Below are 143,464 nucleotides of genomic sequence, written 5' to 3' on the forward strand. Positions count from 1 at the left end.
CCCTCGTGTGTCCATCGTTGAACGATCACTTCTGACAACAGATGTTGTAAGATGCAGGAGGCTCGGACGACGTAGTTGGAGGCACACTCATTTATTAACACCAACTTATGTACAGAGACGGGGATACACAACACTTGAAGGGGTATCGGCCCCTTCACCCGTCTAACAGGGAGACCCAATGTCTAACCCGGCTAGCCTACGCCCAGGTCCTCCACTACGGAGCTAGGGGAGGCTATCTATCCCAGCCCTGGTCAAGCTGGGATCCCGGCACCCTGAGTCTCCAGACCGGCTCTTATAAGAACATCAGTCTGGGCTCTCGGGGCCACGCCACCGGCTTTCCCTGGTCGGTCCTGACAAGGACAGCGAGCCAGGGGAGTTCCGGGGCCTACTCTAGCTGGTCTTCACTCTTCGCTGGTTAAAGCTAACACTCGACCCCGAGCCCTCCGGCTCACCACCTTTTATAGCAATCGGCCCCCGGGGGGGGGCCGTGGGGGATGCAGGTGCGGACGTCGGTGTGAGCACCTTCTCTGTGTACGGCCATAACCACGCCCCTTGTGTTTGTTACCCATCCGTGCCCATACACCTTCACAATTACACCTCTACACATGCTTTGACAACAGAAGTGCATACTGAATGTGGGGGTACCTACGATGATTACAGCAGTGCATACTGACTGTGGTGGCACCTGCTATGATTACAGCAGAGCATACTGTGGTGGTAGCTACTCTCACTACAGCAGTACATACTGTGGTGTAACCTCCTATCATTACAGCAGTGCATAGAGGCAGTGGTGGTACCTGCTATGATTACAGCAGTGCATACTGACTGTGGTGGTATGTGCTATCACAACAGTAGTACATGCTGACTCTATAGCAGTATATATCGACTGTATAGCACGAACCTGACAGAGTGGCGTGGTGGGGCCTAGTCCCGTGCAGAGCCCCCGGCCTTGCCTAGATTGCCCAGCCAGCAGGCTGGGCTGCTACCCCCACCATCCCCCCGGTCGCGCAACAAAATACTATCTAGGCGCTATATTAATATGTACGGACTCTATAACTGTATGCATCGGGGTGGGGGGGGGGGGGTAAGAGGACATCACACAGTGAAGAATGTACCTCAGCATTGTGTGTTTGTAGCATTTTTTCCGCGAAACAAAATTTCCCCCTCACCCCTACCGGACGCGTGTGACTTGGCATGGTCCTTCCCCCCCCCCCCCCACCAAAAATGCGTGAGTTGGTCGTGGTCGAGAGATCGTATTAAATAATGAAATAAAAAAATCGCACTAAATCGCTCATTTAACTAATTTAAAGGTGAGGGACGTGTACAAGGAATAGTGCTTGCCTAACGAGGGGCTTACGGCGTGGTACCTGCCAATTCTTTTTTTACGTCAACCCCACCGTTTGAGAGCCAAATCCCTCGCAGGAGCAGGAACATAGACAGACGGACAAAAAGTGACATATATAAGATGACTTCGCACTGCTTACGTTTTGGGTGACGCTCGCTCTCCCATTGGCTAGGTTGCCACACTGAGGTGCTGCTCGCCTCTCGACACTTGTCGCAAATTGAACAGTGTAGTCTCCGACGACGATTCCCCCGACGCATCACCTTGTCAGAACGCGTTTTTACTTTCAAGGCCACCGTGCTATCGAAGAATGTATCAAAGTTGATGTTCTTCTTGGTTGTATCGGTATGTGACTTTACCGAAAGAACCAAGAAGATGAATCCCTGCAGTCACGAAAGCTTTAAATCGAAATTTAAAGTTGATGTTCATTCGTGATCGTGCACCACTGCCGATGCAGCAAGTATCTCCATGGCTTGAGGTAAGGGGGTGGTTCAGGGTTGGGCTATGGCGAGAGTAGTGCGTAAGACAAAACAATCATTGTCGCCCTTGTGGAGGATACAAGTAACATGATTCATACGCAATATATCTCCTTTGTGGATGCAGACAACGTATCTACACAGACGCGTGTTGAGTATCTTTTTTCTTGTCTAAATTAGAGCGCCACTGTGGCGAGATGTTAACTACCTCGCCTGGTGTGAAGGAGATCATGGGTTCGACCCTGACACCTGTATATTTGGAGTTTGCATGTTCTCTGTGGTCGCGTGGATTTTTCTCCGGGTGCTCTGGTTTTTCCATCCACATTTTGAATGAACGTGCATTTAGAGTATTTGCTGATATAAATATCCACGTAATAAGCCACTTCGTTGACCTATTTGTGGGCAGGTTGCTTCTGAAAAGGAGCTATATAGCTCAATGAGCCTTAGTTGGTAAACTAAATTTCAAAAGTAGTTTAAATAGATTACATTTTTATTTTCCAAGGTTCTCAAATGCTTTGTGGCTCTTTCAGTTTCAAATAATTGCATCTTATATTTTAAATGTTGATGTTCAAACGCAGAGTTTGGGGGTGTGAATATATTAACACCAGGTTTTTTTGCCAGAAAGGCTAAAATCCTATTCTTATTTTCATAATTTTGGATAGATACTGGGACAAAGGTCCCAAAGATATAAATGCTTGACCCGAGCTATAAGTGTTCAGACACTGGTGTTGTGGGTATTGTTAGCGTTACACGCGGTTACCACGACTTACCTGGTGTAGCGTCAGCCATGGGTCAACAGGGGTCAACGGCGAGTACGGCCTGTATCAAGTAACGCCGTGAGGCCAGGGAACCCAGAGGGCGGCTGGGAACTGGAGGTATATACCGACACAACATCGGGGAGGGGGGCTGAAGTGAAATATTAAGTGAGCAGAGCAGACTATGAGGTCATGGGATCGCAGTGCCACGCCCTCCCCCAGACCAAGTACACACTCGCAGGGTGTGTATTCGCCAACCGGATGCCCTTCCAGAGTAAACAGGCTTAGTCAGACATTAATGAGTACAGGTGCATAGACAATAGGTCGAGAAGTAACCGTCGCAACGCTCCATGTAAGGGAAGGAAAACGATTGAAAATCACAGGTAGGCGCACAATTGACCGCGCACGATAACGTAACTCCGGATTTTTGAAGTCAAGGGGCATAAAATGGGGAGCCAAAAACCATTCAGATCAGAGTTCATCTCCAACCTCTTGGCCGCCAAGACCGACTCCCTGCCATCCTGCCTCCTTGAGCCGCTCACAGCATCGACGCCAACGAGTGCCGCTACGAGACAGCGATAGATCCTGTTCTCTTCCATCTTCGTCCCTCCGACTCTCACAGCGTCCATGCGACGCCGTGAGTACAGCTGCGAGGTAAGTAATTGGGCGTGTGAGTATTTGGGGACTTGGATAGCAGTAGGCTAGGCTCTGCTCGCAGAATATTCTCTCCGGGCAGTGAATAAAAATTAGCACAGCGCATCGGTGTAGTGTCTGTGATTTGTGTGTGTGTGGAGCGACTGCGTGGGGGAACGCGTGCTGTGGTGTGTGCGCTTGTTAGGTTATAATCGCCTGCAGGGGCGCGCGCGTTTTCGCCGCCGTGTTAGCATTAGTGATGGTGTACGCGGGCGTTTGTGGAGTAACTCCGTGTGGCTGTAAGCCAGCAGCTTGAGTATGTCCCTCAGAGAGGGCGCTAGCGCGGTCGGCGGGGGCCCGGCGGGAGCCGACCAACGCGGTGGAGGAGGGAGTGGAAGGGGCAGACATCGCGCCTCACCTGCCTGGCGAAGGCGGTGGGGTGGACGTGGCCCCCACAACTACATTAACCCCCCTTGCCCCCACTTTGGTCGTCGCACCTGATTGGCTCTCAGTGACGACGTCACAGTTACTCCCCTCTAAGACAAAAACGTGAGGATTTCTCCACAACTCTGGCTGTCTCCTGATGATGCCGGTTGCAATTACCAGCGAAACGTCAGGGTACTCTGTAAATGTTGTAGTGAGTGTACTCTCCAACACATAACCGGTGTGCTGAACTCGTAACTAACTTCCACGTTTTGTTTCCGTGACAAACTTTACTAATTGGCTATCTCGCGTGGTGGTGGGTTTAACGACATTCATATTTCCGCGATCTAACCCAAAAAAAAAACTCTTTTGGCCAATAAAAGCCGACTGATCGGGGCCACGGTGGCGAAATGTTAACTGCCTCGCCTGCTATGCAGAAGGGCGCGGGTACGATCTCAACCCTGACGCCTGCTGCTGTATATTTGGAGTTTGCGTATCTCGCTTTCCCCGTGCTCGTGGTCTTTTTTTTCCTCCGGGTCCTCCGGTTTCCCCCTCCACATTTAGAATCAACATCACGCGTTTAGAGTTTGGAAGCCACAAATGTCCACGTGATAAGCCACTTCGTTGAGCTGTCATTTGTGGTGAAGTCGCTTCTGAAAAAGAGCTTGGTTTCAATTAATTAAAGACAACGCGTTTTTAATTGTTCAGATTGCCGTGGCTGGGGCGCTCGAAGCTGCCGCGTTAAGTGGTCGCTCAGAGTTTCAGCGACGTTCTAAGGCGAACTGGCAAACGACATAGAGGGGCCTTTGTTTACATATGGGCAGATCATCAGTATTGGTTCAAGCAAAGCCCGACCGCTGCTGATGAGACCAGTGCCTGCCTATACACACCTGGGCAGCTCACCTGCATGGGATCAAGTGAGCCTGACTGCTCATGATGAGACACTGCATGTCGAAACCAGTCGCTGCCTGTCAACATCTGCCAATTCACCTGCATGGGATCAGGCGAGCTTGGTTCTGCTACTGATGAGACCAGTGCCTGTCTATACACACCTGGGCAGCTCACCTGCATGGGATCAAGCGAGCCTGGCTCTGCTACTGATGAGACGCTGCATGTCGAAACCAGTCCCGACCTACAAACTACACGTCAGTCCAGTCGGTGAGTGACGTCACCACACAAGCGTAAAATGATGTCACTCGTTAGGTCCGCGCGTGAAGTTACGTCACCGCGCAACGTCGAACGGTGGAGTGACGTCATCGCATTGGCACGGCCCGTGGCGTGACGCCACCACGTAAATCCTACGTGGCATGACGTCACCGCGTACTGCGTCGTGACGTCACTCGGGCGGCCTGCCCCGAGGAGCTGCAGGCGGAGGAGACCGTGAGGCTGGTGAGGCTGATGGCGGGCGGAGCGGAGGCGCGCGTGGCGGGGAGAGTGAGCGAGTGGGGGGGCCCGGGCCGGCGAGGGAGACGCGGCGAGGGGGTCGCGGCGAGGGGGTCGCGCCCCCGGGGCCCGCGGGACTCGGCCCCGCGGGCCCCGCGCGTCCTGGGCCCCACGGCCGCTGCTTTGGATCCCGTAGAGCGGATGCGCGCGGCGGCGACTCCCATTAGACGAGGCGCTCGCGGCGGTCGCCCAGCAGCCAATGGGAGGCAAGCTGGCGGTGGCACGCGCTCGGAGCAGCTGAAGTGGACTGCGAATTGTAGCGCGAGGATAGACCCCGGGATAGGGGTCCCGGGTTTAGAGGTCCGGGATGTCGAGGTCCAGGTCTCAGGGTCCCGGATGTCGAAGTCCAGTTCTCAGGGTCCCGGGTTTAGAGTTCCAGGTCTCGGGGCCCCGGATTTAGAGTTCCAGGTCTCAGGGTCCCAGGTTTAGAGTTCCAGGTCTCGGGGCCCCGGGTTTAGAGGTCCAGGTCTCAGGGTCCCAGGTTTAGAGTTCCAGGTCTCGGGGCCCCGGGTTTTGAGGTCCAGGTCTCGGGGTCCCGGGTTTAGAGTTCCAGGTCTCAGGGTCCCAGGTTTAGAGTTCCAGGTCTCGGGGCCCCGGGTTTAGAGTTCCAGGTCTCGGGGCCCCGGATTTAGAGTTCCAGGTCTCAGGGTCCCAGGTTTAGAGTTCCAGGTCTCGGGGCCCCGGGTTTAGAGGTCCAGGTCTCAGGGTCCCAGGTTTAGAGTTCCAGGTCTCGGGGCCCCGGGTTTAGAGGTCCAGGTCTCGGGGTCCCGGGTTTAGAGTTCCAGGTCTCAGGGTCCCAGGTTTAGAGTTCCAGGTCTCGGGGCCCCGGGTTTAGAGTTCCAGGTCTCGGGGCCCCGGGTTTAGGGGCCCAGGTCTCGGGGCCCCGGGTTTAGGGGCCCAGGTCTCAGGGTACCGGTTTTAGTGGTCCCGGGTTTAGGGGGCGCAGCTGTCGGTGTCCCGGGTGTCGATGCCCCAGGTTTAAGGGCCCAGGTTTCGAGGCCCGGGTTTAAGGGCCCATGTTTCAGGGTCTCAGGTATCGGGGTTTAGGGTCCCGGGTCTCCGGGTTTAAGGCCCCAAGGATCTCGGTCCTGGGTTTCGGGGCCCATGTCCCTGGTGTAGTGGCCGAGGTCTCGGGTTTTGGAACCTTGGATCGGGGTTTAGGGATCCGAGTCGGCGCAGTTATGAACTTGGGTGTGGAGACCTGGGAAGTGGGTTCATATTCCTGAACCTGGATCGTGGTGTTAAGAGACCTAGGGTTAGGAACCCGTGTTTTACAACCTGGGGTAAGAGACCCAAGTAAACGGGGTTAGAGGCCTGGGTTTCTGGTCGTGAGTTTAGGGTTCTGGATTAGAGCCTGGGTTTCAGTGTGAATGCAGTTTTACAACATAATTGCTATTATTAAGTGTGTTTTTAAATCTGTAATTATGAGATGATTTGGAGTCTGCCTTCAAAAGGAGCTTCTTAGCTCAGTGGGCTTAACTCGAAAATTCACTCCTGATTTTGTTAAAGTTCTGGGGTTTTGCAACCCGGAGTTAAGTATGCAGGGTTTACGTTCGTGTTGAGAAACATGAGTTCATGGTCCTGGGTTTATGGGACTGGGTTTAGCAACTTGAGTATAGGGGCCTGGATTTAGGGATCCGTGTTACGCTTTCTGGGTTTAGGTTTCTGTGTTTAGGGTCCTCAGTTCAGGGGCTTCGGTTTAGGTTCCTGGGTTTAGGATTCTGGGCTTAGGGGCCCGTTTAGGGTGTTGAGTCAATTTCAGCAATCATGACAAATTATACTGAGCAACTATAAGTCAGCCCGCCATCACTCTGACACGGCTGCTGCGTGGAAGGAAAACTAGGGTATCCGTGTTTGTCGTTGTGTTTGTCGTTGTGGTTGGTGATGTGGGTGTGTAGTTGTGTTTGAGCGGTTGTATTTGTGTGTAGAAGGTGTTATTCTTTGGTTCTTTTCGGTTAAGTCACGTCTAAAAATAAAATAATAAATTAAAATAACATATTACGACGTTTCGATTGCAACACAAGCAATCATCATCAGGTATAAAAGAAATAGCAACAAAAATCTAACTAGAAAACTATAGACAGACATACAAGCAAACAGACATCACAACGGCACACAGCAAGAGGACACACATCGGCACAAAGAGAGGGGTCGTTTCTGTGACGGTCCCTTAAATATAGAGAGGGGGGGGGGCAGGGATGGAGAGAGGGAGGGGGCAGAGAGAATTAGCATATCAATGAGTGTACGGCCACGTACTCCTGTTGCAAGTAAGATGACAATGTGGAAGGGGCACGCAAAATTGAAAATTAGGAGACAGGCACACGAAAATTAAATAACCTAGCAAAATATCGAAATGTGATGTAATACAACACAGAGAGTCGGTTAACACACAATTAACGCATAGCCTGGTTGATTACGTGTTTCAAAATTTGCTAAGTTAGAATTTTAAGTGTGAAAATTCCGAAGAGAGGACACAGGCAGAGAGAACAAATAGCCAGAAAGAAAAAGGATAAGCTTAAAACTTCCCCGTAGAAGTGGTTCAATCTTAATTTAGGAGCTTTCGTGACTGCAGGAATTATTCTTTGGTTCTTTTCGGTTAAGTCACGTCTAAAAATCAAATTTAAAGAAACGTTTAAAGAAACGTCGTAATATGTTATTTTAATTTATTATTTTATTTTTAGACGTGACTTAACCGAAAAGAACCAAAGAATAATTCCTGCAGTCACGAAAGCTCCTAAATTAAGATTGTAGAAGGTGTTGTTACACTGGTCTGGTTGTGGTTTACGATTCTGCTTTGTGCACATGTCGTGCTTGTCATTGAACATTTGTTCACGGTTGTGGTTGAAGAGGTTGTGTATGGTCGTGTTTATGTGCTTTGTGTGATGTATGATTGTTCCAGTAGTTGGTGTTTATGGTCCTTGTTTTAGGGTCTTGAGTTTAGTGATGAGGGTCTAGGGTCCCGGACTTGTGGTCAAATAATTTAGAATTCTGAATTTAGGGTCTTGGGTTGAGGGCTTTAGAGTGCTGGGTTTAAGGTCCTGAGTTTATGGTTCATGGACCTGATTTTACGGTGCTGGACTTCTAGTCGTAGGTTATAGGAGCTGGGTTTATGGTCTTGGGTTAGGATCCTGGGTTTAGGGTCCTGGGTTTTAGGTCTTGGGTTGAAGGCTCCGGGTATAGGGTTCTAGGTTTAGGGCTCTATGTTTAGGGCTATGGGTTTAGGGTCCTGGGTTCAGCTTCCTGGGTTAAGGGTCTTGGATTCAGGGTTTTGTTTGAGTTGAGTTTATTTTATTTGTTACATGGATGATCCTGTTTATCCATTGTCCTGGCTATTTTACAAAGGAGATCCGTGGTGCATGAGCACACACAACAAAGTAATACACCAATAGTGCAGAGAACGAGTACACTGTCCTTAAAGATGATTGCACAACTTACAAATGAATATTTAACGGTTGTATATTAACACCTGAATTAAAAAAAAAACGTGTAAATGTAATATGAGGCGCCAGAGAAAGTTAGGTACACTTGCGAGAGTAACTCCTATATTTTAGTCTTAACAGAAATATAAGCACACGCCAATTGTAAGAGATGATGCAAACGTAGGAGCAAGAGGCGCCAGAAATAAGTTCGGTATATTTGCAATTATGCTGTGTGTTGGTTGAATATAAAAATAAAGAGGGCAAGTGAAGAGAGGGAGCTTTAGATTAGCGGCAAGAGTTTGTAGCGTGTCGCATCAACACGTAACTTTTTCTTTTTACCAAACAAAGTTTTAGTGAATGGATTGTTTAGTAGTAATAAGGAGGTACCTCTGAGGCTATGGGAGGGAGAGGAACGAAGTGGTCCTTGAGGATGAAGACAGCTCTGCGGATGTCCAGTGTGGGGGACAGACTTGAGTTCATGTACAGGTTGCAATGACGAGTTTTGTGGGGGGGGGGGGGCGTCACAGAGAGCGGAGTGGTTTCATTGAATGAGACCTTTTAATGTACATTAGTAAGATAGGCGGGAAATGGTGTCACAGTCGTCAAATATGGGCTTTAAATTTCGATTTAAAGCTTTCGTGACTGCATGGATTCATATTCTTGGTGTTTTCGGTAACGTCACATAGAAGGGAAATAATACAATAATAAAAATAAAACATAGTAAGATTAAAATATATATATTTTTATAATTTTATTATTTCCCTTCTGCGTGACTTTACCGAAAGAACCAAGAATATGGGCTTTAACTTTATTGAAACGGAGTCGAGGTGGAATACAGCGTTTGTTTCTGTATAGGAATCCATTTTTTTTGTTGGCCATGTGGTCGATATGGGTCTCGAAGACAGTTTAAATTCCAGGATAATGCCTCGAGATTTAAAGTTGTCGGCCTGCTCAACAAGGTTCGAGTCCAGAGCCACGATGTACGTAGGTGGTGAGGCAGGTTTGGGACACCTGGAGAATAACAACGTTGGAGTTTTTACCGTTGAGGACCAGCTTTAGGAAATTAAGGTGAAGATTATCGAAGTCCTGTTGTAGTGGCGTGCATTTTATGTTTGTATGTTGAACTTCTATTGCACCGTACGTAGCCAACCGTGCTACTCGGAGTTGCAGGGAAACATTGGTGAGTGAGGATGGGTGCCCGGGATAAGTGGCGAGCAGTGATGAGTGAGATGGCGAGTGTAACTTTCTGACCCACCTTTTGGACATCTGTGAAAAAGAGACGAATAACTTTATAGATTTCTCCAGGATGAATACAGATTATGATTGTGTTAATCATAGATAATAGTGTTAAACGTTGGTCAGGATTTTTGTGAGTGTGTTTCTGGGAGTGTTAATGAATCATGATGATTGATGGTAAAGTGGTGAGTAATGGTGAGCTTTAGTGAGTAATGATAAGCATTGGTGAGTTTTTACAAGTGTTAGGTGGGAGAAATGGTAGCATTCATGTGGCCCACCACTTCTTAAGTGTCTCATTGCACGACTAATATCATCGCTTCGGCCTTTTTGAAAAACGTTCATATATACGATTTCAAATAAGAGTGTAAATCCTATCTGAGTAGGACCTCCATTCCGAGTGTATCAACTCAACGTGGAAGGCCTCTCGCATGCATAGTGCGACGTGCCTGCCAAGTGTTGACATCAAGAAAAGATTGACGTTGCGCTGCAGGAAACCCAAACGGCAGAAGGCAACTGATTTTGAAAGTAATGGTGAGCGTTAGTAACTTTTGGCGAGTGTTGCTGAGTAATGGTGGACTCTGTTCTCTGCAGGCCAATGGAGCCAGAGCTCATCACTTCGATGACTTCACAGCGGGGGATGCCCCTCTCCTCACAGCAGGGGGGGCCCCTTCAAGACCTGGAGGCCGAATCCCCGGCACCACCCCCTTACCTTGCCCCGCCCCCTTACCCAGATCCGGCCGACATGATTGGTCTAGCCGGGTGTGACATCCCTCCACAAGGTCCGCCTCTGTACCTGGCTTCGTGTAATATCACACACATGGCCCCGCCCCCGTGTGATGTCACGTTCCTGGCACCTCCCCCGGCACCACCCCTGCACATGGAGGAGCAGGAGGCTCCATTGGATCTTTCAATGAGCTCCCAGGACAGGGTGACAGGTGAGTGTGTGGGTGTAAGTGTCTCTGAGTATGTGTGTGTGTGGGGAGCGGTGGCTCAATGGTTAGCGCGCTGTGCTGGGAGCCCGGCGACCCGAGTTCGATTCCCACTCGTGGCCAACACCAGTGACGAATATCTTAACCGGTCATGAGCCTCCCCTAAGTCGACTCGGCCACCAGTACCTGGTGTGATGTGTAAAAATTTCCACTGGGGAGACAAAGGCGGCCGGGAGTTGTGTTAGCCACCCACCCCTTCGTGTGCTGTGCCAGCCTTCGTAGGTGCTATTTAACAGCACTTGCCCCAACAGACTCTTCAGGCTACAGGGAGATATTTGTGCACAAGGGGCTGATAATCCCTTCACCTTAGGTTAAATCATGGAGAAAAAATAAGCTTGTGCCAGAGAACACAGAGAGACAGGTGTCTATGATGTCTTCTGGACAAACCCCATTTTGCAGTCAGAAGACTGTACCCCCTCACCTCAGGGTCCCCCAGAAACAGCAGGAAACCACTGCGGTTGGTCACGTGGAATGTTCGATCGGCATTGGAAAAATTCTAGCCTGACTACGATCCATCCTGGGTTTAACCAAGCTGGATTGTGTGAGACGCTCACAAATCCTTGAAAAATCTGGGCAAAGTTCCGTCGGTGAGCTCCTCTGGCAAGCAAGGCTGCATTGGCTGGGTCATGTAGCCCGCATGCCCAGCCGCCGCATGCCCAAGCAGCTTCTGTTTGGCCGGATAGAGGGCGCTAAATGAGTGCGGTACGGGTTTGGGAAGAGATTGACTGTTGTAATATAGGAGGATGTGGAGCTGATTGGACTTGTGGATGACTGATACCAGCTGTGTCAAGATCAGTCTTTGTGGGGGAGGAGGCTTGTGAAGGACGCTACTGGGAAGTTGGAGACAGTCGCCCTCCAACAACGAACGCAGCGGAGGTGGCACAGTGGGGAGCACAGTTTGTGTATCTGCCAGTCATCCCAGTGAGTCAATTCATGGCACCTAGGTCTGTCCTGTGAGCTTCTGCCAGCAAGCCTTTCATACTCCTACTACGTAGCCTCAACATGCACCGAGACTGGCACAAGCATTGTCACTGCCACTTAGTGGTGAATGGCGGCTGTGGTTGTATGTATGTTGAACTGTATGTATGTTGAATTGCTTGCGCGCACCGTATGTAGCCAACCATGCTAATCGGATGAGGACCATGCTAAATCGAAGGTGCTTGGTTAAACCCAGGTGTGTTGTGTCGGTGGAGTGGTGTTGCAGTGGTTACCGGACTGCGCTACAATCCCGGCAACCCAAGTTCGATTACCGATCAAGCCAACATCAGTAAGGAATATCTGAACCGGCCCGGAGCCCTCCCCTAGTTCCACTCAGCCTAAAATGAGTATCTGGTGCAGTGTGTAGTAAACATCATATGCGAGACAAAGGTGGCTGGGCTTGGTGCTGGCCACCCACCCTCTCTTGTGCCATGGCGGGCTGGGTACTCGCAAACAGCACTTGTCCCCAACAGCCTCAAGAGGCTACTGGGGAGATCTCTGTCTTTTTGTGTGTGTGTGCATACGTTTTGTGATTCTGACTTCAACCCAACAGATGAGGCCCTGGATCTTTCCAGACGGACGTGCAGATCATCAACACATAGGTGAAGGAAACACACCACACGTAAACACACACCACAGTAAACACACGCCACACACAAACACACACCACACGTAAACACACACTACACGTAAATACACCACACGTAAACACACACCACACGTAAACACACGCCACACACAAACACACACCACACGTAAACACACACTACACGTAAATACACCACACGTAAACACACACCACACGTAAACACACGCCACACACAAACACACACCACACGTAAACACACACTACACGTAAATACACCACACACAAACACACACCACACATAAACACACACCACACGTAAATACACCACACGTAAACACACACCACACGTAAACACACACCACACGTAAACACACACCACACGTAAACACACACACCACACGTAAACACACACACCACACGTAAACACACCACACGTAAACACACCACACGTAAACACACCACACGTAAACACACCACACGTAAACACACACCACACGCAAACACACCACACGTAAACACACACCACACACAAACACACCACACAAACATACACCACACGTAAACACACACCACACATACACCACACATACCATGCACACACCGTCCGCACACCACACACTCTCACCGTCCCTCATCCCTCCCCTCCCCGCTTGCGCTCCCAGGACCCCTAGTGTGTGGACCATGCCGGCAGCTCCGGATCTCGGCTCCAAACCCATGTCGCTCTCGGTTCCGGACCCCGGCTCTTTGCCGGTGCCAATTGTGGGGGGCGGCCCCCTCGAGGGTTTCCTGTCGCGCTTGTGCTGCCAGCACCAGCGGCTGCTGCTGGGCCTCCTCCGCTACGCCACCAACTCCCGCGCCGCCATCGCCGCTGCCGGCGGCGGTCCCGCCGTCGTTCGACAAACGATCGGCACCGCTGAGGAGCCGGGACCGGTGCCCGGCAGTTCGAGGGAGCCGACCGCCGACCTGGTGATGACGCCGGCGCTCGGCTGGGGCCCCTCCGGCCTCGCCGGCCTGGCCGGCGGCCCCACGTGCGACGGCGGCGTCGCCGCGCGGCTCTGCGAGGAGGACTCCGGCGGCCGGGCCACGGCGCCGTTCGGCGTGAACGGAGGCGGCGCCGCGCCCATCCACTTCCAAACACCGGGGCAGCCGCCGTGGCTGCCGGTGCAGGCGGTGCAGCCGCTGCGAGCGCGGCAAGCGGATGCGGGGGGTGCCAGCGAGGCCGGGGCTCGGCCCGTCGACCCGCCGCCGGCGCCTTCCTCTTTCCCGGGCGGCGTCGGCGAGGCGGAAGAGGGGGAGGGGGCGGCCGGTGTCGTCGAGGGGCCGGCGGCGACCACGGAGGAGGATGGCGCGGAGGGATCGACGGCGCCCGGCAAGCGCTCGGCGAAGAAGCGTAAGAAGAAGAGCCGGCGGAGGACGGCGGCGGTGACGGTGGCCGGGGAGGGGACGGAGGCGCGGGCGGGCGGGCTGGGCCGCGGCGCCGGCACCGGCACCGCCCGCAAATCGTTGGCCCCGGGTTGCGCCCGCACCACCTCCTCGATGCCGCACCTCCTCCTCCAGCAGCAGCAGCAGCGGCAGCAGCGGCACCGGCGCCGCCACCGCCACCATCACCGGCGCTGCGGCTACGAGCGGCCGAGCTCGAGCGAGGCGGCGCAGTGCGACGTGGTGTACGTGAGCCGCCCCGTCGACCCCCACGGCGACGGTGCCGGCGAATCCGCGGAGAACGCGGCGGGCTCCGGGAATGACGGCGCCGACGGCGACGACGGCGCCGCCGCGGTGGCTCCCGCGGACGCCGGCGTCTCCATGGCTGCGCCGGCGCCCGCGCCGGTACCGGCGCCGCCGCTGTCGCCGGTGCGGTGCTACGGCAAGCGCTCGGCTCGCAAGAGCACGCGGGGCCACGTGAGCGGCGCCGGCGGCACGTGGGAGGTGCACACGGTGCGCGTGGCGCGGGCGGCGCTCATCGGCGTCCCTGACGTCGGGCGCCGGCGCGCGCTCTCCGACAATAACAGTCGCTCGCTCCCCAACAACGCCGGTGCCGGAACGGGGACCGGCGGTCACCACCGCCGGCGCACGCCGCCGGCGTCGTGCCACGACGCCGACGGCGCTCTCTTCCCCGCTGCTGGCGAGCGCCATCAGGCGCCGTCGGAGAACGAGCCGGGGGGCGGCGGGGGTGGGGAGATCTCGAAGACAGCGGTGCCACCGGTGCCGGCGGGACCCTCGGAGGACGACGTGGTGAGAGTGGAGGACAGCGCCCGCGTCGCTCGGCCCCCACCGCGGGCGGAGCGAGGGGCGCGAGCGAGGATGAGGAGCTGGCGTGGCCTCCGTGCCGGTGCTGGCGCCGCCACCAATGCCAGGAAGACGGCACGAGGCTCCGGTCTCGTCGGCGCCAGCGCCGAGATCGCGGCGTCCCCCTCGGCTCGAGCTCCGCCCGCCTCCTCGTGCCAGATGGTGCCGCCCGAACGGTTAGCCGCCGCCGCTGTTGTTGCCGGTCCATCGATGCCGGCCGCCGAGCTCACGGCGACCGACGGTGATGGCGTCTCCCCGTCGTTCCTCGACCGCGCGGCTCCACCGACACCACCACCACCGGCGGCGGCGACCCTGGCGCCAACGGCCGAGTCCGGCGAGCCTTCCCATTTGCCCAGCACAGACTCGCTCGCCGACGCCAACCGCTCTCCCGTCCCACCGGCATCTCCGGCGGTGAAGGAGGAGGAGTCGGCGCCGCTGGTTAGAGCTGGGACAGAAGTGAAGAGGGAGGAGGAGGAGAGGAGGAGGAGGGGAGGAGACGCGGCGCCACCGCCCACGCCGGAGGTGGCGCCATCTTCTTCCCTGGGAGCTGGCGCGGGAGGGGGCCGCGGGGAGGCTGGCGGTGGAGGGGGGTGTGGGGGATCCCCTGCGGGGGCGGGGGTGGAGGAGGAGGGGGAGGGGGCGCACTCCACCCGCGAGACGCAAGCGGCGACGGCGGCGACGGCGCCAGCTCCTGCCACACCGTGCCCGGTGAGCGGGCAACACTCGGAGACTTCCGGGGACGCGGGGGAGGCGGCGGGGGGGGGAGGGGGAGGAGGGAGGGGGCGAGGGCGGGGCGACCCCCCCTGGAACGGCGCGGGGGGGGGAGGAGGGGGTCGAAGGGCGGGGGCCGGAGGCGGCGCGGGAGGCGCCGTTGTGGGCGGCTGTGCATCGCCGCCGCCCGCGCGAGGGCGCGCCGGTGGCGCCCGCCCCCCCCGTCCCCTCCCCCGCCTCCTCCTCCTCCGCTCCCCCCCGCGACGGCTCCGCACGCCGCTCGGACCGCGCCGGAGACGCGGTGGCGCGGAGAGGCCCCCGTGCCAGGCCGGCTCGGGGCGCCGGCGGACGCCGCCTGGCGGCCCCCTGCGACGGTGCCGAAGCCGCCGCGGCCGCCGTCGCCGCCGTCGTCGTGGTTGGAGGAGGATGAAGCGAACGCGGCGGCCGGCGCCGTAGCCTTCACCAGGGCGTCCGTTGAGGGCAACGGCGCCGAAGCGGCGGCGCTCCGCGCGCGGGGTCGCAGGCGGCGCCGGGAACCGGCGTCGCCGCACGACAAGAGAAAGAAATGCCGGCGCAACGAACTTCAGCTGCTGTCCATGGCCGACACGCGCAACGGGCGCGTGTGGCGCGATTTCCTCGACTCGGTGGAGACGGTGGCAGCCGTGCCGGCGCCACATCCCGACGCGGACATCGTCAGGGCGGCGCGGGGGCGACGGCACGACTCCGGGGAAGCCGGTGGGGGGGTTGGGGAAACCGTGGCGGCGAAGAGGAGTGTGGGGGGACCCCCTTCTCCCCCGGCATCGCCGGTGCCAAACGACGACTCGGACAAAGACGCGGGCACCCGCGGTGACTTTAGCTCCGATGAGGAGGAGGAGGAGTTTGAGGATGATTACGACGAGTTGGGCGACTACGATGAGGACGATGAGGAAGAGGATGTGGAGGCACTGCTCGCCCGCTGGATTCCCGCCGATTGCGCACGGCGCCTGCGAGCGCTCACGGAGCGCTACCACAACATGGCGGCCGGGTGGGTCACGGCGCCGGCCCATCCGCCGTCCGCCAGTCGAACCCACGGCGCCGAAGCAGAGGCCGAGCGTGAGCCGAGCACCGCCACCCCGCCGAGCCACGCCACCGGCGCATGCGCTCGCGGGGATGGCGACACGGGGGCAGCGGCGAGCGGTGCGGTGGACGGAGCGGCGAGCGGCCTGCCGTGCGTGAACGGCGCGTGTGAAGCGAGCGGTGCTGGGGCGAGCGTGGGGAGCGAGTGCGGCGCGATCGTCGACGGCGCGTGCGGCGCGATTGTCGACGGCGCGTGCGGCGCGATCGTCGACGGCGCGTGCGACGACAACGATGATGACGACGACGACGACGATGCCGACGACGCCGACGACGCCGACGACGCCGACGACGACCCCGCGTGCGGCGCGAGCGACTCGGGGGGCACGAGCGCGGTGAGCAGCGCCGGTAGCTCGTGCGGCGTAGACGGCGTGGTTTGGTCAACTCGTGGCCCCGGCGCCGTGCGTCTCCTCTTCAGCCGGCCGCTTCGCGTGTCGGATGTCCGCCGTTGGTTCCTGGAGCCGACCACGACGACGACCGCCGGCGGCGGCAGTTCTGGCAGCACCGGCAGCTCCGCGAGGCCGAGCGGGACCGGCGCCGAGACCGCGACCGCCCGGCCGGACCGGGGAGCGAAAGGGGGCTCGGCGCACCGCCACCGGGGCCCACGGGGATCGGCGCGGGCCCCGCGCAGGCCTCGACGGGACGAGGGGCCGGGGAGTCCCCGGCGTCGCCCGGCCGGCGCCCGCGTCGGCGCCGACGACCGCGTCGGGAAACACCTCAAGAAGTTCGCCGACAACGAGCCCACGCGCCGGGCGGGGGCGGCGGTGGGGACAGGGGTGGGGGCTGTGCGGGCTAGAGGGAGGGGTCAGGTGGCACCGCCCCCCACGGCGGAGGTAGCGACGAGGAGGGCGGCGGCGAGGAGGAGGAGGAGGGGCGAGGAGGAGAGTTCGCGAATCCTCCGCAAGTACCAGCACATGAGGGGCAAGGGTCTCCCCAGGAGGGGAGGCCCTTGTCACGGGAACGAGGAGCAGGAGGAGGGGGCGGACTCAACAAGGAGGCGACTGCGGACGACAACGACGATGGGGAAAGTCGATCACGAGGAGGAGGAGGTGCGGCCCCAGGGAGGGGTTAGCATTGCGCGGCGCGGTTTCCATCAGTCGTGAGCGCGCTGTTGTTATTTTAAAAGCGATGTTTCAAGCGGGGTTTGAAGTGTTGCAATGTTACTAGGCCTTTACTTGACACGTAGTAGGTCTTACACGGCCAAATTCATTCGTAATAAAATTTTGGGTTAAGCCACTTAATGATCTGGCTAAACTTTTGCCATGTTTCATCTTCCACCACCCGACACGAACAAAGCCAAACAATTGTCGCATCCTATGCAATCAGCTTTGCAATAATGTGCCCCTTTAAAATCGTCGTTCAGTGCCACGACGTTTTTAAAGGGTCATTATCGCACGAATAGTGCACGATTATATTGTCGTTGAGCCTAATGCAAGTTTCCTGACCTTATGCTCCGTGTGCCGCAGGCTGTGCCGGCGGTGCGAAGAGGAACCGGCAGCGACGGCGGCGGCGATGTCGCCGCTAACCGTGGAGGCGACGTCCCCACCGTGGGGCCCACCGAGACGAGAAGAACGCGTCGGGCGCCGGCAAATGCTGGGGTCGTCGTCGTCACCGGCACCCGGGAAGGACTGCGCGGTGCCGAGACGGCGGCGCTTAAGCGCCGGGAGATGCCAGCAAAGGCCGTGGAGACGGCCGTGCCTGCGGCAGCGAGGGGCGGCATTGGCGGCGGCATTGGCGGCGGCATTGGCGGCGGCATTGGCGGCAGCATTCGCGTTGACGACGATCGGCAAACCGTGCAATGGGCGGGGCCTGCGATGGCCACGAGACACGCCGGGAGGAATGCTTCGCCAGGCGGCGAGAGAATGGCTCGCGCGAGGGCCCACGGCACCGTCGAGGAGGCGGAGACGGTCCGGCGAGGGGCGCCGGGGGCGGGGCTGGTGCGGCGCTGTGGGAAGCCGGGCGGAGACCGCGGGGTGGGCGGGGGGGGCGGCGTTGGCGACGGCGGCACCAAAACGCAGCGGGGGGACGCCGCCAAAACTGCGCGGGATGCCGAGAAGGCCACGAGGCACGCTGGTGGAAGGCAGCGTGGCTGGGAGGTTGTGGAACCCTCAGGGGAGCGCGAGGCGTCGCCGCGCAGGCTCACGCGCAAGAGGAAGGCCGAGGAGGAGATGCTGGCAGCCCACGCTGGCCGTGCCGTCCTCCGCAGGGGGCGGTGAGCTGGCACCGCTCGGTGACGAGAGACTCGCCGGTGGACACGGGGCACACAGTGGGCGGACGAGGTGGATGTGTGGCATCTATCGCAGCGCGGAGAAGACCCGCCGGTTGATTTCCCCACCTGTCTTGACGTGAAACGGTCACTGTGTGCAAGTCACGTCGGTGCCGCGATTTAGTTTTTTTCTATTTATGAACTCCGGGCCGCACTGTAATAACCGCGCTGTGCCGTACGTTTCACATTGTATTAAGAAGCACAGATGAGAGAGGTCAAGCCACAATGTGGTGTGTGAGCCCTCTGTGGAGTGTGGAGAGTGGTATATGGTCAGCGGTGAGTGGTGAGTGGCGAGCGATGAATATTGAGTGGTGAGGGGTGAATGGTGAGTGGAGTGTGGCGAATGGTGTGTGGTGAGCGGTGAGTGGCGGTGAGGTGCGGGAAGCTATAAGCCCCAGGCTACTGTGGGCTTGCCTTCCCATCAACCAGAGGTGAGGAGTGGTGGTGGTTACTTATGCCCCCACCAAAGATGTACATCAGTGGAGGGATATAGGCAAGGCCGATGAGTCAGATGCCTTCTATGACCTGTCACAGGTGCGAGCGTAAGTGGCCCCTCATCCTGTTGGGTGACTTTAATGCCCGAGTGGGTCATGATACTGGCACCTGGGCTGGAGTGATTGGAAGGCTGAGCAGAGATGATCTCCCAAGCAAACTGCTGAGGGAGGGTGGCGTCGGTGCGCAGACTTCTGTGCCGGGAAAGGTCCTGGCAAGGATTATACACTGGTCAACAAAAAAAAAAATTTCTGGCCTGGACTTTTGCAGCTGTTTTAGACTAATTTCAGGGTGCTGATTCCAAATCTGATCTCAGATTTGCTCTATCACATCATTTTTTATGCTATCGGCATACCCCGTTTTCATTGATTTTACCCGAAATTAACTCTTGTCACTTATGATTGCAAGTTGTTGCGAGTCAGTGACTGCTTTAGTGTTAAAATATGGTGCTGTATTTTTAGGATAGTGTTTATATCATTTTATGTAGATATCCACATTTATTTAATATTTTTCTTCTGCAGTTTTTATTAAAAATGCAATATTTGATATCTCAAAAACCTGATGTGATAGACAAAAACTGATGCCAGATGTGGCATCAGCACCCTAAAATTACCTTAAAACCGTTGGAATACCTTATGCCAGAAAAAGTGTGTTGACCAGTATTATTTAATATCGCCTTGACAGGCACGTTGAGGAAAGGTTTGCGGAGCCTCAGTGTGGTTTCAGGCCTGGGCGGTCCTGCACAGATGCCATATTTTTGATCCGTCTGCTACAGCAGAGGTGTAGACACCTACATCTCTGCTGTATTGACCTGGTTAAGGCCTAAGATACCATGAATAGGCCTGGGCTCTGGGTTTTTTGTCATGCTTTCGGAGTCCCTGACTCTCTGCTCACAATCATTAAGGACCTTCATGATGGTGGGAAGGCCTGGGTAAAACTACGTTGCCGGGAGTTGGAGCCATTCCCTGTTCACTTGGCAATGCGATAGGGATGTCCTCTGGCTCCCACATATAACATATTTTTCGACTACGTAGTTCATTAAGCCTTCGGTGGCTGTACCGAAAAAAAATCTCTATTTGGTACAGATTCAATGGGAGGCTGATCGATGCCAGGGTGCGGTCAAGGGATGGCTCCCTATTGGTCAACCATGTTATATATGCTGATGATCTGGTGATTGCTGCTCACTCAGCGAAGGAGTTTGAGGCGCTGCTGCTGAACCTGGAGTGTGCCACTACGATGTGGGGCCTTACCATCAGCCCCACCAAAATTAAGCACCTACCTGGGTATTTTGTACCATCAGACATTCCACCCCAACAACTCCCAATTGGTGATGGGGCAGTTGTGGAGAGAGTGGAGAGTTGTCCATACCTGGGCAGTGTGTTTATGACCAGCTCCGTTTTGACAGCAGAGGTCTCCGAATCAGTTGATCGGCATTATCTTTTCATCGGCTGCGTAACGCTGTGTGGAAGTTACCTGGTCTGTTGCTCCACATGAAGCTTGGGTCTTCTCGGCCATGGTCATGCACTCCCCTCTCTATGCTTGCGAACATCTTCAGTGGTTAGAAACATTAAGGCTGGCTTGCTTACAATCCATCCTGGGCTTAACCAGGCTGGATTTTGTGAGGAGCTAACAAATCCTTGAAACATCTGGACAAAGTCCCATCGGTGGCTGGGTCATGTAGCCCCCATGCCCATCGGCCGGACGGAGGGGGCTAAACGGGCACAGCACGGGCTAGAAAAGAGATGGTGTAATATAGTACAAGAGGATGTGGAGCTCCGTACCAGCAGTGTCAAGATCGTCCTCTGTGGAGGAGGTTTGGGTAGTTGGAGGCAGTCGATGCTCACAACAACGAGTCTGGCACAAGTGCCATGGTGATGTCACCGCCACTTAGTGGCGAATGGCGGTTGTATTGAATGGTGAGGGATGTGTGCTGAGTGGTGAATGGTTCAGTGGTGTATGGTGAGCATTGAGTGGTGGATGGTGTTCAGCGAGCGGTGCGTGGTGTATTTATTTATTCCCAACCTCCCCCCGTGTCGTTAATGTCACCGTCTCCTGGAGGTAAGTTATTCATAACTTCAGCAATTGCCCAAGGAGCACGGAACATGGTACAGAGGGATTGGGCCCTGACACTTCATTTCTCTAGCCTGCTACCCACAGACCTGGGTAGCAGGCAAAAAAAAAATTAGATTTGCAATTTTTTCATAGTACAGTTAGAGGTAGGAAGCAGTGAAAACAGGATGTTTTATTCTTTATGGAATTTTTCTCAAACTGTATTATAGTGCACAATAAAGTATACACAATTTGTAATAATTTAAATCAATACCTCTGCATAGCGCCCAATTGTTAATTTTGGCGCTGCTGGTGCAGCAAGAAATGAGATTACTTTGAGCGACTAAACGGCCGCTGCGTGTGTGGCAGCCGCTTGTGACACCGCCGCAATGGCAAGACGGCAACAAAGATGTTTTTACCCGGCATTGACCACCGCCAAGGAAGGCACTGCGGGAATGACCTCGTTTACAGGGGCACCTATGGTCTCCCCGGCGGTTGCTTCTGGTGAATCAATCGCTGGTCTTTTAGCTGCTGCGGTTGCCACAGAGGACGAGCGTGTGCACTGCTGCGTCGCAGCCGGGGTGGTACCGGACAGCACGGCAGTCGCCGGTCAGTACGATCCTCATCGAGGCGCAGCAGCAGAAGCCCCTGAACGTCGTCGCGGAGAGTGGCGTGCCAGCTGTCATTTGCTGCAGCATGGGGAAGGAGCTGCGTGCACGTGGCATCATCCTGGCCTGTCGACGCGCCTCCATCGGTGGCCATGAAGTGACCAGTCAACTGGACGATGTAGGGCGGAGGGGTGGTGCCGCTTGTCCTGATCTACCCACCCATCAAATTCAGCCGTGAAAAAAATCTTCCTCTAAATCTTCATAAGCCACGAAAGATCTGTTTTTGAAGAGCCACGGATGTGCATTCCGCAGAAACAAACCTCAATTTTCTTCTTGGTTCTTTCGGTAAAGTCACGTAGAAGGGAAATAATAAAATAATGGAAATAAAACAAAATAAAATTCTCACGACGTTTCGGCCACAACACAAGCAGCCGTCCTCAGGTGAAGAACAGGTCTGTTGGAAAGACAGCGTCCGAATGAACACCACCAAGCTTGGCAGCGTATATTTAAGCTGGGTTAGAGGAGGAGAGCGCCTTGACAAATTAATTTACATATCAAATCGAAATTTAAACCTCAATTGCCTACTCCTTGGTTCTGTCGGTAAAGAACCAAAGAGTATGGATCTCTGCAGTCACGAAAACTTCAAATGGAGATGAAACCTCAATTGAGTGCACAGCTCCATTCAAAACAAGTGTTCTGAGTGGTACAATTCGGGTAACTAAAAGTGATGTGGTGAATCGGGATGTGACCGTGCGAGACGAATCTAATGACCGACTGCTGCACCACCCCTTGAAGCTGATTGTGGAGTATCTACGCGAGCTTTTTGCAAGGATCAAAAGTTATTTAATAAATAATAGTTTTATTGACCCTTTCTAGCAATAAAACAGGTGTTAAGATGATCGAACAGCAAGTAAGATACGTTTTGCAAGGTATCAAGTCTGCATTAACCACGCAGACAGCCTTCTGTATGGCCCCGTCTCGCCAGGCCAGAGAACACCCACAGGACAAAGACAATCTTGATTTGAAGCAGAACAAAGACAATGCCAGTCTCACAACACGGAGAGCTCGGGGTCCACCAGTTACATGCACGGGATACCTTTTTGTCACGATCAAAAAAGGATGGAAAACATATCGGATGATTATTGTGTTCACACCCTGGTGTGGCTTTAATAATGACAATTCACGACGTCCGCTGCGTGGTGCCTGGGCTGCTTGGAGGTGGAGGGCGGCACCTTGCACGGCACGGAGCGTGTCCCACCGTGTCTCACAGTGTCCCACCGTGTCTCACCGTGTCTCCCCCGTGTCTCACAGTGTCTCCCCGTGTCTCACCCCGTGTCTCACAATGTCTCCCCGTGTCTCACAGTATCTCCACGTGTCTCAACGTGCCTCACCGTGTCTCACAATTCACCTTTGCCGTGGCGGAAGGCGTCGTACTGCACACATTTGTTCATGACACCGTATGTGTGTGGGGGGGGGGGGCTGAAGCCCGGACCTGGGCCTCCCCTAGGTCGACTCAGCCTCAAATGAGTACCTGGTGCGGTGTGTAAACATCGCTGCCACTGGGGAGACAAAGGCGGCCGGGCGTGGTGCTGGCCACTCACCCCCTCGTGTGCCGTGCCGTCCTTCATAGGTGCTCGTGAACGGCACTTGGCCCAACAGTCTGTGAAGGCTACACGGGGAGTCTTTGTTTTTGTGGACAATGCCCCTTCATAGCGCACAGAAAGGCCAGAGAGGTAGTCGAGTGGATACGAGTCAAGAGACTTCACTTGTTTACGCCATGGGGCCCGTATTGAGTTATATTTGATTTTGCACCACTGCTAATGTAACAGCAGCGTATAATCAATAAGGACGAGTCAATATTGTGTGCACCAAGTGGAAGACTGACGTAAAGTCGCCATGGCGACCCGACACATCAACATTCACGTCTACTAAAATATCACCAGAGTAGGTCTCCATGTTTGGTGTCGGTGACCCTTGGGCCGCCATGTTGGGTGAGTGTCGGTGACCCTTGGGCTGCCATGTTGCGTGAGTGTTGGTACTCTTGGGCCGCCATGTTGCGTGAGTGTTGGTACCCTTGGGCCGCCATGTTGCGTGAGTGTTGGTACTCTTGGGCCGCCATGTTGCGTGAGTGTTGGTACCCTTGGGCCGCCATGTTGTGTGAGTATTAGGTTTTTTCGGTAAAGTCACGTAAGTAAAAAATTAAAATTCTGGGAGGTCTTGCCGCCGATGGTTTTAGAGAGGGACGTTTGGTTGGTTCAATTAGGTAAGTCGAACTCGTGATAATTTTGTTGGTTTTTTCGTTAGGCTATTAGTAGGATCGATTTTAATTTTGGAGTAACTCCCATCATTAAGTAGGTCCAGGATTTTGTTGTTGTATGAATCTTTATCCATGATGACCGTGGCATTGCCCTTGTCTGCCGAGAGGATGACTATATCATCTCTCTTTTTTAGGTCCGCGAGTTCAGAGCGTTCGTTTTTGCTAATGTTACTAGTGGGTTTCTTAGCATTTTGAAGAATAGTGGCTATTTCAGCTCTTGCTACATCCGCATGGATGTGTCCTATGCCTCTGAGGGCAACATCAATCTGAGAAATCACATCCTCTACTGGTATATATTTAGGGGTGACGGCGAAATGTAGTCCTTTGGCCAGTACCGTTTTTAGATTGTCAGAAATTGGGATGTTACTCTGATTAATAACGGTCTTGTTAACATCCAGCTTTGTGATGTGTGGCTCTGGTTTCTTCTTAGATAGGAGGTTGAATTTAGAAATCAGGTTAGCTTTGTATTTGGCTGAATGCTAAGAAACCCACTAGTAACATTAGCAAAAACGAACGCTCTGAACTCGCGGACCTAAGAAAGAGAGATGATATAGTCATCCTCTCGGCAGACAAGGGCAATGCCACGGTCATCATGGATAAAGATTCATACAACAACAAAATCCTGGACCTACTTAATGATGGGAGTTACTCCAAAATTAAAAACGATCCTACTAATAGCCTAACGACAAAACCCAACAAAATCATCACGAGTTCGACTTCCCTAATTGAACCAACCAAACGTCCCTCTCTAAAACCATCGGCGGCAAGACCTCCCAGAATTTAAATTTTTTACCTACGTGACTTTACCGTAAAAACCTGAGAATATGAATACTTGCAGTCACAAAAGCTTCAAATCTAGAATGTTGTGTGAATGTTGGTACCCTTGGGCCGCCATGTTGGGTGAGTGTTGGAACACTTGGGCCGCCATGTTGGATGGGGAATATGGTCATTCTGACTGCGCAGTGGTGGCCGACGGAAAGACGCGAGGCGCCTGCGCGCTTGCAATTGCAGCCAATGGGAGGCGAGAGCGCGGACCACGTGAGGCGGCCATCTTGAAATCGTGTTGGCGTCGTCGCAGCTCTCCCGCGTGAATGAGCGCGGATCGGAGGCAGCGTCTTTCCCCCTCAGCCTCTCGCTCCGTGTCTCTCCCCCTGAGCCTCTCGCCTTGAGCCTCTCCCCCTCGGTGTCTCTCCCCCTGAGCGTCTCTCCCCTCAGCCTCCCGCCTTGAGCCTCTCCCCCTGAGCGTGACTCCCCTCAGCCTCCCCCTCGGAGTCTCTCCCCCTGAGCCTCTCCCCGTGTCTCCGTTTATCTTCGTTGTCTCCCGTTCCAGCTGAGGCATGGCGGACGTGACTGCCCGCAGTCTCCAGTATGAGTACAAAGCGGTGAGTGATACGCAGGGACGCGGGGACATGCCACTAAATAAGCAGGCTACACACAGGAGGCCGCGTGGCTGATGGGATGTGGAGGGGGAGAGTTGTGAAGACGGAAGGCGAATTAACTTTCTTGATTCCACACCGGTAATCTGTGAATTGGTTTGTTTAATTCTCATTCTCGAGGATGCTTATGTCGCCAATTGTTGTGTTGGTGTGTGATTTGTTTACGCCGTGCTAAGCGTTGTGTTAATGATGCAGTGCTCGCACGTGTTGGGGCGTCATGCCGCGTGTGTCGTGCTGCACCACCTCCGTGTTGAGCCCAGCGACACGTGCGGCTGTGTAACCTGCAGTTATTGAGAGCAGCCTCATCACGCAAGACTCTTTCACGAGGGTCCTGGCAGAACGTTTGCAGTAGGTTGGCGATGTTGCTGCACATGCTGCTGTGTGCAATCCGAATTGTGTCATTCGCAGGTTCATTGACTCGGCATTGGGATGTTCCGTGTCGATGAACGGAGTGCGAGCGAGAGAATCAGAATATTTATCCTGGAGAAATACGATGAGCTATAAAGATTTTTTTCACAAATGTCCAGTATGTGCGTGTAAGAAAGTTACATCAACAAACAATACAACAAAAAACCGATAGGGGTGCAAAGGTATAGGAAAGGTAAGCAAATCGCTAAAAATAAACAAACTACGCCTTTTATTTTACCAGGTAAGGCCAACTGAGCGATTCGTTATTTTTTCAGAAACGACCTGGACACAAATCATAGCACAACGAAGTGGCTCATCATCCTCATCACCATCGTGTGGAGATGTCCAGCAGCCGAATAGAGAGGGTCACCCAGGGCCGTGCCCACGAGTGTGTTAACAAAACCCTTGTCACAGTCTGTCAAGATCAGTGTGGCCCTCAAAGTGGGAGACAAACAATCAAACATGTACATCATAGGCGACGTTTTGTGCTCCTTTTTCGTAGCACACACAGAAGCGAGTCGGCGTGGAGGAAAGTTGGCCTCTGTCCGAACAAGGCCCGTTGCACAGAACGTCGCCTATTGCAGGGGTTTTCAAACTTGTTTGGCTACTACTGTTACCTCCCTTGTTGGATTTGGTTTCACCCGAGCGTACCCCCCTTGGCTGACTTACCGTGGTTCCGAGAAATAAATGTGTGAATAATGAACGTCAATATTGTAACCAAAAGTCTTATTTTGTGAGGTATCCTAACTAGCTAGTAACTGCAATCGAATCAAACAAAATTCAAGGGACGCTTTGCACGCGTGACATGTGTTCGTGCACGCTGGTTACTCTTGGAAACCACATTGCTTACCATCAATGAGTTTAGAAAGGTCTTTTATATCGGTCTAGGTTACCATATGGATTACAATGTATCGTAGTTATTTTATATTGGCAGATTCATATATGATTATTCACCAATGTCCCCCATGCATGAAAATTTCACGCATTTTTATAAATCACCTCGTGTACCCCCTGGGACATTGCCACGTACCCCCAAGGGGTCCGCCCACCCCCGGTTGAGAACCACAGACCTATTGTTTCTATTTGTACCTCTTAAGGCTATGGTGTTATTCTGACCCGGAACGTGTCGAGATGTCGTTGTTAATTGTGCTTGTGCACCACCGCCAACGCAGCAGCAGCGGCAGCATCGCCACCAAATACAGATAGTCCCCGAGTTACGATGGTCTGACTTACGATATTTTTGACTTACGATGGGGTCGTCGTAACGCATCTCCATCGTAAGTAGAGAACTACCTGTAATACGTTGTCAAGCGTGGCACGTGAAGTGAGAGTGCAACCGCGTTAAGTTGATGGGCCAACACGCCGAGTGTGTTGGGCGTGCACACCCTGTGCTGACGGTACTGACGACGATCTCAGAACTCGAACCTGGTGCTGCAAGCCGACCGCTCGCTGATCGACCGCACACGGCGCGACGAGGCCACCGGGGAGGTGCTCTCCCTCGTGGGCAAGCTCACCGGCTCCCGCATGGGCGACCGTGCCATGCGCTCCAAGCCCGTGCTGCTCGAGGAACGCAGAGCCAAGTACGTTTGGAAGGTGGTGGGGGTGAGGGGGTGCATGGGGAGGTGGTGTTGAGAGGGTTTTGAGGTGTTAAATCTTAATTTTAGAGCTTTCGTGACTGCAGGAATTACTCTTTGGTTCTTTCGGTAAAGTCACGTATAAAGATAAAATAATAAATTAAATAATAGCATACGACGTTTCGATTGCAACACAAGCAATCATCATCAGGTATAAATGAAATAGCAACAAAAAATCTAACTAGAAAACTATAGACAGACATAAGCAGACAGATATCACCAAGATACATAGAGAGTAACACAGGCACAGAGAGGGAGATCGTCTCTGTGGCGAGGCCTTAAATAGACAGAGGGGGTGGTGTTGGTGGTGAGGTGGTAATGAGAGAGGGTGAGATAGTGGGAAGGAAGGGGGGTGAGGTCGTGATGAGAGAAGTGGTGGGGAAGGGTGGGTGAGGTGTGGATGGGGTGGAGGGGGGGTAAGAGCAGAGGAGGGTGAGGTATTGATGGTGAGGTGATCATGAGAGGGCTTGAGGTGGGGGTGAAGAGGTGGGAAAGGTGAGGTAGTGGTGAGAGGTGGAGGTTATGGTCATGGTGAGGGGGGTATCAATGTATTGAGCAGGGAGGTGTGCGTTCGGTCAGTGTTCTTTCTCCTTATCCCATCTCCCTGCTCGTATTATCTTTCCCTTCGCCGCTGCGCACTCCTCACGACCTCCTCCTCTTGACGCCCGTGCCCTCGGCACCTCTTCTCCGCCGTGTAGGCGACGTAAGCGTGACGAGGACCGGCATGACATGAAGAAGATGCGGGGCTACACGCTGCTGTCGGATGGCATCGACGAGATGGTGGGCATCGTGTATAAACCGCGCACCAAGGAGACGCGCGACACCTACGAGGTGCTGCTCAGCTTCATCCAGGCGGCGCTCGGGGACCAGGTACATCCATACGCGTATGCGCGTCCATGTGTGTGCACGAGACGGTGCCGTGCGTGTGTGCCTGTGCTGTGACTGTGCTGTGTGTGTGTGCCATGACAGTGCTGTGACGGTTCTGTGGGTGTGTGTGTTTGTGGCGTGACGGTGTTGTCGGCGTGTGTGCGCGTGATGGTGCTGTATGTGTGTGCCTGTGTCGTGACGGTGCTGTGTGTGTGACGGTGCTGTGCACATGCGGCAGCCGCGCGACATCCTGTGCGGCGCTGCCGACGAGGTGCTCGCCGTGCTGAAGAGCGAGAAGCTGCGCGACAAGGAGCGGCGGCGCGACATTGAGGGCCTGCTGGGGACCCTGGAGGACTCGCGCTACCACGTCCTCGTCAACCTGGGCAAAAAGATCTCCGACTACGGCGGGGAGACGCACACACAGAACATGGGTAACCTGCTCACCCGCACCGTCACGGCACCCGCCACGGCCACGACCCTCGTCATGGCCATGACCGTGGCTGTCATTTTTCACTTGTCTCTGTGTGTCTGTTCCTGTGTCTGTGTGTCTTCATGTGTCTCAGTGTGGCCATGAGTTAATGCCCGAGCGTGTCGATGTGTGTTGCATGTGAGTTTCTATGTATGGAGTGGTGGCGTAGTGGTGAGCACACTGCACTGCGAACCCAGTGACCCCAGTTCGATTCCCACCCACGGCTAACATGACAGTGACAAATATATGAACTGGTTCTGGGCCCTTGCTAGGTCGACCCGGCCTTAAATAAGTAGAGGTTCTTCAAAAAAACACGTAAAAGGAAATGTAGTAATTCGGAAGAAATGTGTAGGGGTATGTTTCGGACAGTCATTAAAACACTACTCCTAACCTAAAAATGTACACCTATATCACTTTTCACAATGCAAAAACAATAATAAACAACATAAATATGAAAACTATTGAATAATAATTGATTTAAAACTGTATTAATTAACCTTTTCACTCGCCAAAATATCTGCTGTATGTTGGAATGAGTGGCAAGGCGCTCCTGCTGCCACTGCAGGGGCACCATAACGCGGGTGTTGATGGATGCCACAGCCTCCCGGGTGGCTTCACGTTTGATGAGCTCGCGGCGTGTGGCTGTACGTGGTGCGGTGTGTAACAACAAAGGCGGCCAGGCGAGGTGCTGGCCACCCACCTCTCTTGTGGGCAGTGCCCACTCTTTCAGAGGTGCTTCACGCTAACAGTACTTGCCCCAACAGTCTGTTAAGGCTACTCGATGGGGGGGGGGAACTTTGCCTTTGTGTCTGCGTGTGCAGACGACAACATTGACGAGACGTACGGAGTCAACGTGCAGTTTGAATCGGATGAGGAGGTAGGAGCTGAGCCGGCAGGGACCACCATCACCATCCTCACTATCATCACCATCCTCACCATCGTCACCGTCGTCATCACCATCATCGTCGACGACATCACTGTTGTCACTAATACCACTACCACCATCGACACCATCACCATCATCACCACTATCACCACCATCATCACTATCACCATCATTAGCACCATCATCACCACCACTATGCCGTTTATCAACACCATCATCAACATCACCACTTTCACCATTAACACCATTACCATCATCACCGCCACCATGATCACCATTAACACCATCACCACCACTATCACTATCAACACTATTACCATCATCACTACAATTCGCACCATTAAAACCATTACCACCATCATTCCCATGATCATCATGATCATCATGACCATCATCACCAACAGCCATTATCACCATCAATATCACCACGTGTCCCGTGCGTGTGTGTCCTGTGTGCATGTCCTGTGTGCATGCGTGCACGTCCTGTGCTTTGCCACCATCAACGCCATTATTCCATATCACTGATGTGGGTTGGGTGTTGTGACGCGGTTGTGATACAGTTGTGACATGGTTGTGACGCGGTTGTGGGTAGGGTGGCGACGAGGACGTATATGGGGAGGTGCGTGAGGAGGCCTCTGATGAGGACAGCGAGGGAGTGGAGGCGGCTGAGGAGGCGACGCTGTCGGCCAATGTATGTCACACCGCACCTCGTCACACCACGTTACACCACGCCACACCATACACCACATGCTTTATATACCAAACACCGCGTCGTACCACACCAGACACGCACACCATAGTGGTTGTTGTGCTACGATGACGGGCCATCGCCCGAACCATCGCCCGTCACGTACCTTGTTTTTATGACCACGCGCACACAGCTAAACAACGTGCACACACGCAGAGTGCTGAGTTGTGTTGTCATTTGTGCACCACCACCAACACCACCACCATCACCAGATCATTCGTTTGATGGTGCTTGTTGGATAGTTTCTGTGGTGGTGGTTGTGTGGTGGTTGTCGCTGGGTGGAGCGGAGGACACGTCTGTTTAATTGTGTGGTGGTTATGGTTGTGGTTGTAGCTCGGCGGAGCGGAAGACATGCTCTCGGCCAAGAAGAAGGAGCTGCACCCACGCCAGGTGGACGCCTTTTGGCTGCAGCGGCAGCTGTCGGCCTTCTACGACGACGCCATAACCTCGCAGCGCAAGGCCGATGAGGTCCTCCACATCCTCAAGGTGTGAACCGCTCGCTCACTCGCGCACTCGCTCGCCACTTGATCACCCACACCCTCTCTTGTTGATCCCCGCGTGTCAGTGTCAGTCTAAGAATTGGTGGCGTATCGATCTCGTGCGTATCTTGTGTTCACCTGTGCATGTTGTTTGCACATGCGCGGGAGTCCCGTGTGCGTGCCTTTGCATGTGTGCGTGTCCCGTGTGTGCGTGTGTCCCGCGTGTCCCGTGCGCATGTGTGTGCGTGTCCCGTGTGTCCCGCGTGTCCCTTGCATGTGCGTGCTTGTCCCGTGTGTCCCGTGTATCACGTGCGCATGCGTCCTTGTTCCGTGTGTGTCCCGCGTAGACGGCGAGTGACGACCGCGAGTGTGAAAATCAGCTGGTTCTACTGCTCGGGTTCAACACCTTCGACTTCATCCGCACGCTGAGGCAGCACCGCATGATGGGTGCGTAACCATGGCAACCATGGCAACCATGTAACCAAAGCAACCGACAGTGCCCCGCTCCATGGTGGTTAACCGTGTGTGGTTGTTTGGTGATATTGGTATTTTAGTTGATGATGATGTTTCACTAGAGTGCTGTACTACATGTTACTCGTGAGCTCTGAGAGCAACGTTAGCGATGACGATGATAATGGTCGTGACGATGGTGATGATAATGGTCGTGATGGTGCCGTCTCTGCAGTGCTGTACTGCACGCTGCTGGCGAGTGCTCAGAGCGAGCAGCAGAAGGAGGAGATCATCGGGAAGATGGAGTCTGACTCAGAGCTGAGTGCTATCCTGGCCGCGCTGCACGAGACGGACAAGGCCGACCTCGTGCGCGAGGAGCGGACGCGCCGGGAGAGACAGAGGCAGTCACGTCTGGACACAGGGCTGGGCACGACGGAGATGGAGCACGACTCGGAGGTGAGAGATATGCGGGGACATGGGGCTCAGCCCGACGGAGATGGAGCATGACTCTGAGGAGAGAGACGCGCGGGGGCATGGGGTCACGGTGGCGAGATGTTAACTACCTTGCCTGGTATATAGGAGGTCGGTTGGAGTTTGCATGTTCTCCCCGTGGTCACGTGTATTTTCTCCAAGTACTGTGGTTTTTCCCTCCATTTAGAAACATGCGTTTAGAGTATTTGACTGATTTAAATTTCCACACAATAAGCCACTTCGTTGAGCTATTGTTTGTGCCCAGGCCGCTTCTGAAAAAGAGCTTTACAGCTCAGCATGCCTTACCTGGTAAAATAAAAATAGTTTTTTACACGCGAAGACACGCCGAGAGAGACGGAGGCAGTCGCCCCTCAACATAGGGCTGGAGACATCGGCAAGCGGTGGTGGTGGTGGGCGCAGTGGTGGTGTTGAGCGCGGTGGTGGAGAGTGTTGTGGTGGTGAGTGTTGCGGTGGTGCTGGTGGTGAGCGTCGCAGTGGTGATCGTACTCTGTGCCGCGTGTGCAGACCCAGACGCCGCGCCAGTCGCTCGACTTGGAGTCGCTCACCTTCGCCCAGGGCAGCCACTTCATGGCCAACAAGCGCTGTCAGCTGCCCGACGGCTCCTTCCGCAAGCAGCGGCGCGGCTGCGAGGAGGTGCATGTGCCAGCACTCAAGCCCAAGCCGTTCGGACCCGACGAGGTGGGCAGCACCGCTCTCAACCTCCTCACTCGCACGCACACTCTCACAGACACGAGAGAGTGTGGGAGTGATTGCGGGGGGCAGTTTGTGTGTAGTGGAGTGTATGATTGACGAGGAAACGCAGCGTGTTAGAGTGCTGCGCTACAAACCCGGCGGACCGAGTTGGATTCCTGCCCACGGCCAACACCATTGATGCTTATCTAAACCTCCCCTCGGTCGACATGGCCTCAAATGAGTACCTGGTGCGGTGTGTAAACATCGCCAGTCGGGAGACAAGGCCGGCTGGGCGTGGTGTTGGCCACCCACCCCCTCGTGGGCTGTGTCGGCCTTCATAGGTGCTCGCTTAACAGCACTTGCCCCAAAAGTATATTAAGGCTACACGGGGGATCTTTGTCTTCTGTGATTGTCTAGGTGGGCGGCACCCCTGCCACCTCCTCACTCACACAGACACGAGTGTGCGAGAGAGTGTGTGTGTAGGGGTAGTAGTAGTGAATAGGTTAGCACGTCGCATGACAAATCCAGCAACCCGAGTTCGATTCTCGCTCGGCGTCAAAACCATTGAATATCTAAACCGTTTCTGGGCCTCCATTAGGCCGACTACATCCTTAAATTAGTGCCTGACATGGTGTGTAAACATCAGCAGGGGGGAGACGCACGTGGCCGGGCATGGTACGGGTCCAACCAGCCTCTCATAGGTGCTCTGTCCAGCCTTGATAGGTGCTTGCTGATGGCCCTTTCCCCAGCGGGTTGCGTGGGCGACACGGGGGACCTCTGTGTGATGTTATCCGTGTCGTGCTGCAGCAACTGCTGCCTGTGGAGAAGCTGCCCAAGTATGCGCAGGCGGCGTTCGAGGGCATCAAGACCCTGAACCGCATCCAGAGCAAACTTCACCGCGCCGCCCTGGAGTCGGACCAGAACCTGCTGCTGTGCGCACCCACGGTGAGGGCGGGTGCGGGGGGCGGACGCGGGGGGCGGACGCGGGGGGCGGACGCGGGGGGCGGACGCGGGGGGCGGACGCGGGGGGCGGACGCGGGGGGCGGACGCGGGGGGCGGACGCGGGGGGCGGACGCGGGGGGCGGACGCGGGGGGCGGACGCGGGGACACAGAGATAGCAACGCTTGCCCGAACAGCCTGTGGAAGCCTGTGCGGTGGGTTGACCTGTGTCTCTCGCGTTGTGCTGCTTGTGTCCGTGCAGGGCGCCGGCAAAACGAACGTGGCGCTGCTGTGCATGCTGCGCGAGATCGGCAAGCACATCAACATGGACGGTACCATTAACACGGACGACTTTAAGATCATCTACATCGCGCCTATGCGCTCGCTCGTGCAAGAAATCGTCGGCAGCTTCTCCAAGGTGAGCGCGTGCATGCATGTGTGCGTGCCCAGACAGCTGCCGTTAGGCTGGATAAGGGGGATAAATGGGCATGGCACGGGCTGGAGACGAGAAGGGCTAATGCGGCGGTACAGGAGGATGTAAAACTGAGTGGACTTGCCGATGACCAGCAACAGCGGGTGTCGAGATCGGCTTCTTGTGCAGGAGGCTTGTGAAGGACGCTACTGGGCAGTTGGAGACAGTTGCCCTCCAATAGCAGTGGAGAGAGGAAGAGCGACGCTCACAACAATGAGCGGAGCGCCGGGTGGCTAAAGCGCAGCAAGTTGGCACTGGGGATTATAGTTCGTGCATCTGCCAGTCATCTCAGTCAGTCAACCCATGACACCTGGGTCTGTTCCGCAATCTCTTGCCTTCAACACTTTGAGTGTTAGCCTCAAAGTGCGTCTAGCCTGGCATTAAGCGCTGTGGTGACGTCACTGCCACTTCGTGGCAAACGGCGGCTGTTGTGTGTGTGGGTCTGTGTGTCTTTGTATTAATGTGGGGAGCGGTATTGTAGCGGTTAGCGCACTGCACTACGAATCCGGCCACTCGAGTTCGTTTCCCGCTCACGATTAACACCAGTGACGATTATCTCAACCGGTCCTGGGTCTCCCCTTGGTCGACTCAACCTCAAATGAGTACCTGGTGCGGTGTATAAACAACGTTACTGAAGAGTCAAAGGCTGCCGGGCATGGTGCTGGTCACCCACGCTCTTCGTGTGCCATCCCGGCCTTCATAGGTGCTCGCTAACAGCACTTGCCCCAACAGTATGTTAAGGCTATACAGGGGATCTTTGTCTTTATTAATGTTTGCCCCCACTTTCCCCCCCCCCCATGCACCCTCCCCCAGCGCCTGTCAAGTTACGGACTGAAGGTGGCGGAGTTGACCGGAGATCATCAGCTGTGCAAGGAGGAGATCAACGCCACGCAGATCATCGTGTGCACTCCCGAAAAGTGGGACATCATCACCCGCAAGGGCGGCGAGCGGCCCTACACGCAGCTCGTGCGCCTCGTCATCATCGTGAGTGTGTCCATCGCTCACGGCCCCATGTCACCCACGAGGCCTGGGGGAGGTCCTGCATCCAGCTCGTGTGATCGGTCACCATCGCCGCTACTGCCGGAGCTCCCATCCTGAGACCACATCCACCACCACCACACACTGTGCTGCATAACCCCCTACATACGTCCATTTCACCGTCTTCGTAATTTTCACCACTAGCGCCATTATGCTATCTACACCATCACTGCCATCATCATTATGAGACCTCGATTATCTATACCACCGCCATCACCACTACCAACATCACCACCACAATCATCACCACCACAAGCATCATCACCACCACAAGCATCATCACCACCACCATCACTACCACCATCTCATACATCTGCACTCTGTGCACCATCATCATCTTCACCATCACCACCATCTCGTACACGGCCACTGTGCGCCGCCGCCGTCGCCGCGAGAGTAATTTTGCTCGCCCCCCACCCCGCAGGATGAGATCCACCTATTGCACGACGAGCGTGGCCCTGTGCTGGAGGCGCTGGTGGCACGCACGATTCGCAGCGTGGAGATGACGCAGGAGGACGCACGCCTCGTCGGCCTCAGTGCCACACTGCCTAACTATGAGGACGTGGCGGCCTTCCTGCGCGTCGACCCCGCCAAGGGCCTCTTCTTCTTCGACAACAGGTGCGACCCGCCTCCACGGAGTCCCCGCGGCTCCCCCGTGGCCCCTTGTGGGCCCTGGTGGGACCTAAACTATAAAATACACTTTTTTTTATTTTACCAGGTGGTAAAGCCCACTGAGCTACATAGCTCCCTTTCAGAAGTGACCTGGTTATCACGAATGATAGCTCAACGAAGTGGCTTATCGTGTGGGCGTTTATCGCAGACAAATATTCTCAACGCATGTTGATTCTAAATGTGGAGGGAAAACCGGAGGACCCGCATAAAAATCCACATGACCATGGAGAGAACGTGCAAACTTCAAATATACAGCAAGCATCAGGGTCAGGATTAAACCCACGACCTACTGCATACCAGGCGGGACCAGGTGGGACCAGACGGGACCTGGTGGGACTAGGTGGGACCTAATGGGATCCAATGGGACCTGATGGGACCTGACGGTGCTTGATGGAGGCTGATAGGTCCTGACGGCTCATGAAGGGATCTGATGGACCCTGGCAGCATCTTAACAGCTCCTGATTGGACCGATGGAATCTGACAGTTCCTGATGGCTCCTGATGGCTGATATGATGTCTGCTGATGGGACCTTAAAGGGCTATTGTTACAGGTACCTCAGGTCTTCTCTGATAGCCTGATGTATGTATGTTAACCTTTTGCACAGTACTCAGCCAAACAAACATGCTTATTGGAGGTGTGGGGTAAGGATGACAAACTAATTCTCCCTACATGGCTAATGCATTGCGCGAATACACAGCGGCACGTGCCCCAACAGAGTCTTGTAGGCTATACCGTGGATCTCTGTCTTTGTAGTTTCCGGCCCGTGCCTCTGGAGCAGCAGTACGTGGGGGTGACAGAGAAGAAGGCGATGAAACGCTTCCAGATCATGAACGAGATCGTGTACGAGAAGGTGCTGGAGCACGCGGGCAAGAACCAGGTGACGCATCGCCTACTCGCACGCTCGTTTGCTGGCTTTGCTTGCTTGCTCACTCACACTCACTCAGGTGCTGGAGCCAGTGGGCAAGGACCAGGTGACGCATCGCTCACTCTCAGACCGCTTTTGCGCTACTCGCAAACCATACTGGCACCAGAATGCTGGCACCATACCACAATACACCACGCACACACCACGCGACACGACGATATGTTTCTTGAGCGAGTGCCTTCTGTGACGCCGCACTTCCCCGTGCCTTCCCATGAGTGTGCCACTGTGTCCCGCTCGTCCCCGTGCGTGTTTCCTCGCATGTGTCCCCGTGTCACCCCACGTGCCCCCCATGTGTCATCTCCCTGTGTGCGCGTCTCCCCGCAGGTGCTGGTGTTTGTCCACTCGCGCAAGGAGACAGGGAAGACGGCGCGCGCCATCCGGGATATGTGCCTGGAGAAGGACACGTTGGGCAACTTCCTGCGCGAGGGGTCGGCCTCCACGGAGGTCCTGCGCACAGAGGCCGAGCAGTGCAAGGTGCGACCCAGCAACTGTGACCCCACGACCTGGTGACCCCCTGACCCTTAACTCTGACCATTTGACCCCAACTACTGCAGCCAGTCTTGTCATGATCGTTGCGTGTGCACGTCTGTGTGTGTGTGGGGTAAAATCTGGAGCTCTAGGTCCTGCTACCCTACGGGTTTGCGTGGGGAGCGGTAGTGTAGCGTTTAGCGCGCTGCGCTATGAACCCGGCGACCCGGTTCGATTCCCGCTCACGGCCAACACCAGTGACGATTATCTGAACTGGTCCTGGGCCTTCCCTAGGTCGACTCAGCCTCAAATGAGTACCTGGTATGGTGTGTAAACATCGCTACTGGAGAGACAAAGGCGGTCGGGCGTGGTGCTGGCCATCCACCCCCTCGTGTACCGTTCCAGCCTTCATAGGTGCTCGCTAACAGCACTTGCCCCTACAGTCTGTTGAGGCTTTCTGGGGGATCTTTGTCTTTTTTGTGGGGTAGAATCTGGAGTTGAAGGACCTGCTGCCCTACGGGTTTGCGATCCACCACGCCGGCATGTCCCGCGTCGACCGCACACTCGTGGAGGACCTCTTCGCTGACAAGCACATCCAGGTGCGCGTGCGTGTGTGTGTACATGTGGGTTCGTGTTAGCGAGTGCGTGTGTGTGTGTGTACATGTGGGTTTGAGTAAGCGAGTGTGTGTACATGTGGTTTCACGTGAGCGCCTGTGTGCGGGTTCACATGAGAGCCTGTGTGCGTGTATACGTGGGTTCATGTGAGCGTCTGTTTGTGTGTACGTGGATTCACGTGAGCGCATGTGTGCGTGTATACGTGGGTTCACGTGAGAACGTGTGCGTGTACATGTGGGTTCACGTGAGCGCGTGTGTGTGTGTGTATATGCTCCTACAGTTTGTTAAGGCTATACAGGGGACCTTTGTCTTTGTGTGTACGTGTCTCTCTCACCTGAAGACGGTCGCTTGTTGTTGTGATCAAAACGTCGTGATCTATTATTTTTTCTACCTACGTGTGTTTACCGAAAGAACCAAAGAGTATGTGTGTACGTGTCTTTGTATTTGTGTGTGTATTTGTACGTGTGTGTGCGTGCGTGCACCGTCGTTGCCGTCGCGCACCTCACCTGTCGCGGTTGTCATGCCGCTGGCGCTGGCCATTCGGTTGCCGTGCAGGTGCTGGTGTCGACGGCGACGCTGGCGTGGGGAGTAAACCTGCCGGCGCACACGGTGGTCATCAAGGGCACCCAGGTGTACAGCCCTGAGAAGGGCCGCTGGACCGAGCTGGGAGCCCTCGACGTGCTGCAGGTGACGAGTCTGGGCCCTATCGGTGTGTGTGCGTACCCGTGTGTGTGTGTGTGCGCGTGTGGGGCGCACGGCGTGCGGAGTGGTGGCGCAGCAGTTGCCGAGCTGCGCTACGGACCCAGCGAGCCGAGTTCGATTCCCACCCACTCACGGCGAACACCAATAACAAATATCTGAACTGGTCCTGTGCCTCTGCCCTAGGTCGACTCAGCCTCAAATGAGTATCTGGTGCGGTGTGTAAACATCGTCACTGGGGAGACAAAGGTGATCGGGCATGGTGCTGCTTTGTGTACGTGTGTGTGTAAGTCTGCGTCTGTGTGTGTAAGTCTGTAAATTTGTGTACAAGTCTGTGTGTGTGTGTAAATCCGCATGTGCGCAATGTAGATGCTGGGCCGTGCGGGGCGTCCCCAGTATGACACCAAGGGAGAGGGGATCCTCATCACATCGCACTCGGAGCTGCAGTACTACCTGTCGCTGCTCAACCAGCAGCTGCCCATCGAGAGCCAGCTCGTGTCCAAGCTGCCTGACATGCTCAACGCCGAGGTGGTGCTGGGCAACGTGCAGAACACCAAGGTCTGTCTGCAGCCATTGGCGATCGCACGCTCACAATTGCACCCAAGCAGAGACAACGATTCCGTCTATAGCTTCAACAGACCGTTGGGGGAAGTGTTGTTAGCGAGCACCTGTGTGCCATACTGGCCTTCGTGAGGGGGTGGTTGGCCAGCACCGCGCCCAGTCATCTATGTCTCCCTAATGGGAAATGTTTACACATTGCCCCAGGTACTCATTTGAGTCCATGTCAACCTAGGGGAAGCGCAGGACTAATTCAGATAATCGTCACTGGCGTTGTCCATGAGTGAAAATCGAACTCGGGTTGCCGGTTTCGTAGCGCAGTGCGCTAACCGCTACAATACCGCTCACACGTACACACAATCGCACGCACGATGTCGCACACACACGGGGAGATCACACACACGTGATTTTCCCACATTTCTGCGTGTCTCTCGGTGTCTCACCATGTTTCCTCCCCGCGTGTCTCCTTGCAGGATGCGGTGAACTGGCTGAGCTACACGTATCTATACGTGCGCATGCTGCGCTCGCCTGCGCTGTACGGCGTGAGCGCCGATGCGCTGCGCTCGGACCCCGCACTGGAGGCGCGGCGTCTCGACCTCGTGCACACAGCAGCGCTCGTGCTAGACAAGACCAACCTGGTGAAGTACGACAAGAAGACGGGCCACCTGCAGGTACGCGCACCGTTATACGCGAATGGGTACACAAGCATGGGTACACGCGCACACGCTGGTACACGCGGGTACACGCGTACACGCGCACGGATACACGCGTGCGCACGCACGAGTACAAGCATACACGGGTACACGCGCACGGCGACACACGCTCGCACAGAGATGGAGCGGTGAAATGGTTGCCAGGCGGGGTGGTGTTTGGCGGCGCCGTAAAGGATGGCTAACGCTTGTGGGGAGGCCTTTATCCAGCAGTTGATCGATCATGGCCGATGACGATGCTGATGGTGACGATATGCATGTGTCGCTGTGTGCGTTTATTGTCTGGAGAGCGGTTAGCGTTGCAGCGATTAGCACTGCACCGCGCTACGTACCCGGCGGCCCGAGTTCGATTCCCGCTCGCGGCCAACATCGGTGATGATGATCTCAACCGGTTTTTGCGCCTCCCCTCGTTCGACTCGGCCTTAAATGAGTACTTGTTGCTGTAGAAACAGCATGAGGGACGCAGGTGGTCGGGCATGGACCTCGCTTAGCAGCAAACTCCATTGCATTAGCTGGGCCGGTGCTGGTGGCTTCGCTGCACGTGGCGTAGCCTGTAGTCCAGCACTGGAGACAGCAGTGAGGGTTGTTCCATCACCACACAAATATTACACAACTCCCTTCCCGTGGGTTTCAAGGAGGAAGCCATACCCTGGTTTGCCAGGAGATGGCGGTACAGCAAAATCAGGACTCCACCTGTCTTTATCTGTATGGGATAGAGGTTATCTCCGGGTGCTCCGGTTTCCCCACACGTGTTAAAACACTAATTAATTGTCCGGTAACATCTTAACATGTAGAGGACTGCAGAGCTCAGTGGAAGGGGAGACTTCGAACTGGCTCTCCACCACGTGGCTGCTGCTGAATCCTTCCCCGCTCGCGCCTCCGAGTCGCCGAGTGTCTCGGCGAGAGCGAGCTCTGCAGCGTTATAAGTTGAGTGTCTGTGTGAAGGCGAGGAGTATTGGGGGGATGTGTGTGCGTACGCGTGTGTGCAGGCCACGGATCTGGGCCGCATCGCCTCACACTACTACTGCACGCACGAGAGCATGGCCACCTACAACCAGTTGCTGAAGCCCACGCTGAGCGAGATCGAGCTCTTCCGTGTCTTTTCCCTCTCCTCCGAGTTCCGGCACATCAACGTGCGCGAGGTGGGTGCATGCACGCACACGCGAGGTTACACTCGCACACACATAGGTCTCTACACACACAACAACAGCCACCATTCGCCACTACGTGTCGGTGGTGTGTCACCACGGCGCTTGTGCCAGGCCATGTGCACTTTTTGAAGCAACATGAAGTGTCTAAGGCTCGCTGGCAGACAGGTGACAATCATGTCAACCCATGGGCAGATGCTCCCCACTGTGCCAACTTGCTGTGTTTTATCCACCTTGGGCCTTGCTCGTTGTTGTGAGCATTGCTCCTCTTTCCTCCACTGTTGATGGAGGGCGACTGCCTCCAACTACCCAGTAGCATCCTTCACGAACCTCTTCCATAGAGGCCGATCTTGACACTGCTGGTACCACATCCTCCTGTACCACATCAGTCCATCTTTTGTCTAGCCCGTACCGCTCCCGTTTAGTGCCATTTATCTGACCAAACAGAAGCTGCTTGGGCATGCAGTGGCTAGGCATACCGGCTACGTGACCCAGCCAATGCAGCCTCGCTTGCCGGATGAGCTCACCGAACTCACGCGTTCGGTGGGGGGGAGGGCCCCTGCCAAGTCAAACACGTTCGAGGGGGGAACTATCTTTCATGTGGACACTGCACAAGGTAACACACGCAGGTTTTACAGCTCCCTTCTAACATTTATTACCATGACTGTTTACTCATTACAAATTGTCTTTTTATAGGTTAGATTTAATAATGACAGGGATGAACCAATGTTTATGAAAAATTGCCTTTTTCTGTACTCTTGAGGCATAAGCAGCCACGCAATATCACTGCACAGGGGCAAACCAATAAATATACTGAATTACGTCTTCATTCTATCATATTTACACTTGCCCCCTCAGTAGGGGGGTTGAGCAGTGACGTTATGTCAATTACGCTTGATTGGTGCTGCTCATAGTTACAGGTAGGTTAGGTTAATTTTGTATTCGTTGACTTTCATTAATTTGCACCAACATGGCGGAAGACCCTCGCAGTCGTTCCTAATTACTTACTTATTATACAGTGTGCATTTCCCCTCTCCTTGCTTCTTTCGCTAAAGTCACGTACATAGAAAACTATTATTTACAAACTTATTTAGTCCATAAAAGTTAGAGTGTGCGTGTGTACATCCATATGTGCATGTGAGTCCATATATGTGTGTGCGTTGTGTCTGTGCGAGTCCGTGTGTGTGTGTGTGCGTCAATGTGTGTGCGAGTCAATGTGTGTGTGTGACAGTCGTTGTGTTTGTGTACGTCCATGTGTGTGTATGCGGTGTGTGTGTCAGTCGATGTGTGTGTAAGTCCATGTGTATGTGTTAGTCGATATGTGTGTGTGTGTAAGGGGGAGCGGTAGTCTAGCGGTTAGCGCGCTGCGCTACAAACCTGGTGACCCGGGTTCGATTCCCGCTCACGGCCAACACCAGTGACAATTATCTGAACTGGTCCTGGGCCTCCCCTAGGTCGACTCAGCCTCAAATGAGTACCTGATGCGATGTGTTAACATCGCCACTGGGGAGACAAAGGCGGCCGGGCGTGGTGTTGGCCACCCACCCCCTCGTGTGCCGTGCCGGCCTTCATAGGTGCTCGTGAACAGCACTTGCCCCTACAGTCTGTTAAGGCTATACGAGGGATCTTTGTCTTTGTGTGTGTCTGCGTGAGTCCATGTGCGTTTGTAAGTCGACTTGTTTGTAAGTCGATGTGTTTATGTGTTGGTTGATGTGTGTCAGTCGATGTGTGTCAGTCGATGTGTGTGTGTGTGTAGGTCCATGTGTGTGTGTGAGTCGTTGTTTGTCTGTATGTCGATATGTGCGTGTGTTAGTCGATATGTGTGTGTTAGTCAATGTGTGCGTGGTGTGTGTGTAGACGTGTGAGTGCGAGTCGATGTGCGTGTCTGCGTCGATGCGTGTGTGTGAGTCGGTGTGTGTGAGTCGGTGTGTGTGTATTTCTGTGTGTGTGTGTGTATACAAGTCGATGTGTGTGTGTGTATATAAGTCGATGTGTCTGCATGTAAGTGGATGTGTGTGTAGCTCTTTGTGTGTGTAAGTCGATCTGTGTGTGTAAGTCGGTGTGTGTGCGTGGGGCCATGTGTGTGTAAGTCCATGTGTGTGTATGTTAGTCCTTATGTGTGCGTGTAGGTCGATGTGTGTGTGTGTGAGTCGATGTGTGTGTGTGTGTGTGAGTCGATATGTGTGTGTGTCTTTTTCGCCCGAGCAACGCCGGCTACTTCCCGCTAGTTGTTTATGTGTGTGTATTTGTCTGCGCGTGTGTCTATATAGATGTGTGCGTATGTGTCTGTCTATATATGTGGCCTTAATCGGCACATAGCCTGGCACAAGCGCCGTTGTGACATTACCGCTACTTAGTGATGAATGGCAGTTGTTGTGTGTCTGCGCGTGTGTCTATATATATGTGTGCGTGTTTGTCTCTACGTGTCTGTGCGTGTGGGGAGCGGTAGTGTAGCGGTTAGCGCGCTGTGCTACGAACCCAGCATTCCGAGTTCAATTCCTGCTAGCAGCCAACACCGGTTATGGTTATTTGAACTGGTCCTGGGCCTCCCCTAGGTCGACTTATTTGAGGCTGAGTACCTAAACAATGTGTAAACATCGCTACGAGGGAGACAAAGGTGGCCGGGCGTGGTACTGGCTACCCACACCCTCCTGTGCCATGCCGGCCTTCATAGGCGCTCGCTAACAGCACTTGCCCCAACAGTTTGTTCGGGGCTATCTCTGTCTTTGTCTTTGTTCATATGTATCTGTGTGTGTGTGCCGATATATATGTGTGTCTGTGTGTGTATATTTGTGTTTGTGCACAGGAGGAGAAGCTGGAGTTGCAGAAGCTCCTGGAGAGAGTTCCCATCCCAGTGAAAGAGAGCATCGAGGAGCCCAGCGCCAAGGTGAATGACCACAATAACTCGTTCACTCATGCACCCGCATTCACACATTCATTCACACACATTCACTCACACATTCACTCACATTTATTCACTCACACATTCACTGACATCTACTCATTCACTCACACACATTCACTCACACTCATCGATTCACACACACTCGCACACATGCACACTCATCGATTCACACACACACTCGCACAAATTCACTCACGCACTCGCGTATCGAGGAGACCAGTGCCACGGTGCGTGAGCATACACACACACGCACATAGACTGACGAACACACACACAGTTGCACATGTGTGTGCTGCCCTAGTGCGTGTGTGTGCTAAGTGTGTGCTGTGTGCGTGTGCTTCACGTGTATTTGTGCTGTGTGTGTGCTGCAGATAAATGTGCTGCTGCAGGCATACATCTCGCAGCTGAAGCTGGAGGGATTTGCCCTGATGGCAGACATGGTGTACGTCACACAGGTACGAGCGCACATACGCACGGACGGGGCCACACGTGTGGGCGGAGAGGAAGGGGTCAGTGTGTGTGGGGGGAGTGGTGGTGTAGTGGTTAGCGCATCACACGAAAGGCTTGTCAATCGGAGTTCGGTTCCCGCTCACGGCCAACACCAGTGATGAATATCCGAACCGGTATCTGAGCTATCCCCTCGATCGACTCGGCCTTTCAACGAGTACCTGGTGTGGTGTGTCAACATCAGCATTGTGGAGACAAAGGCGGCTGCGCGTGTGCCATGCCCGCCTTCATCAGTGCTGCTCGTTAATAGCACTTTCCCCTACAGCCCATGTGAGGCGACACAGGGGATATTTGTTCCAGTGTTTGTGTGTGTGTGTGAACGGTCGTATAGTGGTTAGCGTGCTGCGCTATGAACCCGGCAACCTGAGTTCGACTCCCGCTCATGGCCAACACCAGTGGCGATTATTTGAACCAGTCCTGGGCCTCGCCTAGGTCGACTTTGCCTCAAATAAGTGCCTGGTGTGGTGTGTAAACATGGCCACCCACCCCCTTGTGCACCATGTCGACCTTCATAGGTGCTCGCTTCCCGCATTTGCCCCAACAGTCTGTTAAGGATATACGGCGGATCTTTGTATGAATGTGTGCATGTGTGTGTGCGTACAGTCTGCAGGAAGACTGATGCGCTGCCTGTTTGAGATGGTTCTGCACCGCGGCTGGGCCCAGCTCACGGACAAAGTGCTCAGCCTCTGCAAGATGATTGACAAACGCATGTACGCACACGCGTACACACGTGCCTGTGCACACCATGAACAGATGCACGAGATGCGTGCACGTGTCGTGTACACGCACAGACATGCACACGCACGCATATTCATTTGTGTATACACCTATAAGGTGCCACGGTAGCGAGATGTTAACTACCTCACCTGGTATACAGCAGCTCATGGGTCCGATTCCGACCCTGACACCTGTATATTTGGAGTTTGCATTTTGCGTGGATTTTTCTCTAAGTCCTCCGGTTTGTCCTTCCACATTTAGAATCAACATGCGTTTAGACTATTTGCCTGCTGTAAATTTCCCCATGATAAACCACTTTGAGTTATCATTCATGGCCAGGTCGCTTATGAAAAATAACTCTACAGCTCAGTGGACCTTACCTGGTGAAATAAAACTAATCAATAGTAACATACACACCCCTGCATACGCATATTTACACGTGTACATGCACACACGCTGTGTACACATACACATGCGGTTTCACCGTGGATTCACTGGTCATCAATGCCGTGTCACCATTGGTTTACCGCAGTTTTTATTGTAGGTACTGTGGATTACCCATAGTTCTTACAGCACTTTTACCATGCATTCACTGCAGTTTCACTGTACTTATCAGTTACACCGTGGATTCACCATGAAGTCGCTGTAGTTATGGTAGTAGCCGTGGTTGTGACCATGGATGTGGCCATGGGTGGGGTTGTTGTGATCATGGTTGTGTTTGTTATCGGGGAGCGCAACAGTTAACATGCTGTGCTATGAACCTAGCGACCTGCGTTTGATTCTCGCTCATGGCCAACGCCAGTGACGATTATCTGAATCGGTCCTGGGCCTCCCCTAGGTCGACTCAGTCTCAAATGAGTACCTGGTGCAGTCTATAAACATCGCCACTAGGGAAACAAAAGCGGCCGGGCGTGGTGTTGGCCACCTCCTTCTTCGTGTGCCGTGCCAGCCTTCATAGGTGCTCACTAACAGCACTTGCCCCAACAGTATGTTAAGGCTATACAGGGGATCTTTGTCTTTGGTTGTAACCGTGGTCGTAGTTGTCAATGTGCTTGTGGTGCTGGCCGTGGTTGTTGCTGTGGTGGCCGTGTTTGTAGTTGTGACAGTGATGGTAGCTGTGGTGGTGGTTTTGACCGTGGTGGATGCCATGTTGGTGGTTGTAACCGTGGTTGTTGCCATGCTGGTGGTTGTGCTTGTGGTCGTGGTTGTTGTAGACTTGGTTATGGTTGTGGCCATTGTCGTAGCCGTGCTGGTGGTTGTGATTGTGACGGTGGTGGTTGTGAACGTGGTGGTGGTTATGGTTGAGACAGTAGTAGTAGCGGCTGTGGTTGTGACCGTGGTTGTGGTTGTGGCGGCGGTGGTTGTGGTGGTGTCCGTGATTGTGGTTGTAGACTTGGGGGTTGTGTTGGTGTCTGTGGTGCAGGTGGCAGTCGATGAGCCCCCTGCGCCAGTTCAGGAAAATCCCGGAGGAAGTCGTCAAGAAGATCGAGAAGAAGAACTTTCCCTGGGAGCGCTTCTACGACCTCAATCACAACGAGATCGGTGAACACCACCACTATTACCACTACCAACACCACTGCAACCACCACTACTGCCACCAACAACAAAAACAACCGCTATTCCCCACTAAGTGGCGGTGACGTTATCACAGTGCTTTTTCCAGGCTTATGTGTACGTTAAGACCATGTGAAGTGTCGAACGCCCACTGGCAGGAGGTCACAGGACAGACCCAGGTGCCATGGGTCGAATGACTGAGATGACTGGCCGATGCACCACCTGTGCCCCCTACTGTGCCAACTATGTTTTAGACGCCCGGTGCTCCGCGCGTTGTCGTGAGCATCTGCCCTCCGTTGATGCTGCAGGGGAACGACTGCCTCAAACTGCCCAGTAGCGTCCTTCATGACCCTCCTCCACAGAGGCCGATCATGACACCGCTGGTACCAGTCCACGCCCTCCTGTACTACATCACTCTCGTCTCTTCTCTAGCCCGTGCTGCTCCCGTTTAGCCCCCTCTATCTGGCCGAATAAAAGCTGTTTAAGCATGCTGTGGCTGGGCATGTGGGTCACATGACCGAGCTAGCCTTGCCTGCCAAAGGAGCTCACCGATGAGACTTTGTTCATATCTTTCAAGGATTTGTGAGCTCCTCACACAATCCAGCCTGGTTAAACCCAGGATGAATCCTCGGCAGGCCAGCCTAAATGTTTCTAACCGACAAAGATGTTAAGGGGGGTCCACGTTTCGCAAGCAGCCGAAGATAATGCTGCTCGACTGATTCGGAGTGAGGCTTCTGCTGTCAAAACGGAGACGGTCATGGGCACACTGCTCAGGTATGGAAAACTTTCCACTCTCCACAACTGCCCCATCACCAATTGCGAGTAGTGGGAGTGGAGTGCTTGATAGCACAAAATACCCAGGCAGGTGCTTAGTTTTGGTGGGGCTGATTGTAAGACCACCCACCTCTTAGTGGCATGCTTGAAGTTCAGCAGCAGCACCTCAAACTCCTCCTCTGAGTGAGCAGCAATCACCAGATCATCAGCATATATAACGTGGTTGACCAATCGGGAGCCATGCCTTGACCGCACCCGGGCATCGATCAGCCTGCCATTGAATCTGTACCTGATGTAAATTCCTCCGGTAGAGCTTCACGAACTTCGTGGTCGAAATAGATGTTAAATAATGTGAGAGCCAGTGGACAACCCTGTCGCACCCCAAGGAACAGGGAATGGCTCCAACTCCCGGCCACGTAGTTTTACCCGGGCCTGCCCACCATCTTGCTTTTGGGACTCAGAAAGCACAAAGAACTACCCAGAGCCCAGGACGAGTGATGAAGCGGAGATGTAGGTCCTGTTGGAATTCCCTACACCTCTGCTGTAACAGACAGACATAAAATATGGCATCTGTGCAGGACCGCCCTTTCGTGAAACCACATTGGGGCTCCGCAAGGTTCTCCTCAGCGTGCCTGGCAAGGCGATGTTGAATAATTGTTGCCAGGACCTTTCCCGACACACCGAGGAAGCAGATGCCCCTGTGGTTGTTACAGTCTGTGCGGTCCCCCTTCTTAAAGAGGGGGACCACCAGGGCTTCATTCCAATCCTGGGGAACCCGTCCTGTGGTCCAGACTGTTATTATGATGTCATATAGGGCAGTGTGCGCACAAACACCACCCCACTCCCTCAGCATTTTGCTTGGAAGATCATCTCTGCCCGGTGCTTTTCCTGGTTTCAGACTTTGGATCGCCTTCTGTACTTCCTCAACAGATAGCACTTTAGCCAGCCACTTACAGGGGGTGACTACTTCTTCCAATATTTAAGGCATGGCAGCCGAGAAGACACTTTGACCCATAATGTTTTCCAGGCTGAGAGATTTCCTCTCTGCAAACCTGTTCCTGGGGGTCAGAGATCGGATCACCTTTCTTTCCCCTCATGATATGGTGATGGGTGTGGCGCTGCAAGTTACCACCACCACAACTACCACCACAAACAACCAGCACAACGAGATTAGTGAACACCACCACAGCCACCACCACAACCACCACCACAAACAACCACCACAATGGAATCAGGTAACACCACAACCACCACAACCACATTCACAACCACAAGACCATCTGTGACCACTGCACACAACCACCAGGTAGACCACAGCACCACTTACACGCACCACTTAAACCCACACAGCCTCACTGCAACCTCTTCCCAACCCTGCCCTGACCATTCACGGACCCCACCCTACCTCCCCGTGACCTCTGCGAGCAGGTGAGTTGATCCGCATGCCCAAGATGGGGAAGACGATCCACAAGTACGTCCACCAGTTCCCGCGGCTCGAGTTGTCCACCCACATCCAGCCCATCACCCGCTCCACGCTGCGAGTGGAGCTCACCATCACGCCGGACTTCCAGTGGGACGACAAGGTGCGGTGCCTGCCACCTCGCCCGCCACGACACCCGCGAGCTCACCCACGAGCTCACCGGCTTATTCACGAGCTCACCGGCTTATTCACGAGCTCACCTATTCTCGTGTTGACTCGCCTATGAGCTCACCCATGAGGTCACCTGTTAGCTAGCTTGCTCATCCGCAAGTTCACCTATTCGCTTGCTTACTCACTCACATATTTGCCGGCTTGCTTACTAATGAGTTCACCTATTCACTTGCTACCGCACCTATGAGCTCCCTCATGGCCTCTGGGTCACTCGCTCACCCACCCACGCGCCCATGAGCTCACCGCCTCACATCATTGCCTTACTCGCTCATCCGCTCATTCTCTCACCCACGGGTTCACCCACTCACCAGCTTCTATGATAATGTTGATGGTGACAGTGAGCCAGCCAGGTGCACGGGCAGAACGATGCATTCTGGATCCTTGGGACGATGTTGATGGTGACGATGTTGATAGTGACGACGTTGATGTTGATGTTCATGATAACGACGTTGATGGTGACGAAGTTGATGCTGACAATGGTGACGGTTGATGTTGACGACGTTGATGGTGACTGACGGTGAGCCAGGTGCACGGGCAGAGCGAGGCGTTTTGGATCCTCGTGGAGGACGTGGACTCGGAGGTGGTGCTACACCACGAGTACTTCCTGCTGAAGGCCAAGTTCTGCGAGGACGAGCACCTCGTCTCCTTCTTTGTGCCCGTTTTTGAGCCGCTGCCACCACAGTACTTCATCCGCGTGCTGTCCGACCGATGGATCAGTAAGCGGCTCCTCCACTCGCTCGCTCAGTCACTCACTCACACCCACTCATATTCACGCTCGCTCATACTCTGCTGTCTAACTGCTGGATCAGTGAGCGGTGCCTCCGCTCGCTCACTCACACTCAATTACTCACGCTCACTCACAATCACTTACATGTGTACACGCACACTGACACACACTACTATCTGACCACTGGATCAGTGGTGGCACGTCCGCTTACTTGCTTACTCATACTCACACTCGCTGACATTCACTCACTTACACTCGCTCATAGTCATTTACACTCGCTGACATTCACTCACTCACACTCGCTCATAGTCATTTACACTCGCTCGCACTCACGAACACTAACTCTGTCACTTATATACAAAGACAAATATCACCTGTATAGCCTTAACAGAACATTGGGGCAAGTGCTGTTAGCACCCATAAACGCACGCGCGCACACAAACGTGTTTACAATAAGACACCTGTCTATGGTTTTGTTTCCTCATTGTTGTTTCTCCCTGCGTGTCTCCCCGCGCGTCTCTCCGCGTGTCTCCCCCTGCGTGTCTCCCCCTGCGTCTCCCTGCGTGTCTCCCCCTGCGTCTCCCTGCATAGTGTCGGAGACGCAGCTGGCCGTCTCGTTCCGGCACCTGCTGCTCCCAGAGAAGTACCCTCCCCCCACCGAGCTGCTTGATCTGCAGCCATTGCCCGTGTCTGCGCTGCGCAGCCCCCAGTATGAGCGCCTCTACCAGAGCGCGTTCCCCTTCTTCAACCCCATCCAGACACAGGGTGTGCACCCCCACAGGACTCCTGTAGTCCGCTATACACTCCTCTAGAATGCTATACACTCTCATAGTCCACTGTACGCTCCCGTAGACCACTATACGCTCCCATAGACCGCTATACACTCCTGTAGACTCCTGTATTAGACTCCTGTAGACTCTTACAAACCCCTATAGACTTGAACACACAAACCCCTGGAGATTGACGCATGCACCTATAAAGCTAAAGCTGCACAGCGATGTAACGTACGTGCATGTGTGCGTGCTTGCGGTTCCGGCCGCATCACGCGCACACGGAGCATTCGTAGGTGTTTGTCGCCAACGGCACTTAGCCTGCAAGTCTGTTGAGGCTACACGGGGGACTTTTGCCTGTATGTGTGTGCAGTGTTCAACGCCGTGTACAACAGCGACGACAATGTCTTCATCGGTGCGCCGGCCGGCAGCGGCAAAACAATCTGTGCGGAATTCGCCATCCTGCGGCTGTTCATGCACAACCCGGAGGGGCGCTGCGTGTACGTCACCCCACTGGAGGCACTGGCGCAGCAGGTAACACGGGCTCACACGCACGCGCACACACATTCTGGGTCACAGTGCGTATGTGTGTATGCGCACACGTGTGATGTGTGAACATTGCCACTCGAGAGACAACCACGCGTAATGGCTACCCTCTTGTGCCGTTCTAGCCTTCATAGGTGCTCGCTAACAGCACTTGCCCAAACAGTTTGTTAAAGGCTATACAGGGATTCTTTGTGTTTGTGCTCGGTGTGGGGAGCGGTGGTGCAGTGGTTAACGCACTGCGCGACGAACCCGGCGACTTGGGTTCGATTCCCGCTCACAAAGGCGGCCGGGAGTGATGCTGGCCACCCACCCTTTCATGCGCCGTGCCGGCCTTCATAGGTGCTACTCGCCAACAGCACTTCAACAGTCTGTTAAGGCTAAGCGGGGGGTCTTTGTCTCTGTGTGTAGGTGTACAGCGAGTGGGTCGACCGTTTCCAAGGAGCATTGGGGCGCCGCGTCGTTCTGCTCACAGGTGTCAACCACCACCACAGCTGCACCACCGCCTCCACTACCACCTCCACAATCACCTGCACCACCACCACAATAATCACCACCTCAACCTAACCCTCCTCTACCACCACAGCTGCATCTCCACCACTACAACCTCCACCACACCCTCCACCACACCCTCCACCACAACCTCCCCCACAACATCCAGCACAACATGCACCACCTCCTCCACATCTCTAACACTGCCCACGTGTGTATGTGTGTTTATGTACGGTTTATGTATTAGTGTACATATGATTGTGTATTTGATTGTGGAGCGGTTGGCATGCTGCTCTGCGAACCCGGCGACCCGAGTTCGATTCCCGCTCACTGCCAACACGAGTGACAATTATCTGAACCGGTCCTGGGCCTCATCTAGGTCGACTCAGCCTGAAATTAGCACCTGGTGCAGTGTGTAAACAACGCCACTAGGGAAACAAAGGTGACCAGGCGTGGTGCTGGCCACACCCACCCCCTCGTGTGTGCCGTCCCGGCCTTTATAGGTGCTCGCTAACAGCACTTGCCCCAACAGTCTGTTCAGGGTATACAGAGGGGGTCTTTGTGTGTGTGTGTGTATGCGTGACTGTGCGTGAGAGCATGACTGTGTGTGGCTGTGTGTGCGTTAGGCGAGACGGCTGCGGACCTAAAGCTGCTGGCGCGGGGCCAGGTGATCGTAAGCACGCCTGAGCACTGGGACGTGCTCTCCCGGCGCTGGAAGCAGCGCAAGGGCGTGCAGGGGATCAACCTCTTCATCGTCGACGAGACGCACCTCATCGGCGCTCACAACGGGGTGCGTGGGGCCCACAGTGTGCGCGTGCACGTGTGTGTGACGGTGTGTGGGATGTATGTGTGGTGTGTGGCGGTGTGTGGAATGTGTGTGTGACGGTGTGTGGGATGTGTGTGTGGTGTGTGGCGGTGTCTCCGCGCATGCAGTCCTTGTATCTCCCCGTGTATCTTTCTGTGTGTCCCCTTGTCTCCCTGTGTGTCCGCGTGCAGCCCGTGCTGGAGGTGATCTGCTCGCGGATGCGCTACATCTCGTCCCAGATCGAGCGTCCGATCCGCGTGGTGGCGCTCAGTGCGTCGCTTTCCAACGCCAAGGACGTGGCCCAGTGGCTCGGCTGCTCGGCCACCGGCACCTTCAACTTCCACCCAAATGTCCGCCCCGTGCCCCTCGAACTCCACATCCAGGTGGGGAGGAGGGCCACGGAGAGAGTCGTCATCAAGTGCTTCTCCTGCGGACGACACGGCGCTCGTGTCGGCAGCACGGGAATCGGTTTCATTGGCTCATCAATAATCATTTACACTCGCCTCCCCGTGTCTCCCCGCTCCACCCTGTGTCTCTCTGCTCCTCCCGTTGTCTCCTCGTGTGCAGGGCTTCAATATCAGCCACACGCAGACGCGACTGATGGCGATGGGGCGGCCCGCGTACCATGCCATCCTCAAGCACTCCCCGCACAAACCCGCGCTCGTATTCGTGCCCTCACGCAAGCAGACGCGCCTCACCGCCATCGACATCCTCACCTACTGCGCCGCCGAGATCCAGCCGCACCGGTACGGTGTACGCCGAAACGCGACCCGCGGCCCGCCGCGTTTCCCCACGGGTGTCCCCGCGCGTCCCACCCCGCGCACGTGACCCCGCTCGCGTGACCCCGTGTGACCCTGCGCACCCATCCCCAGCTTCCTGCACTGTGCCGAGGAGGACCTGGCCCCATTCCTGGAGCAATTGTCGGATAGCACGCTGCGCGAGACGCTTGCCAACGGCGTCGGCTACCTGCACGAGGGGCTCACGGATACAGAGCGGCGCACTGTGGAGCAGCTCTTTCACTCGGGTACACGCAGCGCACACGCATCACACACGCAGCACACACACAGCGCACACGGAGCGCACACGCAGCACACACGCAGCGCATACGTCACGCGTGCGGCACGTGCTGCACACATGCACGTGCACACGGCACACACATTTAGCGCATACACGTAGCACATACATACACAACGTACGCAGCGCACTCGGCACACGCAGCACTTATGCAACACAGCACACATGCAGCACAGACGCAGCACACACGCAGCACAGCACACAGCACACATGCGCAGCGCACGCGCAGGACCCACACATGCAGCACACATGTAACGTTTCCTAAATGTTGCTATATATAAACAATAAGAGAAGATCTTCTTGGTTCTTTCGGTAAAGTCACGTAGAAGGGAAGTAATAAAATAATACAAATAAAACATAATAAAATAATTCTCACGACGTTTCGGCCACAACGCAAGCAGCCGTCCTCAGGTGAAGAATGAAACACCACCAAGCTTGGAGCGTATATTTAAGCTGGGTTGGAGGGGGGAAGAAGAGCGCCTTGACAAAAGAATTTGCATATCAAAAGGAATTTAGCATATTTATGGGAAATGCGTAGGAGGTGGGCGGGGGGTTTCAAAGTCATATTATGCCCGTGCATTATGCAGGATTAGCAGTATCAAAGGGAGGGGATGGGGGTATCATTAACAAAGGGAAGGAATGTTAATAGTATGTAGCTCCAGTTACTGAACAACCACGTAAAAAACTAAAGTATAAACTACATAGTATCATCAGTATACTAAATATACTCTCCAATAAGCTGAGCTATTAACAGTAAGTAATACATTACAATTCTATGTCGCAAAAAATATAATATGCTTCCAGCTAAACTTTTTTCTCTTACATCACACGGGTCTACCCCGTACTATATACAACCATAGACAAACCCAACATTAAATTATATACTGTATTACTATACACCACACCACTCTATACCTTCGTCTATAATATTATTCTACCCACCCTACTGTATACCACACTGCTGTATATTCACTATACAATTACGATACTGTATATTACCTTATACATTGTATTAAACATTACAATTTTATACTATTTATACAAACTGCTATACACTATACCATTGACCGTCGCGTGAAAGATACTAAGAGGAAGCAGCGAAATATGTCAATGGGAGAGTGGTGAAAGGAGACTTGCAGCGGAGCAAAGAATCCATTCCCTGTGGAGAATACAAGATATATAGTCAACTAGCGGAAGTACCCGGCATTGCCCGGGTCAAAAATATATTTCTTAAAAACCTTACATATATATACACAGATACTAAGGTATTGTCAAAGCCCGGTGGGCTGTTTGTACATTTCTCCACCAACAAATATATAAGAGGCTTGCACAAGTCCAAAAAGTTGTAGAAAGTGTGGGGTAAATAGTTGATGTCAAAAGGTTTCCGAAAATTGTGGTCTCCCCCCCCCCCCCCTCAAAAAATATCTTTACCCCTCATAGGTATATATACTAACAACACCTTACATACAACAGAGGAAGTGGTATCTATTGACTCTGTAGTAGTATCTACTGACTGTACCGTAGTATCTACTGACTGTACAATAGTATCTACTGAGCCAGTAGTAGCTACTGACTGTGTAGTAGTATTTAGTGACTGTCATAACTACTGACCATAGTATTTACTGGGCCTAGAGTAGTATCTACCGACTATATAGTCGTAATGACTAACTGTATAGTATCTGCTGACTCTATAGTTGTGAAGTACCGTTGATGACTCTTTGGACACCGTTGGTGAGGCACACGTATTTATTCCGTACAAGTAGTCACAACTGTGGACATACAATACTAGAGGGGGTATCGGCCCCCTCACCCGGCTAGCTGGGAATACACTGCTAGCTATCTCTGACCTACCTCCTAGTCCTCCACTAACGGGCTAGGGGAGGCTGTCTGGCCCGACACTGGTAAGTCGGGCCACGGTACCCGGAGTCCCAGAGCACTAGCTCTGGTTCTCGGGACCACGCCGCTGGCTCGGTCTTGCGCGGTCCTGACAAGGGCGGCGTCCCAGGGGAGTCCAGGGCTCTAGCTAGACGATCTTCGGTCTTCACTGGTTTAGCTTTAACATTCTGCCCCGAGCCCTCTGACACATCCCCCTTTATACTCCACCCCCGCTGAGGGGTGGGGCCCCGGGCTGCCTGGTGCGGACGTCGTTGAGAGCACCCCCCCCGTGCACTCACGTAGCCCCGCCCACTGTGTTTGTTTCCCATAAGCTGCCATGCATAACGGCTCTCTCTCTAACACCCCTACATCACCCCCCCCCGCATAGCTTGCAGCCGTCCCGGCTGCCAACATACAAAAAAAAACGACAATAAAAGCGCATTTACCCCCTGACCGCGCGTGTGCCTCACTATTTTTCAACATAACGCGAAGAGAACAACAACAAGAACCAGAAAACCCCGAAGGGAAAACAACCCGACGCACCCCCCCCGAATAAATACGAATTCCGTAAAAGCAACGTATATACAAATCGCAAGGAACCCCCAACACACAACACAACACAATGTGCCAGGAGCACACCACCGACGCAGCGCACAGTAACCATACACGTGAAAATAAAAAATAAAAAAAATGTCTTCTTTTTGTGCATCACAAGAGTCTGCGCATTCTTGCGCGCGTCCTTGCCGCAGGCCCGTCACACGGGGCAACCCCGGATGGCGGACCATCCCGGTGGCAGCTGTCCATTTCGAAGTGAGTCTGCGCTTGATGTCGCGAGACCCTCGGCATCCCCCGTAGGGGTTGTTGGGCGGGAGCCCGTCATTCCTGGTGCACCTGGGGGCGGGACAGCCGGCAACACGTCAGGCGAGAGCAGCAGAGACGGACCCTTTGAGTCGGCCAACCCCCCACATGTTTGGCCACGCGTGTGTGGAGTGGGGCCTCGCACCGCAACGAAGGGTTTCAGCCTAGAGGGGTGCACAAACCACCGGCGCTTCCCCCATTTGATGCGAACGCACTGAGGCCGCAAAACCTCGACCACCTCGACGGGGCCCCGCCACGGCCGCACCAGTTTTGAGGAGGTCGCGAGTGGTACCTGGGGACAGTGCAGCCATGCCCTGTCCCCCAGCTTCCACTGTAGCACGTGCGCGCGACCCAGTCTGAGGCGCTCATTCGCTTTCTGACGCCTGTCGGAATTTAGCATGGCAGCATCCTGTGCCTCAGTCAATTTCGCAAGGTTAAATTTAACATGGTCGGCCAATTTAGTTTTTCCCAGCGGCGCGGGGATCTGCAGCTGTGCTTGAACAGGTGGGTCAGGTTCGCGGCCATACATGAGGAAGAAGGGTGAAAATCCCGTCGCAGCATGGGGGGCCAATCTGTATGCTGCCAGGACCCCTTGAATTTGCAAGTCCCAATCGGTCTGTGAGTCCGAAACCTGCTGCGACAACATAGACGTGATGGTTCGATGCAGACGCTCGACCATCCCGTCAGTTTGCGGGTGATAGGGAGAGGTACGAATTTTTTTCGTTCCCAGGAGCTCACAGACCTGTTGGAGGAGTTTGCCGGAAAAAATGTTTCCCTGGTCGGTCAGCAGCCGCTCCGGAGCACCTTTGTCCATGACGTAACCTTGGACAAAGGCCTCCACGATGGCTGCTGCCGACTGGTTGGCCAGGGGCCAGGCCATAGGCCAGCGCGTAAAGTATTCCACCCCGGTCAACAAATATCTATTGCCCCTAGGGGTGGCGGGAAATGGCCCCAGAATATCCAGCGCGACAAGTTCGTTCACTCTGGAGACTCTGATAGACTGCAAAGGCGGGTTTGACTCCCGTGCTGGTGGTTTTCGCTGCGCACACGGAGGCCATGATGCCAACAGATCTGCGACATCCCTCGTCATGCCTGGCCAAAAAAAATCAAGCTGGAGCAAGGCGAGGGTCTTTTGGGTACCCAGGTGGAGGAGGCGCTCATGAGCAGCCCACACCACCCTACCTTGTAACCCAGAAGGGACCACCAGCCGGTGTCGATGGGATTTCCCGTCCCAATGCATCAGCAACCCCGCGTGCATTTCCCATGCGTCGGCATCACCCGTCCCCCGCCCCGCCTCCCCGGCGCGACGACGCGACGCGAGGAGGGAGGTATCCTCCATCTGGAGGCGCCCCCATTCATTAACAGGCAAACCCAGCAGGGAATCTTTTCCCTGTTGTGCGATAGAATTTGGAAGCAATATTTCGTCGTCGGCGGCGGCCGCCAGGACCGGAACCGGCATGTCCCCTGCTGGCTTGCAACGTCCCGACCCCAGGAGGCATGCACATTCGGAGGTGGTTGGCATGCGCGACAGAGCGTTCGCGTTGGTGTGGCGAACGCCCTTACGGTAGGTGGTTTCGAAATCAAAATCCTGGAGGATCTCCAACCATCGGGACAATTGTCCCGATGGCTGTTGAACTCGCAGGGCGTACTGCAGTGCCGCATGATCTGTGCGGACGGTGAAATGCCGACCGTACAGATATGGGCGATACTGTTGGATGAAATAGACAATTGCCAACAGTTCCCTATGGGTGACACAATATCTTTGCTCCGCTGGAGACAACACCCGACTGCCGTACGCAACCACCCATTCCACGCCGTCAACCACCTGGGAAAGCACGCCCCCAATACCCGTGTTGCTCGCATCGGTGTCGAGCAAAAATGGTTCCGAAAAATCGGGGTAAATCAAGGGAGGAGCTTTTACCAGGGCGTCCCGAAGGGAGCAGAAAGCAGCCTCCTCCTCCTGACCCCAGTGGAACCGAACCCCTTTTGATGTTAAAGCGTGTAGGGGTTTGGCAATCGTCGCAAAATCAGCGACGAACCGTCGGTAATACGACGCGAAGCCAATGAAACTCCTGACCTCTCCCACTGAGGTGGGAGTCGGCCAGGAGCTGACACACTGCGTTTTGGCGGGATCGGTAGCAATACCTGAGCGCCCCACGATGTGCCCCAAATAACGCACCGAATCGCGTAACAAATGACATTTTTGGGGTTTGAATTTAAGATTAGCAGCACGCATCTTTAGGAAAACCGCCCGCAACCTCTGGAGATGTTCGTCAAAAGTTTTACTAAAGACGATAACGTCATCCAAATAAATCAGGCACGACTCCCATTGCAATCCAGCCAAAACCAATTCCATCAAACGCTGGAAAGTTGCCGGCGCTGAGTGTAAGCCCATCGGCAACCGGTTGAATTGGAACAGGCCGTGCGGTGTACGGAAAGCAGTTTTAGGCTTTGAATCATCGTCCAGAGGAAGCTGCCAGAATCCCGAAAGTAAATCCAGTGTGGAGAAGAATCGCGCTCCCGCCAAGGCGTCCAGCGATTCGTCCATCCGTGGGAGCGGGTATGCGTCGGCAACCGAAATTTTGTTAAGGCGCCGTAAATCAACGCAAAACCGCAACGAGCCGTCCTGCTTTTTAACCAGGACGATTGGCGCTCCCCAAGGGCTGGTGGAAGGAGAAATGATGTCGGCGGCTAACATGTCATCAATAGCCGATTTGACATGGTCCTTTTCGGCGGGACTTAACCGAAACGGATTCTGGCGTATTGGCGCGCTGTCACCTGTGTCAATATGGTGACGCAGCAGATGAGTGCAACCCAAATCGTATTTGTCCCGACTGAAAACGTCGGAAAATTCCCGCAGTAGTGTTCTAAGCTGTTGGCGCTCTGAATTTGACAGGTCCGTCGATCCCGCACAAAGCGCATCGAGCCACCCTCCATCGCTGTCCGAATGTGGGTGCGGCCGGGGAGCAGTGCCGACGTGATTCGCAACAGGTTCCTCGCAGGGCACCGGTGTCGCGTGAGCAAGCACCGTCCCTTGCGGAACTACCACTGTCTGCGACCCCACATTGAGGACCGCGATGAAAGGGTCCCCGTCCCCTCTTACGACGGTCTGGGCCGGAATCAAATGAGGTCCACTAACCCCGGCCCTAGATGGTCCCAGCAGAATTCCCTGGTCCCCAATGCCCTCAGCGAAGGGCCGACGAAGTTTTAGAGGCACCAACATTTGAGCTCCCGGTGGCACACGAACTGTTTTAACAACGAACGCTGGTACTGTTACGAACGCCGTCCGAGCCGCAGTAGGGGAAGGCAGGAACGCCATGCGTCGTCCCGACGGGAGCTCAATGCATCCCTGGTCTATTAAAATACGAATCGGCATTTTGCCCAAAAAGTCCGTCCCCAGCAGGCACGGAACCGCCAGCGAGGAGGAAACAAAAATCGGGCCCGACAATTTGATATCCCCGATACAAATTTGCGCTCGAATCTGTCCGATGATGCCAAGAGAGCCCCCGTTAGCAGCATAGAATGGGACGTTAACCGGCAGTGAAGGACGGCTCTGGACAGGTAGAATATTGTAAATGAGTTCGGAAATGATGGTCGCCGATGCCCCCGTATCGACCAGGATGCGTACCTCCACCCCGTCAATGTGTCCCACCACGGCCGACGACCCCGACGACGCGGCCACAACGCGATGGGCCAACATGGACCACTGCCTGGGTTCGATTTGAGTCCCCATAGTGGTGCGTGTTGGCCCGTCGCAGCGCAATGTCGGCCCCTCGTTCGTTGCGGTGTGCGAGTGTGTGACGAGTGTGTGCTTGGGCCAAACATGAGGGGTGCCGCGACTCGCCAGATTATGTTGATGGAGCTTGGGAGGAGGAGGGCCGGCGTCCTGTCGAGGCGTCGTCCCGCGCTGCCGAGGAGAGCGGCACCCCTAGGCGACATGGCCCCGGAGGCCGCAGTTGAAGCAACGCGGGAGCGCCGGCGGCGATGACGGACGGTCGAAGCGGCTCGACCCATCCCGGCCCGACCGTGCTCCCGTCCCCTGCTGCCGTCGACGGTCGACGGCGTAAACCTCCTCCACCGGGAGGGTGGCTGCAGCCACCGCACGCCCGGCCGCTGCCCTGCTGGCTTTCCGACGCTGTGACAGCAGGTTGGCGTGGAGGAGCCGCGCAGCCTGGATGGAACTCATCTCCGTGTCCTCCTGTGCAACGACGGCGATGTCCAGGTCGTCTGCCAGCAGGAGGATTTTTTCTGTGACCATGGCGTCCACGCCGTCGTCGTCCATTCGAGGGAAGGCCGTCTTCGCCAGTGCCAGGAGACTCGTCCTGTACGCCAGGGGCGACTCCTTTGCACCCCGCTGGCGATCGTAAAACTGCTGCCTGCATTCCGCTGAAGGTCCGTAGACCCCGGCCAGCAACTGCAGCGCCATCTGTAGCGTGGAGCGCTTCTCCCTCGGCGCCGATGTAAAGGCGGCGAGTGCGTCGCTGTCGAGGAGCGCTGGCAGCGCGCAGAGAGCCTCAGCATCCGACCACCGTGCCATTTCTTGGTGGGCGAGGAAGCGTCGCTGGAAGCCGCCCCAGTCGCCCTCCGCGCCAACAAACTCTTTGAGCGGAGGCAGCCGTTGGTGCAGCGCAGCGGTCGCCATGGAAGCTCGCAGGCTACTGTCCCCGTAACTCGGCTGCGCTTCGGCGCGAACGGCAGATGGTATCGCCTGTCGCAGCCGTGATGACGCTCCCTCCGCTGGCGGTGACGCGGCATCCCCAGCGAGAGCGATGTTGGACCCGAGGTTCAGGCCGGCCACGCCCTCAGCAGCTGCTGCGGCGATGGCGGGAGATTCAAAGTTTGAATCCGATGAGATGGCGGGAAGGCGCATCGGACGTCGGTTCTCCTCGCCCCGTGGTGGTCCACCAGCCCCCAGCCGCGTGATGTGTTCGAGTGTGGCGGCAGCGGCGTAAAGCAGCTCCGCCAGCCTCGCGTGAGCCAGCCTCAGCCCTTCTGATGGCGGCTCCTCTTCATCCTGATGCCCCGGTAAGAATGCGTCCGGCCCCGGCTGCACGATGTCTTGTTGAGCCGTCTCGGGCTCGACAATTTCAGCGGTGTCCTCCACCTGCGGTACTCCGGCTCGAGCTGTCCGGCGCGTGTCCATGTTCGTAGTTGTTCTGACACCAGATGAAGTACTGTTGATGACTCTTGGACACCGTTGGTGAGGCACACGTATTTATTCCGTACAAGTAGTCACAACTGTGGACATACAATACTAGAGGGGGTATCGGCCCCCTCACCCGGCTAGCTGGGAATACACTGCTAGCTATCTCTGACCTACCTCCTAGTCCTCCACTAACGGGCTAGGGGAGGCTGTCTGGCCCGACACTGGTAAGTCGGGCTACGGTACCCGGAGTCCCAGAGCACTAGCTCTGGTTCTCGGGACCACGCCGCTGGCTCGGTCCTGCGCGGCCCTGACAAGGGCGGCGTCCCAGGGGAGTCCAGGGCTCTAGCTAGACGATCTTCGGTCTTCACTGGTTTAGCTTTAACATTCTGCCCCGAGCCCTCTGACACATCCCCCTTTATACTCCACCCCCGCTGAGGGGTGGGGCCCCGGGCTGCCTGGTGCGGACGTCGTTGAGAGCACCCCCCCCGTGCACTCACGTAGCCCCGCCCACTGTGTTTGTTTCCCATAAGCTGCCATGCATAACGGCTCTCTCTCTAACACCCCTACAGTTGTATCCACTGACTGTAGTAGTAACTACAAAATCTATAGCAGTATCTACTCACTCTATAATAGTATCTACTGACTCTAGTAGCTACTCACCATGGTAGTATGTACTGACTGTATAGTAGTATATACTGACTGTAGCAGTATTGACTGACTGTAGTGGTATATACTGACTGTTTTAGTATCTACCAACTCGATAGCAGTATCTACTATCACTACAGCAGTGTATACCGACTGAGGTGGTACCTGCTATCACTACAGCAGTGCATACTGACTGGTGGTACCTGCTATGATTATAGCAGTGCATAGTGACTGGTGGTACCTGCTATGATTACAGCAGTACATACTGTGTTGGTACCTGCTATGATTACAGAAGTGCATATTGTGGTGGTACCTGCTATGATTATAGTAGTGCATATTGTGGTGGTACCTGCTATGATTACAGTAGTGCATATTGTGGTGGTACCTGCTATGATTACAGCAGTGCATATTGCGGTGATACATGCTATGATTACAGCAGTGAATATTGTGGTGGTACCTGCTATGATTACAGCAGTGCATACTGACTGTGGTGGTACCTGCTATGATTACAGCAGTGCATACTGCTGTGGTGATACCTGCTATCACTACAGCAGTGCATACTGACTGTGGTGGTACCTTCTATGATTACAGCAGTGCATACTGACTGTGGTGGTACCTGCTATGATTATAGCAGTGCATACTGCTGTGGTGATACCTGCTATTATTACAGTAGTACATACTGTGTTGGTACCTGCTATGATTATAGTAGTGCATATTGCGGTGATACCTGCTATGATTACAGTAGTGCATATTGTGGTGGTACCTGCTATGATTACAGCAGTGAATATTGTGGAGGTACCTGCTATGATTACAGCTGTGCATACTGACTGGTGGTACCTGCTATGATTACAGCAGTGCATATTGTGGTGGTGCCTGCTATGATTACAGCAGTGCATATTGTGGTGGTACCTGCTATTATTACAGCAGTACATACTGTGTTGGTACCTGCTATGATTACAGCAGTGCATATTGTGGTGGTACCTGCTATGATTACAGTAGTGCATATTGTGGTGGTACCTGCTATGATTACAGCAGTGCATATTGTGGTGGTACCTGCTATGATTACAGCAGTGCATATTGTGGTGGTACCTGCTATGATTACAGTAGTGCATATTGTGGTGATACCTGCTATGATTACAGCAGTGCATACTGCTGTGGTGATACCTGCTATCACTACAGCAGTGCATACTGACTGGTGGTACCTGCTATTATTACAGCAGTACATACTGTGTTGGTACCTGCTATGATTACAGCAGTGCATACTGACTGTGTTGGTACCTGCTATGATTACAGCAGTGCATATTGTGGTGGTACCTGCTATGATTACAGCTGTGCATACTGACTGGTGGTACCTGCTATGATTACAGCAGTGCATATTGTGTTGGTACCTGCTATGATTACAGCAGTGCATATTGTGGTGGTACCTGCTATGATTACAGCAGTGCATACTGACTGTGGTGGTACCTACTATGATTACAGCAGTGCATACTGCTGTGGTGATACCTGCTATGATTACAGCAGTGCATATTGTGGTGGTACCTGCTATGATTACAGCAGTGCATATTGTGGTGGTACCTGCTATGATTACAGTAGTGCGTATTGTGGAGGTACCTGCTATGATTACAGCAGTACATACTGTGTTGGTACCTGCTATGATTACAGTAGTGCAAATTGTGGTGGTACCTGCTATGATTACAGTAGTGCATATTGTGGTGGTACCTGCAATGATTACAGCAGTGCATATTGTGGTGGTACCTGCTATGATTACAGCTGTGCATACTGTGGTGGTACCTGCTATGATTACAGCAGTCCATACTGCTGTGTTGGTACCTGTTATGATTACAGCAGTGCATACTGACTGGTGGTACCTGCTATGATTACAGCAGTGCATACTGACTGTGGTGGTACATACTATGATTGCAGCAGTGCATACTGCTGTGGTGGTATATACTATGATTACAGCTGTATATACTGCTGTGGTGGTACCTATGATTACAGCAGTGCATACTGCTGTGGTGGTACCTGCTATGATTACAGCAGTGCATATTGTGGTGGTATCTGCTATGATGAGAGGAGTACATATTGTGGTGGTGGAACCTGCTATGAATGACAGCAGTACATACCGAGTGTGGTGGTACCTGCGATGATGACATTAGTACATACTGTGGTGGGGGTGGTGGTACCCGCTCTGATGAGAGCAGTACGTACTGTGGTGATGGTACCTGCTATGATTACAACAGTGCATATTGACTGTACTCACCACTCACCTTCACCACTCAGCTCACCCTCACCACTCATCCTCACCACTCACACTCACCACTCACTACTCACCACTCACACTCACCACTCACCACTCACCAATCTCCCTCACCACTCACCCTCACCATTCACCCTCACCATTCACCCTCACCAATCACCACTCACCCTCACCACTAACCCTCAACACTCTCCCTCACCACTCACCCTCACCACTCACCCTCACCACCCTCCCTCACCACTCACTCTCACCATTCAACTCACCATTCAGCCTCACCACTCACCCTCACCACTCACCCTCACCACTCTCCATCACAACCACCACTCGCCCTCACCACTCACCCTCACTACTCACCACTCATCCTCACCAATCACCACTAACCAATCACCACTCACCCTCACCACTCTCCACTAACCCTCACCACTCAACCTCACCACTCACCCTCACCACTCACCCTCACCACTAACCACTCTCTCACCCCTCACCACTCATCCCTCACCACTCACCCTCACCACTCACCGCTCGCCACTCACCTTCACCACTCACCCTCACCACTCACCCTCACCATTCATCCTCACCAATCACCATCACCACTTACCCTCACAACAACCACTCACCCTCACAACAACCACTCACCCTCACCGCTCACCCCTCACCGCTCACCCTCACTTATCACCGCTCAGCACTCACGCTCACCACTCACCACTCACGCTCACCACTCACCATTACCCCTCACCACTCACTAATCACCACTCACAACCGCCACTCACCCTCACCAATCACCATCACCACTTACCCTCACAACAACCACTCACCCTCACAACAACCACTCACCCTCACCGCTCACCCCTTACCACTCACCCTCACCACTCACCACCCATCCTCACCAATCACACCCTCACCAATCACCACTCACCCTCACTGCTCACTGCTCACCCTCACCACTCACCCTCACCACTCACCCTCACCACTCATGCTCACCACTCACCATTACCCCTCACTAATCACCACTCACAACCGCCACTCACCCTCACCACTCACTCATCCTCACCACTCACCCTCACCACTCACCCTCACTACTCACCACTCATCCTCACCAATCACATCCTCACCCTCACCACTCACGCTCACCGCTCACCCTCACCACTCACCACTCACGCTCACCACTCACCCTCACCACTCACTAATCACCACTCACAACCGCCACTCACAACCGCCACTCACCCTCACCACTCACCCTCACCACTCACCCTCACCACTCACCCTTACTACTCACCACTCATCCTCACCAATCACACCCTCACCAATCACCACTCACCCTCACCAATCACCACTCACCCTCACCATTCACGCTCACCACTCACCATTACCACTCACCCTCACCACTCACTAATCACCACTCACAACCGCCACTCACCCTCACCACTCACCCTCACCACTCACCCTCACAACAACCACACCCTCACAACAACCACTCACCCTCACCGCTCACCACTCACCCTTACCACTCACCCTCACCACTCACCACCCATCCTCACCAATCACACCCTCACCAATCACCACTCACCCTCACTGCTCACCCTCACCACTCACCCTCACCACTCACGCTCACCCCTCACCACTCACCCCTCACTAATCACCACTCACAACCGCCACTCACCCTCACCACTCACTCACCCTCACCACTCACCCTCACCACTCACCCTCACTACTCACCACTTATCCTCACCAATCACACCCTCACCAATCACCACTCACCCTCACCACTCACGCTCACCACTCACCACTCACGCTCACCACTCACCCTCACCACTCACTAATCACCACTCACAACCGCCACTCACAACCGCCACTCACCCTCACCACTCACCCTCACTACTCACCACTCATCCTCACCAATCACACCCTCACCAATCACCACTCACCCTCACCAATCACCACTCACCCTCACCACTCACGCTCACCACTCACCCTCACCACTCACGCTCACCACTCACCCTCACCACTCACGCTCACCACTCACCATTACCACTCACCCTCACCACTCACTAATCACCACTCACAGCCGCCACTCACCCTCACCACTCACCCTCACCACTCACCCTAACAACAACCACTCACCCTCACAACAACCACTCACCCTCACCACTCACCCTTATCACTCACCCTCACCACTCACCACCCATCCTCACCAATCACACCCTCACCAATCACCACTCACCCTCACCGCTCACCCTCACCAATCACCACTCACCCTCACCACTCACGCTCACCGCTCACCCTCACCATTCACGCTCACCGCTCACCCTCACCATTCACGCTCACCACTCACCCTCACCACTCACTAATCACCACTCACAACCGCCACTCACAACCGCCACTCACCCTCACCACTCACCCTCACCACTCACCCTCACTACTCACCCTCACTACTCACCACTCATCCTCACCAATCACACCCTCACCAATCACCACTCACCCTCACCAATCACCACTCACCCTCACCACTCATGCTCACCACTCACGCTCACCACTCACCATTACCACTCACCCTCACCACTCACCATTACCACTCACCCTCACCACTCACCAACCGCCACTCACCTTCACCACTCACCCTCACCACTCACTCTCACCCCTCACCACTCACCACTCACCACTCACCCTCACCACTCACGCTCACAACAACCACTCACCCTCACCACTCATCCTCATCAATCACACCCTCATCAATCACCACTCACCCTCACTGCTCACCCTCACCGCTCACCACTCACGCTCACCCTCACCCCTCACTAATCATCACTCACAACCACCACTCACCCTCACCACTCACCACACTCACCACTCACCACACTCACCACTCTCCCTCACCACTCACCCTCACCACTCACCCTCACCACTCACCAGTCACGCTCACCACTCACGCTCACCACTCACCCTCACTACTCACCCTCACCACCACCACTCACCCTATTCCCGTTTTAAAAAAAAACTTGCTTACGTGTCGCCAAGTATACACCACTCACGCACACCACTCACCCTCACCACTCACCCTTACTACTCACCACTCATCCTCACCAATCACACCCTCACCACTCACCCTGACCACTCACAACCGCCACTCAACCGCCACTCACCCTCACCACTCACCCTTACTACTCACCACTCATCCTCACCAATCACCACTCACCCTCACCACTCACCCTCACCACTCAGGCTCACCACTCACGCTCACCACTCATGCTCACCACTCACCCTCACCACTCACTAATCACCACTCACAACCGCCACTCACCCTCACCACTCACTCTCACCACTCACCCTCACCACTCACCCTCAACAACCACTCACCCTCACCACTCATCCTCATCAATCACACCCTCACCAATCACCACTTACCCTCACTGCTCACCCTCACCGCTCACCACTCACCCTCACCACTCACCACTCACGCTCACCCTCACCACTCACCCCTCACTAATCACCACTCACAACCGCCACTCACCCTCACCACTCACCCTCATCACTCACCCTCACCACTCACCCTCACTACTCACCACTCATCCGCACCAATCACACCCTCACCACTCACCTTCACCACTCACCCTCACCACTCACCCCTCACTAATCACCACTCACAACCGCCACTCACCCTCACCACTCACCCTCACCACTCACCCTCACCACTCACCCTCACCCTCACTACTCACCCTCACTACTCACCCTAACCACTCGCCCTCACCACCACCACTCACCCTATTCCCGTTTAAAAAAAACAAACTTTCCTACGTGTCGCCAAGTATGCTTAACATTTCTTACAGACACACACATTCACTAATTTAGCTTTTGACATTACACATACAAAACGTCAGCTTGTACTACTGTCATGATAGCAGGTACCACCACCACAGTGATGGTGAGTGGTGAGGGTGAGTGGTGAGCAGTGAGGGTGAGTGGTGAGGGAGCGCGGTGAGTAGTGAGGGGTAAGGGTGAGTGGTGAGGGTGAGTAGTGAAGAAGAGTGGTGAGTGGTGAAGGTGTGTGGTGAGTGGTGAGGGTGAGTGGTCAGGGTGAGTGGTGAGGGTGAATGGTGAGGGTGAGCGGTGAGGGTGAGTGGTGAGGGTGAGTGGTGAGTGCTGAGGGTGATTGGAGAGGGTGAGTGGTGAAGGTGAGTGGTTAAGGTGAGGGTGAGTGGTGAGGGAGAGTGGTGAGGGAGAGTGGTGGTGGTGAGGGTGAGGATGGTTGGTGAGGGTGAGTGGTGAGCGTGAGTGGTGAGGGAAAGGGGTGAATGGTGAAGGTGAGTGGTAAGGGAGAGTGGTGAGGGTGAGTAGTGGTGGTGAGGGTGAGTAGTGAGTGGTGAGGGTGAGTGGTGAGGGTGATTAGTGATTAGTGAGTAGTGAGGGTGAGTGGTGAGGGTGAGTGGTGAGGAGTGAGGAAGAGTGGTGAGGAAGACTGGTGAGGAAGAGTGGTGAGGATGAGTGGTGAGTGTGAGTGGTGAGGGAGAGGGGTGAGCGTGAGTGGTGAGGGTGAGTGGTGAGTGGTGAGGGTGAGTGGTGAGGGTGAGGGTGAGTGGTGAGGGTGAGTGGTGAGGGTGAGTGGTGAAGGGTCTGTGGTGAGTGTGAGTGGTGAGTGTGAGTGGTGAGGGGTCTGTGGTGAGTGTGAGTGGTGAGTGTGAGTGGTGAGGGTGAGTGGTGAGGGTGAGTGGTGAGGGTGAGTGGTGAGAGTGAGTGGTGAGAGTGAGTGGTGAGAGTGAGTGGTGAGGGTGAGTGGTGAGAGTGAGTGGTGAGAGTGAGTGGTGAGGGTGAGTGGTGAGAGGTGAGTGGTGAGTGGTGAGAGGTGAGTGGTGACGGTGAGTGGTGAAGGGTCTGTGGTGAGTGTGAGTGGTGAGTGTGAGTGGTGAGGGGTCTGTGGTGAGTGTGAGTGGTGAGGGGTCTGTGGTGAGTGTGAGTGGTGAGTGTGAGTGGTGAGTGTGAGTGGTGAGGGTGAGTGGTGAGGGTGAGTGGTGAGAGTGAGTGGTGAGAGTGAGTGGTGAGGGTGAGTGGTGAGAGTGAGTGGTGAGGGTGAGTGGTGAGAGGTGAGTGGTGAGTGGTGAGTGGTGAGAGGTGAGTGGTGAGAGGTGAGTGGTGAGAGGTGAGTGGTGAGAGGTGAGTGGTGAAGGTGAGTGGTGGTGGTGAGGGTGAGTGTTGAGGGTGAGTGGTGGTGGCGAGTGGTGAGGATGAGTGGTGGTGGTAAGGGCGAGGATGATTGGTGAGGGTGAGCGTGAGTGTTGAGGGAGAAGGGTGAGTGGTGAGAGAGTGGTGAGAGTGGAGAGAGAGTGGTGAGGGAGAGTGGTGATGGTGAGTAGTGGTGGTGAGGGTGAGTGTGAGTGATGGTGAGTGGTGATAGTGAGTGGTGAGTGATAGTGAATGGTGAGGGTGAGTGGTGAGGGAGAGTGGTGAGGGTGTATATATTTTTGCCTATGATGACAGCAGTACATGCTGACGTTTTGTATGTTAAATGTAAAAGCTAAATGTGTGAATGTGTGTGTCTGTTGGAAATGTTAAGCAAACTTGGCGAAACGCAGTTTGTTAAAAAGGGAATAGGGCGATTCTAAAGTAATCTACAACCCTCGATTCCTTCAACGATTGCAAAGAATCGCTTCTTTTCGCGCTTGGGCTACATTTTTAATTACAGAGTTTTATTTTCATTGGTATGTTATGTTTTAAAGTTTTCAGGAGTTTTTAATTATATTTTTGCCCCGGATATTTCCCATTCGTAGCAGTTTATATCAACTCTATAACCAACTTATATTAAACGGGAATAAGCCGATTCTTAAGGAGTCGACAACCTTCGATTCCTTTGCGCGATTCAGAGAATCGATTCTTGGCGCGGTCGGTTTTAAATTTTAAATTACACAGTTGTATTTTCATTGGTATGTTATCTTTTAAAGTTTTCAGAAGATTTTAAATGTATTTTTCTCCCGGGCAATGCTGGGTATATCGAGTTTATAGCACAAAGTCTTCGCCTGACAAGTGTGGGGTGTCGAGGCCTAGTACCGTGCAGAGCCTCCGGCCTCGCCTAGATTGCCCACCCGGCCGAGGCTGGGTAGTAGGGTCGCTACCCCCCCCCCCCCCGCGCTACAATAATACTGTCTAATCGCTAGAATTTTATTATCTACCGACCCTATAATAGTAATTGCACACATTGGGGTGGGGGGGAGTGAAGAGGACGTGAAACTTTGATGAATTTACCTCAGTGTCGCGTGTTAATGCGTGCGCATATTTTTAACGGGAATTAAAATGGCGTCCACCCAGCAGCGACGGCGTTGCTGCCCGTTACCAGGGGCAACCGCCCTTTTGCCAGGGGCCAACCGCCCGTTGCCAGGGGCAACCGCCTTCGCGCATGCGCAATGGCGTGCTTTGTCACGTGCCGGTCGGCAAGAGTAAATAAATAAATAAAGAGAAATCGCACTAAATCGATAATCGGTCCGATTTAAAGTTTAGAGACGAAAAATCGGAAATGCCTATGTTCACCGCGGGGCTGGGGGCGTGCCCAACGGCAAAATTTTATCTCGGCGAACCCCATGATCCGAGAGCCAAATCCCCCGCGAGCGAGCGTACGCAGACGGACAGATGGACGGACAGACAGACAGACAAAAAATGAATTATATAGGTTAGATGCCAGTGAGTGGACTGCGGTCTGAAAGTCACCGTAAACGTGAACACAATCAGTTAAGATCCAAAATGGTTTATTACGTCCGTCCAATGATTGCTGAGCCAGAATCCATCTTCTCGGTTGAAATTGTCTCTGTGTTTGTATATGTGGATCGCCTCATGAACGAATCTCTCATGGTAGCCAGATGGCTTGCAGAGAACCTCTGTCTTGGAGAAGTCAATGTTATGTGAGCCCACTGAATTGTAACAGTGATCTGCCATGGCTGAGGTGTTTGTCCTACCGTGTTTCAGGTCTGCTTTATGTTCACGGATGCGGTCCGAGACATGTCGTTTGGTTTCTCCAATGTAACTGCTACCACAGAGGCAACTTAGTTTGTAGACGCCAGGGTACTGTATGTCTGGAGCCACATATTTTACAGATGGGACCAGATCACGGATTTTATGTACTGTGTTGAATCGGACCTGGATCTTGTGTTTAAGGGAAATTCCCTTGATTTTCGATGTCCCCAGACAACCTGCTTGTCAGTTTTGATGTGGTCTCATTATTCACCAAAGTTCCTGTACCTGACACCATCGCAATCATTGAAGACTTGGTTCATCAAGGACTGAATACTGAGGTACCCCTCTTGGTGAGACACTGCTTAACCAATACATACTTCACCGGGAATGGAACTTTCTACAAATAAACTGAGGGCACCCCAATGGGCTCCCCCCTATCTGCGGTTGTAGCCAACGTTTTCATGGAGAAATTTGAGACTGACGCCATCCAGACTGCCACTCTACGCCTGACCTTATGGAAGAGGTACGTAGATGACACTTTTGTCATCTGGCCACATGGCCGGCCTGCTCTAGACCAATTCCTCGACCACATCAATTCCATACACCCAGCCATCAGATTCACCATGGAAGTCGAAAAAGATGGCAAGCTACCCATTTTGGATGTCCTAATTAAATGGAGACCTGATGGTTCAATGAGCCATTCTGTCTACAGGAAAGCCACCCATACGGATGCTTACCTAAAACCGGATTCCCACCACCATCCATCCCAGAAGAGCTCCCTCATCAAGACTCTATACCATAGAGCCCAATTCATCTCCGACCAGGAACACATTGCCAGTGAACTCAAACACGTACGCCAAGCTCTTAAGGCTAATGGTTATTCCGCCTATACAATCCGCAAAGCCATCACTCCAACCATCAAGAAGGATCCTGTTGAGGAGCCTTTCAAAACCATCACCTTACCCTACATTGTTGGGGTCACAAAAAAGATCTCCAAAATCCTGATTAAACACAAGATCCAGGTCCGATTCAACACAGTACATAAAATCTGTGATCTGGTCCCGTCTGTAAAAGATGTGGTTCCAGACATACAGTTCCCTGGCGTCTACAAACTAAGTTGCCTCTGTGGTAGCAGTTACATTGGAGAAACCAAATGACATGTCTCGGACCACATCCGTGAACATAAAGCAGACCTGAAACACGGTAGGACAAACACCTCAGCCGTGGCAAATCACTGTTACAATTCAGTGGGCTCACATGACATTGACTTCTCCAAGACAGAGGTTCTCTGCAAGCCATCTGGCTACCATGAGAGATTCGTTCATGAGGTGATCCACATATACAAACACAGAGACAATTTCAACCGAGAAGATGGATTCTGGCTCAGCAATCATTGGACGGACGTAATAAACTATTTCGGATCTTAACTGATTGTGTTCACGTTTACGGTGACTTTCAGACCGCAGTCCACTCACTGGCATTGACTATATATCTTGTATTCTCCACAGGGAATGGATTCTTTGCTCCGCTGCAAGCCTGCTTTCACCACTCTCCCATTGACATATTTTGTTGCTTCCTCTTGGTATCTTTCACGCGACGGTCAATGGTATAGCGTATAGCAGATTGTATAAATAGTATAAAATTGTAATGTTTAATACAATGTATAAGGTAATATACAGTATCGTAATTGTATAGTGAATATACAGCAGTCTGGTATACAGTAGGGTGGGTAGAATAATACTTGTGGTAATATTATAGATGAAAGGAATAGAGTGGTGTATAGTAATACAGTATATAATTTAATGTTGGGTTTGTCTATGGTAGTATATAGTACGGGGTAGACCCGTGTGATGTAAGAGAAAAAAGTTTAGCTGGAAGCATATTACATTTTTTGCGACATTGAATTTTAATGTATTACTTACTGTTAATAGCTCGGCTTATTGGAGAGTATATTTAGTATACTGATGATACTATGTAGTTTATACTTTAGTTTTTTACGTGGTTGTTTAGTAACTGCTGCTACATACTATTAACATTCCTTCCCTTTGTTAATGCTACCCCCATCCCCTCCCTTTGATGCTGCTAATCCTGCATAATGTACGGGCATAATATGACTTTGAAACCCCCCGCCCACCTCCTACGCATTTCCCATAAATATGCTAAATTCCCCTTGATATGCAAATTATTTTGTCAAGGCGCTCTTCTTCCCCCCTCCAACCCAGCTTAAATATACGCTCCAAGCTTGGTGGTGGTTTCATTCTTCACCTGAGGACGGCTGCTTGCGTTGTGGCCGAAACGTCGTGAGAATTATTTTATTATGTTTTATTTGTATTATGTTATTACTTCCCTTCTACGTGACTTTACCGAAAGAACCAAGAAGATGAATCCCTGCAGTCACGAAAGCTTTAAATCGAAATAAGAGAAGACGCTGACAATTGTGTATATTTTGTACCCAGAATGGGTATCACAATTAGTAAAATATATTACTTCGCATTGTAACAATTGGCAATTTGTTGTTTACACTCCTGTACTTATTTATCCTATAACTTCCTATGGAGCTCTCACAACCTCGTCACTCCCTTTCATCTCCAGACTTAACTGCCCCCAATTGCTATTTGACCCCTTTTTTACATCTGCTGTCCTATTCCCTAAATTGCCCCAACTGACAGCCTCGTGGCTGTCCGTTGACTGCCCGCCACACTTCACCTTGCAGCCACAAGCTGCAGAAGCGGGGTTCCATCCACTCGGTGGCGCTGACAGCGCTCACAACTGTGGTGGTTGTGGTGTTGCAGGGGTGGTGCAGGTGGTGGCTTTATTAGTGGTGGTGGTGGCTACAGTGGTGGTTGTGGTGGAGCAGAGAGTGCAGGTGGTGGTAGTGGTGGCTCGATAGTGGTCGTGGTGGATGTGTAGTGCAGGTGGAGGTGACTATAGTAGTGACTACAGTGGTTGTGGTGGTGGTGCAGGGGTGGTGTTAGGTGATGGTGGTGGTGGCTATCGTAGTGTTGGCTGTGGTGGTGATGGTGGCTATCGTGGTGGTGGTGCAGAGGCGGTGCAGGTGGTCTCTATAGTAGTGGTGGCTATAGTGGTGGGCGTGTTTGTGGTGGTGCAGGTGATGGTGGTGGTGGCTATAGTGGACGTGGTGGTCCAGGAGCGGTGCAGGGTGGTAGTGGCTATAGCGGTGGTGATGGTGGTTGTGGTGGTGCAGGTGGTGGCTATAGTTGTGCTACAGTAATTGTGGTGGTGCAGGGGCGGTGCAGGTGGTGGTGGCGTCGCGCTCGCTCTGCTGGGGGATGAAGGTGGCGGCGCACCTCGTGGTCGTCATGGATACGCAGCACTACAACGGCAAGATCCATGCGTGAGTACTCACCCTCACCATCCCTCGCTCACCCTCACCATCACTCACCCTCACTCACCCTCACTCACAATCACTCACCCTCACTCACCCTCACTCACCCTCACAATCACTCACCCTCACTCACAATCATTGACCCTCACGATAATGTCAAGATCCACGCATGAGTACTCGGCCTTACCATCCCTCGCTCGCACTCACTAAAATGGCAATATCCACGTGTAAGAATTCGGCCTCACCATCACTTGCTCACCCTCGCTCACAATCACTCACCCTCACTCACAATTGTAAGTTTCTCGAGCGAGTCCTCACCATCAGTCACCCTCACTCACTGCACCCCTCACTCCCGCTCACCCCCAACTCCCCAGTACTTAAATGCTCACCTCACTACCTGTGGTGTGCGGTATGTGATATGTAATGTGGTATATGTGTCGCGTCTCTGTTGTGTGTGTGTCTGGTATAACATGGTGTGGATGTGTTGGGGGAGGGATAGTGTCGCAGTTAGCGCGCTGTGCTACGAACCTAGCGACCCAAGTTCGATTTCCACTCACAGCCAACACCAGTGACGATTCTCTGAACTGGTACTGGGCTCTCCTTTAGGTCGACTCTGGTTATATGGGTGATATTTGTGTGTGGTACGTTATGTGGGACATGATGCGTGTGTGATGTGGTGTACGATGTGTGTGATGTGGTGTATGATGTGATGCGGTTCGTGATGTGGTTTGTGATGTGATACATGATGGCAGCTACGTGGACTACCCAATATTCGACGTGCTGCAGATGGTCGGCCGTGCCAACCGCCCCCTCGTCGACGACGACGGCAAATGCGTCATCCTGTGCCAGGGCTCCAAGAAGGTGAGTCACCACGGCAACCCCTCCATGGCAACCCCTCCACGGCAACGCGCCACAGCAACCCCGCCATGGCAACCCGCGATGACGTGCAACCGTTGGTTATGGCGGGTGATAACGGTGTGTGTGACTGTGGCGCTGTGTAGGACTTCTTCAAGAAATTCCTCTACGAGCCTCTGCCCGTGGAGTCGCACCTGGACCACTGCCTCCACGACCACTTCAACGCCGAGGTGGTGACCAAGACCATCGAGAACAAGCAGGATGCTGTGGACTACCTCACCTGGACATTCCTGTACCGCCGCATGACCCAGAACCCCAACTACTACAACCTGCAGGGTGCGCGCACGGCCGGACACACAGACACATGGACACAGAAACATGCCGCCACAGGGACACACACACAAAGATACAGGGACACACACAAAGATAAGGGACATACACACAAAGATACAGGGACACACACACAAAGATAAGGGACACACACACAAAGATATAGGGACACACACACAAAGATACAGGGACACACACACAAAGATACAGAGACACACAGATACAGGGACATACAGGGACACAGACACAGGGACACATAAGGACAAAGAGACACAGGGACATACAGGGACACATCGATACCTCCGATTAACATGAATGGTTACGTACGGTGTGAAAGAAGTTCAACATCGAGTACATACACACAGAAACGTTGACACATGGGTTAGACAGACACACAGGGACACACAGGGACACACAGGGACACACAGGGACACACAGGGACACACGGACACAGGGCCCACCTACCGGCCACACCGTCGGCCATCTCGTCCGGCACCGTTAATGCTGCTGTACTTACTCGCATAAGGCCGTGTGGATAACGGGATGTGTAATATAATGCGTGTATTATGTGGAGAGACCGATATGGAAAGTGGTTAGCGCTATACTGCGCTACGAACCGGGCGACCCTGAGTTAGATTCCCGCACCGGCCAACACCAGTGATGATTATCTTAACCAGTCTTGGGCTTCCCCTAGGTCCACTCAGCCTCAAATGAGTACCGAGTGTGATGTGTAAAACCTTTGCCACTAAGGAGATGAGGGCGGCCTGGCGTGGTGCTGGCCACCCACCCCATCGTGTCCCGTGCCAGCCTTAATAGGTGCTGACTAACAGCACTCGTCCCTACAGTCTGTTAACTCTAAATTGTGGGGGGTCTCTGTAGGTGTATCCCACCGGCACCTGTCGGACCACCTGTCGGAGCTGGTGGAGAGCACCCTGGGTGACCTGGAGCACAGCAAGTGCATCAGCCTGGAGGACGAGATGGACGTAGCGCCGCTCAACCTGGGCATGATCGCAGCTTACTACTACATCAACTACACCACCATCGGTACCGCTTGCTCACTCGCACTACTGCAACTACACCATCATCGGTACCACTCACTCGCACTACTACATCAACTACACCACCATTGCCACCGCTCACTCACACTCACTATTCCATCAACTACACCACCATTGCCACCGCTCGCTCACACACACTACTACATCAACTACACCACCATTGCTACCGCTCGCTCACTCACTACTACATCAACTACACCACCATTGCCACCGCTTACTCGCACTTATTACTATATCAACTACACCACCATCGGTACCACTCACTCAATACTACATCAACTACACCACCAACAGTACTGCTCGCTCACTACTACATCAACTACACCGCCATCGGTACCACTCACTCACAACTATACCACCATCGGTACCGTTCACTCACTCGCTACTACAGCTACACCACCATCAGTACTGCTCACCCACTCACTACTACATCAACTACACCACCAACATGTCTCTATGTTTGTGTGTACCTGTTCACCATGCCCTGTGTGTGTGTACCTGTTCAGCATGTCTCTCTGTGTACGCCCTCAGAACTGTTCAGCATGTGTGTGTGTACTTGTTCAGCATGTCTGTGTGTGTGTGTATAGGGGAGTGGTAGTGTAGCGGTTAGCGCGCTGCGCTATGAACCTGGCGACCTGAGTTCGATTGCTGCTCAGCCATCACCCAGTGACGATTATCTGAACCACTTGGGAGACAAAGGCGGCTGTGCGTGGTGCTGGCCTCCCACCACCTTGTGTGCTGTGCCGGCCTTCATAGGTGCTCGCGAACAGCACTTGCCCCAACCGTCTGCTAAGGCTATATGGGAATCTTGTCTCTGTACCTGTTCAGCATGTCTCTGTGTACGTGCCCTCAGAGCTGTTCAGCATGTCTCTAAATGCGAAGACGAAGATCCGCGGCCTCATCGACATCGTCTCCAACGCGTCCGAGTACGCGGCCATTCCTATCCGCCACCACGAGGACGTCCTGCTGCGCCAGGTGTGCCACACGTGGTAACCACACCCGCGGTAACCACACAGGCGGTAACCACACCCGCGATAACCACATAGGCGGTAACCACACCCGCAATAACCAGTCAGAATAACCACAACTGCGATAACCACACTTTTCTAACCAAGATTGCTACACCCATGATAACCACAATAGCCGCAGCTGTGTGTCTGTGTGTGTGTATCTGCCTGTGTGTGTGCGCGTGCTCACCTGCCCGTGCACGTGTGTGCGTGTGCGGGAGAGCAGCTGGCACAGAAGGTGCCGAACAAGCTGACGAATCCCAAGTTTAACGACCCCCACGCCAAGGCGAACCTCCTGCTGCAAGCGCACCTCTCACGCATGCAGCTCAACGCGGAGCTACAGTCAGACACTGAGGACATCCTCACACAGGTGTGCGCACGCGCGTGTGTGTGTGCGCACGCGCGTGTGTGTACGCGCGTGTGTGTACGTGCGCGTGTGTACGTGCAATAGTGTAGCAGTTGGCGTGCTGCGCTATGAAACTCGGTGGGCCGAATTCAAGTCCCGCTCATGGCCAACAGTCTGTCAAGGCTATATGGGAGGGATCTTTGTCTTTGTTTATATGGCCGCAGGTGCCCGTATGTGTTTGCGCAGGTGAGCGTGTGTGTGCCTACTTGTATGTATAGTTAGGTGAGTGCAGGGGTTGGCAACGTACGGCTCCGGAGCCACATGTGACTCTTTAAGGACTTTTCGTAACGTCATTTATTAAGGACCACCGTCTTGTATTCCCATACATTGCGTGTTTTGAAATATTGAGGTTTATTTTTTTTTATAATTTGAAAAAAATGACTTCTCGTTATTTAGGTTGCCGACCCCTGGGTGAGTGCGTGTGAGGGGCTGGCAACCCCTCCATCTGGCACTTTTTCTACCAAATACCACGGTGGAAACACCCAACTAATAAACTCTTGTTCAAGGCCCCAGGGGACAGGCATTCATGATACCTTCTGGCCAAACCCCATTTAATAGAGCCAGACTAAACCCCGCCTGTCAGGGTTCCTCCAGGAACAGGAGACTACTGCGGTTGGCAACGTGGAATGTTCAAACTCTCGCTGCGGAGGAGGGGCTTCCATTCCTCTGTCGGGAGATGGACTGGTACTGCCTGGACCTCTGTGAAATCCAGGAGGTCCAGTGGACTGGTTCTGGCTCCAGGGTGGACAGTCCTCCACTCGAGGCAGGAAACTGCCAACAAAAAACAGGGAGTGGCATTGGTGTCGGAGTGTGCAGGCGAGGTGTGGGAAACTGTGAGTCCCAGCCTGCTGTGGGCTCGCCTCCCCATCAACAAGAGATGAGGAAACATGGTGTTGGTTGCTTATGCCCCAACCGAAAATCAACATCAGTGGAGGGATGCAGACAAGGCCAATGAGTCAGATGCCTTCTATAACCTCCTGTCCCAGGTGCTAGGTAAAGTGGCCTCTCAGGATAGAGTCACACTGTTGGGAGGCTTTAATAACCGAGTGGATAACCTGGGCTGGAGTGATTGGAAGGCATTGGCCAGATCAGCTCAATAACAGCGGTAGGAGGCTGTTAGACCTCTGTGCAGCCCATGGGATTGTACTTGCCAACATACTGTTCTGACATTGGCATATCCACACAAAATCATCAATGAATGCCGGTTCTAAGCGAGAACATCTGCTGGACTATATTGTGACGGAACAGCAGATGCGAGCCTATGTTCTTGACACCATGACCTACCGTGGAGCGGATATATGCCCACTGACCATCGGCTTGTCATCTGTAAGCTGCACATGCCATGCTTCCACTCCAGTGGTAGGTGTCTACCTAAGACCCCATTCAAATGACAGAGGACGTGTTCCAGCTGGCTGAGAGAAAACAACAGGCCCACTCTCGTCATCTACAACATCCCTCGTCGGAGAATGAGGAGGCTTACCCGCAGCGTTCGCTGGGAGGTTCGGAGAGCTGTGTAGGATGAGTAATGCGCACGGGTTACTGAGCTAATGGAATCTGCCTCAATATCCCATTATCACAGATCACTCTTTAATTCATCAAAAAGTACTCTTAGGCTTTTTCGGTAAAGTCACGTAGGTAAAAAATAAAAATAAAATTAATAGAAGTAATAATAGAAATAAAATCATTTTATTTTATTTAGTTCATTTTATTTTATTTCTAGATTTGAAGCTTTCGTGACTGCAAGGATTCATATTCTTAGGTTTTTTCGGTAAAGTCACGTAGGTAATAAATTAAAATTGATAAAAAGTAAAATAAAAAATAAAATAAAAATCACGACGTTTCGGAGGCAACACAAGCTTCCGTCTTCAGGTGGAACAGTCCCAGCACGATAGCTGTATTAAGTGAGAGAAATTCCAAGAAAAACCGTATTTTTATATATATATACTGGTTGAGGGTGGGAGGAGCCAAGGTAGGCCCTGAATATTATTTTTGTGAGGTTCGGTGCAGCTGAAAGCACGCTGTTAGGAAAGAGCTCTTGTTGTGTAAACTAGGTACGGATGATGTAAAGGTGCATGTAAAAGGGACTGAGCCTTTTTGTAATGTAGAGATGATGCGGCTTAAATCGCTGCCAGCAAATTAGTCTTTGTTGTGTAGAATGGTTGACTGAGCCTATTGTTATGTAGAGGTGGTGCGGCTGAAATCGCTGCCAGGAATGCTCCAAATATGTGTAGTTAAATCTTTTTTGCATGGTTAATAACATCTTTCCAATGATTACTAAGTTTGTACCCATCATCACGGTTGAAATTATGTCTGTGTTTGTATATTTGGATGGCCTCGTGTACAAACCTTTGATGGTAGCCAGGAGGCTTGCAGAGCACCTTAGTCTCGGAAAAGACAATTTCATGAGAGCCCACAGCGTTGTAGCAATGATCGGCAACGGCAGAAGAATCAGTTTTGCCGTGTTTCAGATCTGACTTGTGCTCACGGACACGATCAGAGATATGACGTTTCGTTTCTCCAATGTAGCAATCACCACAACTGCAACTCAGTTTGTAGACTCCAGGGTATTGTAAGTCAGGAATGACATCTTTCACAGATGGAATTAGATCACGGTCTTGTTGACATCCAGCTTTGTGATGTGTGGCTCTGGTTTCTTCTTACATAACAATAGGCTCAGTCAACCATTCTACACAACAGACTAATTTCCTGGCAGCGATTTAAGCCGCACCACCTCTACATAATAATAGGCTCAGTCAACCATTCTACACAACAAAGACTAATTTCCTGGCAGCGATTTCAGCCGCATCATCTCTACATAACAAAAAGGCTCAGTCCCTTTTACATGCACCTTTACATCATCCGCACCTAGTTTACACAACAAAGGCTCTTTCCTAACAGCGTGCTTTCAGCTGCACCGAACCTCACAAAAATAATATTCAGGACCTACCTTGGCTCCTCCCACCCACAACCAGTATATATATGAAAATACGTTTTTTCTTGGAATTTCTCTCACTTGGTACAGCTATCGTGCTGTGACTGTTCCACCTGAAGACGGAAGCTTGTGTTGCCTCCGAAACGTCGTGATTTTTATTTAATTTTTATTTTACTTTTTATTAATTGTAATTTTATTTATTTTATTTATATTATTACTTCTATTATTTTTTTTACCTATGTGACTTTACCGAAAAAGCATAAGAGTATGAATCCTTGCAGTCACGAAAGCTTCAAATCTAGAATTCATCAAAAAGGTTACTTGCATTGCCTTACCTATCACCATCCTTTAGGGCAAGCACAGTGATCCGATCTCCAACACCCAGGAACAGGTCTGCAGGTTTGCAGAGCATTTCTATGAGGTTTCCTCAGCCCTGCATGAGCTGTCGTGCCTCAAATATTGGCAGAAGTAGCCACCCCTTGTGAGTGACTGGCTGAAGTTCCATCTGTTGAGGAAGTATGAGAGGCGATTTGTAGTCTGGGACCAGGAATGCGCCGGTCAGATATGATCTCCCAAGCGAACTGCTGAAGGAGGGTGGCGTCTGTATATAGACTGCCCTACGTGACATCATCACAATTGTCTTGACCACTGGACAGGTTATGCAGGATTGGACGGATGCCCTGGTGGTCCCCCTCTTTAAGAAGAGGCACCACACAGATTGCAATATTCCAGAGGCATCGCCCTCCTCCGTGTGCCGGGAAAGGTCATGGCACGGATTATTCAACATCGCCTTGCCAGGCATGCTGAGCAGAGGCTTGCGGAGCCCTAATGTAGTTTCAGACCAGGGTGTTCCTGCACAGATGCCATATTCTCTGTCCGTCTTCTACAGCAGAGGTTTAGGAAATTCAAAAAATACCTATTTATCTGCATTATTTACCTGGTGAAGGCCATCAAATGGTCAGGGCTCTGGGTTGTTCTTCGTGCTTTCGGAGTCCCTGCCTCTGCTCACAATCATTAAGGACCTTCATGATGGTGGGCAAGCCCGGTTAAAGCTAGGTGGTTGGGAGTCAGAGCAATTCCTTGTTCACCTTGGAGTGCCACAAGGATGTATGTCCTCTGGCTCCCACATTATTTACCATCATCTTTGACCACGTAGTTCGAGAGGCTTTCCAAAGCTGTACCAGAGGTATTTCCATCTGGTACAGATACAGTGACAGGTTGATCGATGCCCGGGTGCTGTCGAGGGATGGCTCCCTGTTGGTCAACCATGTTATGTACGCTGATGATCTGTTGGTTGCTGCTCACTCGGAGAAGGAGCTGGAGTGTGCCACTAAGAGTTTGGGCTTACCATCAGCCCCATCACAACTATTTTGTGCCTTCAAACCCTTCAACTCCCCATTGGTGATGTGGCAGTTGTTTAGAGAGTGGAGAGTTTCCCATATCTGAGCAGTATACTTATTACCAGTTCTGGTTTGAGAGCAGAGGGCTCACTTCGAATAAGTCGGGCAGTATTATTTGTTCATCGGATGCGTAACGCTGTCTGGAAACTGCCTGTTTTTTTGCTCCATGAAGTTTCGGGTCTTCTCGGCCACTGTCATGCCCTCCCTTCTCTATGTTTGCAAAACATGGACCCCCCTAATGGAACATCTTTGCCAGCTAGAAAGATTTAGGCTGGCCTGCCTACGATCCATCCTGGGTTTTACCTGCAGGCTGGATTGTGTGAGGAGCTCACAAATCTTCAAATTATCTGGACATATTCCCATCCGTGAGCTCTTGCAGCGGGCAAGGCTGGGTCATGTAGCCCACATGGCCAGCCACCACATGCCGAAGCAGCTTCTGTTTGACCAGATAGAGGGGTCTAAATGCTTGGGACATGGGCTGGAGAAGAGATGGTCTGATGTGGTACAGGAGAATGTGGAGCTGAGTAGACTTGCTGAAGACTGGTACCAGCAGTGTCAAGATCGGCCTCTATGGTGGAGGATCATGAAGGATGCTCCTGGTCAATTGGAGGCAGTCGCCCTCTAACAACAATGGAGCGCTGGGTGCCTAAAATGCAGCAAGTTCGCACAGTAGGGGGCACAGGTGGTGCATCTGGCAGTCATCTCAGTCAGTCCACCCATAGTACCTTGGTCTCTTCTGTGACACATCACGTAGCCTCGGAGTGCACCTGGTCTGGCACAAGCGTTGTGGTGATATCACCACCACTGAGTGGTGAATGGTGGCTGTTGTTATCTACGTGTTCATCCATATGTTTCCGCGTGTTTCGGCACGTGCGTCTTCTGGATATCTGCCTGACCCAGGCATGCGTGAACTTGCATGTAACATTATTGATATTCTTGCGTGCATTTCTCTCCCTGTATCTCCGCGTGTCTTTGTCGGCGCGTGCGTCTGCAGGCTATCCGCCTGATCCAGGCATGCGTGGATGTACTGTCGAGCAATGGCTGGCTCAGCCCGGCGCTGGCCGCGATGGAGCTGGCGCAGATGTGCACGCAGGCCATGTGGTCCAAGGACTCGTACCTCAAGCAGCTGCCACACTTCACAGCCGACCACGTCAAGCGCTGCACCGAGCAGGTGAGCGGGCCTCACCCACACTCGCCCACACTCGCCCACACTCACCCACACTCGCGCACACTCGCCCACACTCGCTCACACTCACCCACACTCACTCGCCCACACTCGCCCACACTTGCCCAGACTCACTTGCTCACACTCGCCCACACTCGCCCACACTCGCCCACACTCGCCCACACTCGCCCACACTCACCCACACTCGCAAGAGACTCACAGCTGGCTTGCCCAGACTTACCCACCAGGTGAATCTCACGAACTCGCCAAGTCCCAGGGTGGGTGTGTAGTGTGTGGGCTGCAGGGTGTGGAGTCTGTGTATAACGCGGTGGTGTGACGGGGTGATGCTGGACGTGGTGTGCAGGGAGTGGAGAGCGTCTTCGACGTGCTGGAGATGGAGGACGCCGCGCGCTCCGCGCTGCTGCAGCTGGATGATTCGAAGATGGCCGACGTGGCACGCTTCTGTAACCGCTACCCGAACATCGAGCTCTCCTACGAGCTCAGCGACAAGGAGAACGTGCACAGGCACGTTGGGGCATGTGGTTGGGCATGAGGGGGCGCGCAGGCGGAGAGACGTAGCAACGCGGGGATATACAGAGACACAAGGACTATGAGAGACACTGGTACAGGGGGACAAATGGAGACTCTGGGACGGGAAGAGACGTGGAAATTCACGGACCGGGAGACACGGGGACGGGGAGATGCCGAGACGCAGGACACGGAGATATGCGGGGACGTGAGACAGGCACGGGACAGGGAAACAAGAGGATCAGTGGAAGGTTATTTTGTGTAACCGGGGTGAGGACTCGACCAGGAGCCTCATTGCAAGAGTGATCTGGGTGCAAAAATGACAAGTAAAATATATAAAATACAGCAATGGAGCGAACCACAATTGGTAATGAACTAGGTCATTTGAGAAGTCTACACTATTGCACAAACATAAGTAAATGTTAATACATTCCCTCAAGTCTAAGTTGCCTAGGGTAGGTTATTTTTAGACTGATCATAGCACAATTACAATATTAAGTTACAGAAACATTAACATGTAAATAGGCGATATATAAAGTTAAATGTAATTGCAAGTGAATTTATAAAGAATTCACAGCTCGGCATCATTGTAGGACACAGGGAGACGAAGAGGCATGGGGACACCCGGGAGACGCGTATGAGGCACGGGGGACATGGGGACACCCAGGAGACACAGGGACACGAAGAGGCATGGATACACGGGGCAGCACATGGAGACATGGGGTACACGGGGGAGTTACGGGGACGTGAGTTCTCGGGGGAGCATGTGTCGTGGAGTCACATTGACCATGTCAGTGTGTCACGTGATGTTGTGGGATGTGTCACGTGATGTGGGGTGTGACGGTGTCGTGATGTGTCGTGCGACAGTGGCTCGGCCGTGGTGGTCATGGTGCAGCTGGAGCGGGAGGACGAGGTGACGGGGCCCGTCATCGCGCCATTCTTCCCACAGGCACGGAGCCCACACTCCCTCCCCACGCTCCCTCCCCACACTCCCTCCCCACACTCCCTCATCGCAGTCTACGTGTGTGTATCTGTGTGTGTCGTTGTGTATGTGTATTTATACATGTGTCTGTATCTGTGTATGTGCCATTTTATGTGTGTATCACTGTTTGTGTCTGAATATAATGTCTTGTCTGTTCCTATATGTGTGTTTATCTGAGTATCAGAGTGTCTGGGTCATCGTGTGTGTGTCTATATCTATGTATGTGTCATTGTGTCTTTTTATCGTTGTGTGTCTGTGTGTGTGATGGTGTCAGTGGGGAGCGGTCATGCAGCGGTTAGCGCGCTGCGCTATGAACCCGGCAACACGGGTTCGATTCCCGGTCACGGCCAACACCAGTGACGATTATCTGAACCGGTCCTGGGCCTCCCCTAGGTCGACTCAGCCTCAAATGAGTACCTGGTACAGTGTGTAAACATCGCCACTAGGGAGACAAAGGCGGTCGGGCGTGGCGCTGGCCACCCACCCCCTCGTGTACCGTTCCGGCCTTCATACGTGTTCACTAACAGCACTTGCCCCTACAGTCTGTTAGGGCTATATGGGGGATCTTTATCTTTGTGTGTCTCTGCGTCTACGTGTAGAAGAGGGAGGAGGGCTGGTGGGTTGTCATCGGTGACCCGAAGAGCAACAGCCTCATCTCCATTAAGAGGCTCACGCTGCAGCAAAAAGCCAAGGTACCAACACCACCACAACAACAACAACAACACCACCACAACAACAACACCACCACAACAACAACAGCAGCAGTCGCCGCCAATCAACATTAAGAGATGACGATCTCACCATGGTGCCTGTGCCAGGATAGGTCCACGTTAAGGTGACATGAAGTGTCGAAGGCTCACTGAAAGGGACGAAACCAGACCCAGATGCCATGCGTTTACTGAGATGACTGGCAGAATGCACTACCTATTACCGCCACTGTGCCAACTCCCACTCCCTTTTAGCTGCCCTACAATCTGCTCATTGTTGTGAACGTTGCTCCTCCACCCTCCATTGTTGCGAGAGAGTGACTGCATCCAACTGCCCAGTAGCCTAAGAGTGCACCTAGCCTGACACTGTCCAATAACATCCTTCATCAGCCTCCTCCACCGATGCCGATCTTGACACACAGCTGGTGCCAGTCATTAGCAAGTCGACCGCCGTATCTGCCTGTACCACCCGTTTCTTCTCAAGCTGATACTGCTTGCTCACTCACACTTGCCACACTCCTGTAAATCTCGGCTAGCTGGCCGGATTTCACAATTAGCTCAACCGAGTCGGCGCATATAATAAAAACGTGACCCCACATGATCCCCGTGTGACGTTGTGTGACCCCGTTGCAGGTAAAGCTGGACTTTGTGGCGCCAGCCCCCGGCACGCACCACTACACGCTCTACTTCATGAGCGATGCCTACATGGGCTGCGACCAGGAGTACCGGTTCAGCGTGGAGGTGCAGGAAGCGGTGGAGAGCGATCGCGGTGCCAGCGACTCGGAGTGACAGCTCTCGCATGCAGAGACACAGAGCTGACACGTACACACCGAAACAGACGCGCCCACACAGACGTGCACACGACTAGGAATGAAGATGCTCGCATACTCGTGCAGTGAACACGGTTTACACAAACAGTTAACTCATAACCTACACGCACACAGTTAATGTTAACGCGCGCACATACACGCAGGGAACAGAAAGTTAACATAGACCCGCGCACCGTTAGGGATCACGGGAATTGGTGAGCACACTGAGCATTCGGCGCACACCCAGCACACACCCCACGCCCTGGCGCCACCTATCCTGGCACGGAGCCACGGGACTTGCGAGTCCCCCTTGCTCCTAGCAGTACCTCCTCCGTTAGGACCGACGCTCTACGTATTAAATTACAAATGCTGGGGGCAGAGTGGGGGGACAACCTGCGCTGTGACCCATCCGTGACCCCTCTGAGACCCCTGTGTAACCCCCCTGTTTTTATTACAATTCTAATAAATGTCACATGACATACCTGGAGTTGGAGTGTATGGGTGGACGGGGTGTGCGTATCTGTGGGGTGTGGGAATGGTGGTGTGTGCTGTGCGCCTCTTGTGTGGTCCTGTAGGGTGTGCCTCTGAGGTGGTGTGCACCTCCACTTCCCCAGTGATTAATGGTCAGTAACGCTGTTGTGGCTGTGAACAATGCCATTGGAGGAAAGCCGATTCCAATCGGCTGTTCCCCTCATGGCGCTCGTAGCCACCACAGCGGGCAACGGGGTCTCTAGATGGGCGTGAGAGGCTGGTGACCCCTCGACATTAAATTAACACAACCACGTTTTAAATAGCAAACTAAGCTTCTGCTAGAGGCCTGGGAAGACAGGCGTCTATGACGTCTCTTGGCCAAACCCCATTTGTTAGCGCCAGGAGACTGAACCCGCACCCTCGGGATTCCTCCAGAAACAGCAAAAAGCCTCTGCGAGTGGCCACGTTCAATGTCCGAATACTCCCTGTGGAGGAGAGGCTCCCACTTCTCTGTCGGGAGCTCAACCAGTACCACCTGGACCTCTGGTATTCAGAAGGTCCAGTGGACTGGTTCTGGCTCAAGTCAACTGCCAAACAGGTAGTGGCTCCTCTTCTGAACAAAATAATAAAAGGGGGGCATGGGAGTGTGGTGGTGAAGTGTATGCAGCTTCTGTGGGTTCACCTTCCCATTGGAGGCGAGGAATGGTGGTGGTGGTGGCTTACGCACCCACCGAAGATAAACATCAGTGGAGGGATGCAGCCAAGGCCGATGAGTTAAATGCCTTCTATGACCTGTCACAGGCACTCGCTAAAGGGACCCCTCTGGATAGGGTCATCTTGTTGGGTGACTTTAATACCCGAGTGGGTCATGATTCTGGCACCTGAGCTGGAGTGATTGGAAGTCATGGCCAGATCATATCCAACACTGTTCCTGCATCAGTACATCCCCACAACATCATGGATGCACGCTGGGTCCAAGAAAAAACAAACGTCTGCTGGATTATATACTGACAATGGATGCGGCCCATTGGAGCTGATCTGTCCAATGACTGCTTATTGTCTGTAAGTTGATGCACCTGCCCTTCCACTGCAGTAGCCTGGTCTCAGCTAGCTGATGAAGGTTGTAAGTGAAAATTTCAACATCGCTTGGAGCTGGGGTCCACATGGTCCCCTGCCTGCTAATACGCAGGGAAAATGGGTGAGGTTTAGGACTGTGGTTCATGCAGCTATAATGGCTGCGTTGGGTATGCAGTCCAGACCTTCCCAGAGATGGAGGAAGTGTTCCGGCTAGCTTTTCAGTTTCATTTATTTGGTATAGCCCTGTGAGCCATTCGGCTCTTGAATCGGATGCCACCGCAACAAACAAGAACATAAACAAAAAAATATCTTAAAGTGACTATGTGCAAACAGAAAAATCCAGGAAAAAACATCAAAAATCTTCCAGAAAAAGCACCGTACACCAACGCTGCGTGCAAAATCCCAGTGGGATGCAAGTGTAATAAAGGTCGTTGAAGCGACTTCTGGAATCCGGTCTTTATTTGTCTTTCATTACAACACTCCTTCACGCTGCTGACAGACAGCGTGAGAGGGATAGAAAGAGAGAGACGCGCGCAGCCACGTGGCAGCCTAGACCCCCGCTCTCGCGTGGCCTCTTCCCTTCGTTCCAGTTCTGACCAGGTGTTGTTCGTCTCCACCCCTATTTAATACCCGGGTCACGTGGTACGTTTCCACCAATCCTGGTTAGCCTCTATGGAATCTTCCGGACCACGCCCCTGACTCGTCTCCCCATTGGCTGTGGCTAAAGCCAGCAGAACCAATCCTCTACTTACAGCTGTCACCTTTCCATTACGTCAGGGCCATGCCCCTAGTCTTCCCCCCATTGGCTATGGACCAGCACCGGCAGAGCCAATCATCGTGACGAGTTGTGATCCGTCAACGACCTGGATATATCCTCACATTACATCACCCCCCCCCTGTAAAAAGTCAGCCGTCTCGGCTGGGAAAAGGGGTGACAGGCCGAATCCCTTTGAATAAATCTTAGGGCGTCTAAGACGCATTAACAAGGTAAGGGGGAGTAGGCGTCAACGCGCCGAGGAATTAAAAACATTAAAACAACAGACATACATTAGGGCGCCCCTGTAACGCAGTAACACTAGGGTGACAGACCGCAAGGCAAGCAGTATTAGCGAAATGGGAGAGACTTTGACCGCGTACGTGACGCCGGACCCTCTCCTCCCTTCGTTCGTGTTTGCCTCGCTGACTTTTTCAGCAGGAGGTGGTTGCCGTGGAGAAGAAGAATTTTCGGTTTCCGTTGTATCTGGGACAGGCCCCGTTGGAGGTGGAACGTCCGGGGTCTTGTCATCCTTCAAAACCTGTTCATCTGTGGGGGGTATAACGCAGCCCCGCTGGGAATCAATTGGCGAGGCAAGTGGCACATTCGGTACGCTAGACCCCAGCAGGTCAACAAGTGGAGATGAAGGGTCAGCACGCGGGTCAATGTAGGGCTTGAGCCGCGACGAATGGACATACCAACGACGGCCGTACTGGATGCGAACACTCTGCCCGCCGTACCTTTCTTCATTATTGACAACTTGCAGCTCAGCACACGGCAGATGCCTGCGCAGCGCGACTCACGACCTCTTGATACCAAGATCCAGGATGGTCATGTCTATGCGCCGCTTCTCGGTGGCAGCCCCAACATTCTGGAACGATATCCCTCTGCACATTCGCAGCATCACCCCAATCGCCTCCTTCAAGAGAGACTTAAAAACTCACCTCTACAATCATGCTTTTGAGCGACTCTGAGCTTGGCTCCGCGCCTCTGAGTTGCGGCCACTACGTCTGCAAATTTGCGCGCGTTACAAATTGAACTATTATTATTATTATTCCGAATGTCCACCAGCCTCACAGGCCCCCGCCAAGGCTTGTGCAGTTTAGGGGACGTACCCACTGGCACCTGAGGGCAATGGAGCCATGCCATATCGCCCACCGACCAAGGCATGTCAGTTTGCGATCGATGCGCATACCTCTTGTTCCTTGCCTGCGTACGGGCCGTCGCACATCTGGCGGCCTCTCGTGCCTCCATAACCCGTTTAAGCGAGTCCCGCACGTGGTCAGGCAAGGAATGGGACAGTTGTTTCCCCACTGCACCAAGTTGCACATCAATCGGGGGTACATTCTCACGGCCATACATCAGGAAAAATGGTGAATATCCTGTGGACACATGCGGAACCATGCGGTATGCCGCCAGGACGCCCGGTATGTGCAAGTCCCATTCGGTTTGTTTTTCACTCACCGTGTGACAAAGCATGGCCGAAAGGGTGTGGTTAAATCGTTCCACCATGCCATCCGTTTGCGGATGGTAAGGGGAAGTGCAGATTTTCTTTGTACCCAAAGCAGAGCACACGTCTTTGAGCAATTTGGAGGAGAAGTTACGTCCTTGATCTGTGAGCAGCCCTTCGGGTGCTCCTTTATCCATGACATATCCATTCAAGAAAGCCTCGGTGATGGATGAGGCCGTTTGGTCAGGCAAAGGCCAGGCCATAGGCCAGCGAGAAAAATATTCGACCCCAACCAAAAGGTATTTATTTCCCCTAGCCGATGGAGGGAACGGGCCCAGGATATCCAGAGCAACCAGCTCATTAATACGGGATACCTCGATCGAACGTAGGGGCGGGATATAATTTTGACGAGGCGGTTTCCGCTTTGCACAATCATGGCATGACCGGATAAAGTTAGTGACATCTGCTGTCATGCCGGGCCAAAAGAAATCCTGCTGCATCGCGGCCAATGTTTTCTGCACGCCAAGGTGCATCAGCTTGTCGGCGTGCAGAGCGCGGACCAGATCGTGGCGAAGGGATGTCGGCACAACCAGGCGTGAACGGTCAGACAATCCATTCGTACACAGTAATCCCGCCTGGCCATTTCCATCTCGCCAAATGAGATCTCGGTTTCCCGATCAGCTCCCGCAGCGGAGCCAGAGAGGCATCAGCCTCCTGCTCACGTAGCCACACCGAGTGCGGCAAATGCAGCGTATCGTCGGCGCCAACGGGTACATCCTGGCCTTCGTCGTTCGACATCGCCCCCATGACCGGACAGGGCGAGGTAGGCAGCACCGCACAGCGGTGCGTACCCGTCAGACAGGCGCAGGGAGGAGTCGGGGGCAACCTAGAGAGAGCGTCCGCGTTGCCATGGCGAGTACCCTTGCGGTACGTGATATTGAAGGAAAACTCCTGTAATGATTCCAAGCACTGAGCCAATTGACCGGACGATTGTTCCAATTTCAAAGAATATTGCAAGGCAGCGTGGTCAGTGCGCACGAGGAATTTCCTTCCATACAGGTACGGCCGGTACTGGCGAACAAAATGTACGATTGCTGGCAGTTTCCGTCGCGTCACGCAATATCGCGTCTCGGCAGGGGACAGAACCCTGCTGCCGTATGCCACCACTCGCTCGACCCCGTCTTTCCATTGCGACAAAACAGCTCCTATGCCGATATCGCTAGCATCCGTGTCAGGGATGAACGGCTGGGAAAAGTCTGGGTAGTCGAGCGTCGGAGCGGTGGCCAGGTGATCCCGGAGAGATTGAAAAGAGCGCTCCTCTTCCGGGCCCCATTTAAATCTCTGATTTTTCCCCGTCAGAACATGCAGCGGCTTAGCCAGCGTCGCGAAATTCTTAACAAATCGGCGATAGTAGGATGCGAACCCTATAAACCGCCATACGTCGCCCACCGAAGTGGGCGTGGGCCACTCTCGGACACACGCCGTTTTCTGAGGGTCCGTGGACACACCGTCAGAGCTGACGATGTGTCCCAAGTAGCAGACGGATCGTTGCAAAAGGTGGCACTTTTTTGGTTAAAATTTTAGGTCAGCCGAGCGCATTCTCTGAAAGACAGTCTCCAGTCGTTGGAGGTGTTCTTCGAAGGTGCGGCTGAATACGATGATATCGTCCAACTATATGAAGCACGTTTCCCACTGCAGCCCTGCTAGCACCAGTTCCATCAGGCGTTGGAACGTCGCCGGTGCTGCATTCAAGCCTATAGGTAGGCGGTTAAACTCAAAGAGGCCTTGTGGCGTGCGGAACGCCGTTTTCGGTCTGGACGCGTCATCGAGGGGAAGCTGCCAAAACCCAGACGACAGGTCGAGGGTAGAGAAAAAATTTGCCCCTGACAAAGCATCCAACGAGTCTTCCATCCGTGGCAAGGGGTATGCGTCCGCCACGGATATCTTATTCAATCGGCGGAAGTCTACACAAAATCTCGTCCCACCATCCTTTTTCTTAACCAGCACCACCGGCGCACCCCAAGGACTGTTGGACGGCGAAATTATATCGGCCGCCAACATGTCGTCCACCGCGCCACGCACGTGTTCCCTTTCTGCAGGGCTCATGCGATTCAGGTGCATACAAATTGGTCCTGCCGCACCGGTGTCGATATGTTGCGACGAGCGAGGTATGGCCCAAATCAAAATCGTTTTTACTGAAAACGTCAGCGTACTCCGACAATAATGAATGCAAGGCGCTCCGCTGCGTGGCCGACAAAGACGTATTTTCCCCGCACAAATCTGCGATCCATCGGTCGTCCGAACGATCGGATCGTGGCCCGCCAGCGGCCATTTTTGTGGGTTGTTCACCCTCAAAGCTGGTGAAATCGGTAGTAGCGTGAGCCAACACCGAGCCAGCCGGGACGACGACCCGGTCCGGGCCCCCATTTAACACTTGTATAAACGGGGCCTGACCAGGCCGAACGATAGTTTGAGCCGCCACTAGGGAAAAGGATTTTGCCACAGAATTCGATGGGGACAACAGCACACCCATCGCACCGTCCGCAGCTTCCAATCGCTTCAGGTAACGCAGCGGAATAAGCATTTGTGAGCCTGATGGTACTTCTACCGTGACAGCAACAATCGCGTTAACAGCATTTCCTGGGGGCGAACGGCCCAGTAGGGACGGTAGGAACGACATTTTACGCCCCCCTGGCATTTCCAAGCAACCTTGGTCGACGAGTATTTTAACAGGCATGCGGCGAAGGAAATCGGTGCCCAATAGGCATGGGACGGCCAATGAATGGGAGATCAAAACTGGTCCCTCCGCGGTGATATTCCCTATAGCAATGTGCACATCTGTAATAAAAGACTTGACCACGATCTCTGGCTCAGTGTCCTTTATTCGGTCCGTACTGCGTTCCCACACGGCTGTCTCTCTTATTCTCTCTGTGCTGGTTCCGATGTCACTCCAGTCCACATCAGCAGCCCCGCTGCTGTTCTTGTCGCTCTTGCAGCCCCACAGCAGCTCCGCTGCTGTACTCTCACACAGCTCCCTTGGCTGTTCCTGCTGCAGCTCTGACAGCCTCGTGCTGTCTCGCCTTCTCGTCGCTCCTGCGACTCTTGGCAGCCTCCCCGCTGCCCCTCACACACAGCCTTACTGCCTATCTCTATCTGCAGCTTTACACCTCCCAGTAGCTCCCTACTGTTCCCAGGGTTGGCTCCCGCTTCTGACGGTGCCCCCTCGGCTCGTACGCCCGCGTGGCCCCACACCTTTCCATTCACACCCCGACTGCCTTCTCCTTCCGGTTTCCCCGCTTAAGGACCCCCTACCTTTCACCCACGTCACCTGGCTCCGCCTCCTTGTGACGTCACATCCGGAAGGTCGCTTTCGCCCGCATTACACCACCCTCCCCCATAGAAAAAACCCAGCCGACCTCGGCTGAACAACACCAAAGCATAATGCGGTGAACCGACCTTCCCCCTTAAAGGACACTAAGCATGCAATATAACAACAAGAACAACACACAAGTAACATCGACGAACGTACGAAAGCATGCGATAAATACGACGGCAAGAACAAGAACAATAACAACATACAATCAACGAAACGTAAGCGATTTGGCTGTTCCTGCTGCAGCTCTGACAGCCTCGTGCTGTCTCGCCTTCTCGTCGCTCCTGCGACTCTTGGCAGCCACCCCGCTGCCCCTCACACACAGCCTTACTGCCTATCTCTATCTGCAGCTTTACACCTCCCAGTAGCTCCCTACTGTTCCCAGGGTTGGCTCCCGCTTCTGACGGTGCCCCCTCGGCTCGTACGCCCGCGTGGCCCCACACCTTTCCATTCACACCCCGACTGCCTTCTCCTTCCGGTTTCCCCGCTTAAGGACCCCCTACCTTTCACCCACGTCACCTGGCTCCGCCTCCTCGTGACGTCACATCCGGAAGGTCGCTTTCGCCCGCATTACACATCTACTCGCCCCAAAATACCCATGCTACCCCCCCTAGCCAGTCGGAACCGCGACGTAGGAATGGACAGGAGATGAAAAATAACATCGGAAATGATGGTAGCAGACGCGCCTATGTCCACCAAAATATGGACATCGATCCCATCGAAGGTACCCCGTACCGTCGAGGACCCCGACGCGGCTGCCACCACTCTACGGGCCAATTTCTTCCATTGTGTAACCGAGTGCGGCATCGACACAGGTGACCCACAATTCCCTTCTGGAGTGCAAACGTGTGCAAGTGGATGGGTGATGTGTCAAGACCTGCCGGGTGTCCGATATGTGCCGACTTGCCCGAGGGTGCCGTGGATCCGCGTCTGGTGGAGGAGATGGAAGTCGGCCCGACGGGAACTGAGGAGGTTGAAGTCGGCAGTGGCAATTCCGGGCGAAATGGCCTCGTCGGCCACACTTAAAACACGTGGCCGCCGCCGCCCGGCGGTTGTTCGCCCCGGTCCCCGCTCGTGGTCGTCCGGTCCCATCATGCTGCTCGCGTGGCCGGCGTTTCGGGACCCAGCGAGGAACAGCAGCCATCACCTCGTCGTCGCTGGAGTCGTTGGAGCCGTGGATGACCCGACGTGGAGACCACCCCAACGGTGGCCCGTCTATCTCAGGATCCCCCGTCCATGCAGACATCTGATCCCAGCGATTGAGGTTGAACTTGGCGTCCAAGCAGCGCGCCGCCCATCGAGACGTAAACAGTTCGTGGCCGCACACCGGTAATGAGATGTTAAGTTCCTGGGCTAACTCAATTATTCTGGAAAGGATGAGAGGATCCAGGAGATCGGCTGACGAATTGGGGTAGGCAGCCATGGCAAGCGCTAACAGCGCCCCTCGGTAAGCCAAGGGTGATTCTTCTGCTTCTCAACGACGCTGCATAAATTTCCTGGTAGCCGCCATTGGCGGCTCGTAGAACTCCGCCATTTCCGTGAAAGCGTCACGCAGCGTCTTCTTCTTACTCGCCGGGATGGATCGGAAGACTGCCAAGGAGACATCATCCAACAGCGTGGGCAGAGCCTCCAGCGCCTCTGCCTCCGTCCATCGCACCGACCGAAAGGCTCGAACCGCCACGTGAACGCGCTCCAGTCGCCCCCGGCGACAAATTCTTTAATTTGAGGAAGGCGATGGCCGCGGTGAATGTCCGAGGCCTCGAGCGTCTCCAATCCCGCTCCCCACGCAGTACGCAGCTCCGTCAAGACGGCGTCCGGCGGCCGCGTGGCAGCAGCCCCGCCCAAGATGGCGTCCGGCGGCCGCGTGGCAGCAGCCCCACCCAAGATGGCGTCCAGCGGCTCCGTTGCAGCAGCCCCGCCCAAGATGGCGTCCGGCGGCCGCGTGGCAGCAGCCCTGCCCAAGATGGCGTCCAGCGGCTCCATTGCAGCAGCCCCGCCCAAGATGGAGACCTCTCCCTCCGCGGCAGGAGTAATGGCGGACATTGTTTCCCGCTGAAAATCTTGATCATCGGCCCTTGGGTGAATTCCACGCGGCCGACCGAGGGCTGATGATGACGCGACCGCCGTTACAAGATTTAGCAGGATCGCACGGAGCGATTCTATCTGGTCCGCCAGCCGACGCCACCCCTCGTCCGCAGCCGGAGACGTTGCTTCGCCGGCTTGTCGGCAATGAGCGGCGTTGGGGAGAGCAGCAGACGGAGGTAGAGGACCCGCAGCTCCCACCAGCTCGTCCTCGTCCGCCTCAACCTCTTCCTCCGACGGAGGGTCCGGTGGGTTTCTCTTCTTGAGGTGCTTGGACATTTTGTAAGAATCATCCAAACGGTCTCAACAGACACTTCTGTCACCAATGTAATAGAGGTCGTTGAAGCGACTTTTGGAATCCGGTCTTTATTCGTCTTTCATTACAACACTCCTTCACGCTGCTGACAGACAGCGTGAGAGGGATAGAAAGAGAGAGAGAGACGCGCGCAGCCACGTGGCAGCCTGGACCCCCGCTCTCGCATGGCCTCTTCCCTTCGTTCGTTCCAGTTCTGACCACGTGTTGTTCGTCTCCACCCCTATTTAATACCCGGGTGACGTACGTTTCCACCAATCCTGGTTAGCCTCTATGGAATCTTCCAGATTCCACCGTAGGCTCCCGGGACCACGCCCCTGACTCGTCTCCCCATTGGCTGTGGCTAAAGCCAGCAGAACCGATCCTCTACTTACAGCTGTCACCTTTCCATTACGTCAGGGCCACGCCCCTAGGCTTCCCCCCATTGGCTATGGACCAGGACCGGCAGAGCCAATCATCGCGACGAGTTGTGATCTGTCAACGACTCGGATATATCCTCACATTACACAAGTCAAACAACAACAACCACAAGACAATTTTGATTAAAGCCATCATTCTTACTCCGTACTCAGCGGTCATCCGGAGCGAAACATTTTATTTTATTTTAGGCCACTGAATAGCAGTGGCAGCTAGGGGTGTATAACTCCTCTAGAGCAGTTTTGAGTGAAGATCTCATAGGTATTGATTCAAGTTGCAGTTTATTGGCAAGAGCATTCCAGACCCTGGGGGCATCATTAGCAAAAGCCCTTCCTCCAGTATTTGTACTGCAATAAGGAATGTGAAGCTGGTAAATGAGCGAAGACCTTAGCTCAAATTTGTTCTTTGAAACAGAGAGGAGATCCAGCAGGTAGTCTGCGTATTTTTTTGTAAGTACATCGTGAATAAATGAGATCTGGTGCGCAAGCCGTCGAACATGAAGAGATGTTAAGTTTGACCCAATGTACAGATCACAGTGGTGAGTCCTATATGGGCAGTTCAATGCAAATCATAAGGCCGAATGATAAATTGAGTCAAGCTTCTTCACTACAGTACTTGGGGCTGATTTATATACGATGTCACAGTAATCAAGTAGAGGCAGTATGGTAGCTTTTATCAATTCCAAACGGAACATAGGGGGAAAGCAGTGCTTGTGTTGATACAGAAAACCAATTTTTATTTTTATCTTTTTACTAATATAATCAATGTGATTTTTTTAAATTCAGTTTTGAATCCAGGATGACCCCAATATACTTATAGATCTTGACTTGCAATATTTGATCATTATTTAAGGAATGTAATTGGGGAAAATCGACTTCCTGCTTTAGTCCTGGTGAGAAGCATAGCACCTTGGTTTTGGAGGTATTCAGGACTAGTTTAAGAGCAACTAGCTGATGTAGTTTGTTGAAATCACATCATCCGGAGAGTGGCCAGCAGTAATCAGTATCGTTCTAGATTTGAAGCTTTCTTGACTGCAATGATTCATACTCTTAGGTTTTTTTGGTAAAGTCACGTAGGTAAAAAAAATAAATAAATAATAAAAATAATAGAAATAAGAGAAATTAAAAATTATTCTATTATTATTTATATTATTTTTATTATTTAATCAGTATCGTGTCATCTGCAAAAAGATTTACCCTGGAATGATCCAGGTCAGTGCCCAAGTCATTGACATAAAGAGAGAACAAGAGGGGGCCGAGGATGGAACCCTGTGGAACCCCTTTTGTTATCTTAACACTGTTTGACCTCCATCTGTGAATACAGTTTGGGTGTGAGAAAAGAGGCATTTTTTACCATTTTACTGCGTTTTCGGAAAAACCGAGGCAACTTAGTTTACTAAGCAGGGTGTTGTGGTCTACTGTATCAAAAGCTTTGGACAAGTCAAGAAAAAGACAAGCGCAGTACTACTTATTATCAAGGCTACTGTAAATGTGATTCGGAGAGTCTAATGCAGCAAATGTGGTGCTGTTATTTTTTCGGAACCCAGATTATTTTAGATGTTATAGATTGTTGGCGGACAGGAAACAACTAATTTGGTAATTAAATACATTTTCAAAAATTTTCATCAACGGGGACAAAATTGAGATAGGTCGGTAGTTATTTGGATCATCTTTAGGGCCCCCTTTGTGAAGTGGACGAACATAGGAATGTTTCCATTCTAGAGGTACTGAAGCTTATTTGATGAACAGGTTGAAAATGTAATAAAGGACTCTCAGGCGATGTTGTTCTCCGTGTCCTTTATTGGGTTCTTGCTCGCACCCCGCGATGTCTCCGCTCGGACCCGCACCTTCCCCGCCTCGTGCCTCCGCACGTCATCTGAGTCCTCCACTCTCTCTCTCTCTCTGCAGCCACACCGCTCCCCGTGTGCTCCGCACACTCCGCAGCCCCCCTGCTGCTCCGTGTGACTCCGCACACCCAGCAGCCACTCTGCTGCTCCGTGTGCTCCCGCACACTCTGCAGACACCCCCGCTGTCCCACGAACACCGCTGGCCGACGGTGCCGTGACTCCAGCCTCGTGGCAATCGCGCCACTCCTCGCCAGCACTCCGCGTGGCCTCTCCCTTCTCTATCCTGTCTCCACTCCCGATCCCCTTCCGGTTCTCCCCTTATATCCTCCCCCTCACGTGACCCTGACTCCTCCTCCTCACGTTACCTGACTCCGCCCACACTCACGTGACTCTGTCCTTGCTCGCATTACAAAAATATGGGCTATTGGTTTGTATAGTTGGTGACCAACAGTTAGCAGAGCAAAGACGGTAATCCTATCTGTTCTGGTAGAGGAGGACTCTTTGAGATAGGACAGTTGTTTCAGAACATTACTTTCGTGGATTGGCTGGAAATTAAATTCGTTGAATGTTTGGACAGGGGTGTAGGAATTTGCATGAGCAGGGGTGATTTTCAATACATTATCAAAAAGGTTACCAGCTTCAGAAAAATGAAGATTAAAATTGTCAACTATTTTTTGGGGATCTGAAAAATATTCCCCATTTCGGTTAAGCTCAACGGGCAGATTATCTGTTTGAATGCCTTTTCGATACATTTGATTGTTTTCCAGAAAATCCTGGCATTTTCATGTGATTCCAGGAGAGTGGAGGAAAAGTAGGCATTTTTTGCATGCCGTATTTTTTTGACGCATATTTTCCTTAAAATCCTGTATTCTAGCTAGTCATTCACCAAATTACTTTTCTGAGCACATGCCCAAGCCTTGTCCCTAGTTTTAATGAGCTTTGTAATCAAAGGATCAAACCATGGTGGGCGGTTGCCTTTAGTTTTAAATCTAACCAACGGAGCATGTTTGTTAAGAATTTGTAGAAACGTGTACCTGAAGGTCTCCCAAGCCGTAGTCAGGTTGGGGATATCACAGACCTTGTCAATATCCGAGTGAAGCACATCATTAGTAAATGCCTGAATGCTGAAGTGTCTCATGGAGTGCTTCTCAAACAATTTAGGGGGGGCTTTGGGTCTGGCTGATGATCTCATCCCAAATATGAAGGAGTGCTCACTAAGGTTATTACCCAGAACACCAGTCAGTGCGAAATTGTGAGGGGCATTTGTCAATAGGATGTCAAGCAGAGATGACTGTCCCGGATTTTTTAGGTTGGGTCTTGTGGGGACATTTATTAATTGAAATAGGTTAAATTCATCGGCAAAATTTGTGGCCACGGCCGGCGGGTTTAGCCAATTTCAATTCAGATCACCCATTAAAATGATTTCACCTTTAGGGAGGCCCCCAAGAAGCTCCCTCAGTGCGTTCCCAGCTTCAACATCCTTACCACTAGGTGGTCTATAGCAGCACATTACCAATATCTGTTGATTTTTAGGGAGAGTGATTCTGAGAGCCAGACCTTCAAAGCAATATTTATTTAACAAGGTATGAGCTGGTGAACATGCAATAGTACTACGAACATAAATGGCAATTCCACCTCCTTTAGACCCTCGGTCAAGTCGAAAAAGGTTGTAGTTGTCAATCGTAATCTGCAAGTCATTGACGGCCAGAGTGAGAAATGTTTCTGTAAGGCAGAAAATGTTTGGGTCCAGATTTGCCACTTCTAGTTTTAGTTGACTTAATTTAATCACACGCCCTCTGATGTTGACGTGTAGAACACCAACACATTTTCTGCCAGAAAAATCTACAGAATTAAATGAGTTATTTACATTTGGGCCATGGTGAAGCTCAATACCTCCCAGAAATAATAAAAGTAGAATGAATAGTTTGCACAAGTATTTTCTGTGAAAGGATTAAGAGCGACGAACCTTGGACGAATAGCAGATGCTTACATATGGCGACATTTTTAAGAGCAGAATTAAGTTAGGAAGGAGTGCTGGTGAAGTAATAGGACAGAGATAAGGTTTCAAATGATACAATGATGGAGTGTAGAAGTGGCTATAAGCTGTTTCACTAGCAGGTGTAGTGGCAAATGGAGCATCAAGTATGGACGAGAAATAACAAGGGCTGCCAGTGGTTGAGTTGTGTTTGGCACTAGATGAGAAAAAGCAACAGGTCCACTCCCATTGCAGCATCCCACATCCGACAATGAGGAGGCTTACCACATCCTTTGCTTGGAGGTTCGGAGAGCCTCCGAGCGGGTTGCTGAGAAGATTAAATCTGCCTCGGTATCCCGCAATCACAAATTACTTTAATTCCATCAAACAAGTAACTTGCATACTCTTTGGTTCTTTCAGTAAAGTCATGTTGGTAGAAAAAATATATATATATCACGACGTTTCGATCGCAACACAAGCGGTGGAACTGCTGAACCAGCGAGAGGGCTGTTACAAGCAAGCGGGGTCTGAGCTGCAAAGCAATTCCATCCTCAGACACAAGCACGTCAGTTGTGTTAATGGGGGAGATTAGGGAGAGGGAGATTAGCATGAAATGAGCTTCCGTCGCCGCATAAGAGTGTCATCCCCGCATATGCGCACAACAGCAGTGTTAAATGGAGATTAGCACTATGTTGATGGAAGAGATTAGGCAGAAAGATTAGGGGGGTTTGTAAGTTAATGTCATATGTCTATGTGTAATACAAGCTGCGGCGCTGCCAACTGTTCTGAGGCAAGTGCGTCCATGCAAGAGAACCACTGCAACGGTGGTCGCGCCAGTGAAACACAAAGCCCATCACACAGCCAGAACCATCGATACATCGAGGCTAAGGGAGCAGAGGTGGCCATGTTAGTGAGACCCCAACCCGTTAATGCAGAGGCACCAAACAGGGCAATACAACTCAGAGAGTCGGAGATAGCAGCCAAACGGCAGGGAAGATTGGAAGCACCACAGCAAGTTACGACTTTGCTTGGTTAATAACGTCCTTCAAATTATTGCTCAGCTTATACCCATCTTCTCGGTTGACATTGTCTCTGTGTTTATATATCTGGATGGCTTCATTGATGGTAGCCTGAAGGTTTGCAGAGTATCTTGGTCTCGGAAAAAACACTATCGTGCGAGCCCACTGCGTTATAACAATGATCAGCCACTGCAGAGGTATTGGTTCTGCCATGTTTCAAATCTGCCTTGTGTTCGCGAACACGGTCTGAGACATGTCGTTTCGTTTCCCCAATGTAACTGCTGCCGCAGACACAACTTAGTTGTATACACCAGGGTATTGCATGTCAGGGATCAAGTCACGGATTTTGTGCACTGTATTGAATCGGATCTGGATCTTGTGTTTGTTTAAGATTTTGGAAATCTTTTTGGTAACACTTTCTATGTATGGCAAAGTGATGGATTTGATTGGGTCCTCAGATGGTCGTCTCCCATGGTTGGGGCTACAGCTTTGCGGATTGTGCAGTCTGAGTATCCATTCATCTTGAGGGCTTCGTGTACATGCTCCAGTTCACTGGCTAGGTGGCGCTGATCGGAGAAGTGTCTCCATTGCTCGCCGCCATGTCAAAGTCAGGCGCGAGACGACAGAACCCACGCACGGTGCATTCCGAAGACAACGACAGCACGGAGGAGGGTCCCACAGCGATCCCGGAGACCGGGGCCCCGGAGATACGCCTGTGGAGCCGAGCCGCCCGGAGCAGGAGGAGAGAGCAGTCGGGGGTGCCTGTGCGCCGCCACCGGACACGTCGAGTGTCCTTTCGGGCCAGTTGGAGCTGCTCATGCGGACAGTGGCGCAGCTCGCCGTCTCGGTGGCCGAGGTGGGAGAAACAACGCGCACACCCTACACATTTTTGGAGCGGGAGCGGCGGTTTCCCACCATTTCGGCTCCCGCCTCATTCGAATTTGGCGCCATTTCCCCAACGGGCGCTGCGGGAGTTGGGCGCCATTTTGAGCGCGCCGCCGCCATCGGACGCCATTTTTCCCGCGACGCTGCAAACGGGCCCCATTACCGCCGCGACTTCGCAAACCGCCGCCATTGACGCCGCGACTCTGCACACCGCCACCGGTGCCGCCACGACTCCGCACTTCGCCGCTGTTGCCACCGCGACTCCGCAGCTGGGCGCGGGTGCTGATGTGGCTCGGCAACCCAGCGTCACTGCTGTGCCCTTGGCGTCACCGTCGGGTGTGCCCGCGTGCGCGTCCTCGCCGGGGCTCACATCGGGCGACCAGCGGCTATGGCAGTTGCCACCTGTCCAGCCGTTCATCGCGACAGGGGGCGACTGGCTGGCGTTCCAAGACCGCTTCGATGTGGCATACACATTGGTGGGCTGGCCTATGGAGGAGGCTCTGCGGGCGCTTCCTACATGCCTGGATGACAGGGCACTGCAGGCATTTCAATCGATTTCCCCAGTGGACAGGGCATCGCTCCCGGCGGCTTACCAACAGATGGCTGCGGTGTTCGAGTCACCATCCAGCGCGTGCCTGAAATTCTCTCGCATTCTGCTGCTCCCTGCTGGCGCTGGCACAGGCTGCCTATGCCGACCTTGAGGGCAAGGCGTTCGACTCACTGGCCCTGGAACGACTGCTCTCCCTTGCGTAGGAATTCGGGATCGCCTTATCTATCGCCGAGGAAGGCCAGATCACATCCTTAAAGGTGGCGTAAAATATACAAGCCCACCTTGCCCTGCGACAGTCGCCCAGGGTGGCGGCGTGCGCAGGGGTCCGAGCGCCTGTGGGGGCAGCCGCACCTCAGGGGGAGGACACCCTCGCGGCCCTGGCGGTGCCCGACTGCCACAGGAGGGGTGCTAGAGGTCGCCGGCCGGAGCAGCGATGGCGGGCGGGACCTCCTCGGCCGCAAGGCTCTGTAACCCTGGCCTGCTTCCGCTGTGGGCAGCAGGGCCACATTGAGCGGGGCTGCCGCAACGCTCCCGGGGCCTTAAACAAGGCCTCCCCTCCTTCCCCCGGCTGCTTGTCAGCATCAGCTACTGGGCTCCAGGCGAGTTGCGACGCATCGATCACACGGCCGCTCCCCTCACCTCACACATCTAGCGGGGTTAGGGTCCATCATTGTAGGGTCATCTCTGGGGGGTCAGGGTCACCCCCTTTGTGCTCGTTGCCATTTGCCGTGTGACCTAGGCAGACCCGCCAATGGGATGCGCTTGCACATCGGGTTGTGGCGGCCGCTGCTGGGTCCTCGGGGGTGACCGGGTATGTGCAGGGGGTTGAAGTGCGGGTCTTGGTGGACACGGGCGTGTCCGCAACTATTATATCCGAATGCATTTTTCAGTTGTTGCTACACAACGTTGGTCTGTTACGGCCGGTTCAGGGGGCTTGTGTTGCCACAAATGGCGGCAGTTTGGACATTTTGGGCCACATTGTGGCTTTGGTCAGGTTTGGCGAAATTGAATTGGTGGGGCCCATTCTAGTTTCCAGGACCTAGGCAGTGCCATGTCTTTTGGGGACTGACTTTTTGGCCAAGATGCCCATTAAGATCCTCGTGGACCAAGGTTGTGTGGAAATGCCGTCAGGGGGTCGGTTGCACTTCTTGCAATCTCCCACGGTTCTGTCCCCCCTTGCCGCCATTGTGCAGGCCTTGAACAAGGTGTCCATGACCGTTCTGCCGGTGTCACAAATCCTGCTACCCCTCAGGCTGCGCAGACCCCTGAAATTGGACTCCCCGGAGACGGGCATCCTTTTGTCTCCCTCCAATTACTTTTCGAGAATGGATGGGTTGGTAGGCGCCTTGACGGCCATGTCAGAGTGCCAGGACCCCTTTTTACAGGTCCTCAATTCGGGGCCCTTGCCGATCGTGGTTCTGGCCGGCACCATTTTGGCACATGCAATCCTGGTTCCTCCACCCGATGACGCTAGGCCGGCTGGAGGGGTTGTGGCGGGCATGATGCACGCGGGGAAGACTGACGTATCGTGGATCGATGCGCTGTGTAATGAGAATGCCTCGTTATCCCCCAAGGAGCACCAGCAAACTCATTGAGAGGTTCACTGATGTGTTTAGTCAGAGTAAATTCGATCTTGGTCGCACCACTTTTTTGGAACATCACATAGACATGGGCGATTCGGCTCCTATTCAGCTAAATTCGCACCGCTTCAGCCCAGCGGAAAAAGAGCATGTCCGCTTGGCCGTCGACGAGATGTTGGCAGCGGACATTATCTCCCCATCCACTAGCCCTTGGGGTGCCCCTATTGTGATTGTCAAGAAACGGGATGGGAGTCTCTGGTTCTGCACCGATTTTCGTAAATTAAACAAGATCTCGGTGGCTGATGCGTATCCATTGCCTCGCATGGATGATTCCCTGGACACCCTCTCGGGTGCGCAGTTCTTTTCAACTCTAGACTTGCTCTCAGGCTTCTGGCAATTGCCACTGGACGAGGCCTCTAGACCCAAGACAGCGTTCCGCACACCCCAGGGGCTGTTCCAATTCAATCGGCTTCCTATGGGTCTCCATTCGGCCCCGGCCACCTTCCAGCATCTCATGGAGATGGTCTTGGCAGGGCTGCAGTGGGAGTCTTGTTTAATTTACTTGGACGAATGTTATTGTTTTCGGCCGTACGTTTGACGAGCACTTGCAACATCTTGAGTCAGTGTTCGTCAAAGTGCGTGCTGTGGGCTTGAAATTCAAACCCCAGAAATGTCATTTGTGGCAACTATCGATGAAGTATTTGGGACATATTGTTAGTGCGTCAGGTGTCGCCACGGATCCAGAGAAGACAACTTGTGTCCGGACGTGACCGACTCCCACATCTGTCGTCGAGGTGCATAGCTTTGTCGGCTTCGCATCGTATTATCGCAGGTTTGTGCGTGATTTTGCAACGATAGTGAAGCCACTGCATGCACTCTCTGCCAAAGGTCAAACATTTTGCTGGAGCATATAGGAGGAGGCCGCATTTGTTGCGCTTCGCACATCTTTGGCGGATGCGCCGCCCTTGGGGTACCCTGATTTTTCAAAACCCTTCCTTCTCGACACCGATGCCAGCGACACGGGCATTGGGGCAGTCCTGGCTCAGGTGGTCGATGGAGTTGAAAGGGTGGTGGCCTATGGCAGCCGCATTTTGTCCCCCGCTGAACAGCGGTATTGTGTGACCCAGAGGGAGCTGCTGGTCATTGTATTCTTCGTGCAGCTGTACAGGCCCTATTTATATGGCAGGCGGTTTACCGTCTGGACCAACCATGCGGCCCTGCAATATTCGCTGCGGATTGACCAGCCCTCGGGTCAGCTGTCCCGCTGGCTCGATGTACTCCAAGAGTACCCCTTTGACGTCATCCACGGGAAGGGGGCACAGCATGGAAATGCTGATGGGCTTTCCAGGTTGCCTATTGAGGGAAGGTGTGCTTGTGCCCTGGGTTCTAGCCGCTGCAAGGCCCCAGTGGACACCGCGGCCCAGTTGGTTGCATCGGTGTGGTGTTGCCTGTTGATTTTGGCCTGGGACTCCCCCGAGAGGTATGGTCCAAGTTGCAGATGGAGAATTCCTCTATGCTGAGGCTATGACGCCGTGTTGGGCCAAATGCCCAGAGCTCAGCTCCGTTGGCTGCCTCGGTGATCGCTGTACATGACGGCCTCCTCATACGTTGGGATGCCCAATTGGAATGTTATTGTGTGGTTGTACCCACTGCCTTGTGAGGTAAATTGAACCGAGCCATTCACGAGAAACGTATGCACCTTGGCTACAATAAGACCTTGTTGACACTTAAACGGGACTACTACTGGACGGGTATGGAGGGTGATGTGGCACTCATTTTTAAAGGTTGCCACGAATGTGCATGGAGGAAGGCCCCAGTTGGCCAGGATCAGTCCCCGCTGCAGTCCATCCGGGTTTCTCGTGTTAATGAGCTCGTGGCACTCGACATTTTGGGCCCATTCCCAGCATCCCAACGGGGCCATAGGTACCTCTTGGTGGGAGTCGAGTACCAGAGGCCACGCCTATGGCATGGCCTTTGGTGGACCAATCGGCCTCTTCCATCACCGAGGCGTTCGTCCAAGGGTACGTTCTGAACAATTGTTAACTGACCAAGGGCGGAATTTTTCTTGTCGGTTGCTCAAGGAAGTGTGCGACCTCCTTGGCACCAAGAAAATCCGCACTTTTCCCTACCACCCTCAGTCCAACGGGATGGTAGAGCGGTTGAACCGCACCCTCACGTCCATGCTGTGCCACCACGTGAATACGTCCCAATCGGACTGGGACCTGTTCGTTCCGGGGGTTTTGGCTGCGGACAGGTTGGCTCCTCATGCCTCAGCGGGGTTCTCGCCTTTTTATTTAATGTATGGAAGAGAACCTGAGCCCCCAATGCACGTCCAAATGGACGTAGGGTCTTCCAAAAAGGGGTAATCAGTGCCCGCTCAAATGAGGGTCACGCTCGACCGGCTGCGCGAGGCACGGCAAGCAGCATGAGGACATTTCAACCAACCGGCAGGCGGCTAATGAGCACCTGCCCAAACATCAAGCTGCCGGCCTTCCATGGGAAAGGGGCCAGAAGGCGTGGCTATACTGCTCCCAAGTACCAGTTGGCACATCTCGTAAGTTGCATCGCCCTTGGCAGGGCCCTGTTGAGGTCGTGGAAGTCTATCGGCCGCAATGTGTTCGGATTCGGTTCGGTCGCCGGCACTGGATAGTGCACCTGTCCCGGCTCAAACGATATGTGCCAACGAGCCTCGTGGATTCATCCCCACTTCCTGAGCGGCCGGTGATTGATGCGTCCGACGAGCCGGACCGCATGGATCGTGATGGCAAGAGCGATGTTCGGCCTGTGTGTGCGCCTGCAGAGCCCTCGCCAGTGCAGAGGCGTAGCTAGGGGGGGCAGGGGGTACATGTGTCCCCGGGCGCCAAGGTAAAGGGGCGCCAAAATGAGGCTTACAACGTTACATGATAACTTATTGCGGCGGGCGCGGCAGCCTGGAACTACTGCACAAATCTACACCTCAACCTAAAAGTTTATATATCCCGCCACACACAGCCTACATGTCTTGTAATTACATTTTGGTATGTGATTAAACGGGGGGGGGGCGCCAATTTTATAGTTCGTCCCCGGGCACAAAATATCCTAGCTACGCCACTGCGCCAGTGACACCTGCGACGACGCCTCGTCCACTGGAGGCCCTGGCGACGGGCCTGTCGCCTGCTGGCGGGCCGCCTGTGCCGGCGGCCGACGCCGTGCAGGGGAGCGGGCCTGTGGCACATACACGCTCGAGGGGCACGCGGCTCCGGTGATGGCCAGTGCGGCCGTTTTCATCGGCCACCAGCCGTCATCGCCCAGTTACACGTTGTCCCGTGTGATGAAGGTCTTCAAACTTTTTGTTTTTACCGTGCTGCCCTAATGTTGGGTTCATGTTCTTGCAGGCGGTCCCGCCTTCACACACATGTCACATGCGTTCTATCAGTGTTGTTATGTCTTTCTGTCCGGGTTGCCGGGCTCCGCTTTCGTATTGGTTACAGCCGGGTCGGCTGATTTTTTTTTCACGGGGGGGGGGGGTAATGTAGAGTAGTCGGGGACGTTACGTCACACGCACCTTCCGGTGCGATGACGTCATAGGATGTGACGTCATGCGCGCCTTCCGGTGATAGTTGGTGGCACAGTGGTGAGCACGCCGTGTTAGTCTGTGCGAGGGGAGTAGCGGTGCTGTGGTTCACTCTGTGTGAGAGTGTGCATGGGCATCCTCGCGCAGTGCCTCGACGCACGTCGAGGTGTGGTGCGCGTAATTCCCGCCGATAAGTTAATCCCGAGCAGCCCCAGTTGGCCAGCTTGTCTTCTCGAGACGACGTGAACAGGCATGTGCCAGGTGACCAAGAGGGAAGAGGAGAGAGTGGCGTCTCACCCTCCCCGTGAGGTCGACGGGGTGGGCGTGGAGCCCCACAGCATCTGCCAGTCATCTCAGTTAAACCATGGCACCCGGGTCTGTGCCATGACCTCTCCTACGAGCCAGCCTGACACTTGACGTGGCCTTAAAGTGCACATAGCCTGGCACAAGCGCGGTGGTTACGTTACCGGCAATGAGTGGCGAATAGCAGTTGTGTGTGTACACGTTTGTTGAACTTCTTTTACACAGTACGTAGCCATACCATCCCCGTACAGGCGTACACACACATCAGTGCAATAACTGGCACATCTGCTGCATAGGCCAATTATACTATCAATAGACCAGGGCTCTGGGTTATTCGTGCTTTTGGAGATCCTGAGCACTGTTCATGATGGTGGGCAGGCCCAGGTAAAGCTATGAGTTGGAGCCATTTTCTATTCACATTGGGGTGGAATAGCAATGTCCTCTGACCCTACACTAACATGTTTGAGAAACCTTCGATGGATATACTGGAGGAATTTCCATCTGATACACACACACACGCGGCACACACACACACACGCGGCACACACAAACACGTGGCACACACAAAGTGTATTCGAAGAAGACGCAGACTCTGGATTTTGTTCCCAGCACTTTTACTGTTCCCAGCACCAAGCAAAAGCCGGGGTGTGCGTCCTCAGCCCCGCAGACAGAAGCAGGCAGCTACACGGGACCAGCGCGGTGTGCGATGCCCAGCGGTCCAAGGCGCGGTGTGCATGGGGTGGTTGTGTGCACGTGGTGTGCGCGTGGTGTGCGCGTGGTTTGCGCGTGGTGTGCGCGTGGTGTGCGAGGTGGTGAACACCGCATGGTGTGCGAGCTGTCTGCGCGTGATCGGAGTGCACTTGTGGTTTGTGTGGGTTGGTGTGGGGTGATGTTGATGTGGGGTGTTGTTGATGTTCGCTGGTGGGGAAGGTTGTTTCAGTGGTGGTGTGTGGAGTGGTCGTGTCGCGGTTAACGCGCTATGCTACAAACCCGACTACACCGGTTCGATTTACGCTTACGGCCAACACCAGTGAAGATTGTTTGAACCGGTCCTGGGCCTCCCCTAGGTCAGATCAGCCTCAATTGAGTACCTGGTGCAGTGTGTAAACATCGCCACTGGGGTGTGGTACTGACCACCAACCCGCTCGTGTGCTGTTCCGGCCTTCATAGGGGCTCGCAAACAGCAATTGCCCCAACAGTCTGTTAAGGCTATACGGGGGATCTTTGTTTGATGTTCACTGGTGGTGGTGGGTGGTGGTGGTTTTCGTGGTGGTGTGGGATGGCGGTGGATGTGGAGCAATAGGTGTTCACTGGGCGTGCGACACAGTCTCCAGGTGTGTCAGGGTTCTCTGGGTGTGCGGCAGCAGCAGCGGGTGGGTGAGTTGCTGGAGTCCGTGTGAGCAGCTCTTTCAGCTTTAAGCATTCAACCTGAAACAAAAAACCGCACCACACACAGGGTAGAGTTGGTGGTTGAGCGCGTGTGGTCAGGATGCGGTGGTTTGTGATTGTTGTAGTGGTGACGTTAGCAGTGTGGAGTGGGGCGTGTGGTAGTGTATATTGCGGTTGTTGTGGTTGGGTAATGGCGTCTGAGCTGGTGGTCGTGGTGAGGGACACATGGCGTTTGCGGTTGGGTTGTGGTTGTTGGAGCGGTCGAGTGGTTGACAGTACTGTCGAACGGGTGAGCGGGTAGTTGATGGAGGAGCGGGTGAGTGGGTGGTTGATGGAGGAGCAGATCAGCATGTGGTTGACGGACGACCAAGTGAGCGTTTGGTTTACGGAGCAGCGGGTGAGCTGGTGGTTCATGGAGGAGCAGGTGAGTGGGTGAGCTGACCACGGAGGCTCAGTGGCACTGACACCCCTCGGGCTGCTTCCCCCACCAGGAGGAGGCTCCTCCCTCCAGGGGAACCCAGCGGCAGTCACACTTGCGGCTCCACATGCGTCCCCCGGCGTAGGCCACGGGCCCCCCGGCGTAGGGCCCCCCGGCGTAGGGCCCCCCGGCGTGGGGTTCCCCGGAGTAGGGGCCCACGTTATAGGGACCGCTGACCCCCAGCTCAGCTAGGCTGGGCGCGGGGCCCCAGGGACCCTGAGCCAGGGCACCATACGGGACCCCCACGGGGTTGAAGGGGGCCCAGTCGGAGGCGGCGCGGGAGTCTGCAGGGAGAGGAGAATGTGGCAGAGGAGAACATGGGGGTGTGGTGAGCGTGTGTGCTGTTGTGAGTGTGGTGAGTGTTTGGGAGCAGTAGCGGTTAGCGCGCTGTGCTACGAACCTGGCGACTCAAGTTGGATTCTCGCTCACTGCCAACACCAGTGACGAATATCTGAACTAGTCCTTGGGCTCCTAGGTCGACTCAGCCTCAAATTAATACTTGGTGTTGTGTGTAAATATCACCATTGGGGAGACAAAGGTGGCCGGGTGTGGTGTTGGGCACCACATTCAGATAAGCCCCTCCCCCCTCCTCCCCCCTTAACTTGTATTTAAGAGCTTGTCTCTTGGAATTTTGCCTCACTTGATACAGTAAATTTAGCTGTGATGGTCCCACCTGATGACGGAGACTTGTGTTGCCTCCAAAACGTCGTGATTTTTTATTTTATTTCTATTATTATTTCTATTATTTCTATAATTGAGTTTTATAATATATTTTATTTTTTTATTTTTTTTACCTACGTGACTTTACCGGAAAAAAAAAAACTAAGAGTATGTGGTGTTGGGCACCCACCCCCTGTTAGCGAGTAGGTGCTACTCGCTAACAGCACTTGCCCCAAAAGTCTGTTAAGGCTACACGGGGGATCTTTGTTTGTATGACTGTGTGTGACTATGTGGAGGAGGAGACTGCGGTGAGTGTGTGCTGTGGTGAGCGCCCTCACTCTGCACGTAGACGGTGCGGTATCTGTCCACGGCGTGCTCAATGGCTGCGAGGGAGGCTTGGATGTTGGCCGGGGAGTTGATGACAAAGCCGATGCCAGTGGTCGGGGCGGCCATGGGGTGCCCCTCTCCTGGACGGGGGTGGACACGGTGGGGGAGGGGGGGGCACGGGGGGGGGGGGGACACGGTGGAGGGGGGGAAGGGGGGGGACACGGGGGGGGGGGGTGAGGTGTGTGTCGCACGCTCGCACACAAGAGTGCCGGGCGACACCAGCGTCCTCTATGATCGCTCGACCCAGACGCTGCAATCCCTTGACCATGACCTTTGAGCCGCAATGCCTGACCACGATCTCACCGTCGACCAGGCTGAGCGTGGGCGCTCCGTCGAGCAGCTTCCAGTCGCGCAGCGCAGAGAGCCAGCCGTCCACGGAGCTGCTCAGCTCCACCTGCAGCGGCACCACCGCCTTGCCGAACATCCGCGCGAACGAGTACTCTGAGGAAGGGGGGGGAGCGATAAGAGAAAGGGGGGCAGCAGTGTCAACACAGAGGGAGAGGGCAGATGATGAGGCATGGCCGGGAGTCAGAGCCATTCCCTGTTCACCTTGGGGTGAGACAGGGATGTCCTTGGGGCTCCCACATTATTGGATGCTACCTGGTCATCACTCTATACAAAGTTTCGGGTCTTCTTAGGCACAGTTATGCCCTCCCTTCTGTATGGTTACGACACGTGGAGCCCTTTAAAGGAACATCTGTGCTGGTTCCATACATCCAGGCTGGCCTGCCTACGATCCATCCTAGGTTCAACCAGGCTGAATTGTGTGAGGAGCTCACGGAATATTGAAAGATCTGGATACAGTCCCATCAGCTCCTCCAGCAGGTGAAGCTTTGTTTGCTGGATCATGTAGCCTACATACCCAGTCACCGCTTGCCCAAGCAGCTTCTGTTTGGTCAAATAGAGGGGGCTAAATGTGTGTGGCATGGGCTGGAGAAGAGATGGACTGATGCAGTCCAAGAGGATTTGGAGCTGAGTGGACTTGCCGATGACTGATACTAGCGGTGTTAAGATCAGCCTCTCTGGAGGAGACTATTGGGCAGTTAGAGGCAGTTGCCCTCCTACAACAGTGGAAGGTAGAAGAGCGACGCTCACAACAATGAGTAGAGCGCCGGGTGGCTAAAACTTCTAGTAGAGGGCACAGTAGAGGGGTACAGGTGGTGCATCTCAGTCAACCCATGGCCCCTGAGTGTTTCCCGTGACCTTCCAGCAGCGAGGTCTGCACACCTTACGTGGTAGCGTCAAAGGGCAATCGGCTCGGCACGTCGAGCACGGTGGCGACATCGCAACCACTCAGCGGCGATGTCGCCCGGTGGTGTCGTCGCCGGTGGGATGAGCGCATGGAAAGCTCACCAGTACGGCACCGTGGGTTGTCCTGGTAGGCGTTAGTGGCCGTCACGAAGACGACGCCGGCCGCCTCAATGGCTGCGAGCGTCTGGTCCAGGGAGTGCGGACTCAGGGGCTCCGTGTTCATCCACACTCGCACGCCGCGCGCCTGGGCCCACAGGGGCACACGGCGAACGCACGGGAGACAAGGGAGAAGCGGGTGAGGCGGGAGAGGCAGGAGGCGGCGAGGCGGCCCGTGCCCCTCGCCACGTGGCCACCCGCCCTTGCGTGCGAGCGAGTGAGGTGAGCGCGCCTCACCTGCAGCTTGTCACGCAGGGCGGTTGCCGTGGCGACGTGGACGCCGTCGTGGCTGATCACCACCCCTCCCTCGCGAGCCGCGTACACGGGGAACACTGCACGGACACCGAGAGAGCAGGTCCAGGGTCATTCTATGTCTGGTGAGGTGTGTGGTGAGGTATATGGTGGGGTGTGTGGTGAGGTATATGGTGGGGTGTGTGGTGAGGTATATGGTGAGGTGTGTGGTGTATCGTGGGTGGGGAGCGGTAGTGCAGAAATTAGTACGCTGCGCTACAAACCCGGCGACCTGAGTTCGATTCCCGTTCAAGGCCAACACTAATGAGAATTATTTGTATCGGTACTGGGCCTCCCCTAGGTCGACTCAGCCTCAAATAAGTACCTGATGCAGTGTGTAAAATATCGCCACTGGGGAGACAAAGGCGGCCGGGCGTGGTGTTGGCCACCCACCCCTTCGTGTGCCGTGTCGGCCTTCATAGGTGCTCGCAGACAGCACTTGCCCCTACAGTCTGTAAGGCTATACAGGTTATTTTTGCATCGTGGTGGTGTATCGTGGTGGTATGTGTTTGGTATGGCTGTGCTGCTGCAGCGCGGTGCGGCTTCTCACTGTGTGGGAACGTCTCCCACTCGGTCCACGCTTTGCCAAGCCGCACCTCCTGACCTGACTCCGCTACCCATAATGCACCAGGGCCAGCTCCACCTGTGGGGGGGGGGGCACAGTGAGATTTTGATGAGAGAATGACGAGTGAGTGTAAGTGAGTGAGTGTGAGTGAGTGAATGAGAGTGAGTGCGAGTGAGTGAGTGAGAGTGAGTGAGAGTGAGTGAATGAGAGTGAGTGAATGAGAGTGAGTGCGAGTGAATGAGAGTGTGAGTGAGTGTCAGAGTGAGTGCGAGTCGTACCAGGCTGGGTGCCCTCGCGAGACAGCACGTATCGTGGAGACTTCTCAGTGAGGAGGAGGAGACCAATGCCGCGCGCGGCCCCCGCCAGCCAGGGCGAACCTCCCCTCAGCAGCACGGACAGCTCCCTCGCCAGCTCCTCATCTACACCACCACCACCACCATCGTCACAGCATCATCATCATCATATCATCACCGCAACATCACAACATCATCATCACGTAATCATTGCATCATCATCACAACATAATGTTATCGTCACATCATCACAACAACATCATCACATCATCACAACAACATCAATGGATGCGGTTCCTGCGGTGTAGTGTGGTTCCCACGGTGCGGTCCATTTCCTGTGGTGCGGTGGGGTGTGGTGTGTGGCGCAGTCTGGTTTGTGGTATGGTGCGCTTTTGGTATGGTTTGTGGTGTGGTGCGGTGTAGTATGGTGTGTGGTGTGTTGGGGTGTGGTTCCCGTGATGCGGTGTGTTATGGTGTGCGGTGTGGTGTGGTGTGGTTCCCACGGTGCGGTGTGGTGTGTGTTATGGTGTGTGGTGTGGGGGGGTGTGGTTCCCGTGATGCGGTGCAGTGTGGTTTGGTGGAGGCGCACCATGGCGCATGGCGTTGCGTAGGCCGGGGTGGAAGGCGAGCTGCCACACGATGGTGGTGGCTGCGCGCCGCTCCTCCTCACGCCCACGGCGCAGAACCTGCACCGCCAGCGGCACCGCGCCCGCCTCCAACAGCTACGCAACGCACACATCACACCACACGCATCACACACATCACACCACACGCATCACACCGCATGCACCACACCGACCACACACCGCACCACATACACCGCATGCACCACACCGCACGCACCACACCGCACCACACCGCACCACACCACACCATACCACAGAAACAGGGCACATCGTCTCAGGTTAAGTAGGGTAACCTCCTCTACTCTCCCTACACATACACGCACGTACACGCACGCACACACGCGCACACACACACGTACATGCACGCACGCACGCACACGCGTGTGTCTATGGTAGTGTAGCGGTTGTGTCTATGGTAGTGTAGCGGTTCGCGCGCTGCTCTACAAACCCAGCCAGCCGAGTTCAATTCCCGACCACGGCCACCAACACCAGTGACGATTAACTCAACTGGTCCCGCGTACCTGATGCGGTGTGTAAACATTGCCACTAGGGAGACAACGGTGGCTGATCGTAGTGCTGGCTGCCAACCCGTGCCGGCCTTCGTAGGTGCTGCCACTCGCCAACGGCACTTGCCACCAAATGGCTAGACGGGGGATCTTTGTCCTTGTGTAGGCTTGAGCGTACCGGCGTGGCGCAGGCGCTCAGGCGGGCGAGGTGAGCGAGGGTGGTGAGGATCTCCAGGAGGCTGTGCCCCTCGTGCTCCAGCAGGACAGTGTTGAGCGCCGCACGCAGCCAGCTCACCGTGGAAGACAGGTGCCCTGCACCGCACACACACCGCTCACCACTCACCACATCGCTCATCACTCGCCACATCGCTCACCGCTCACCACATCGCTCACCACTCACCACTCACTACACCGCTCGCCACATCGCTCACCGCTCGCCACATCGCTCACCGCTCACCACATCGCTCACCGCTAGCCTCACCGCTTATCACTCACCGCTCACCACATCGCTCACCGCTCACCACACCGCTCACCACTCACCACACCGCTCACCACTCGCCACACCGCTCATCACTCAAGACATCGTTCGCAATAGCAATCACTGCTCACCGCTCGTGACACCTCCTATTCCACCTCTATTCCTCTCCCACACTCCATCCAAATCACTTCACTTCACTCCTCCCCCTCTCACCCCTCCCTCTGCCACCCCCCCATCCCTTCTACCCCTCCCCGAGTGGCGTCTCACCCGACTTGACGGCGTGCTCCTCGGCCGTGCTCTCGCCGAGCGCCAGGCAGGTGGTGAGCGTGGCCCCGACGCGCACCTGCGCGTTCTTGAGGGCGAGCAGCGCGCCCAGCGACGCGCGCGCCGCCTCAGTGCGCAGCAACGCGCGGTTCTGCCGCTCGGTGGCCACGTGCCACAGCGAGCTGATCGCCAGCCGCGAGATCAGCAGCTGAGCGAACGCCGTCTGTCACCGGAAGACGGCGTTCACACCACACCACATGCACCACGCCACGCCACACACCACACGCCACACACACCACACCACGCCACACACACCACACCATACGCACCACGCCACACGCACCACGCCACACGCACCACGCCACATGCACCACGCCACATGCACCATATCATGCACGCCACACACACCACGCCACACACACGCCACACGCACCATGTCACAGCACGCCACACACCCCACGCCACACACACACCACACGCACCATGTCACAGCACGTCACACACCCCACGCCACACACACCACGCCACACGCACCACGCCACAGGCACCAAACCACACCACACGCACCATGCCACAGCACGCACCACGCACATCTTGCTTGCGTCACGACTTACGAGGCGCTGACGAGCAACCGCAGACGAGTGGGAAGGCAGCAGCAGCAGCAGTAGCCACCCGGCGCGACCAACGATCGCCCAAGCTCTGCGATCCTCTAAATGTTTACATCATAATATTTTTTCCTGTAACACTGCCCTCTGGTTGGTTGGTCATGGTGACGTCACGCACTCCAACCAATCAGCGTGTGTAACGGGACTCCTTAACATAATTTATACTTTAGCACAATCGTGCAGGCTGGGTGGATGCTTGCTGAGCGTTACGTCATGTGCCCATGCCCTGCAAACGTGATGATACAAACTTCCGATAACAGTGTCACAATTTTTTTTTGTTCCTGGGTAGTAAGTGTTATTTCCTAATTGCTTATGCCTCAAAAGTACAGAAAATGGATATTACTCCCCATAAACTTTGCTTTTGTGACCAGGACAGTGATGTTGAAATTTACCTATTTTCCAGAACATTCCAGATAGATTCAGTGCTGAGTAAACTTGGAGTAACTTCTAGAACATTCTAGAACTTTGCAGTAATATAAATAATATAATAAATACCGGGGCCTTAAGCCTACCAGTTCAGTTTAGTTCATGCTGCCTAAGTGGATACATCTCTGCATTTTTCTGAGATGGCATCAAGAGGCTGCAAGCATCCGGCAGACGCATTTTGCGATGTATTTTTATAATAAAATAAAGGTGGCTATGCAATAATTAATAATCCTGTTTTGAAAATGCAAAAATTTTTTGCAACTCGCCGTCATCTACGGCCCGTTCATTAGTCCAACTGGTGATCGTGGGTCAACACACGGACGAAAGCCCCACTCAAGACAACACGTAGATAACAATTCCGTGCTAAAGCTGTTTCAACACAACGTGCAGATGCATACTCGCACTGGCGAAGCAAACCGGCAAACTTTTTGGTTTGGCAGAGGATAGTTTGGCGGAGGACAGCTGTAATCCTAGCATCACCGATGGGAGTGTGTGCACGTTGAGAGTGTGTGTGCGCGTTGAGAGTGTGTGTGTGTCAGGAGCGGCAGTGTCGCGGTTAGTGCGCTGCGCTACGAACCCGGCACCCCGAGTTCGATTCCCCCTTACACTCAACCCTAGTGACAATTATCTAAACCGGTTCTAGGCCTCCCCGAGGTCGACTCAGCCTAAAATTAGTACCTAATACGGTGTGTAAACATCGCCACGAGGGAGACAAAGGTGGTCAGGTGTGGTGCTGGCCACCCACCCTCTTGTGTGCCGTGCAAGCCTTCAGATGTGCTGCTCGCTAACAGCACTTGCCCCAAACAGTCTGTTAAGGCTATACGGGGGCAAGGAGGGGGCGCAAGGAGGGGGGGGGAGGGGTGACGAGGAGGGGGGGGGAGGGGGGGGGGAGGAGGGGTGACGAGGAGTGGGCAGCACCTCGTCATCGGCGGAGTCCTTCACTGCGGCGAGGTTGCCCAGCAGGATCTGCACTCCGCCGGCGCGGCCCAGCGCCGTGCGGAAGTCGGCGCTCAGCTGCGAGGCGTGCAGCACGAGGCGCAGCGCGGAGCCCCCCACGAACTCCAGCCCCTCGGCGTCCAGGCCCGAGAGGACCTTCACCAGAACCCCTGCACATCGCCAACATCGTCAACATCCACATCGCCAACATTGTCATCATCACCAGCCCCGTGAGGATCTCTCCCTCGTGCCTGTCCGAATCACGGTGTGGTGAGCGTGGTATGGTGTGGGTGGTTGGCGAGTGAGTGGTGAGTGTGTGGTGAGCGTGGTATGGTGTGGTTGGTTGGCGAGTGAGTGGTGAGCGTGCGGTGAGCGTGGTATGGTGTGGGTGGTTGGCGAGTGAGTGATGAGCGTGTGGTGAGCGTGGTATGGTGTGGGTGGTTGGCTAGTGAGTGGTGAGCGTGTGGTGAGCGTGGTATGGTGTGGGTGGTTGGCGAGTGAGTGGTGAGCGTGGTATGGTGTGGGTGGTTGGCGAGTGAGTGGTGAGCGTGTGGTGAGCGTGGTATGGTGTGGGTGGTTGGCGAGTGAGTGGTGAGCGTGTGGTGAGCGTGGTATGGTGTGGGTGGTTGGCGAGTGAGTGGTGAGCGTGTGGTGAGGGTGGTATGGTGTGGGTGGTTGGCGAGTGAGTGGTGAGCGTGTGGTGAGCGTGGTATGGTGTGGGTGGTTGGCGAGTGAGTGGTGAGCGTGTGGTGAGCGTGGTATGGTGTGGGTGGTTGGCGAGTGAGTAGTAAGCGTGTGGTGAGCGTGGTATGGTGTGGGTGGTTGGCGAGTGAGTGGTGAGTGTGCGGTGAGCGTGGTATGGTGTGGGTGGTTGGCGAGTGAGTGGTGAGTGTGTGGTGAGCGTGGTATGGTGTGGTTGGTTGGCGAGTGAGTGGTGAGCGTGCGGTGAGCGTGGTATGGTGTGGGTGGTTGGCGAGTGAGTGGTGAGCGTGTGGTGAGCGTGGTATGGTGTGGGTGGTTGGCTAGTGAGTGGTGAGCGTGTGGTGAGCGTGGTATGGTGTGGGTGGTTGGCGAGTGAGTGGTGAGCGTGTGGTGAGCGTGGTATGGTGTGGGTGGTTGGCGAGTGAGTGGTGAGCGTGTGGTGAGCGTGGTATGGTGTGGGTGGTTGGCGAGTGAGTGGTGAGCGTGTGGTGAGCGTGGTATGGTGTGGGTGGTTGGCGAGTGAGTGGTGAGCGTGTGGTGAGCGTGGTATGGTGTGGGTGGCTGGCGAGTGAGTGGTGAGCGTGTGGTGAGCGTGGTATGGTGTGGGTGGTTGGCGAGTGAGTGGTGAGCGTGTGGTGAGCGTGGTATGGTGTGGGTGGTTGGCGAGTGAGTAGTAAGCGTGTGGTGAGCGTGGTATGGTGTGGGTGGTTGGCGAGTGAGTGGTGAGTGTGCGGTGAGCGTGGTATGGTGTGGGTGGTTGGCGAGTGAGTGGTGAGCGTGGTATGGTGCGGGTGGTTGGCGAGTGAGTGGTGAGTGTGCGGGGAGTGGTGAGTGGGTGGTGAGTGGTGAGTGCGCGGTGAGTGAGTGGTGAGTGCGCGGTGAGTGAGTGGTGAGTGCGCGGTGAGTGAGTGGTGAGTGTGCGGTGAGTGAGTGATGAGTGGTGAGTGAGTGGTGAGTGAGTGGTGAGTGAGTGGTGAGTGTGCGGTGAGTGGTGAGTGTGCGGTGAGTGGTGAGTGAATGGTGAGTGGTGAGTGGGCGGTGAGTGGTGAGTGGTGCGCTGCTCACCCGCCCAGCCCTGTGCGGTGAGCGAGTCGGCCAGCTGGACTCGTCCACCCAGCGTGCTGCACTGCTTGAGGGAGGTGGACAGCTCCTGGCACCACCCCACGAACTCCAGGCTGGCATAGCTGCACAACAACAACATCAACAAAGATCCCCTGTGGCTGCACAACAACAACAACATCAACAACATCAACAACATCAACAACAAATACAAAGATCCCCCGTGTAGCCTTGATATAATGTTGGGGCAAGTGCTGTTAGCGAGCAATACCTATGAAGGCCGGCACGGCACACGAGGGGGTGGGTGTCGGAGACCACGCCCGGCCGCCTTACGCAACAACAGCTACACCGTGACACACACCCTGACACACACACTGACACACGCCCTGACACACACCCTGACACACATCCTGACACACGCCCTGATACACACAGTGATACACACCCTGACACACGCCCTGACACACACAGTGACACACACCCTGACACACACCCTGACACACACCCTGACACACGCCCAGACACACGCCCTGACACACGCCCTGACACACGCTCTGACACACACCCTGACACACGCCCTGACACACGCCCTGACACACACAGTGACACACACCCTGACACACGCCCTGACACACACAGTGACACACACCCTGACACACACCCTGACACACACCCTGACACACGCCCTGACACACGCCCTGACACACAGTGACACACGCCCTGACACACACAGTGACACACACCCTGACACGCACCCTGACACACACAGAGACACACACCGTGACACACGCCCTGACACACACCCTGACACACACCCTGACACACACCGTGACACACACCCTGACACACACCCTGACACACACCCTGACACACACCCGGCCATTCACACGGCTACAGCTGCCCCGATTCTGGCAGCCTCAAAGGTGCAGGCGGCGGTGGTGGTGGCGGTGGCGGTCGTGGTGGCGGTGGTGGTGGTGGTGGCGGCGGTGGTGGAGGCGGTGGTGTAGGCGGCTCCCACCGGCAGTGGTTTCGGTGAGTCGAGGCGAGGTAAAGTAGTGAGGAGTAGTTGATGCGTTGTCGTAGTGAGGTGTGATGAAGGTGCTGTGGTGAGATGCAGCAGTGAGATGTAGTGGCGAGGTGTGGTGAAGTGTAGTGGTGAGTAGCAGTGAGTAGTAAAGCGGTGAGCAGTAGTGGTGAGTAGTAGTGGTGAGGAGTGGTGGTGAGGAGTGGTGGTGAGTAGCAGTGGTGAGGAGTGTCAGTGGTGGATACCAGTGAGTAGTGGTGGTGAGGAGTGGTGGTGAGTAGCCCTGGTGAGGAGTGTCAGTGGTGGATACCAGTGGTGAGGAGTGGTGGGTAGCAGTGGTGAGGAGTATCAGTGGTGGATACCAGTGAGTAGCAGTGGTGAGGAGTGGTGGTGAGTAGCGGTGGTGAGGAGTATCAGTGGTGGATACCAGTGAGTAGGAGTGGTGAGGAGTGGTAGTGGTGAGGAGTGGTGGTGGTGAGGAGTGGTGGTGAGTAGCAGTGGTGAGGAGTATCAGTGGTGGATACCAGTGAGTAGTAGTGGTGAGGAGTGGTGGTGAGTAGCAGTGGTGAGGAGTGTCAGTGGTGGATACCAGTGGTGAGGAGTGGTGAGGAGTGGTGGTGAGTAGCAGTGGTGAGGAGTGTCAGTGGTGGATACCAGTGGTGAGGAGTGGTGAGGAGTGGTGGTGAGTAGCAGTGGTGAGGAGTGTCAGTGGTGGATACCAGTGGTGAGGAGTGGTGAGGAGTGGTGGTGAGTAGCAGTGGTGAGGAGTGTCAGTGGTGGATACCAGTGAGTAGTGGTGGTGAGGAGTGGTGGTGAGTAGCAGTGGTGAGGAGTGTCAGTGGTGGATACCAGTGGTGAGGAGTGGTGGTGAGTAGCAGTGGTGAGGAGTGTCAGTGGTGGATACCAGTGAGTAGGAGTGGTGAGGAGTGGTGGTGGTAAGGAATGGTGGTGAGTAGGAGTGGTGAGGAGTGGTGGTGGTGAGGAGCCACTCACTTGTCGCTCGCCTTCATCTTGCCCAGGAGTTGCTGCGCTGCGCTCTGCACCTTCATCGTCTGCTCCAGACTCATGGAGCCGAGCCCCATGGCGGACGAGCTGGGCCACGGGGACGGGGGGGTTGGGGACACGTGGGAGACACAAGGACAATGGTTGAGATGCCAGGTCAAACAGGGAGACACAGCGGGACGCGTGGGGACGTGGGTAGGAGACACGTGGGGACGTGGGTAGGAGACGCGTGGGGACATGGGTAGACCTGGCAGTCACCGGTGACCTGCCAGCTGAGGCCATCAACTCGCTGCACGTGGGGGAGCTGGAATATCAACTCGGGCTGAGTTCACGCGCTCCCACAAGGCCGTGCGTGACGGGGTGTGTGGGGGGGGGTCTGGTTAGCTCAGAGTGTGACGGGGTGTGGGGGGGGGTCTGGTTGGCTCAGAGTGTGACGGGGTGTGAGGGGGGGGTCTGGTTGGCTCAGAGTGTGACGGGGTGTGGGGGGGGGTCTGGTTGGCTCAGAGTGTGACGGGATGTGAGGGGGGGGTCTGGTTGGCTCAGAGTGTGCGTCGCTCTCATCAGAACAATGGGCGCGGGACGTCTCCCCGGGCGAGCACTGCCGTGTGTCCTCACTCGGAGGCACTTTGTCGATTTAGTTTTTCATTTTCTGAAATTTTTTCCTTTTTTTTTACTTACTCCTAACAAAATGTCCTCTAAGCGAGGTTCGTCTGTACACTGCGCCCTCATCTCGAGGGGCAGAGCTGTGTGGGGGAGGAGAGGGAGGAGGAGGCCAAGTTGCCTGCGGGCCGACTCGCACCGCTGCTGCTGCTCGAGGAGGCTCCGAATGAGGTTGTGGTTACCCGAGACAACCCGGCCTGTTGCTATGGTAACGGTAGAGACAGCCGCTCTTCTCGCGGTCCTCCCATACTCGGGGGAGCCACAGGGACACCGCTTTTTACGTAATCGTAGTCGTGAGGTCGATTGCTTTGTTTGTTCATATTCTCGAGGGTGTGAAGAATATTCTGACGAAAGAATTACGGACCAAAACATAACTTTAACTTTAAGACGTAAACAGGAAGACTTCTTCAAAACTACGGCGGATCGCCTGATGGTGCTGGTTGTAAATACCGGCGAAACGTGACGATACTCGAATTGTAAACGTTGTGGTGGGTTCATTATCCAACACACAACCGGTTTAGTGATGAACTCGTAACCAATTTGCACGTTTTGTTACGTGTCAACCCTTCCTAATCGGCTGTCCGGTTGTGGCGGGTTTAACGACACATTTATATTCACGCGATCTAACCCAAAGCTCTGCAGTCCTCTATATATCAAGGTGTTATCAGCTAATTAATGAGGGGAAACAACTACAAGAAAACAGACACAAGGAGACTCGGGAGAGATAGAGATATACGGAGACACAGAGACACACGAAGACACAGAGACAGACACAGAGACACACAGAGACACAGACACACAGAGACACAGAGACACGCGGAGACACAGAGACACACGAGAGACAGAGACACACAGAGACACACGGAGACACAGACACACGGAGACAGAGACACACGGAGACTCAGAAGAGACAGACACACAGAGATCCAGAGACACAGAGATACACGGAGACACACGGAGCCACAGAGACACGGAGACACGGAGACACATAGACACACAGACACACAGAGACACGGAGACAGAGACACACGAAGACTCAGAAGACACAGAGACACACGGAGACACACGGAGACTCAGAAGAGACAGACACACAGAGACACAGAGACACACAGACACACAGAGACACGGAGACAGAGACACACGGAGACTCAGAAGAGACAGACACACAGAGATCCAGAGACACAGAGATACACGGAGACACACGGAGCCACAGAGACACGGAGACACGCAGAGATACGCAGAGACACACGAAGACTCAGAAGACACAGAGACACACGGAGACACACGGAGACAGAGACACACGGAGACTCAGAAGAGACAGACACACAGAGACACACAGACACACATTGACACGGAGACACACGGAGACACAGAAACACACAGAGACACGGAGACACACAGAGACACACAGAGACACACAGAGACAGACACAGAGACACACAGAGACACAGAGAGACACGGAGACACACAGAGACACAGAGACACACAGAGACACGGGAGACACAGAGACACACAGAGATACACGGAGACAGAGACACACGGGAGAGACGAATCCGATCGCTGCTCACCTGGAGCTCGCGGCCCCGGAACTGGACGAGCCCGAGGCGGAGGAGGAGAAGCCGGAGGAGGAGGAAGAGGAGAAGGAGGAGGAGGAGGTGCTGAACGAGGAGGAGGAGGACACGGTGAAGGAGCTGGCCGGGATGGCGCCGCCCTCCATCTTCAACATGTGTGCCATTCTGCGTGGGCGGGGAGGAGTTTGAGGAGGTGGTGGATTGAGGAGGTGGTGGATTGAGGAGGTGGTGGATTGAGGAGGTGGTAGATTGAGGAGGTGGTGGATTGAGGAGGTGGTGGATTGAGGAGGTGAAGAGCCGCGTGGTGGCAGTAGTTGAGTGAAGAGGTGGTGGTGGATTGAGGATGAGCAGCGGGTAAGAGTGTGGGGTGGTCATGGTGGATGCAGGTGACAGTGTTGGTAGGGAGGTGGTAGTGGTGAAAAGGCGGAGTTTACTATGGTGGTGGTGAGGATGCGGAGGTGGTGGTGAGTTTGCGGTGGAGGAGGAGGCGAGCTCAAGACGCATTCTCATCGTCAGGGTGTGGGGGTGTGGAACGGTGGCGCAATGGTTTGTGCGCTGCGCTCGTGAACCCTGGCTTCCAGGGCACGGCCACCATCAGTGGCGATCAGTGGTGTCTCAATCGGCTCCGGCTCCTACCCTCACCACAGCACTCCTGGTTCACCATCCCGCACTAACCAGCGCGGTGAAGTATGGTCAAACAACGGCCGCGGCGTGGAGAGGCTTTCATCCAGCAGTGGATTGTGTTCAACACAAATTGATGTTCACAACGCGTTGTGACCGCCACCGCTCACAACAGCGGCTTTGTAGCGGCCGCTAGTGGCTGCAGGAGCCCTGATGGGATATCTTCTCTGTCGCGAGGTCACCGACGCGACGGCGTTCTCACAACGCGGTTCTTGTTTTAGCCTCCCCCACAGAGGCCGCTGCTGATGGCACCCCTCCCACTCTCTTCAGAGAGAGCGCCTTTTCGTTCCGCAAGGCGTGAGGCCAACTCCACAAGAGGTCGGGTACACCACAAACATTCTACACACGTTGTGAAGACGCTAATATAATACTAATAATTTAAACACGTAAGAGTGAGAAGAGGGAAAAAAATTAAACGGTAAAATAATCACAAAATGCCTGAATAAAACTACCATTCGAAATTATAGAAACAGGTCATAAGCCTTGAGTTGAAGATGATGTGGATGGTGGTGGTGTGATTCAAGTTGGTGATGTGGACCGTGAGGATGCTGATGTCGACGATGATTATGATGTTGATGGTGATACCGATGTGCTGAGGGTTTCAAAGTTTCGATGGTGAGATCGATGGTGATGATGGTGATGTTGATAGCGGAGGTGATGATGATGTTGATGGGATTGGTGGTGGTTCCGATTTTGATATTTTAGACAGCGATGCAGATTGCGATGATGATGATGGTGATGTTGCTGCTGTGTTGAGGATGTAGATGGCGAGTGTGATGATGATGGTCGTCATGTTGCCAGTGAGTTTGAGGAATCGCACCTGTGCTGGAGTTCGGGGTCCTGGATCACCTGCATGGACCCAGGACGAGCCTCCTCTTATAGCGACCCAAGACTCCTCCTCTTCCACCCTCCCCTATAGCCACCCCTACAGCCTCCTCTCTACAGCCACCCCCCCCCCCTTTGGCCAACCGTACAGCCTCCCCTACAGCCTCCCCTACAGCCTTGCCGACACCCCCTTCCACTACAGCCTTCCCTAAAGCTTCTCCTACAGCCTCGTTCCGAAAGCCACCTCCTATGCCCTCCTCCCCTGTCGCATATCCCCACTGTCGCCTCCCCTACAGTTCCCCACCTACAACCTGGTCCAACGTCGTCGCACATGCACAGAAACATGCACACGTATTCACACAAAGACGAGACAAATATTCCCCGCATAGCCTTAACAGACTTTTGAGACAAGTGCTGTGTTTGCACACCGCAGGTTCTGTGCTCAGTTGAGGCTGAGTCGATCCAGCGGAGGCCCACGACCGGTATTGACCGGGAGTTGAACTCGGGTCGCCGAGTTCGTAGCAGAGCGCGCTAACCTCTCCCCATACACATTCACACACATACACATGCTTACTAATGAACCCACACGCATGCATACATACATACACATAGGTATGCAAGCCTCACACACACGTAAGCACACACACGGCACGTTGACACCCTAACACACATAACGACACTTACACGCATACATTTATCGCAAAATGCGCACATACACAACAACTGGCGTTCGCCATGAAGTGGTGGTATCAGAGTGTATGGGTTGACTGCCTGAGTTGACTGACAAATTCACCTCCTGTGCTTCCCACTGTGTCAACTTGCGTCTTAGCTACCCGGCCTTGCCTGTCAGGAGGAGCTCACTGATGGTGGGACTATGTCTAGATCTTTCAAGATTATATGAGCTCCTTACAAAATCCAGTCTGGTAAAACCCCAGGATGGATCGCAGGCAGGTCAGCCTGAATGTTTCAAACTGTTGCAGATGTTTTAAAGGGCTCTACGTTTTGCGAGTATAGAAGGACATTACTGTGGCCAGGAAAACCCGCAACGTGGTATGGAGCGATAGCCCAGGCAGATCCCACAAGGTGTTATGGAGTCGATGAAAAGATAACGCAGCGAGATTGAATTACGTGAGACCTCCACTGCCAAGTTGTGGCTGGCGATGAGCACACTGCTCAGGAATGGGAATTCCTCCACCATCTCAACAACCACTCCATTACTCATGGAGAGTTTAACACGTTGGAATGTTCTATGATATCAAACGCCCAAGCATGTGTTTTGTTTTGGTGAGGCTGAAGGTGTTGACATGCTCCACGTTCAACTTTTCAGAGTGAGTCGCAATTACCCTATCAACAAATTTAACATGGTACCTGGGCATCGATCAACCAGCTCACTATCGCAAGGGTCATGAATAGAAGGTAAAGAAACCTGAAAGCAAGGAGAATAAACCTAATCCCTAGTCTCTTGATGGTATACGAGGCCTTGACCAGATCAATAAAGCATAGATGTAGGTTCTGTTGAAAATCTCTACGCCTCTGCTGTAGAAGACGGACAGAGAAAATAGCGTCCATGTAGGACCACTCCAGACTGAAACCACATTAGGGCTAAGCAAGCTTCTCTGCGTGGCTGGCAATGCAATGTTGAATATTCCTTCCCGATAACAAATACACATTGATTGATTGCCAGGACATTTCCACGACTGAGGAGAGAGATTCCCCAGTAGTTATTGCAATCAGTGGGACCCCCACCCCCGTTTTAAGAAAGGGACCACCAGGGTATCCTTCCAATCCTGCAGAACCCGTCCTATGGACCAGCCAGTTGTAATTATGCATGTATGTTGAACTTATTTCGCACCGCACGTAGCCAACCGTGCTAATCGGAGGTGCTGATTATGTCATATACGGTTATCTGGGCTGAGGGAATTCCCTTTCCCCAAGACCTCACAGAAATGCTCTGCAAACCTCCAGACCTGTTCCTGGGGGTTGGAGGTCGGATCACCGTTCTTTGCCTTAAGGATGGTGATAGGTGAGGCGCTGCAAGTAACTTTTTAACGGAATTAAAGGGCGATTTGTGATCATGGGATACTGAGGGAATATTCCAGACACAGCATCCCTAGCAGGGTCAGCCCCGCCTTACCCTCACGATATTATCTGAAATGAGGGATTTCCTCTCTCAAAAATTCCACACAGAAACATTCAGCAAATCTGTTCATTTACGTAGATCGGATCTTAACCTCAAGGATGGTAATAGGTGTGGCGCTGCAAGTTACCGTCTTAAAGAGTGAATTGTGGTCACGAGTTGCTGAGGCAGTTTTTCATCTCCTCAGAAACCCATGACCACCACTCATCCATTGTCGCATTGCCGCACGGCTCTCTGAACCTCCGAGTGAAGGCTGTGGTGAGCCTTCTCATTCTTAGGCACGATTCTTACCTTCTTGTCATAGTGGCGAGATATTAACTACTTCGCCTGGTGTACAGGTCATGGGTTTCGATCCAGACCCTGACGCCTGTATATTTGGAGTTTGCACGTTCTCCCCGTGGTCACGTGGATTTTTACGTGGGTCCTCCGGTTTTCCCCTCCACATTTAGAATCAACATGCGTTTAAAGTCTAGATTTTAAGTTTTCGTGACTGCAGGGATCCATACTCTTTGGTTCTTTATTTTATACCTACGTGACTTTACCGAAAGAACCAAAGAGTATGCGTTTAAAGTATTTGGCCGCTATAAATGTCCACGTGATAAGTCACTTAAATGAACTATTATTTGTGGCCAGGTCGCTTCTGAAAAAAAAGCTATATAGCTCAGTGGGCCTTACCTGGTAAAATAAAACATAGTTAAGTTTAGTATAGTTTTAACTTTTCCCCGTCAGACAGGGTTTTTGGGGAAGTCTGGACTGCCAATTCTGTTGGCGAACATCTATGAAGGCCAACGCCACGCCCGGCCGCCATTGTATCCCAAGTGTTGTTGTTTACACACTGTGCCAGATACTCAAATAAGGCTGAACTGATCTAAGGGAGGCTCAGGACCAGCTCAGGTATCTGTCACCGATGTTGACTGTGAGTGCGAATCAAACTCGGGTAGCCAGGTTTTTAGTGCAGCGCGCTAACCACAGCCTCTTACCTTCCACACACACACAGCCACCTCGACACACACTTTACCCTTCCGCACGCACACCTGTCCTGGATTCAGATCTCACATCCCGATGTCTCCGTGACATGTGGCTCCCACCTCCCATCCCCCACACCTGCAGGGAACTTGAGGACGCTGCCACGTCGGCTAAAGCAGACGTACCAAATTTCGATTTAAAGCTTTCGTTACTGCAGGGATTCATCTTCTTGGTTCTTTCGGTAAAGTCACGTAGAAGGGAAGTAATAAAATAATAAAAATAAAACATAATAAAATAATTCTCACGACGTTTCGGCCACAACGCAAGCAGCCGTCCTCAGGTGAAGACCAGGTCTGTCGGGGAGACAGCGTCTGAATGTCTCCCCGACAGACCTGGTCTTCACCTGAGGACGGCTGCTTGCGTTGTGGCCGAAACATCGTGAGGATTATTTTATTATGTTTTATTATTTTATTACTTCCCTTCTACGTGACTTTACCGAAAGAACCAAGAAGACAGACGTACCAAAGTTGAGGAGGTGTAGATGTTGAGGTTGTGTAGGTGTTGAGGTTGAGGAGGTGTAGGTGTTGAGGTTGAGGAGGTGTAGGTGTTGAGGTTGAGGAGGTGTAGGTGCTGAGGTTGACGAGGTGTAGGTGCTGAGGTTGTGTAGGTGTTGAGGTTGAGGAGGTGTAGGTGTTGAGGTTGACGAGGTGTAGGTGTTGAGGTTGTGTAGGTGTTGAGGTTGAGGAGGTGTAGGTGTTGAGGTTGAGGAAGTGTAGGTGTTGAGGTTGAGGAGGTGTAGGTGTTGAGGTTGAGGAGGTGTAGGAATAGGTGTTGAGGTTGTGTAGGTGTAGGTGTTGAGGTTAAGGAGGTGTTGAGGAGGTGTAGGTGTTGAGGTTGACGAGGTGTAGGTGTTGAGGTTGAGGAGGTGTTGAGGTTGACGAGGTGTAGGTGTTGAGGTTGAAGAGGGGTAGGTGTTGAGGTTGAGGAGGTGTAGGTGTTGAGGTTGAGGAGGTGTAGGTGCTGAGGTTGAGGAGGTATAGGTGTTGAGGTTGAGGAGGTGTTGAGGAGGTCTAGGTGTTGAGGTTGACGAGGTGTAGGTGTTGAGGTTGAGGAGGTGTTGATGTTGAGGAGGTGTAGGTGTTGAGGTTGAGGTTGTGTAGGTGTTGAGGAGGTGTAGGTGCTGAGGTTGAGGAGGTGTAGGTATTGAGGAGATGTAGGTGTTGAGGAGGTGTAGGTGTTGAGGTTGAGGAGGTGTAGGTGTTGAGGTTGAGGAGGTGTAAGTGATGCGAGGTAATCAGCTGAGATCGCCCATAATGTGTTGAGGGCAGCAGCTGCCCCCCCCCCGCCCACCCCCGACGCGTGCCCCGACTCGCGCCACGCCGCGTGGCCTCCGCGTGGCGAAGTCAGCAGCTGCGCAGGTGTGGGTCGTGACCACGTGTGCACCTGCGCGCGCGTCCAGCCTGATCTACCCACACCAACACACGGACACCCACCGACAGCAAAGACACATGTTCCCCATACAGCCTTAACATACAATTGGGGGAAGTGCTGTTAGCGAGCACCTATGAAGGCTGGTACGGCACACGAGGGGGTGAGTGGCAAACACTACGCCCGGCCGCCTTTGTTTCCCTAGTGGGGATGTTTACACACCGCACCAGGTACTCATTTGAGCCTGAGTAGACCTAGGGGAGGCCCAGGAGCGGTTCAGAAAATCGTCACCGGTGTTGGCCGTGAGCGAGAATCTTACTCGGGCCGCCGGGTTCGTAGCGCAGCGTGCTCGCCGCTACACGACTGCTCCCCACTCACCTACATACACCTCCACATACATTCACGTATATACACCAACACTCACACACGCGCACCTATATACACTAAAACACCAATACCAATATCGCCATTCGTGACTAAGTTATGGTGACGTCACCACGGCGCTTGTTCCAGGCCAGGTGCACTTTAAGTTCACGTGAAGTGTCCAACGGTCGCTGATAGGAGGTCACGGGACAGACACAGATGCTATGGGTTGACTGCCTGAGATGACTGGTATATGCACCACCTGTGCCCCCTACTCTGCCAGCTTGCTACAATGTATCTACCCAGCACTCCACTCGTTGTTGTGAGCATCGCTACTCTGCCCTCCGTTGTTGTTGGAGAGCGAGTGCCTCCAACTGTCCAGTAGCGTCCTTCACGAGCCTCCTATATAGAGGCCGATGTTAACACCACTGGTACCAGTCTTCGGCAAGTCCACTCAGCTCCACCTCCTCCTGTAACGCATCAGTCCATCTTTTCTCCAGCCCGTCCCACGCCCGTTTGGCGCCCTCTATCCCGCCAAATAGAAGCTGCTTGGGCATGCAGTGGATGAGCATGCAGGCGATGTGATCCAGCCTATACAGCCTCGCCTGCTGGAGGAGCTCACTGCTGGGAATGTGTTCAAATGTTTGTAAGCTCTGCACACAATCCAGCCTGGTTAAACCCAGGATGGATCGTAGGCAGGCCAGCCTGAATGTTTCAAAACAGCGCAGATGTTTTAAAAGGCACCAAGCTTTGCGAGCATAGAAGGGAATTACTATGGCCAAGAAGACCCGCAATGTTGTATGGAGCTATAGCCCAGGTAGCTTTCACACAGCGTTAAACAGCGGATGAAAATATAATGCCGCTCGGCTGATTTAGAGTCAGACCTGTGCTGCCAAACCGGAGCTGGTCAATAGCAAACTGCTCAGTTACAGAAACTTCTCCACTCTCTCCACAACTGCCTCATCACTCATTGAGAGTTGAGAGGGTGGACTATTGAATTATACAACATGCCCAGGCAGGCGCTTAGTTTTGGTGTGGCTGATGGTAAGGCTCCAACTCCTGAGATTGAGCAGCAACCACCAGATCGTCAGCGTCTATAACATGTTTGAAGCAGACGCGTAGGAGGCTGGCGTGTCTTGGGAAGAACACTGGTTTCGAGACTGTCCAACTCGCGTACAGAGCCACCTGCAGATCTGACACAAGAGATATCCACTTTAAAAACTAAATTGAAAACTCATTTATTTATAATTGCGTTTTGTGTTTAGTTTGTTGTCCTTCACCCGCACCTCCGATAAGCACGGTTGGCTACGTACAGTGCGGAAGAAGTTCAATATACACACATACTTCCCTTGACCGTACTTGGGCATCGATGAGCCCTCATTGTATCTGTACAAGGTATAAATTACACTAATATTGCCATGGAAAGGTTCTCAAACTACGTGGTTGAAGAAGAATTTAAATAATGTGGGAGCTAAAGGACATCCATGTCGCACTGCAACTTTGCCAAGTAGCTTTATCCGAATCTACCCACCATCATGAAGATCCTTAAATATTGTGAGCATCGAGTAAAAGACCCCGAAAGGACGAAAAACAATCCAGAGCCCTGGCCCACTGATGGTATCATAGTCCTTGACCAGGTAAATAAAGCCGAAATGTTTTCCACCTCTGCGGTACCAGACGGAGAGAGAATATGGCATCCATGCAGGACCCACCTGGCTAGAAACCACATTGGGGCTCCACAAGCCTTTCCTCGGCGTGTCTGACATGGTGATTTTGAATAATCCTTGCCAGGACCTTTCCCGTCACACGGAAGAGGAAGGTACCCCAATAGTTACAATAAGTGCGGGCCCCCTTCTTAAATAGTGGGACCACTAGGGCTACCTTACAATTGTGTGGTTCAGACAATTGTTATGATGTCATGCAGAGCAGTCTGCACACTTGGATGATCGTCTCCACCTTGTGCTTTTCCTGGTCTCAGACTTCCCCTCGTAATTCTTCAACAAATGGCACCTCAGCCAGCCACTATCAAGGGATGGCTACGTCTGCCAATATTTTAGGCACGACAGCTCCAGCAGAGTCGTCCCCACCTTGTCCCATGATGTTGTCTGGGCTGAGTGAATTTCCCACCCCTAAGACATCATAGAAATGCTCTAAAAACCCGTAGACCTGTTCCTGGGGATCGGAAATCAGATCACTGTTCTTTCCCTTAAGGATGGTGAAAGGTAAGGCGCTGCAAATAACTTTTTCTATGACATTATACGTCATCGCTGGCTACTGAGGCAGATTCTACTCGCTTAAGACGTTTTCTCTACCCGGCGTTTTACCTGGTCTCGGGCTAGAGATCGCCCTGCTCACATTGCCAACAGATGCCACCTCAGCCAACCACTCACAAGGAGTGGCTACTCCCTCCAATAATAAAGCAAAATAACTAACTATTTTTGTAGCAGGTAATGCCCACTGAGCTATGTAGCTCTTTTTCAGAAGCGACTTGGCCACAAACGAAAATTCAACAAAGTGGCTTATGACGTGTAAATTTATAGCAGCTAAATATTAAAAACGCACGTTTATGAATGTGGAGGGAAAACCCAGAGTAGCCGGAGAAAAATCCACGCGACCATGGGGAAAACATGCAAACTCCCACGCCTTTGGATTGCGCTCTCACGCCTTTGGATTGCACCCTCACGCCTTTGGATTGCACTCTCACGCCTTTGGATTACACTCTCACGCCTTTGGATTTCACTCTCACGCCTTTACATTGCACCCTCACGCCTTTGGATTGCACCCTCACGCCTTTGGATTTCACTCTCACGCCTTTGGATTGCACCCTCATGCCTTTAGATTGCACTCTCACGCCTTTGGATTGCACTATCATGCCTTTGGATTACACTCTCACGCCTTTGGATTGCACTCTCACGCCTTTGGATTGCACCCTCATGCCTTTGGATTGCACTCTCACGCCTTTGGATTGCACTCTCATGCCTTTGGATTGCACTCTCACGCATTTGGATTGCACTCTCATGTTTTTGGATTGCACTCTCACGCCTTTGGATTGAACTCTCACGCCTTTGTATTGCACTCTCACGCCTTTGGATTGCACCATCATGCCTTTAGATTGAACTCTCACGCCTTTGGGTTGCACTCTCACGCCTTTAGATTGCACTCTCACGCCTTTGGATTGCACCCTCACGCCTTTGGATTGCACTCTCACGCCTTTGGATTGCACTCTCACGCCTTTGGATTGCACTCTCACGCCTTTGGATTGCACTCTCACGCCTTTGGATTGCACCCTCACGCCTTTGGATTGCACGCTCATGCCTTTAGATTGCACTCTCACGCCTTTGGATTGCACTCTCACGCCTTTGGATTGCACTCTCATGTTTTTGGATTGCACTCTCATGTTTTTGGATTGCACTCTCACGCCTTTGGATTGCACTCTCACGCCTTTGGATTGCACTCTCACGCCTTTGGATTGCACCCTCACGCCTTTGGATTGCACCCTCATGCCTTTAGATTGCACTCTCACGCCTTTGGATTGCACTCTCACGCCTTTGAATTGCACTCTCACGCCTTTGGATTGCACTCTCATGTTTTGGATTGCACTCTCACGCCTTTGGATTGCACTCTCACGCCTTTGGATTGCACTCTCATGCCTTTGGATTGCACTCTCACGCCTTTAGATTGCACTCTCACGCCTTTGGATTGCACTCTCACGCCTTTGGATTGCACTCTCATGTTTTTGGATTGCACTCTCATGCCTTTGGATTGCACTCTCATGCCTTTAGATTGCACCATCATGCCTTTAGATTGCACTCTCACGCCTTTGGATTGCACTCTCACGCCTTTGGATTGCACTCTCACGCCTTTGGATTGCACTCTCACGGCTTTGGATTGTACTCTCATGTTTTTGGATTGCACTCTCACGTCTTTGGATTGCACTCTCACGCCTTTGGATTGCACTCTCACGCCTTTGGATTGCACTCTCACGCCTTTGGATTGCACTCTCACGCCTTTGGATTGCACTCTCATGTCTTTGGATTGCACCCTCACGCCTTTGGATTGCACCATCATGCCTTTAGATTGCACTCTCATGCCTTTGGATTGCACTCTCACGCCTTTGGATTGCACTCTCACGCCTTTGGATTGCACTCTCATGTCTTTGGATTGCACTCGCACGCCTTTGGATTGCACCCTCACGCCTTTGGATTGCACCCTCATGCCTTTGGATTGCACTTTCATGCCTTTGGATTGCGCTCTCACGCCTTTGGATTGCACCCTCACGCCTTTGGATTGCACTCTCATGTCTTTGGAATGCACTCTCATGCCTTTGGATTGCACTCTCACGCCTTTGGATTGCACTATTGCACTCTCATGTCATTGGATTGCACTCTCATGCCTTTGGATTGCACTCTCACGCCTTTGGATTGCACTCTCACGCCTTTGGATTGCACTCTCATGTTTTTGGATTGCACTCTCACGCCTTTGGATTGCACTCTCACGCCTTTGGATTGCACTCTCATGCCTTTGGATTGCACTCTCACGTCTTTGGATTGCACTCTCATGCCTTCGGATTGCTCTATCACGCCTTTGGATTGCACTCTCACGCCTTTGGATTGCACTCTCACGCCTTTGGATTGCACTCTCATGTTTTTGTATTGCACTCTCATGCCTTTGAATTGCACTCTCATGCCTTTAGATTGCACCATCATGCCTTTAGTTTGCACTCTCACGCCTTTGGATTGCACTCTCACGCCTTTGGATTGCACTCTCACGCCTTTGGATTGTACTCTCATGTTTTTGGATTGCACTCTCACGTCTTTGGATTGCACTCTCACGCCTTTGGATTGCACTCTCACGCCTTTGGATTGCACTCTCACGCCTTTGGATTGCACTCTCACGCCTTTGGATTGCACCCTCACGCCTTTGAATTGCACCCTCACGCCTTTGGATTGCACTCTCACGCCTTTGGATTGCACCCTCATGCCTTTAGATTGCTCTCTCACGCCTTTGGATTGCACTCTCACGCCTTTGGATTGCACTCTCACGCCTTTGGATTGCACTCTCACGCCTTTGGATTGCACCCTCACGCCTTTGGATTGCACCCTCATGCCTTTAGATTGCACTCTCACGCCTTTGGATTGCACTCTCACGCCTTTGGATTGCACTCTCACGCCTTTGGATTGCACTCTCATGTTTTTGGATTGCACTCTCATGCCTTTGGATTGCACTCTCACGCCTTTGGATTGCACTCTCATGCCTTTGGATTGCACTCTCACGCCTTTGGATTGCACTCTCACGCCTTTGGATTGCACTCTCACGCCTTTGGATTGCACTCTCATGTTTTTGGATTGCTCTCTCATGCCTTTGGATTGCACTCTCATGCCTTTAGATTGCACCATCATGCCTTTAGATTGCACTCTCACGCCTTTGGATTGCACTTTCACGCCTTTGGATTGCACTCTCACGCCTTTGGATTGTACTCTCATGTTTTTGGATTGCACTCTCACGTCTATGGATTGCACTCTCACGCCTTTGGATTGCACTCTCACGCCTTTGGATTGCACTCTTACGCCTTTGGATTGCACTCTCACGCCTTTGGATTGCACTCTCATGTTTTTGGATTGCACCCTCACGCCTTTGGATTGCACCATCATGCCTTTAGATTGCACTCTCATGCCTTTGGATTGCGCTCTCACGCCTTTGGATTGCACCCTCACGCCTTTGGATTGCACTCTCATGTCTTTGGAATGCACTCTCATGCCTTTGGATTGCACTCTCACGCCTTTGGATTGCACTATTGCACTCTCATGTCTTTGGATTGTACTCTCATGCCTTTGGATTGCACTCTCACGCCTTTGGATTGCACTATTGCACACTCATGTCTTTGGATTGCACTCTCACGCCTTTGGATTGCACTCTCACGCCTTTGGATTGCACTCTCGCGCCTTTCGATTGCACTCTCATGTTTTTGGATTGCACTCTCACGCCTTTGGATTGCACTCTCACGCCTTTGGATTGCACTCTCATGCCTTTGGATTGCACTCTCACGTCTTTGGATTGCACTCTCATGCCTTTGGATTGCTCTCTCACGCCTTTGGATTGCACTCTCACGCCTTTGGATTGCACTCTCACGCCTTTGGATTGCACTCTCATGTTTTTGGATTGCACTCTCAAGCCTTTGGATTGCACTCTCATGCCTTTAGATTGCACCATCATGCCTTTAGATTGCACTCTCACGCCTTTGGATTGCACTCTCACGCCTTTGGATAGCTATCTCACGCCTTTGGATTGTACTCTCATGTCTTTTGATTGCACCCTCACGCCTTTGGATTGCACTCTCACGTCTTTGGATTGCACTCTCATGCCTTTGGATTGCTCTCTCACGCCTTTGGATTGCACTCTCACGCCTTTGGATTGCACTCTCACGCCTTTGGATTGCACTCTCATGTTTTTGGATTGCACTCTCATGCCTTTGGATTGCACTCTCATGCCTTTAGATTGCACCATCATGCCTTTAGATTGCACTCTCACGCCTTTGGATTGCACTCTCACGCCTTTGGATTGCACTCTCATGTTTTTGGATTGCACTCTCATGCCTTTGGATTGCACTCTCATGCCTTTAGATTGCACCATCATGCCTTTAGATTGCACTCTCACGCCTTTGGATTGCACTCTCACGCCGTTGGATTGCACTCTCACGCCTTTGGATTGCACTCTCATGTCTTTTGATTGCACCCTCACGCCTTTGGATTGCACCATCATGCCTTTAGATTGCACTCTCACGCCTTTGGATTGCACTCTCACGCCTTTGGATTGCACTCTCACGCCTTTGGATTGCACTCTCACGTCTTTGGATTGCACTCTCACGCCTTTGGATTGCACCCGCACGCCTTTGGATTGCATCCTCATGCCTTTAGATTGCACTCTCACGCCTTTGGATTGCACTCTCACGCTTTTGGATTGCACTCTCACGCCTTTGGATTGCACTCTCACGCCTTTGGATTGCATTCTCACGCCTTTGGATTGCACTCTCACGCCTTTGGATTGCACTCTCATGTTTTTGGATTGCACTCTCATGCCTTTGGATTGCACTCTCACGCCTTTGGATTGCACTCTCATGCCTTTGGATTGCACTCTCACGCCTTTGGATTGCACTCTCACGCCTTTGGATTGCACTCTCACGCCTTTGGATTGCACTCTCATGTTTTTGGATTGCTCTCTCATGCCTTTGGATTGCACTCTCATGCCTTTAGATTGCACCATCATGCCTTTAGATTGCACTCTCACGCCTTTGGATTGCACTCTCACGCCTTTGGATTGTACTCTCATGTTTTTGGATTGCACTCTCACCTCTTTGGATTGCACTCTCACGCCTTTAGATTGCACTCTCACGCCTTTGAATTGCACTCTCACGCCTTTGGATTGCACTCTCACGCCTGTGGATTGCACTCTCATGTCTTTGGATTGCACCCTCACGCCTTGGGATTGCACCATCATGCCTTTAGATTGCACTCTCATGCCTTTGGATTGCGCTCTCACGCCTTTGGATTGCACCCTCACGCCTTTGGATTGCACTCTCATGTCTTTGGAATGCACTTTCATGCCTTTGGATTGCACTCTCACGCCTTTGGATTGCACTATTGCACTCTCATGTCTTTGGATTGTACTCTCATGCCTTTGGATTGCACTCTCACGCCTTTGGATTGCACTATTGCACTCTCATGTCTTTGGATTGCACTCTCACGCCTTTGGATTGCACTCTCACGCCTTTGGATTGCACTCTCACGCCTTTCGATTGCACTCTCATGTTTTTGGATTGCACTCTCACGCCTTTGGATTGCACTCTCACGCCTTTGGATTGCACTCTCATGCCTTTGGATTGCACTCTCACGTCTTTGGATTGCACTCTCATGCCTTTGGATTGCTCTCTCACGCCTTTGGATTGCACTCTCACGCCTTTGGATTGCACTCTCACGCCTTTGGATTGCACTCTCATGTTTTTGGATTGCACTCTCATGCCTTTGGATTGCACTCTCATGCCTTTAGATTGCACCATCATGCCTTTAGATTGCACTCTCACGCCTTTGGATTGCACTCTCACGCCTTTGGATTGCTATCTCACGCCTTTGGATTGTACTCTCATGTTTTTGGATTGCACTCTCACGCCGTTGGATTGCACTCTCACGCCTTTGGATTGCACTCTCATGTCTTTTGATTGCACCCTCACGCCTTTGGATTGCACCATCATGCCTTTAGATTGCACTCTCACGCCTTTGGATTGCACTCTAACGCCTTTGGATTGCACTCTCAAGCCTTTGGATTGCACTCTCACGTCTTTGGATTGCACTCTCACGCCTTTGGATTGCACCCTCACGCCTTTGGATTGCATCCTCATGCCTTTAGATTGCACTCTCACGCCTTTGGATTGCACTCTCACGCCTTTGGATTGCACTCTCACGCCTTTGGATTGCACTCTCACGCCTTTGGATTGCATTCTCACGCCTTTGGATTGCACCCTCACGCCTTTGGATTGCACCCTCATGCCTTTAGATTGCACTCTCACGCCTTTGGATTGCACTCTCACGCCTTTGGATTGCACTCTCACGCCTTTGGATTGCACTCTCATGTTTTTGGATTGCACTCTCATGCCTTTGGATTGCACTCTCACGCCTTTGGATTGCACTCTCATGCCTTTGGATTGCACTCTCACGCCTTTGGATTGCACTCTCACGCCTTTGGATTGCACTCTCACGCCTTTGGATTGCACTCTCATGTTTTTGGATTGCTCTCTCATGCCTTTGGATTGCACTCTCATGCCTTTAGTTTGCACCATCATGCCTTTAGATTGCACTCTCACGCCTTTGGATTGCACTTTCACGCCTTTGGATTGCACTCTCACGCCTTTGGATTGTACTCTCATGTTTTTGGATTGCACTCTCACGTCTTTGGATTGCACTCTCACGCCTTTGGATTGCACTCTCACGCCTTTGAATTGCACTCTCACGCCTTTGGATTGCACTCTCACGCCTGTGGATTGCACTCTCATGTCTTTGGATTGCACCCTCACGCCTTGAGATTGCACCATCATGCCTTTAGATTGCACTCTCATGCCTTTGGATTGCGCTCTCACGCCTTTGGATTGCACCCTCACGCCTTTGGATTGCACTCTCATGTCTTTGGAATGCACTTTCATGCCTTTGGATTGCACTCTCACGCCTTTGGATTGCACTATTGCACTCTCATGTCTTTGGATTGTACTCTCATGCCTTTGGATTGCACTCTCACGCCTTTGGATTGCACTATTGCACTCTCATGTCTTTGGATTGCACTCTCACGCCTTTGGATTGCACTCTCACGCCTTTGGATTGCTATCTCACGCCTTTGGATTGTACTCTCATGTTTTTGGATTGCACTCTCACGCCGTTGGATTGCACTCTCACGCCTTTGGATTGCACTCTCATGTCTTTTGATTGCACCCTCACGCCTTTGGATTGCACCATCATGCCTTTAGATTGCACTCTCACGCCTTTGGATTGCACTCTCACGCCTTTGGATTGCACTCTCAAGCCTTTGGATTGCACTCTCACGTCTTTGGATTGCACTCTCACGCCTTTGGATTGCACCCTCACGCCTTTGGATTGCATCCTCATGCCTTTAGATTGCACTCTCACGCCTTTGGATTGCACTCTCACGCCTTTGGATTGCACTCTCACGCCTTTGGATTGCACTCTCACGCCTTTGGATTGCATTCTCACGCCTTTGGATTGCACCCTCACGCCTTTGGATTGCACCCTCATGCCTTTAGATTGCACTCTCACGCCTTTGGATTGCACTCTCACGCCTTTGGATTGCACTCTCACGCCTTTGGATTGCACTCTCATGTTTTTGGATTGCACTCTCATGCCTTTGGATTGCACTCTCACGCCTTTGGATTGCACTCTCATGCCTTTGGATTGCACTCTCACGCCTTTGGATTGCACTCTCACGCCTTTGGATTGCACTCTCACGCCTTTGGATTGCACTCTCATGTTTTTGGATTGCTCTCTCATGCCTTTGGATTGCACTCTCATGCCTTTAGATTGCACCATCATGCCTTTAGATTGCACTCTCACGCCTTTGGATTGCACTTTCACGCCTTTGGATTGCACTCTCACGCCTTTGGATTGTACTCTCATGTTTTTGGATTGCACTCTCACGTCTTTGGATTGCACTCTCACGCCTTTGGATTGCACTCTCACGCCTTTGAATTGCACTCTCACGACTTTGGATTGCACTCTCACGCCTGTGGATTGCACTCTCATGTCTTTGGATTGCACCCTCACGCCTTGGGATTGCACCATCATGCCTTTAGATTGCACTCTCATGCCTTTGGATTGCGCTCTCACGCCTTTGGATTGCACCCTCACGCCTTTGGATTGCACTCTCATGTCTTTGGAATGCACTTTCATGCCTTTGGATTGCACTCTCACGCCTTTGGATTGCACTATTGCACTCTCATGTCTTTGGATTGTACTCTCATGCCTTTGGATTGCACTCTCACGCCTTTGGATTGCACTATTGCACTCTCATGTCTTTGGATTGCACTCTCACGCCTTTGGATTGCACTCTCACGCCTTTGGATTGCACTCTCACGCCTTTCGATTGCACTCTCATGTTTTTGGATTGCACTCTCACGCCTTTGGATTGCACTCTCACGCCTTTGGATTGCACTCTCATGCCTTTGGATTGCACTCTCACGTCTTTGGATTGCACTCTCATGCCTTTGGATTGCTCTCTCACGCCTTTGGATTGCACTCTCACGCCTTTGGATTGCACTCTCACGCTTTTGGATTGCACTCTCATGTTTTTGGATTGCACTCTCATGCCTTTGGATTGCACTCTCATGCCTTTAGATTGCACCATCATGCCTTTAGATTGCACTCTCACGCCTTTGGATTGCACTCTCACGCCTTTGGATTGCTATCTCACGCCTTTGGATTGTACTCTCATGTTTTTGGATTGCACTCTCACGCCGTTGGATTGCACTCTCACGCCTTTGGATTGCACTCTCATGTCTTTTGATTGCACCCTCACGCCTTTGGATTGCACCATCACGCCTTTGGATTGCACCCTCACGCCTTTGGATTGCATCCTCATGCCTTTAGATTGCACTCTCACGCCTTTGGATTGCACTCTCACGCCTTTGGATTGCACTCTCACGCCTTTGGATTGCACTCTCACGCCCTTGGATTGCACTCCCATGCCTTTGGATTGCACTCTCACGCCTTTGGATTGCACTCTCACGCCTTTGGATTGCACCCTCATGCCTTTAGATTGCACTCTCACGCCTATGGATTGCACTCTCATGCCTTTGGATTGCACCCTCATGCCTTTGGATTGCACTCTAATGCCTTTGGATTGCACTCTCATGCCTTTGGATTGCGCTCTCACGCCTTTGGATTGCACCCTCAAGCCTTTGGATTGCACTCTCATGCCTTTGGATTGCACTGTCATGCCTTTGGAATGCACTCTCACGCCTTTGGATTGCACTCTCATGTCTTTGTATTGCACTGTCATGCCTTTGGAATGCACTCTCACGCCTTTGGATTGCACTCTCATGCCTTTGGATTGCATTCTCATACCTTTGAATTGCACTCTCACGCCTTTGGATTGCACTATTGCACTCTCATGTCTTTGGATTGCACTCTGTTGCCTTTGGATTGCACCCTCATGCCTTTAGATTGCACTCTCACGCCTTTGGATTGGGCTCTCACGCCTTTGGATTGCACTCTCACGCCCTTGGATTGCACTCCCATGCCTTTGGATTGCACTCTCACGCCTTTGGATTGCACTCTCACGCCTTTGGATTGCACCCTCATGCCTTTAGATTGCACTATCACGCCTTTGGATTGCACTCTCATGCCTTTGGATTGCACTCTCATGCCTTTGGATTGCACCCTCACGCCTTTGGATTGCACCCTCATGCCTTTGGATTGCACTCTAATGCCTTTGGGTTGCACTCTCATGTCTTTGGATTGCGCTCTCACGCCTTTGGATTGCACCCTCACGCCTTTGGATTGCACTCTCATGCCTTTGGATTGCACTCTCACGCCTTTGGATTGCACTATTGCACTCTCATGTCTTTGGATTGCACTCTCACGCCTTTGGATTGCACCCTCATGCCTTTAGATTGCACTCTCACGCCTATGGATTGCACTCTCATGCCTTTGGATTGCACCCTCATGCCTTTGGATTGCACTCTAATGCCTTTGGATTGCACTCTCATGCCTTTGGATTGCGCTCTCACGCCTTTGGATTGCACCCTCAAGCCTTTGGATTGCACTCTCATGCCTTTGGATTGCACTGTCATGCCTTTGGAATGCACTCTCACGCCTTTGGATTGCACTCTCATGCCTTTGTATTGCACTGTCATGCCTTTGGAATGCACTCTCACGCCTTTGGATTGCACTCTCATGCCTTTGGATTGCATTCTCATACCTTTGAATTGCACTCTCACGCCTTTGGATTGCACTATTGCACTCTCATGTCTTTGGATTGCACTCTCTTGCCTTTGGATTGCACCCTCATGCCTTTAGATTGCACTCTCACGCCTTTGGATTGGGCTCTCACGCCTTTGGATTGCACTCTCACGCCTTTGGATTGCACTCTCATGCCTTTGGATTGCACTCTCATGCCTTTGGATTGCACCCTCACGCCTTTGGATTGCACCCTCATGCCTTTGGATTGCACTCTAATGCCTTTGGGTTGCACTCTCATGTCTTTGGATTGCGCTCTCACGCCTTTGGATTGCACCCTCACGCCTTTGGATTGCACTCTCATGCCTTTGGATTGCACTCTCACGCCTTTGGATTGCACTATTGCACTCTCATGTCTTTGGATTGCACTCTCATGCCTTTGGATTGCACTCTCACGCCTTTGGATTGCACTATTGCACTCTCATGTCTTTGGATTGCACTCTCATGCCTTTGGATTGCACTCTCACGCCTTTGGATTGCACTCTCACGCCTTTGGATTGCACTCTCACGTCTTTGGATTGCACTCTCACGCCTTTGGATTGCACTCTCACGCCTTTGGATTGCACCCTCATGCCTTTAGATTGCACTCTCACGCCTTTGGATTGCACTCTCACGCCTTTGGATTGCACTCTCACGCCTTTGGATTGCACTCTCATGTTTTTGGATTGCACTCTTACGCCTTTGGATTGCACTCTCATGCCTTTGTATTGCACTGTCATGCCTTTGGATTGCACTTTCACGCCTTTGGATTGCACCCTCACGCCTTTGGATTGCACTCTCATGCCTGTGGATTGCACTCTCATGCCTTTGGATTGCACTATTGCACTCTCATGTCTTTGGATTGCACTCT

At 53.3% G+C, this 143,464-nt stretch overlaps 4 protein-coding genes across 6 annotated transcripts; 2 read left to right on the forward strand and 2 right to left on the reverse strand.

The window, feature by feature from the left end:
* The first annotated feature begins 4,936 nt into the window (after window positions 1–4,936).
* Window positions 4,937–21,468, forward strand: LOC144727931 (uncharacterized). The gene is made up of 5 exons (XM_078607060.1): window positions 4,937–5,018; window positions 10,319–10,662; window positions 12,248–12,296; window positions 12,946–15,274; window positions 17,857–21,468. Exons 2-5 carry the CDS (start codon window positions 10,323–10,325, stop codon window positions 18,604–18,606), a joined length of 3,468 nt encoding a protein of 1,155 aa, XP_078463186.1. The 5' UTR covers window positions 4,937–5,018; window positions 10,319–10,322; the 3' UTR covers window positions 18,607–21,468.
* Window positions 21,469–25,150: 3,682 nt separating this feature from the next.
* On the forward strand, window positions 25,151–87,146 carry SNRNP200 (small nuclear ribonucleoprotein U5 subunit 200). Its single transcript, XM_078607493.1, has 45 exons — window positions 25,151–25,504; window positions 27,383–27,546; window positions 28,299–28,470; window positions 28,706–28,898; window positions 29,758–29,813; window positions 30,415–30,513; window positions 30,904–31,056; window positions 31,397–31,496; window positions 31,735–31,955; window positions 32,496–32,669; window positions 33,471–33,608; window positions 33,865–34,020; window positions 34,888–35,058; window positions 35,537–35,730; window positions 36,538–36,661; window positions 37,034–37,183; window positions 37,666–37,776; window positions 38,348–38,479; window positions 38,861–39,049; window positions 39,523–39,720; window positions 40,749–40,901; window positions 43,714–43,794; window positions 44,184–44,267; window positions 44,923–45,029; window positions 46,460–46,578; window positions 48,793–48,947; window positions 49,542–49,731; window positions 50,334–50,507; window positions 50,886–51,046; window positions 51,467–51,530; window positions 52,174–52,337; window positions 52,544–52,735; window positions 52,920–53,098; window positions 53,225–53,376; window positions 74,387–74,495; window positions 75,239–75,347; window positions 75,488–75,677; window positions 76,551–76,715; window positions 77,583–77,704; window positions 77,963–78,106; window positions 83,469–83,645; window positions 84,004–84,164; window positions 85,035–85,116; window positions 85,749–85,841; window positions 86,490–87,146. The coding sequence occupies exons 1-45, from the start codon at window positions 25,460–25,462 to the stop codon at window positions 86,643–86,645; spliced, it is 6,423 nt and encodes a 2,140-aa protein (XP_078463619.1). The 5' UTR covers window positions 25,151–25,459; the 3' UTR covers window positions 86,646–87,146.
* Window positions 87,147–108,910: 21,764 nt separating this feature from the next.
* On the reverse strand, window positions 108,911–116,428 carry LOC144728161 (uncharacterized). 3 transcript variants are annotated; one of them, XM_078607494.1, is made up of 11 exons: window positions 115,661–116,428; window positions 115,094–115,227; window positions 114,373–114,505; window positions 113,769–113,909; window positions 113,476–113,568; window positions 112,872–112,966; window positions 112,581–112,722; window positions 111,531–111,668; window positions 111,179–111,307; window positions 110,145–110,464; window positions 108,911–109,741 (listed from the first exon to the last, which is right to left on the reverse strand). In XM_078607494.1, exons 3-10 carry the CDS (start codon window positions 114,380–114,382, stop codon window positions 110,154–110,156), a joined length of 1,059 nt encoding a protein of 352 aa, XP_078463620.1. In that variant the 5' UTR covers window positions 114,383–114,505; window positions 115,094–115,227; window positions 115,661–116,428; the 3' UTR covers window positions 108,911–109,741; window positions 110,145–110,153. The 3 variants fall into 3 exon arrangements, with proteins under 3 accessions (XP_078463620.1, XP_078463622.1, XP_078463621.1); XM_078607496.1 differs by having other exon boundaries at window positions 110,191–110,464; window positions 115,661–116,427; XM_078607495.1 differs by lacking the exons at window positions 115,094–115,227; window positions 115,661–116,428 and having other exon boundaries at window positions 114,373–114,745.
* Window positions 114,708–125,246, reverse strand: LOC144727932 (uncharacterized). Its single transcript, XM_078607061.1, has 8 exons — window positions 125,204–125,246; window positions 123,700–123,867; window positions 121,463–121,561; window positions 119,452–119,570; window positions 117,667–117,854; window positions 115,661–115,880; window positions 115,094–115,227; window positions 114,708–114,716 (listed from the first exon to the last, which is right to left on the reverse strand). Exons 1-8 carry the CDS (start codon window positions 125,236–125,238, stop codon window positions 114,708–114,710), a joined length of 972 nt encoding a protein of 323 aa, XP_078463187.1. The 5' UTR covers window positions 125,239–125,246.
* Between the last annotated feature and the right edge of the window lie 18,218 nt (window positions 125,247–143,464).

This window comes from Lampetra planeri, chromosome 27, assembly GCF_965212315.1.
Source record: "Lampetra planeri chromosome 27, kcLamPlan1.2.h2, whole genome shotgun sequence".
Classification (NCBI taxonomy): domain Eukaryota; kingdom Metazoa; phylum Chordata; class Hyperoartia; order Petromyzontiformes; family Petromyzontidae; genus Lampetra; species Lampetra planeri.

What these genes read in the sequence shown, in the direction of transcription:
- LOC144728161 (XM_078607494.1), bottom strand. An exon ending in TCGCGAGGGCACCCAGCCTG is followed by an intron (nt 113,569 to 113,768) that starts GTACGACTCGCA and finishes CCCCCCCCACAG; the next exon opens with GTGGAGCTGGCCCTGGTGCA. An exon ending in CAACCCACGGTGCCGTACTG is followed by an intron (nt 111,669 to 112,580) that starts GTGAGCTTTCCA and finishes CCCCTTCCTCAG; the next exon opens with AGTACTCGTTCGCGCGGATG.
- LOC144727932 (XM_078607061.1), bottom strand. Translation starts at nt 125,238, where the DNA reads ATGCAGGTGATCCAGGACCCCGAACTCCAGCACAG. An exon ending in AGGACTCCGCCGATGACGAG is followed by an intron (nt 115,881 to 117,666) that starts GTGCTGCCCACT and finishes TTCCGGTGACAG; the next exon opens with ACGGCGTTCGCTCAGCTGCT. An exon ending in GGAGCACGCCGTCAAGTCGG is followed by an intron (nt 115,228 to 115,660) that starts GTGAGACGCCAC and finishes TGTGCGGTGCAG; the next exon opens with GGCACCTGTCTTCCACGGTG.
- SNRNP200 (XM_078607493.1), top strand. Translation starts at nt 25,460, where the DNA reads ATGGCGGACGTGACTGCCCGCAGTCTCCAGTATGAGTACAAAGCG. An exon ending in GGCACATCAACGTGCGCGAG is followed by an intron (nt 40,902 to 43,713) that starts GTGGGTGCATGC and finishes GTTTGTGCACAG; the next exon opens with GAGGAGAAGCTGGAGTTGCA. An exon ending in ACATGGTGTACGTCACACAG is followed by an intron (nt 44,268 to 44,922) that starts GTACGAGCGCAC and finishes GTGTGCGTACAG; the next exon opens with TCTGCAGGAAGACTGATGCG.
- LOC144727931 (XM_078607060.1), top strand. Translation starts at nt 10,323, where the DNA reads ATGGAGCCAGAGCTCATCACTTCGATGACTTCACAGCGGGGGATGCCC. An exon ending in TGCAGATCATCAACACATAG is followed by an intron (nt 12,297 to 12,945) that starts GTGAAGGAAACA and finishes TTGCGCTCCCAG; the next exon opens with GACCCCTAGTGTGTGGACCA. An exon ending in CTCCTGCCACACCGTGCCCG is followed by an intron (nt 15,275 to 17,856) that starts GTGAGCGGGCAA and finishes CGTGTGCCGCAG; the next exon opens with GCTGTGCCGGCGGTGCGAAG.